The sequence below is a fragment of the Staurois parvus genome, unplaced genomic scaffold, assembly GCF_062004578.1.
Source record: "Staurois parvus isolate SC_StPar_1 unplaced genomic scaffold, SC_StPar_1.0 ptg000432l, whole genome shotgun sequence".
NCBI lineage: Eukaryota > Metazoa > Chordata > Amphibia > Anura > Ranidae > Staurois > Staurois parvus.
In genome coordinates, this window is record NW_028318228.1 from 667,400 (window position 1) to 811,578 (window position 144,179).

The window sequence follows — 144,179 nt, forward strand, 5'->3', positions numbered from 1 at the left end:
GAATTCATTCAGAACAGCTCTGTTGACACTGATTTTGTGATTGCATATCGATCACATGATCAGCAGGCACCGAGTGCCAGGATCCGCGATTTGCTGTGTCCAGTGGATACAGCGGGGGGGGGATGTGCTGTGCACCCCTATACCAGAATAGACCAAATTAGTTTGGCTTCTATATGTACTACAGCTGGTTGGCAAGTGCTTGTAGGAGTCAAAGATAATGATGGACCCTAGAAGAGGAGGCTCGGGGCTGCTCTGTGTGCAACCATTACACAGAACTGGTAAGTAAAAAAAAAAATGGTTTAAAATCACTTTAAAACCATTAAAGTGTTACTAAACCCACAGCAGGACAATCAGTCTGTAGATGCAGTAAAGCATGCTTGTTATACTCACTGTGGAACCTAAGGGGTTAATCCTCAGCATTGTGTAAAAAGGCTGTTTGATCCTGTCTTCTCTGATCCTACATTATCCCTAATCCATCTTCTGACAGCACAGAACCTTGGGGGAAAGGTGCACATGCTCAGTTTGGTGTGTATTGCTTGAGGTTTTTTTTTTTTTGGGGGAGATTGCATGTGGTCAGCACAGGGCCAATCAGCACTGTCCAGACAAGAGGGTCAGGAGTTATGCAGCCTCATAGGACAATCAGGAGAATGAAAACTCCTACAAGCTTTAACCAGTGCTCTGCTGGACACTGATAGAAGTCACAAGACTGCTATATACTGCTGGTGAGAAGAGGTATTTAGCAGTTTATATTTACTAAAATAATTGCATTTCCATGTTGTGTGTACTGTGGGAGACCAGATATAGTGAATGCAGAGTCCGGGGAGAGCGGATATAGTGAATGCGGGGTTCGGGGAGAGCGGATACAGTGAATGCGGGGTTCGGGGAGAGCGGATACAGTGAATGCGGGGTTCGGGGAGAGCGGATACAGTGAATGCGGGGTTCGGGGAGACCGGATATAGTGAATGCAGGGTCCGGGGAGAGCAGATATAGTGAATGCGGGGCCCTGGGAGAGCGGATATAGTGAATGCGGGATCCGGGGAGAGCGGATATAGTGAATGCAGGGTCCGGGGAGAGCGGATATAGTGAATGCAGTGTCCGGGGAGAGCGGATACAGTGAATGCGGGGTCTGGGGAGAGCGGATACAGTGAATGCGGGGTTCGGGGTGAGCGGATACAGTGAATGCGGGGTTTGGGGAGAGCGGATACAGTGAATGCGGGGTCCGGGGAGAGCGGATACAGTGAATGAGGGGTCCGGGGAGAGCGGATATAGTGAATGCGGGGTCCGGGGAGAGCGGATACAGTGAATGCGGGGTTCGGGGAGAGCGGATACAGTGAATGCGGGGTCTGGGGAGAGCGGATACAGTGAATGCGGGGTTCGGGGAGAGCGGATACAGTGAATGCGGGGTTTGGGGAGAGCGGATACAGTGAATGCGGGGTCCGGGGAGAGCGGATACAGTGAATGCGGGGTCCAGGGAGAGCGGATATAGTGAATGCGGGGTCCGGTGAGCAGATACAGTGAATGCGGGGTCCGGGGAGAGCGGATATAGTGAATGCGGGGTCCGGGGAGAGCGGATATAGTGATTGCGGGGTCCGGTGAGAGCGGATATAGTGAATGCAGGGTCCGGGGAGAGCGGATACAGTGAATGCAGTGTCCGGGGAGAGCGGATACAGTGAATGCGGGGTCTGGGGAGAGCGGATACAGTGAATGCGGGGTTCGGGGAGAGCGGATACAGTGAATGCGGGGTTTGGGGAGAGCGGATACAGTGAATGCGGGGTCCGGGGAGAGCGGATACAGTGAATGCGGGGTCCGGGGAGAGCGGATATAGTGAATGCGGGGTCCGGTGAGCGGATACAGTGAATGCGGGGTCCGGGGAGAGCGGATATAGTGAATGCGGGGTCCGGGGAGAGCGGATATAGTGATTGCGGGGTCCGGGGAAAGCGGATATAGTGAATGCGGGGTCCGGGGAGAGCGGATATAGTGAATGCGGGGTCCGGTGAGCGGATACAGTGAATGCGGGATCCGGGGCGAGCGGATATAGTGAATGCGGGGTCCGAGGAGAGCGGATATAGTGATTGCGGGGTCCGGGGAGAGCGGATATAGTGAATGAGGGGTCCGGGGAGAGCGGATATAGTGAATGCGGGGTCCGGTGAGCGGATACAGTGAATGCGGGGTCCGGGGAGAGCGGATATAGTGAATGCGGGGTCCGGGGAGAGCGCATATAGTGAATGCCGGGTCCGGGGTTTAGTAACCCTTTACCACTCCTCAAACGTCTAGGCAAATGATACTACGGACAGCCCACAGTGCCGTTCACGTTAGCTAAACAAAGCGTTAGCATTGCTTCAAACGTGAAGCCTGATGTTGAGTCTGGAGGAGTTCGAAGTCTTTCAATGCCTCCCATTCAAGCCTGTGGTAACGCTCCACAAACACGCTGACAGGCCTCTGCGGTGCATTAACGTTACGTTGTATTATAGGCATTTGTGGTGCGGTTTTAACGTGCCTCAAACGCACCAATAACGCACATAGGGTGTTTAGGGTATCATTTTTAACGAGTGTTACATGTGAGTCAAATACACCTATTACCGCTATATGTGCATTTGTTAAGCGGTAGCATTTTGAGTCAAGTGTGAACAGGCCCTTAGGGCTAATTCTGACTCGTGCATTATAGTAATGAGCCCATTCTATGGTCAACACCATTTATTGGAAGGCTTTGGTCACACAGAAGGCTGGACTCCGCTAGCAATCGGCATATTATTGCGGCCGGGATTCACAGAAGTTTGGGTTCAGCCACCGGCAGCCAGTACAAGTCAATGACAGGCTGACAGATGCTGCGGCTGTAAGTGTGTCACTGCACATCGAGTACAGAGGGGTGGCGGTGGACGCGGTATACTTGGACAGAGGGGTGGCGGTGGACGCGGTATACTTGGACAGGGGGGTGGCGGTAAACGTGGTATACTTGGACAGAGAGGTGGCGGTGGACCTGGTATACTTGGACAGGGGGGTGGCGGTGGACCTGGTATACTTGGACAGGGGGGTGGCGGTGGACCTGGTATACTTGGACAGGGGGGTGGCGGTGGACGTGGTATACTGGGACAGAGGGGTGGCGGTGCACGTGGTATACTGGGACAGAGGGGTGGCGGTGCACGTGGTATACTTGGGCAGAGGGGTGGCGGTGCACGTGGTATACTTGGACAGAGGGGTGGCGGTGGACCTGGTATACTGGGACAGAGGGGTGGCGGTGGACGTGGTATACTGGGACAGAGGGGTGGCGGTGCACGTGGTATACTTGGACAGAGAGGTGGCGGTGGACGCGGTATACTTGGACAGAGGGGTGGCGGTGGACGCGGTATACTTGAACAGAGGGGTGGCAGTGGAGTACTTGGAAAGAGGGGTGGTGGTGGACGTGGTATACTTGGACAGAGGGGCGGCGGTGGACGTGGTATACTTGGACAGAGGGGTGGCATTGGACGTGGTATACTTGGACAGAGGGGTGGCGGTGGACGTGGTATACTTGGACAGAGGGGTGGCATTGGACGTGGTATACTTGGACAGAGGGGTGGTGGTGGACGTGGTATACTTGGACAGAGGGGTGGTGGTCGACGTGGTATACTTGGATTTTGCAAAAGCGTTTGGCACAGTTCCCCACACACAGCTAATGTGTAAGGTAAAGTCTACAGGCTGGAAAAATCTGAATGTAAATGAATAGAAAACTGACTAAAAGTTCGTATTCAGAGAGTAGTGGGTAATGATTCATACTCTGAATGGTCTAGGGGTGTCAGTGGTGTACCCCAAGGTTCAGTGTTGGGACTCTTACTTTTTAATATATTTATAAACAATATCGGGTCTGAGATTATAAATCCCATTTCAGTCTTTGCAGATGACACCAAGCTGTGCCGTGGAATAACGTCCTTACAGGATGTCTCCAATTTACAAGCCGACCTCAATGCTCTGTGTAATTGGGGGACTATGGGGCCAATGAGGTTTAATGTTGATAAATGTAAGGTTCTGCACTGGGGGGCTAAGAATAGGCATGCCTCATACATATTGGGGGGGGTACAACTGGGGGAATCAATGGAGAAGGATCTGGGGGGGGGGGGTCAATGGTGGAGAAGGATCTGGAAGTTCTGGTAGACCACAAGCTTAATAATGGCATGCAATGCCAAGCTGCGGGATCTAAAGCGAGCAAAATACTCTCTTGTATTAGGAGAGGTATAGACTCCAGAGAGAGAGATATCATTCCCCCCCCCCCCCCCCCCCCGGGTACAAATGATTAGTAAGACCTCATCTGGAATATAAAGTTCAGTTTTGAGCACCAATTCAATTCACGAAAAGAACATTGGGGAACTGGAGAAAGTACAGAGAAGGGCAACCAAACTGATAAGAGGCATGGAGGAGCTCAGCTATGAGGAAAGAATATAACTGGATATAACATTTATAGGTCAGGTTGATCCAGGGAATATCCGATTGCCTCTCGGGGAATCAAAAAATTATTTTTTTCCCTGCAGGAGCAAGCTTTGCTGTTTTTTTTTGTCTACCTCTGGATCAGCTATGGGTATAGGATTATAACTTTTTTTTTTCTTTCTCTGGTTGAACTGGATGGACTTTTGTCTTTTTTCAGCCAGACTAACTATGTAGTTACAGGTGATTTTTTATCTATTTTTTTTTTTAATTTACTACAGGCACCTATATAGCGCTGTCAATTAACGCAGTGCTACACACACATCAGCATCCTCTTACATCAGGGTCCTCATCAGAGACTTACCTTACATCAGGGTCCTCATCAGAGACTTACCTTACATCAGGGTCCCCATGAGAGACCCGCCCTTACATCAGGGTTCCCATCAGCATCCCCTTACATCAGAGTCCCCCCTTAGGGTCGCTGGTTCAAATCCTGACCATGGCACCACCTGCCTGGAGTTTGCATGTTCTCCCTGTGCCTGCGTGGGTTTCCTCCGGGTACTCCAGTTTCCTCCCACACGCCAAAGACATGCTGGTAGGTGAATTGGCTCCTGTCTAAATTGGCCCCAGTATGTGTATGTATGAATGTGAGTTAGGGACCTTAGATTGTACACCCCTTGAGGGTTAGGGACTGATGTGAATGTACAATATATATGTAAAGCGCGGCGTTAATTGACGGCGATATATAAGTACCTGAAATAAATAAAATGATTTTCTTTTAGTTAGGGGGAAAGTGACAGCTAATTCTCTGAACTATAGTGACAAAAAAAAAAAAAAAAAGCGGTAAATACATTTATAAATCAGCACCATAATAAATTAAAAAAAAAGGCCTGGGTTCCTCCCTCCCATCTATACCAAGCCCCTCGGGTCTGGTATGGATTTTGGGGGGGACCGCCACACCATTTTTTTTTTAGGCATGAGAGTTCCCCTCAAAATCCACACGAGACCCGAAGGGCTTGGTATAGATGGGAGGAGGGACCTCACGCCGTTTTTTTTAATTATTATAATTGCCAGTAATTCATTTACATTTAGCTGTCAGTGGGGAACCCCGCTGACAGCTGAAACATTAACACGGTTGTCACTAGTAAAATACCGCATTACTTAATAAAATAACTCATGCAGTATTTTAGTAGCTTTTTTTTCTGACCTCTGGAACGGATTAATTGGTTTTCAATGCATTCCTATGGGAAACGGCATTTCGGTTTACGAATTGTTTGCTATAAGAAAAGTCCTGCAGAACAAATTAAATGAGTAAACCGAGGTGTTACTGAACTAGGGCCAATTCACCTCCCAGCTTGTCTTTGGAATGGTGATGAGGGACAGACAAGTGTCCCTTGGAGAAGCAGCTGGCCCCAGCTGAACGCAAACGCGGGTGAATGCCAACCTCTTGAGGCGCTTGTTATTGCCATTTCGGTGATCCACAAAAGGGGTGCCGGCCATCCAAAAGGCGATCTAGAGAACACTCCAACCATGCGCTAAGAAGACGCCACACACGTCCGGCTCATCAAATGGCCGGATGTAAGAACAGCCTCTACCGAGGTCACAGCCTCTGATACGTCTGGCACGTCCCTCCACCCGGGAGTGGACCGGATGGGGAACTCGTCTCTCAGTTCCCCATCAGGCTCCCTAATAACAAGGACCATGTAATTTCCCAAATATGGTGGGGCTTGCCCGTATTTTGGTAATGACGTCCCCTGCATCCGCGGCCCTTTTGTTTACATTTAGCTTGCGGCCGGGAATTTCCCAGATGACATCTAAATGAGGCCGGGGATACATTTCTGTGTGAGGTTACATACATGACGGCCTCCCAGCACAGCCAGTGCCCGCTTTGAGTACTGGCATACCTCTGCATGTTCAGAGTTGATCTTCAAGTGGTTCTAAAGGCTCAACCCCCACCAAATACTTACCTGAGCCCCTTTTCAATCCAGCGATGTGCATGAGAGCCTCGGCTCTCCAGGGACTCTCCCTCCTCGTTGGCGGAGACAGCAGCAGGAGCCATTGACTTTCATTGCTGTCAATCACAGCCAGTGAGCCAAGGAAGGGGGGTGGGTATGGCCGAGACATGGCTGTGTGTGTGTGAATGGACACAGAAAGCAGCGGCCTAGGAGTGAGCCTACTCAGGCTCAAGCAGTTTGCTGTGGGGGGCACTTGGCAGAGGGAGGGGGACCCAAGAAGAGGAGGATGGGGATAGGTATGACAGGTTTGTTTGGGGTTTTTTTTCTTCTTTAAATTGCCTATAATATCACTTTAATCACAGACTACCTCTTCGACGAAGCCCAGAGGGTGGGGCTAAAAGCACTGGCATGGGGTAGCTTAGGATGGTCTAAGACAGGGGTGGGCAGCTGTTGGTGAACTACAAGTCCCATCATGCCTCTGCGAGTCATGCTTGTAACTATCAGTTTTGCAATGCCTCATGGGACTTGTAGTTCTACAACAGCTGGAGGGCCACAGTTGCCCACCCCTGGTCTAAGACAACCAACTGACGCATTTCACCCAAAACTCAGAGTATGCGGCTGAGGCCGAACATGTGCAGCGTTTTCTTACCACCTGAGAATCCCAGCTTGGCAGTGTACCGCTCTCTGTGACCGTGTGAATGAGGCCTAAATGGCAGCTTAACGCACAGAACAGTAGAGGGGGAAAAAGCACAACTAATTTCAGCACACAAAAACGTATGTAAGAAATGTTGTGGCGCACGGATGAAGAGTAATAAATGGACTGTCACAATGCAATGCACATTAACCTATTCACGTCGGCAGCACACAAATGTGCGGCCTCCCGGCGTCTGGGCCTAGACGCCGAGCGGCCGCACATTTGCGTTCAGGTAAGAAAAAACATATGTGCCGAGAGCGCGCACCCTGCGCGTTCCCAGCACACATGTCCGGTACTCATGGAAAGGTCCCAATCTCCTCTTTCGATCGGGACCTTTCACGATCATGTCACACGTCGTCACGGAGGTCACATGATCCCTAAAACCCATCCCACCTCCCGGCCCTTTAAGAGTTTCAGAAGCCGGGACGGGTTTTAGAGATCACGTGACCACCGTGATGACGTGTCACATGATCGGGAAAGGTCCCAATCGAAAGAGGAGAAGGGGTTAAAGTGCATCAGTTAAGACACCGCAAAGGATCACAAAAGTGCAAATCCAGCCTAAGGTCAGGTTCACACCTATGCAGTTTGCTTTTGCTCTGTTTCTGTAGTGCGGTTTTCATTTTTTTATTTTTTTAATTTCAAGTTTCTGGGCAGATTCAAAAACGCAAAAAGCATCAAAAACGCACTAAATGCCCTTCTGCAGCTTTTCCATTAACGTTTATAGGAACAAAAATTCAACTTTTTCCATTAAAAAAAAAGTCCCTGACCCTTTGCAAAAAAACACACTGGGTGAAAACGCAGAGATGTGAACGTGTCCCATAGAAAAATCATGTTCAATGGACTGCTGTGCGTTTCTGCAAAATGCTGCGGAAACCGCTTAGGTGTGAACCTGGGGTAAAGGGGGCAAAAGTGTCTCTGCAGGGCTCACACCATGGTGCAGAGACGTCCGTTTTTCTGCACACGTTCTGATAGGGCATAATGAAATCAATTGTTCTACTAACATTTATAGGTGACGTTGATCCAGGGAATATCCGATTGTCTCTCGGGGGATCAGGAAGGAATTTTCTTCCCAGCAGAAACAAATTGGATCGTGCTTTGCTGGGGTTTTTTTGCCTTCCTCTGGATCAACTGTGGGTGTAGGATTATTACTTTTTTTTTAATGGTTGAACTGGATGGACTTTTGTCTTTTTTTCAGCCAGACTAACTATGTAACACTTTAAAAAACGGTCCTCACTGACCTCTATAGCTGCAGACACTGTGCAGTAATTCATCCTCACTATTTAAAGAAGGTACACTGAGTTTGTCAAAGTCCTTCTGGCAGCAGCTGACCCCTTGTGAGAATAGGCTGCTTATGAGAATACAGGAGGGCATTATTGTGAGATTTTTTTTTTTTTTTAATGGTTGGCTGAAAAAAAGACAAAGGTCCATCCAGTTCAACCATTAAAAAAAAAAAAAAAATCTCACAATAATGCCCTCCTGTATTCTCATAAGCAGCCCATTCTCACACGGTGTCAGCTGCTGCCAGAAGGACTTTGACAAACTCAGTGTACCTGCTTTAAATAGTGAGGATGAATTACTGCACAGTGTCTGCAGCTATAGAGGTCAGTGAGGACTTGTTTTTAAAGTGTTACATAGTTAGTCTGAACTGGATGGACCTTTGTCTTTTTTTCAGCCAGACTAACTATGTAACAGTTGCTGGTAGGTGAATTGGATCCATGTGTATGTATGAATGTGAGTTAGGGACCTTAGATTGTACACCCCTTGAGGCTTAGGGATTGATGTGAATGATATATATATATAATGTATGTAAAGCGCTGCGTAAATTGACAGCGCTATATAAGTACCTGAAATAAATATGGTGTGAACGAGGCCTAACAATGGCGATTCTGATTCCTCCAAATGCCCCCTTCCTCTCCTATTATTTAGTCCTGGCCTCTCGCGTCATTCTTGCCCCCCTGCGCAGAAATCACATGCTAGAAATAATCATTATATATTACACTCCATAGGTTGCAGAGGTAATCTGCATTTTTGGGCAAACCATGGTGCAGGACAACAGACTGTGGAAGGGCACAAATGATTTTTTTTTTTTAATTTGGAGGTCAATAAGACGCTCACAGGTGAGTGACAATTGTTTATTACACTTGACCAATCCCTTTCGACTGTTCAGCTTTCAGTAGGAATGCCCTTTGACCTTTGTGGTCCCAGAAAGTAAGAAGACTGAACAATGTACCAAGGAGTAGAACCAGAAGCAGAAAGATTGGGGAATGAAACAAAAATCTTCTCCCACCCGCTATATAAAACAAACAAAAATATGGAAAACATTATGCGGTCTTCCTTCTCCGACTCCCCAGACGCCTGCGCCTTTGCTTGTATAAGTGACGGAAATTGATGGCGAGTCCTGTCAGGAGAGAAAAAGGAGAAAACGCTTTTAGGAGAACGGAATTTCAGGCATACGATGTACAAACTATTAACCCTTTCACTGCCGCAGAGGTAAGGCTCATGTCGGCAGCAGCGGGTAATGCGTGGAAATGTTACAAGCCGACTGTTGGCTCTCGGATGCAAGTGATCAGGTGGCTATTCAGCTGCTATCTTGCTTCCTTGGATTCCCAGAATGTGCACCACCCCCAATGTCTCCTGTCTCACCTGTCCTACGATCCCGCGGTGTCCTCCCCACAGCCCGTTTCACCAGCCGTCTGGCACCAGTATCTCCAGTGTGGGCACCCGGCTGTGACAAAGTTTTTTCAACAACCTGCCCAGTGGATCCAGCGATGTCCTGCAGAATCCTCTCAGAATTCTGCCCTTTCTCGGTCCCGTGCTACCATCTTCTTATGTGACGTCATTAGGTTCCGCTGCCGAGCCTCACAATGTGCCGCTAGGTCTGCCCCTTCCTCTATCGATGAAAGTGTTTGCCTCCTATGATGTGTGACTGTGTGATGTGCATATCCCCAAGAGCCACAGCAGGCTTAATGCACGTCATTCGCCTAGGAGAGTAAAGTGCAATGGGGGGAGGGGAAAGGGGGTGGGAACGGGTTAGAACTTTAAAAATAAAACAAAGTACATAAGCCTGGCAGTACTAGGGTCCTGGGTTCGAATCCCAACCACAGCACCACCTGCCTGGAGTTTGCATGTTCTCCCTGTGCCTGCGTGGGTTTCCTCTGGGTACTCCGGTTTCCTCCCACACTCCAAAGACATGCTGGTAGGTTAATTGGCTCCGGTCTAAATTGTCCCTAGTATGTGTATGTATGAATGCGAGTTAGGGACCTTAGATTGTACGCCCCTTGAGGGTTAGGGACCTTAGATTGTACGCCCCTTGAGGGTTAGGGACTGATGTGAATGTACAATATATATGTAAAGTGCTGCGTAAATTGACGGCACTTTATAAGTACCTGAAATAAATAAGCAAAAAAAAAAATTTGCTCTTCATGTAGAGGAGGGGAGGAGGAGTGGAGAGGAAGGAACTATACTCCGAGGGTGAAGATCCGCTTTACACATACACATAAATGCGAATGCAAGCAAACGTCCACGTGAGAGCAGTAATTCATTCACAATTATCTCTGAATCAACAACCTGTGAAGGCTTTTAATTGCATGCCGCCCAGCCACTGTACATATACGGCGGCAGGGCGGCACTCACAGGCAAAACCACGTTTTTGTAAACAAATAGGGGGCGCGCGCGAGGTGCGCCTCCGCCCTATTTGTCCTGTGGATCACCGCCGCAGATGTCAGTCGCCGGGTCACAGCCACTCCTTAGCGGCTATGTCCCGGCGATCGGCGGCAAACAGTAACAGAGAGCACAGCTGCAGTAGCTGTCTGTCACTTCCCTGACAGCTCGAGGATGAGCTGATCGAGAAAGAACAGTTTCTGTCTCCCGATCAGCCTTGTCCCGCCCAGTACACAGCCCCGCCCCCTAGTAAAACACTCCCCTCACTCCTATAACCCTTCCCTGCAAAATAAAGTTAACCCCTTCCTCCCCAGTGCCATTAGTACAGTGTCAGTGTTTTTTTTTTGCACTGATCACTGTATTAGTGTTTTTGGGGATATCAGTGACCCCAAGTCAGTAGTCCCCAATGTCAAAATGTCCACCGCAGTCCCGCCATAAGTCGCTGGTCGCTGCCATAAGTCCCTGATCGCCGCCATAATTCGCTGATCGCCGCCATTATTAGTATAACAAAACCCCTAAAAATCCCAGTATCTTTCCCGCCATTTGTAAACGCTATAACTTTCACGTAAACCAATTAATTTACACGTATTGGGTTTTTTTTAGCAAAGACATGTCGCAGAATGCATTTTGGCAGAAATTTATGACTAAATTTGATTTTTGCATTTTTTTTTTACTGGACATGTTTTATAGCAAAAAGTCCAAAATATTTTTTTTTTTTCCTCAAAATTGTCAGCCTTTTTTTTTATAGCGCAAAAAATAAAAACCGCACAGGCGATCAAATACCACCAAAAGAAAGTTCAATTTGTGGGGAAAAAAAGGATGTAAATTTCATTTATGTACCATATTGCATGACCGCGCAATTGTCCGTTAAACTAGCGCAGCGCTGTATAGCAGAAAAATGGCGTAAATTGCAGTATCTATACCATAGTTTGTAGACGCTATAACTTCACACAAAGCAATCAATATACACTTATTGGGATTTTTTTTACCAAAAACATGGAGCAGAATACATTTTGGCCTAAATTTATAACCAACTTTGAGTTTACTATATATTTTTTATAGCTGAAATTAAAAAATATTGTTTTTCTTCAAAATGTTTGGCCTTTTTATGTTTATAGCGTGAAAAATAAAAAGCGCACAGGTGATCAAATACCACCGAAAGAAAGCTCTATTTGTGTGAAAAAAAGGACGTAAATTTCGTTTGGGTGCAGCATTGCATGACCGCGCAATTATCAGTTGAATTAGTGCAGCGCCGAGTAGCAAAAAGAGGCGTGGTCATTAAGGGGGGTAAATCCTCAGGAGCTCAAGTGGTTAACATACTGTCACCCTAGCAGTACAGGGTTACCATGGTGACACTGTACTACTTGTGGAGGGTGATGAGGATTTTTTTATTTTTTTTTACACTAATTGCTATTACACCCATAAAGGCTGTAAAAGCAATCATTTCTCCTTCTCTCTGGCTGCATTCTTGCAGCAATTGAGAAATACTGTGTGAGCTGTGATTGGTCACAGCTTGTCACATGGTACAAGGCTGTTGTGAATAGCCCTGTACCATGTGATCTCTGTGATCATTCACAGATTTCACACGTAGTAAGCAATGATGTCAGAAGTGACATCTTGCTTACTACTCTTCATGTGATCACTGATTGGCACCTCACACAGAGGTCCCGTACAGCGATCGGTGTTCGGAGGACACAGCGGGCAACAAATCGCGGTGCCGCACGCTCCCAGGGAGTGCGCACAGGCCAAAATAGTGGGCGCCGTTTATGAACGACAACCCGCCCCTGCCCTGCCACTGTCCGGCCGTTTATATACAGCAGCCGGACGGGAAGTGGTTAAAGCCTAACTCCACGTGTCTCTTTTTAAATATTTCTTTTGCGCCAAGATGGTCTAAAATACAAATATAAAAAAATATTAAAAAAATTAAAAAATACAGCGCCCCAAGCAAGAAAACCTGTCAGTGCAGTAGCTGTATTACCTGTATCCCATTCCATCCCATTCCCAAAACAACGTAGCCTCTGGCTGAGAGCTGCTAAGCCATTCATGGGAAGAATTGTAGTCCATGAATGAATACAAAACTTCCTCTGATTGTGAGGTCAATTGCCTCAGCCAATCAAAGGAAGCTTTGTATTCATTCATGGAATATAAAGCTTCCCCTGAATGGCTGGGAGTGGAAAGCTAAAAAAGCTCACCCAGCAAGCGCCCCTGTTAGTGCAGTAAATAGTTTGTTTGGGCCAGCTTGGCCGAGGCAAACTATTTAAAGGGACCTTAAGCATGGAGTTAGGCTTTAAACGAAGGCATGTGAGATAATAAAACCGAATCATTACCACTTGTATGTACATATACTGCGGCGGGGTGACCACTAAAGGCACTGTGACGTTACTGGTACATCGCTGCCCGTTTCTGGGAGTTGGGCACATGCCCCCCGTCTACTCCGCTGTGATTTGACGTAGCAGGAGTTCGTCAACAGATCCCGACCAATAATTCATGTCTGGGACCTGCTGATCGGCTGTGTCCAATCACCAGGAAAAGAAACAAATCAATATTTATTGAAAAGCAGCACAGTTCACACATTAACACTTGTTAGGCACAAAATTAACCCCTTGATTGACCTTAGATGTTAGATCCTTCCTAGCCAGTGTCAGTACAGTGTCAGTGTATATTATTAGCACTGATCACTGTATTAGCGTCACTGGTGATGTCAGTGGCAATTAGTTAGTTCCCACAAAGTGCCAGTGTCAGATTGCCCGCCGCACTATCACTGTTCCACTGATTGCCGCCATTACTAGTAGAAAAAAAAAAAATTCCAGTGTATAAATACGATAGTTTGTAGACACTATAACTTGCATGCAAACCAATTAATATAAATTATTGGGATTTTTTTTTTTTACCAAACATTTGTAGTAGAATACATTTTGGCCTACATTTTATGAAGAAATTTTGATTTTTAAAGTGTGTGTATGAGTATATATATATATATATATATATATACACACACATATAGTATTTATTATTATTTTATATAATATATATATTTATTATTTTATTTTTGTGTGTGTGCGTATGTATGTATATATATATATATGTGTGTGTGTATGTATGTATATATATATATATATATATATATATATACATACACACACACATATAAAGTATGTGTATCTATATATATTTATTATTATTTAATTTTTTTTATTATTATTTTTACTATTATTATTTTTTTATTTTTTTTTTAAATGCTTGCCGCCCTGCCAATGTGTATATACGTGTGCAGGGCGGCAGTGGAGCGCAAAACCACGTTTTAAAACGGGTTCCGCGCTCCCGACACTTTTGCTGGCAGGGGGCGCGCGCGCTCCCGCCGACCCGCGGGTGACACGATTTGATTCAGGAGGGATCAATCATTAGATTTCAGCCAGTGATTTCTGGCTGAAATCACATGATCGGTCCCTGTCCTATCCTGTCCTGTGTTGATATTTACACAGGGCAGGATATGATGTCATTCTTCTCTGCCTGGACACATTCCGTTCCAGACAGAGAAGAAGACATCCAAAAAGTGAGTACAAAGCACTACACTACAGTTAGAACACTCTAGGACACATTTAACCCCCTGATCGCACTCCCCCCCCAGTTAACCCTTCACTGCCCAGTGTCACTGATCAGTGAAGCGATTTTTACTGATCAGTGTCGCTGGCGACTTCCGATAGAGTTAGCGCCCCTCCCAGATAGCGCCAGTTTGCCGCCAGTACACCAGTAATCCCGTTTAACCCCTTGATCGCCCCCCCAGTTAACCCCTTCACTGCCCTGTCACCAGTGTCACTGATCAGTGAACCAATTTTTACTGATCACTGTATCAGTGTCGCTGGCGACTTCCGATAGTGTTAGCGCCCCTCCCAGATAGCGCCAGTTTGCCCGGTAGTGCACCAGAAATCCCATTTAACCCCTTGATCGCCCCCCTCCCCCCCCAGTTAACCCCTTCACTGCCCTGTCACCAGTGTCATTGATTACAGTGAACAGATTTTTACTGATCACTGTGTTAGTGTCACTGGTGACTTCCGATAGTGTTAGCACCCCTCCTAGATAGCGCCAGTTTGCCCGCTAATGCACGGGATTTTTTTTACCAAAAACATGTAGCAGAATACATTTTGGCTTAAATTTATGACTAACTTTGAGTTTATGATATATTTTTTATAGCTTAAAGTAGAAAATATTGTTTTTTTTTCAAAATTTTCGTATTTTTTTTGATTATAGTGCAAAAAATAAAAAGCGCACAGGTGATCAAATACCACCAAAAGAAAGCTCTATTTGTGTGAAATAAAGGACGTAAATTTCGTTTAAGTGCAGCATTGCATGACCGCGCAATTATCATTTGAATTAGTGCAGCGCTGTATAGCAAAAAAAGGCATAAATTACAGTATCTATCCCATAGTTTGTAGACGCTATAACGTTCACACAAAGCAATCAATATACACTTATTGGGATTTTTTTACCAAAAACATGGAGCAGAATACATTTTGGCCGAAATTTATGACTAACTTTGAGTTTACATAAATTTCGTTTGGGTACAGCATTGCATGACCGCGCAATTATCATTTGAATTAGTGCAGCGCCAAACAGCAAAAAAAGGCGTGGTCATTAAGGGGGGTAAATCCTCTGGGGCTCAAGTGGTTAATAGCAAAAAGTAAAATATATTGTCTGTCTTCAAAATTTTCAGCCTTTTTTTGTCTATATAACAAATAAAAACCAAATGGTGATAACACAACCAAAAAAATGTGAAATTATATAAATTCCATTTGGGTACAGTGTTGCGTGACAGCGCAATTACCAGTTAAAGTAGCACAGTCCAGAATAGCAAAAAGTGGCCTGGTCATGAAGGGGGTAAAACCCTCTGGAGCTTAAGTGGATAATCTACCGCAATACAAACAGTGGGGTTTTTTTTTCTGTTTTTGTTTTTTTTTGTTTATTTGTTTTGGGGGTTTTTTTATGTTTTTTTTTTGTTTTAGTAGAATAGGGGAAGGCTGGTCCTCCTGCCATCTTTATATTGCCTTTGTGTCCTTGTTGCAGACTTTCCTTCACTTCCTTATGAGAAAAAAAAAGAGAAACTAGACCTCTGGTTAGCAGTTAACCCCGGCAGGTGGTTGTAATCCCCCCGTTCTCTCCTAATATAAAGAGAGAATGTTTTTGGGTGAATTTACGCTTTTTATGAATATATGACGATGTGTTCATTGCATTTCCTTTTCTTTGTCCTCTTGTCCCCCCCCCACCCCCTCAGCTGCAGAGCTCCGATTCCTTGGATACTCTGGAAAGACTTATTGACCTCAATAATGGGGAGGGTCAGATCTTTACCATCGATGGGCCCCTGTGCTTAAAGAATGTCCAGTCCATGTTCGGGTAAGTGAGCTCGCCTGCCCTGCATGGAGTCTGTCTCTAGTTAATTTACTGCCGGATATTGCCGGGCTTGTTAGAGATTAGTTGTCATGTGAGAGGATTATAGTGTATAGCTGGCTCTGAGTTTTTAGCATGACAGATTTCTCTTCCTAACTGACGTTTTTTTATTTAATTCCACGTAAAACAACATTTTTCTCCTACAGGAAACTTATTGATGTGGCGTACACTCCGTTCCATGCTGTGCTGAAGTGTGGGAACCTGTCCTCTGATGTCCAGGTCTTCCCCAGGCCGGAATCTGTTGTCATAGATGAAGAGACCGATCCAATTCCTAAATCTTTAAGTACAGGTAGAGGCATGTCATATGGTGTTTACTGTCTGTATTAACCACTTGCCTACCAGGCACTTATACCCCCTTCCTTACCAGGCCAATTTGCAGCTTTCAGCGCTGCCGCACTTTGATTGACAATTGCGCGGTCATGCAACATTGTACCCATATGAAATTTTGATCATTTTTTTCTCACAAATAGAGCTTTCTTTTGGTGGTATTTAATCGCCACTGGGCGCTTTACTTTTTGTGCTATAAATAAAAAAAGTGCAAAAAATTTGAAAAAAAAAAAATTTTCTTTCTTTCTATTATAAAATTTTTCAAACAGGTATTTTTTCTCCTTCACTGATGTGCGTTGATGAGGCAGCACTGATGGGCACTGATAGGAGGCACTGATGGGCACTGATAGGCAGCACTAAAGGGCACTGATAGGCAGTACTAATGAGGTGGCACGGATAGGCAGCACTGATAGACAGCACTAATGAGGTGTCACGGATAGGCGGCACTAATATGCAGCACTGATAGGCGGCACTGATAGGTGACACTGATGATGGGTACTGATAGACGGCACTGACTGGCATCACTGCTGGGCACTGACTGGCGGCACTGACTGGCACAACCCCTGGGCACTGACTGGCAGCACTGCTGGGCTGCACTGGTGGGTGGCACTGGTGGGCAGCACTGGTGGGTGGGCACAGGTGGGTGGCACTTCTGGGCACAGGTAGGTGGCACTTCTGGGCACAGGTGTGTGACACTGCAGAGTGGCACAGGTGGGTGCACTGCTGGACACAGGTGGGTGATCTGCTGGGCACAGGTGGGCGGAGCTAGTGGGCGCACTGCTGGGCACAGGTGGGCGGAACTTGCGGGTGGCACTGCTGGGCACCGATCATCAGGGCACTGATCATCAGTGTCCTGATGATCGGTGCCGATCCCCGCTGTGACAACTGCCGGTTCTCGGCAGTACTTTCCTCACGATCTGACAGCGTGAGGAAAGTGCAGCCGAGAACCGGCACTTGCATTTCCCTGTGATCAGCGTGTCATTGGACACCGCTGATCACGTGGTAAAAGGCCGCTGAGATCGCCGGGTGCGCGCCCCCTGGGGCGCGCAGGAGAGCGCGTTCTGGGGGGACGTCATATGACGTCCACCCAGAACTGGCCGGCCGCAGTGAAGCCGTCATTCGGCTATCTGCGGTCGGCAACTAGTTAAAGCAACAGTGTGTACTTTAAGTGGTTCTAAAGCCTCCCTCCCCCCCCCCCAAAAAAAAAGTTAGCAGCTACAAATACTGTAATACTGTAAATAATGTCCTTTTATTATAAGGACACTTACCTGTCCAGGGATCCAGCGATATCCTCACCCCGAGACTATTCTTCATTCAGCTTTGGGTCCAGGCACCGGCTTCTTAACCATTTCAATACCGGGCACTTTTCCCCCTTCCTGCCCAGGCCAGTTTTCAGGTTTCAGCGCTCTCACATTTTGAATGACAATTGCGCGGTCATACAACATTGTACCCAAACTAAAATTTTATCATTTTGTTCACACAACTAGAGCTTTCTTTTGGTGGTATTTAATCACCGCCGGGGTTTTATTTTTTGCTAAATTAACAAAAAGACACAAAAATTTTGAAAAAAAAACACGTTTTTCTTTGTTTCTGTTATAAAAGTTTGCAAATAAATAATTGTTCTTCATAAATTTAGGCCGAGATGTATTCTGCTACATGTCTTTGGTGAAAATAACCCAAATTAGGATGTATTTTTTAGTTTTTAGGAAAGTTATAGAGTTCACAAACTATGGTATAGATCTGAATTTTGATCAATCCTGAAGTACTGATGGCCAATCTAATTTCTTGAGGTCCAAGAATGTCAGAACAGTACAGATAATCCCCCCAAATGTCAGAACAGTACAGATATCCCCCAAATGACCCCTTTTTGCAGAGTAGACAGTCCCAACGTATTTCATAAGAGGAATGGTGAGTTTTTTAAAGTTGTATTTTTTTTTGTCATAATTTTTTTCGGAAAATTAAAAAATTAAAAAAATTTTCACTTTTTGTTTTTTACATACTGTCACCAGTGCAGTACAGCGTCATCATATAACTGGCATGGCGGTGATCAGGGACACTGACTGGTGACAGTATGAAAAAAAAATATATTTTTAAAAAAACTTTTTTATTATTTTTTTTTTAAGATTGTTTTTCAGATTTCACTATGACCAAAGTAGTGCAATGTTACCATAGTAACATTGTACTACTTTGGGAAAGTGATCAGTATTTTTTTTTTTTACACAATTTGCTTATAGCAAAGAATTACTTTGCTATAAGCAAGCATTTACCTGAATGACATCGATTCATTCAGGGTTTTTTTTTGTGCTTAGCTGTGATTTGGCCACAGCTAAGCACATGACACAGCTGGGCTGTGATTGGCCCAGCTTGTGCATGTGATCACTGTGACCATTCACAGCTAGACACACTAGTATACAATGGATGGCATGAATGAAGCCATCCATTGTATACAACTGTCATGTGACCTGCTGTGATTGGTCACAGCAGGTCACTTGGTACCGGCAACAGGGCCGGTACTCAGATCTGTCATCGGTCGACACGGCCGGTGACAGATTGCGCGACTCTGCAGGCGTGCAAACTGCGCATGCCCGAAAGGATGCCATATGGCGTCCACCCGGAAAGGTGAGGGTTTTTGCCGGCCGCCATTTGGCCATAGGCCGGGCGGGAAGAGGTTAAAGTGTTACTGAACCCACCACAGTACAATCAGTCTGTATGTGCAGTAAAGCATGCTTGTTATACTCACTGTGGACCCACTGCACTGCATTCCTGTGCAAATCCCATGCGATTTGTGTGCGGTGCGATCGGAGCCGTACGTTTTGTATGGCTCTAATCACATCGCACCAAAAAGGTGCAGGACCCCTTTTTTTTTTTTTTTGGTCCGCACTAGAATCGGCTTGCATGGGTATTCACACCTATGTGATCCGATTCTGCACATCGCACCGCGTTTTGTGGACCGCTTTTGGGGTGTTGTTGACTTAACATACACACCTGCAGCGGTTCGCATGAACGGGGTGCGATTCTGATGCAGTGCGGAATTCGCACAGAAAACGCTGCAAATTCCACATTGTATCAGTGTGAACCCGGGCGAAAGGGCTTTAAGATAAAAGGTTCTAGAGCTGCCTGATCACTTTTATGGGGCTTTGAATGTGTCTTGGCCTGCACTTTGACAGCAAGGCTCGGTTCACAATACTACGGGCTGTTTTCTGTACAACAAAACATGGCCGCAGGGTCAGCTCATGGTCTTTTTGACCATGCGGTGTCCCTGTGGTTCCTACATCCGCACTCGTGCTGCAGGCCTAAAATGCGTGGTGTCTCATGAGTGTCTCGTAAGAGTAGCATGGTTTGGCTGCGGGTGGTTGCGGATGTGGGAAGAGATGCGATTCCTGCGACCAGTCTTAAGGAGTAGTGACTCGCAGATGAGGATTTCTCTGCGCTCTCCTCTACTACGTGCAAACTCCCAGTGATAGACTGAGGGCATTGTGCAATATAGTCTGACTGACTCAGAGTGCTGCTCATATCCCTCCCAGCTTAGCAGAAGTTAAAGAATATAATGAGAAATTCAGGTGCTCCCAAAGTAAGTTAAAGCTGATTCCTTGCCATGTCCCTGTCCACCCCCTTCCCGATCAACATGCAATTATGTTTTTCAGTCAAGTTATTCTGTTTTCACTGGGTCTGACTGCTGTCTTTTGATGGTAGTGGCCAACAGGCTATTGTAAAGGTTGCAGCACTTTGCCTTGAATCTTCTTTTAAAAACATTACATGAAAGAACACATCCCTGGACACCCTTTAGACGTGCATGTTTCTCCTTGAAGACTTGAGGAGTGCAATTTCTTTGAGGAAGACTTTAGCTGTGCCATTTACTGGTTGATATCCTAAGCCAGGATGCCAAGGATGTGCTCTTTTGTTCATATAACACTTGGGAACAAAATGATTGATGGCAGAGAAAGCTAATAGCTGTGAAAGGGGAGGGCGCCGACCATACAAATCAGGAGAGGAATTGAGCAATGATTGAAAGTAGGTTTAAGATAGTTGCTGGGTGAACTCAATTCACAGAAATATTTTTTTTACTCCCAGTATTGCATGAGCCAGAAGGGTGAATTTTCAGCATGTATTTTCAGTTTGTTGGTATTCTTTCTTCAGAACTGGAAATCATTGGCTTTATTGACATTGCGGACATCTCCAGTCCTCCTGTCCTTTCTCATCACCTGGTCCTACCTATTGCTGTTAATAAAGGTGAGCATTTACTGAGATGTGGCTTAGCTGGGTCAGGTTGGAAGTGTATGTGCTAATTATTTGATGTCTTCATAGAGGGTGATGATATTGGGGCCGGAATCACGGATGACTTAGAAGATGAGAATTCTGCCAGCCAGATAGCAGGAAAAATCCCACATTTCTGTGTTCTTCTACATGGTAGCCTGAAGGTGGAGGGTATGGTGGCCTTAGTACAGTTGGGGTAAGTGTGTGTGTATATGTATGTATGTGTATATGGATATGTGTGTGTATATAAATATATATATATATATTAATATATATGTGTGTGTGTGTATATATGTATATATATATATATACACAGGTGAAACACGAAAAATTAGAATATCATGCAAAAGTTCATTTATTTCAGTGCAGCAACTTAAAAGGTGAAACTAATATATGAGACTCATTACATGCAGAGCAAGATAGTTCAAGCCGTGATTTGTCATCATTGTGATGATTATGGCTTACAGCTCATGAAAACCCCAAATCCACAATCTCAGAAAATGAGAATATTCCATGCAATCAATAAAACAAGGATTGTACATAGAACAATATTGGACCTCTGAAAAGTAGAAGCATGCATATGTACTCAGTACTTGGTTTGGGCCCCTTTTGCAGCAATTACTGCCTCAATGCGGCGTGGCATGGAAGCTATCAGCCTGTGGCACTGCTGAGGTGTTATGGAAGACCAGGATGCTTCAATAGCGGCCTTCAGCTCTTCTGCATTGTTCGGTCTCATGTCTCTCATCTTTCTCCTGGCAATGCCCCATAGATTCTCTATGGGGTTCAGGTTAGGCGAGTTTGCTGGCCAATCAAGCACAGTAATCCCACGGTCATTGAACCAGGTTTTGGTGCTTTTGGCAGTGTGGGCAGGTGCCAAGTCCTGCTGGAAAATGAAGTCAGCATCCCCATAAAGCTCGTCTGCGGAAGGAAGCTAGAAGTGCTCCAAAATCTTCTGGTAGACGGCTGCGTTGACCCTGGACTTAATGAAGCACAGTGGACCAACACCAGCAGATGACATGGCTCCCCAAATCAACACAGACTATGGAAACTTCACACTGGACTTCAAGCATCTTGCAGTGTGTGCCTCTCCATTCTTCCTCCATACTCGGGGTCCTTGTGCCTCTCCATTCTTCCTCCATACTTGGGGTCCTTGGGCCTCTCCATTCTTCCTCCATACTCTGGGTCCTTGGGCCTCTCCATTCTTCCTCCATACTCGGGGTCATTGGTTTCCAAATGAGATGCAAAAGTTGCTCTCATCAGAAAAGAGGATTTTGGACCACTGAGCAACAGACCAGGTCTGTTTTTCTTTAGCCCAGGTAAGACGCTTCTGACGTCGTTTGTTGTTCAGGAGCGGCTTGACAAGAGGAATACGACATTTGAAGCCCATGTCCAGGATCCGTCTGTGTGTGATGGCTCTTGATGCACTGACTCCAGCCTCAGTCCACTCCTTGTGAAAGTCCCCAACACTTTTGAATGACCTTTTCATGACAATCCTCTCCAGGCTGCGGTCATCCCTGCTGCTTGTGCACCTTTTTCTTCCACACTTTTCCCTTCCACATAACTTTCTATTAATGTGCTTTGATACAGCACTTTGGGAACATCCAACTTCTTTTGCAATTACCTTTTGAGGCTTTCCCTCCTTATGGAGGGTGTCAATGATGGTTTTCTGCACAACTGTCAGGTCAGCAGTCTTTCCCATGATTGTGATTCCTACTGAACCAGACTGAGAGACCATTTAAAGGCTCAGGAACCCTTTGCAGGTGTTATGGCTTAATTAGCTGATTAGAGTGGGACACTTTGAGCCGAGAATATTGCACCTTTTCACAATATTCTCATTTTCTGAGATTGTGGATTTGGGGTTTTCATGAGCTGTAAGCCATAATCATCACAATGATGACAAATCACGGCTTGAACTATCTTGCTTTGCATGTAATGAGTCTATGTCATATATTAGTTTCACCTTTTAAGTTGCTGCACTGAAATAAATGGACTTTTGCACGATATTCTAATCTTTTGAGTTTCACCTGTATGTATGTATGTATGTATGTGTGTGTGTGTATATATATATACAGTCAGGTCCATAAATATTGGGACATCGACACAATTCTAACATTTTTGGCCCTATATACCACCACAATGGATTTGAAATGAAACGAACAAGATGTGCTTTAACTGCAGACTGTCAGCTTTAATTTGAGGGTATTTACATCCAAATCAGGTGAACGGTGTAGGAATTACAATAGTTTGCATATGTGCCTCCCACTTATTAAGGAACCAAAAGTAATGGGACAGAATAATAATCATAAATCAAACTTTCACTTTTTAATACTTGGTTGCAAATCCTTTGCAGTCAATTACAGCCTGAAGTCTGGAATGCATAGACATCACCAGACGCTGGGTTTCATCCCTGGTGATGCTCTGCCAGGCCTCTACTGTAACTGTCTTCAGTTCCTACTTGTTCTTGGGGCATTTTCCCTTCAGTTTTGTCTTCAGCAAGTGAAATGCATGCTCAATCGGATTCAGGTCAGGTGATTGACTTGGCCATTGCATAACATTCCACTTCTTTCCCTTAAAAAACTCTTTGGTTGCTTTTGCAGTATGCTTTGGGTCATTGTCCATCTGCACTGTGAAGCGGCATCCAATGAGTTCTGAAGCATTTGGCTGAATATGAGCAGATAATATTGCCCGAAACACTTCAGAATTCATCCTGCTGCTTTTGTCAGCAGTCACATCATCAATAAATACAAGAGAACCAGTTCCATTGGCAGCCATACATGCCCACGCCATGACACTACCACCACCATGCTTCACTGATGAGGTGGTATGCTTAGGATCATGAGCAGTTCCTTTCCTTCTCCATACTCTCTCTTCCCATCACTCTGGTACAAGTTGATCTTGGTCTCATCTGTCCATAGGATGTTGTTCCAGAACTTTGAAGGCTTTTTTAGATGTCGTTTGGCAAACTGTAATCTGGCCTTCCTGTTTTTGGGGCTCACCAATGGTTTACATCTTGTGGTGAACCTTCTGTATTCACTCTGGTGAAGTCTTCTCTTGATTATTGACTTTGACACACATACACCTACCTCCTGGAGAGTGTTCTTGATCTGGCCAACTGTTGTGAAGGTTGTTTTCTTCACCAGGGAAAGAATTCTTCGGTCTTCCACCACAGTTGTTTTCTGTGGTCTTTCGGGTCTTTTGGTGTTGCTGAGCTCACCGGTGCGTTCCTTCTTTTTAAGAATGTTCCAAACAGTTGTTTTGGCCACGCCTAATGTTTTTGTTATCTCTCTGATGGGTTTGTTTTGTTTTTTCAGCCTAATGATGGCTTGCTTCACTGATAGTGACAGCTCTTTGGATCTCATCTTGAGAGTTGACAGCAACAGATTCCAAATGCAAATAGCACACTTGAAATGAACTCTGGACCTTTTATCTGCTCATTGTAATTGGGATAATGAGGAAATAACACACACCTGGCCATGGAACGGCTGAGAAGCCAATTGTCCCATTACTTTTGGTCCCTTAATAAGTGGGAGGCACATATGCAAACTGTTGTAATTCCTACACCGTTCACCTGATTTGAATGTAAATACCCTCAAATTAAAGCTGACAGTCTGCAGTTAAAGCACATCTTGTTCATTGCATTTCAAATCCATTGTGGTGGTGTATAGAGCCAAAAATGTTAGAATTGTGTCGATGTCCCAATATTTATGGACCTGACTGTATATATAGTAATGGGGTTCGCTCGGCAGCGGGGGGGTGTGACCCCCTGGATGGGTGCACAACACACAAACACAGGCACAGCACAACAACAGTGGAGGTGAAAAAACAAAAAGGTGCAGTTTATTTACAATATTTACAGGAAAACGCCAAACCAAAAAGAAACATCAAATAAAATCCTGGCCAACTTGACTACTTACTGTACAAACAGCTTCCCTAGCTATCCACTAGGTACAGCCTGATGCTGTACCTAGTCACTGGTAGTTGGAGGCTAGCCACACAGGCTTTTGGCTCCCTGCACACAGATAATATGTTGCTCCCGAGTCAGTTCAGGCACAGATCTGGTTCCAGGTTGGAGCCACTCCCTAAGCAGGCTGGGAAGTTTTATAACAGCCTTAATGAGCCCACTACCTTCAGCTGGGCTCATTACCTCAGTGCCGAAGGACTCAGTACTTCCCCCCCAGTGGAACAAATCCCCATGGAGTCTGAAACCTTGGACAAATGTATCGTCCATCTAGGACGCAACCAGGTGATTTCAGCTGCCTACTGTCAGTACACACGCACGCGCACACACGCCATAGCATAATGGCCAATGACCGGTAAAGTAAATAACATTGGTTATCTCATTATGACACCAGAAAGTGGGTGGGATGGATTAGGCAGCAAGTGAACATGTTGTCCCTGAAGTTAATGTGTTTTTGAAAAATGGGCAAGCATAAGGATTTGAGCAACTTTGATAAGGGCTAAATTGTAATGACTAGACGATTGGATCAGTGCGACTCCAAAATTGCAGCTCTTGTGTGATGTTCCCAGTCTGCAGGGGTCAGGACCAAACAAAAGTGGTCCAAGGAAGGAAAACCGGTGTCATCGGCGGCCAAGGCTCATTGATGCACGTGGTGGGGCAAAGACTGCCCTGTGTAGTTTGGTCCAATAGAAGAGCTACTAGAGCTCACACTACTGAAAAAGTTAATGTTGGTTCTGATTGAAAGGTGTCAGAACACACAGAGCATCGCAGATTGTTGTGTATGGGGGCTGTGTAGCCGCAGACCGGTCAGGATGCCCGTGATGACCCGTGTCCACAGCCAAAAGTGCCTACAATGGGCACATGAACCCCAGAACTGGACCACGGAGCAATGGAAGAAGGTGGCCTGGTCTGATGAGTCGTGTTTTTTGTTTTTTTTGTTATATCATGTGGATGGCAAGGTGTGTGTCACTTTCCTGGGGAAGAGATGGCACCAGGATGCAGTATAGGAAGTAGGCAAGCTGGAGAAAGCAGAGTGATGCTTTGTCTAGTGGAGTCCATGTCTCAACAAGTCAGGGCTGCTTTAGCGGCAAAAGGGGGACCTACCCAATAGTAGGTGGCTGGTCATACTGTTTTATGGCTGGTGTGTGTGTTCTATATCTCGAAATAAGTATTCTATAAACTCTTTGATGGTAATAACCTTGTTTTTTTTTTTGTTTTGGTTTTTTTCTTGCCCCGTTACTTCTGTAGGAATGACTGGTGTGGTATGCTGTACTCCCAAGCTGACAGCAAGAAGAAATCCAATCTAATGATGTCTTTGTTTGAGCATGGACCAGAGCCCTTACCCTGGTTGGGGAAAATCTCGCAGCTTGGGCCTATATCTGGTACAGTGGAACTAATAAGATGTTACATTTCAGTTGCCCACGTTTTAAGAATCAGTCTGTGAGGCTATAGAGCCGTTTTCTTAACCACTTCCAGTCCGGACACTTTCAGCCCCTTCCAGTCCGGACACTTCCCCCCCCTTCCAGTCCGGACACTTTCCCCCCCTTCCAGTCCGGACACTTTCCCCCCCTTCCAGTCCGGACACTTTCAGCCCTTTCCAGTCCGGACACTTTCCCCCCCTTCCACTCCGGACACTTTCAGCCCCTTCCAGTCCGGACACTTTCAGCCTTCCAGTCCGGACACTTTCAGCCCCTTCCAGTCCGGACACTTTCAGCCCCTTCCAGTCCGGACACTTTCACCCCCTTCCAGTCCGGACACTTTCCCCCCCTTCCAGTCCGGACACTTTCCCCCCCCTTCCAGTCCGGACACTTTCCCCCCCCTTCCAGTCCGGACACCTTCCCCCCCTTCCAGTCCGGACACTTTCCCCCCCTTCCAGTCCGGACACTTTCCCCCCCTTCCAGTCCGGACACTTTCACCTCCTTCCTGTCCAGGCCAATTTTCAGCTTTCAGAGCTGTTACACTTTGAACGACAATTGCGCAGTCATGCAACACTGTACCCATATGAATTTTTTAGCATTTTCTTTTAAGACAGATAAAGCTTTATGTTGGTGGTATTTATTCACCGCTGGGATTTTTTTTTTTTTGCTATGTAAATGAAAAAGTCCAAAAATTTAGAAAAAAAGTTTTTCTCTTATAAAATTTTGCAAATAAATAATATTTCATCATAAATCTTGGCCAAAATGTATTCAGTTATCTTTTTATTAAAAAAAAACAAATTAGTTTATAACCAAAAATTATAATTTTTAAACTTTTTTTTTTTTTTACATTTTTATTTTTTTTTTATATTGTTTTTTTTTTTATATTACATACTGTCACCCTAGCAGTACAGTGTCACCATTGTGACACTGTACTACTCGTGGGGGGTGATGAAGATTTTTTTTTTTACATTGATTGCTTTTACACCCATAAAGGCTGTAAAAGCAATCATTTCTCCTTCTCTCTGGCTGCATTCTTGCAGCCATTGAGAACTACTGTGTGAGCTGTGATTGGTCACAGCTTGTCACATGGTACAAGGCTGTTGTGAATAGCCTTGTACCATGTGACCTCTGTGATCATTCACAGATTTCACACGTAGTAAGAAACGATGTCAGAAGTGACATCTTGCTTACTACTCTGCATGTGATCCCTGATTGGCCAATCAGTGATCACTTGATCGGGACCTCACACAGAGGTCGCGTACGACGATCGGTGTTCCACTGTGTTCAGAGGACACAGCTGACACCGGATCGTGGTGCTGCACGCTCCCAGAGAGCTCGCACAAGCAGGGAGGCCTTTTATAAACGGTCACCTGACCCTGCACTGCCACCGTCCAGCCGTTTATATACAACGGCCGGACAGGAGATGGTTAAGACAGACCACTAAGAATGTATGAAGAAGAGGTGCTGGGACTTTGATTGGCGTTCATACAATGTAGTGAGAAGACAAAAACATGCGGAGAGCTCTCTGGCTCATTTTAGGCAGCTCACAACAGGCAAGTTTACCCTCCAGTGGGTACTCCAGCATATTACCACAAAATAAAACATGCACCAATGGAAGGAGCACCAGACCAAAGGATAAGAGTGTCCACATTCTTTAATTTACATATTTAAAAAAATAAAAATAAAAAAAAAACAGCCAACGTGTTTCAGGTGTCAGAAAAACGACCCCTTCATCATGGCTTCAGTTAAAAGATCAAGCTTGCTCACACATATACTGCTGGCCAGTATCTTTCCTGATCCAGCAGTTGGCTTCCTTACACAGATTAACACAGGAAAGCTCCATTTTGAGTCAATTCAAGCTTCTTTTAACTGAAGCCCTGATGAAGGGGGAGTTTTTCTTCTGACCCCTTGAAACGCATTGACTGTTTTTAGTATAATCTATTAAATGACAACTAGAAACTGCCTATGCAGATCACGGGTGCTTGAAGATGGACACACACTGTGAAGCTTTGACCAAAGTATAAGTGATTTGTAAAGCATTTATTTTCCATTAAAATAATAAACATGTTCTACTTACCTGCTCTGTGGCCCTGATCCTCCTCTTCTGGGGTCCTTCCCTAGGGTTTTTGGCTCCTTCCCACCTCCGAGTGCCCCCCTAGGAAGCCGCTTCCTATGGGGACACTCGTACATGCTTTGATCACGAGCCAGGCTGTTTTTGTCTATTCAGACACACTGCCCAGCCTGGCCCCGCCCCCACTTTCTGCTTGCAGGGTTTGATAGCAGCAGGTGCCAGTGGCTTCAACTGCTCTCAGCCAAGCCTTTGAGAGCCAAGAGAGAGCCTTTGAGAGCTCCTCCTGAGGCCTTTCGTGCTACGGCACTTCATCAGAGGGGGAGGCCAGCACGAAAGGCCTCAGGAGGAGCCGGCAGCACGTGTGACGTCATACACCGCCGCGACCACGAGGAGGTCCGGCGGCCATTTTCCTTGCTGGGTCAGTACACTATTCACTTCCATTAATGCTGGCAGTTTTTTATCTGTACATGTACCCATGGATTTTTACTGCATGTGACCAATAAATAGTTTGAACCTACTACACTATTGGCACTCCCTCTTTGTTTTGACCCTCTATTGAGGGTTTCAGATCCACAGCACCTGGTTCCCAATTCATCCTATATCCAGAAGAGGGAGCTCATTCATCTAGGCCAGTGGTTCTCAACCTGTGGGTCGCACGACCCTTTCACAGGGGTCCCCTAAGACCATCAGAAAACACATATTTCCGATGTGTAAAGAGCAGCTACTGTGTAGAAAGCAGCTGCTGTGTTGAAAGCAGCTACTCTGTTAAAAGCAGCTACTGTGTTGAAAGCAGCTACTGTGTTGAAAGCAGCAGTATTGGAGGTAAAACGACACTCATGAATTATAATTACTGGGTAAAAATTTTTATGGCTGGGGGTCACCACAACATGAGGAGCTGTATTAAAGGGTCGCAGCATTAGGAAGGTTGAGAACCACTGATCTAGGCTGTCCATTCACTGGTTAAGGGGATCTCTGAGTTCTACTGTATATTACTACACCCAAGGCTGATGATTTACCTCTGAGGGATGTACCGTGTGTTTGCTGGTTACCTGGATTGATGGTCACATACATGCGCATTTACAAGGCGCGGTCGGTGAGTGCGCATTTTTTCAATACAGTTCCAGTCACCAACACATTGCAAGGAAGAGATTTTCTTCAGGGTTTCTGCATAAGATCTATATGAAGATTATATGAACTATTCTTATATCCTAGATCGTAGCGCTGCACTTTATTTTCTATGACACTTTAAATAACTCCCCTACTATAGTTTTATGTCATTTACGTAGCTCCCAAAGCCTGACCGGAAAAACTCCCAGGGGTGGCATCATTCTGCTTGCCTTGTTGCTAGGACATTGCTAAGACACTCCGAACTGATTCAAACCCCTTACACATGTGCTCTCTCCCCTGTCGCAGTAGCTCTAAGCTCAGTGATGCTGCAGTGGAGAAGATAGTGGACCGCACATGTGCAGGGGTTAGAGAGCATGCTCCTGTGATGATTGGGGGGGTGGGGGGAAGCAGGTACGACTGGCAGTGTCTTAGAAACGTCCTAGCAACAAGGCAGGATGGGTTGATGCTGTCCCTGAGAGTTTTTCAGCCAGGCTTTGCAAGTTATGTAAATAGCCCACACCTATATCCAACTGTTGTTATTATTATACAGGATTTATGGCACCAACCGTTTGCTCAGCGCTTTACAATATAACGGGAGACAATACAGCAACAATACAGTTCAATACAAAGGGATAGGAGGACCCTGATCCTGGGAGCTTACAATCTAAGAGGGAGGGGCTAGTGGTACAAAAGGTAGTAACTGTGGGGGATGGACTAGTAGGAGGAATAGAATATTCCATTATTAGCTGAGGGCAGGATAGGCTTCCCTGAAGAGAGATGTTTTCAGAGATCGCCTAAAAGTGAGCAGAGTAGGTGATAGTCTGATAAATTGGGGTAGAGAATTCCAGTTCCAGAGGATGGGAGAAGCTCTGGAGAAGTCCTGGAGAAGAGCATGGGAGGAGGAGACAAGGGAGCTAGAGAGCAGGAGGTCGTGCGAGGAGTGGAGAGTACGGTTTGGGTGATATTTGGAGACAGTAACCAACTATAGTTAAAGCTGCAGTTCGTTTTCATCTCCAGCACCTTTACTTGCTTAGGCAGTTTTAACATTCTAGCATACTTGGTTGTTACTGGTCTGAGAGATATTAGGGGGGATTTACTAAAACTGGTGCAGCTGTGCATAGTAACCAATCGGCTTCCAGGTTTTGTTGTCAAATCTTAAAGCGGAGTTCCACTCAACCTATCAAGAATTAAAAGTCAGAAGCTACAAAAACTGTAGCTTCTGACTTAAAAAACAGCCACTTACCTGTCCCTCGGTCCTGTGGTGTGTCCCCCCCGCAGCCTGTTTCACCGGCCGTCCTGTATTCCAGAAGGCCGGCATCTTCAGTGTGGGCACCCTTCATGAATGGTCCTGTAGTCTTCTGGGACCTGTCACGTGTCCCAAAAGACTACAGGGAGGGAGGGAGGACACCTTCCGATCACCTAGGCGATCGGACCGGAAGTGGGAGCTGGTACCTGTCAAATTCGGGTACCTGCTCCCCCCGCCGGCACCCGGTGATATCCAATGATCACCGACGGAGGAGGACTGTTTGTTTGCTAACTGTTCTCCTCCCTGTCAGCTCAGGCACACTGCACAGCCATCCAGAGCAGTGCGATTACAGTGAAACACACATACACACACACACAGCCCTCTAGTAAAAAAAAACTCACTGCACACAGTTAACCCTTTGATTGCCCCTCATGTTAACCCCTTCCTGTCCAGTGCCATTAGTACAGTGTCAGTGCTTTTTATTAGCACTGATCACTGTATTGGTGTCACTGGGGATGTCAGTGACACCAAGTCAGTTCCCCCCCCCCCGATGTTAGAATGCCCACTGCAGTCGCGCTATAAATCACTGATCGCCGCCATTACTAGTAGAAGAAAAAATCCCAGTCTATATATACCGCCTTTTGTAAACGCTATAACTTTCATGTAAACCAATTAATTTACACATATTGGGTTTTTGTTTAGCAAAGACACGGAGCAGGATACATTTTGGCCTAAATTTATGACGAAACTTGATATTTAATTTTTTATTTATTTTTTTTACTGGACATGTTTAATAAAAAAAAAATATATTTATTTTTCTCAAAATTGTTGGTTCTTTTTTGTTTATTTTTATAGCGCAAAAAATAAAAAACCGCACAGGCGATCAAATACCACCGAAAGAAAGCTATATTCGTGGGGGAAAAAAAGGACGTAAATTTCATTTGGGTTGCATGACTGTGCAATTGTCAGTTAAAGTAACGCAGCGCCGTATCGCATAAAATGGCCTGGTCAGGAAGGGGGGTAAATCCTCTGTAGGGCAAGTGGTCAAAATGTAAAATATTCATTCGTCATATACTGAGAATCAGGGTGGATTTGATTTAAATCACTAGTCAGTAAGGCTTGATGTAAATCCTAGTTTTCTACATAAAGACTAATTCTTGCTGCTATAACTTTAATATACAAGTAGATGAAGATTTTTAGAATAACAACTTTTCATATTAGTTTTTTTATCCCCAGTTTAATAGGTTAATCATTCATATTTGGACAACTTTTCTGTTGTACTTAGGAAGGAGAAAAATAATCATTCCCTTAATAATAACAATTTAAATAGATTTATTCAACTGAAACAATAACATTCCAGCATATGTGATTTGCTTAAACATCCATGTTTGGTAACTAATTTGGCTAAACAAAATATATATATTTTAAGAAACTTAGACTGTCAGCCCCTTCCTCCTCACACTGTCAGCCCCTCCCTCCTCGCACTGTCAGCCCCTCCCTCCTCGCACTGTCAGCCCCTCCCTCCTCGCACTGTCAGCCCCTCCCTCCTCGCACTGTCAGCCCCTTCCTCCTCACACTTAGTTTCACTTTCTTCTTGTGCAGATCTATTCCACTCCAAACAATCAGAAAAATATTGTTTCTATTCTATTCACTGAACTTCTTGCACCTTGGCAGTGAAGGGGTTGATTCTGTATTCATAGGTTTGTAGAAGTTAGGATGAAGGTCTTTTTCTTAACTCTGTTCATGTTATAACATTTTTGCTGTGAAGAAGAGGCATGTGATCTCCGCTGAGTCCAATTCAGTTTTGAGAACTGCAAAAGTAAACCAATCATCTGTGATAATATCTTGTAGGCAGAGAAACTGCCCAATAATCTTACAAAAACCTCTGGAAGAGCCTGACATTGTGAATGGATTCATGGAATTTATTTACCAAAAAAATTAAACATATACAGCCTTATTCTACATAATTAAAAAGCTAATCTTTATTTCATGATGGAATAACCTTTGGATGGTAATATATTTTCCTCAAAAAGCATTTTATTTAAAAAAATCCAATTTATATAAAAACAAATCCGATTTAAATCAAAAAAATCTGATTTAAATAAAAAAATCAGATTTTTTTAATTTTTTTAAAAAAATCATTGATTTTTATGCACACTGCTGAGAACACATTTCTTTTTTAGATGCCAAGGAGAATCCATATGGCGAAGAAGACAACAAGAGCCCATTTCCCCTGCAACCCAAGTCAAAGAGAAGCTATGCACAGAATGTAACCGTATGGATTAAACCTAGTGGGCTGCAGGTAACTGCCTTGATGGTATGTTCTTAGTTCAGTACTGCGTCCTGTAGTAATGTAGGGTCCAGCAGAAGGAACCACAGTGCATGGTGATGGACCAGGTACTCAAGACACCAGAAAGTATGTCATGTTTCTAGTTCAGTACTGCATACTGTAGTAATGTAGGGTCCAGCGGAAGGAATCGCTGTGCATGGCGGAGAACCAGGTACCCAAGACTCTGGAAAGTATGTTATGTTCTTGGTTCAGTACTGCATATAGTAGTAATGTAGGGTCCAGCAGAAGGAATCCCTGTGCATGGTGGAGAACCAGGTATCCAAGACACTGGAAAGTATGTCATGTTCTTGGTTCAGTACTGCATCCTGCAGTAATGTAGGGTCCAGCAGAAGGAATCGCCGTGCGTGGCGGAGAACCAGGTATCCAAGACTCCGGAAAGTATGTCATGTTCCTAGTTCAGTACTACATCCTGCAGTAATGTAGGGTCCAGCAGAAGGAATCTCTGTGCGTGGCGGAAAACCAGGTATCCAAGACACTGGAAAGCATGTCATGTTCTTGGTTCAGTACTACATCCTGCAGTAATGTTGGGGTCCAGCAGAAGGAATCGCTGTGCGTGTTGTAGAACCAGGTATCCAAGACACCGGAAAGTATGTCATGTTCTTGGTTCAGTACTACATCCTGCAGTAATGTTGGGGTCCAGCAGAAGGAATCGCTGTGCGTGTTGTAGAACCAGGTATCCAAGACACCGGAAAGTATGTCATGTTCTTGGTTCAGTACTGCGTCCTGCAGTAATGTAGGGTCCAGCAGAAGGAATTGCCGTGCATGGTGGAGAAACAGCTACCCAAGACACTGGAAAGTATGTCATGTTCTTGGTTCAGTACTACATCCTGCAGTAATGTAGGGTCCAGCAGAAGGAATCGCCATGCGTGGCGAAGAACCAGGTATCCAAGACACCGGAAAGTATGTCATGTTCTTGGTTCAGTACTGCATACAGTAGTAATGTAAGGTCCAGCAGAAAGAATCACCATGCGTGGTGGAGGACCAGGTATCTAAGACTCCGGAAAGTATGTCATGTTCTTGGTTCAGTACTACATCCTGTAGTAATGTAGGGTCCAGCAGATGGAATCCCTGTGTATGGTGGAGAAGCAGGTATCTAAGACACTGGAAAGTATGTCATGTTCTCAGGTCAGTACTGCATACAGTAGTAATGTAGGGTCCAGAAGAAGGAATCGCTGTGCATGGCGGAGAACCAGGTATCCAAGACACCGGAAAGTATGTCATGTTTCTAGTTCAGTACTGCATACAGTAGTAATGTAGGGTCCAGCAGAAGGAATCACCGTGCATGGAGGAGAACCAGGTATCCAAGACTCCGGAAAGTATGTCATGTTTCTAGTTCAGTATTGCATACAGTAGAAAATGTAGGGTCCAGCAGACGGAATCACCGTTCATGGCCAGGAACCAGGTTTCCAAGACAGCTGTAAGTGTGCTGGTGGTGGTGACTGCTCAACTCCTTCATGATAGTGAAGATTTACAACACCACCCACATAAGTATGTATTCATCTTCTTTCTTTACAGGGTGGATTTATTGTTGGTTTGAAGAGTTGGGAACAAAGTTGCTTTAAAGCCACAGCCGCCATACTTATTGAGGAAAGCACAAAAATAATAGAGGCTGCGACTGCTGACCTCTTTCTGAAAATGCTTGTTGTCTGGCTGTCAGCTAACCGCTTGAGTTTAGTACGTTCTAAGACTCCGAACTTGAAAAGTACACAGAGCAGAGGATCCATACTACACACTACTGCCCCCTACACCGTTCCACCCTCCCTCCTTGGCCACTGCGCCCATCACACTGACACATGCTTGGCTGTACCGTTTTATACTGAAGATGGGCTGAGCCTGATGGGGGAACTGAGAAATTGGTTCCCCTATCAGATCTGCTCCAATTTTGACTGACAACATACGGCAGTGTGCAGATCTATATGTGTTGTTCAGTCCAATAGTGTCTTTAGACTCTGCTCCATGCTGCGCACTCCTCTGATTTTGTCGCTGGAGCCCTTTCTGTGTGAGATCCGAGCAGATTGTAATATCTCTGGTTTTCATAAACCATCTGGGGAACATAAAATGGCCGCGTTTGCAGACGATCTTATCTTTTTTTCTTAACGACCCTCTTATTGCCCAATATTTTGCAGGCGCTTGGGAACTATGGTAGCCTCTGCTACTTCAAAATCAGCCTCATGAAATCCTCGGCACCGAACATTTCCACCAAGTCCACGGTCCTTAGTCACCTTTGCCCTTCCTTCTCTTTCCATTGGGCCACGGACTCGATCAGGTACCTGGGCACTAATATTATGCCAGATTCTGCTCTTAAGGAAGACCTTCTCCGATGGCAATCCCTTACGCTGACATGGTTTGGTCGATGTAGTGCGCTTAAGATGACAGTGCTGCCCCGTATACTGTACTTATTACAAGCCCTCCCCATCAAGCTTCCCACGTCCTTTCGGAAGGTCAATGCCCTATTCCGCACTTATATCTGGTCACATGGGGGGGGGGGGTCACATTTGGCTTTCCATGTTCTGACCCTGCCTAAGACATGTGGACGTGGGGGCTTGCTGGATATTTGCTCCAATTATAGAGCCGCTCACCTCACTCGCCTGGCTGATTGGCACTGCCATGGTGTTGCCAAGCACTGGATTGCCATGGAATTGGAGGACTCTGGGGGCACGGCCCTGAGTTGGCCGTGGATGCGATATCCTTTACCTCCTGACCTAGTAGCATGCCTAACTCTTGGTGCCACTCTTGTAGTTACTCTAGAAGCATTCCGCAACATGTCCAACTCTCCGGCGCCTTATTCTCTGGTTACCATTCTGGGAAAGCCTGACTTCCCTCCAGGACAAGAAGACCCTCAATTTGCTTGTCTCACAACTACTGGCTACTCTCACTTAGTGGACTTTCTCAATCCCACTAGGGTCCTTCTTGCCAATGATTTTACTCGACTGGTGGATCCCCCATTGAGTTTCTGGAGAGGTATTCAGCTCCGCTCCTAACTGCGTTGTTTTGCGTGCTCCTGGTATTTCTTGAAAGTTGACTGCCTTTTGAAGCTCTATGTCACAAGGGAGAACCAATTCACCATAGCCTCTCCATCATCTTCTTTTCTCTTATTCACCCGGAACCCAACTTTGTTCCTCCTTTCCTATCTAAATGGGAGTGTGACCTGGACATCTCCTTTACCACGTCACTATGGGAAAAGATCTTGCACTTTGCCCATAAGTCTTCTTTAGCCACCAAAGTACAGGAGACCAAGTATAAGCTCCTCACGCATTGGTACCGGGTGCCATCTAAACTTCACCGTATTTCGTCGTAGCTTCCTGATGTGTGTTAGCGATTTGGAGCCAATGGTGGCACTCTCCTCCATGTCTTCTGGCAGTGCCCAAGGCTTCAGCCCTTTTGGTGAGGGGTGACTGACATTATCAAACAACTTACCGCTATGGACCTGCATGATGACCCGGCGGGCTGCCAGTTGCATCTTTCGGGGAGACCCATCAAAAAAATATAATGCTTCTATCACTGCTTAACATGGTCAAGGCATGTATTCCTATATGGTGAAAAGGCAACCACCCTTCTACCCTTTCATTGTAGTTTTGCAAGGTGAACGAGCTTAGGGACATGGAGGATCTCACAGCCACCCTGTATAATGAGGAGATATTTTGGGACACCTGGCACCTTTGGCAATATTTTCAATTTGCAGATGAATACCTGACCGAATCTACTCGCCCTCACTGAATGTCTTGCCTCTGAATTTATTCTCTCTTGAGAAGAGGAGATTAAGTGGGGATATGATCTCCATGTATAATACATAAGGGGGATATGATCTCCATGTATAATACATAAGGGGGGATATGATCTCCATGTATAATACATAAGGGGGGATATGATCACCATGTATAATACATAAGGGGGATATGATCTCCATGTGTAATACATAAGGGGGGATATGATCTCCATGTATAATACATAAGGGGGGATATGATCTCCATGTATAATACATAAGGGGGGATATGATCTCCATGTATAATACATAAGGGGGATATGATCACCATGTATAATACATAAGGGGGGATATGATCTCCATGTATAATACATAAGGGGGGATATGATCTCCATGTAAAATACATAAGGGAGGATATGATCTCCATGTATAATACATAAGGGGGGGATATGATCTCCATGTATAATACATAAGGGGGGATATGATCACCATGTATAATACATAAGGGGGGATATGATCTCCATGTATAATACATAAGGGGGGATATGATCTCCATGTATAATACATAAGGGGGGGATATGATCTCCATGTATAATACATAAGGGGGGATATGATCTCCATGTATAATACATAAGGGGGATATGATCTCCATGTATAATACATAAGGGGGATATGATCTCCATGTATAATACATAAGGGGGGGGGGGGGGTATGATCTCCATGTATAATACATAAGGGGGGATATGATCTCCATGTATAATACATAAGGGGGGATATGATCTCCATGTATAATACATAAGGGGGGATATGATCTCCATGTATAATACATAAGGGGGGATATGATCTCCATGTATAATACATAAGGGGGGGTATGATCTCCATGTATAATACATAAGGGGGGATATGATCTCCATGTATAATACATAAGGGGGATATGATCTCCATGTATAATACATAAGGGGGGATATGATTTCCATGTATAATACATAAGGGGGGGATATGATCACCATGTATAATACATAAGGGGGGTATGATCTCCATGTATAATACATAAGGGGGATATGATCACCATGTATAATACATAAGGGGGGATATGATCTCCATGTAGAATACATAAGGGGGAATATGATCTCCATGTGTAATACATAAGGGGGGATATGATCTCCATGTATAATACATAAGGGGGGATATGATCAACATGTATAATACATAAGGGGGGGTATGATCTCCATGTATAATACATAAGGGGGGGATATGATCTCCATGTATAATACATAAGGGGGGATATGATCTCCATGTATAATACATAAGGGGGGATATGATCTCCATGTATAATACATAAGGGGGGATATGATCAACATGTATGATACATAAGGGGGGATATGATCTCCATGTATGATACATAAGGGGGGATATGATCTCCATGTATGATACATAAGGGGGGGATATGATCTCCATGTATGATACATAAGGGGGGGATATGATCTCCATGTACAATACATAGGGGGGGATATGATCTCCATGCACAATACATAAGGGGGGATATGATCTCCATGCGTAATACATAAGGGGGGGATATGATCAACATGTATATTACATAGGGGGGGATATGAACTCCATGCACAATACATAAGGGGGATATGATCTCCATGCGTAATACATAAGGGGGGATATGATCTCCATGTGTAATACATAAGGGGGGGATATGATTTCCATGTGTAATACATAAGGGGGGATATGATCAACATGTATAATACATAAGGGGGGATATGATCTCCATGTATAATACATAAGGGGGATATGATCTCCATGTATAATACATAAGGGGGATATGATCTCCATGTATAATACATAAGGGGGATATGATCTCCACGTATAATACATAAGGGGGGATATGATCTCCACGTGTAATACATAAGGGGGGGATAAGATCACCATGTATAATACATAAGGGGGATATGATCTCCATGTATAATACATAAGGGGGGATATGATCTCCATGTATAATACATAAGGGGGGATATGATCTCCATGTATAATACATAAGGGGGATATGATCTCCATGTATAATACATAAGGGGGGATATGATCTCCATGTATAATACATAAGGGGGATATGATCTCCATGTATAATACATAAGGGGGGATATGATCAACATGTATAATACATAAGGGGGATATGATCTCCATGTATAACACATAAGGGGGATATGATTTCCATGTATAATACATAAGGGGGGATATGATTTCCATGTATAATACATAAGGGGGGATATGATCTCCATGTATAACACATAAGGGGGGATATGATCTCCATGTAGAACACATAAGGGGGGGATATGATCTCCATGTATAATACATAAGGGAGGATATGATCTCCATGTGTAATACATAAGGGGGGATATGATCTCCATGTATAAATACATCAGTGGTTCATATAGTGAACTCGGTGTAGAGTCATTCCCCCTGAGGTCATCACAGAGGACAAGGGGGCGCTCTTTACGTCTGGAGGAAAAGAAATGTAATCTCCAAACACGGAAAGGTTTCTTCACAGTAAGAGCTGTGAGAATGTGGAATAGACTCCCTCAAGAGTTGGTTGTTGCCAGCTCAGTGGATTGCTGTAGGAAAGTCCTGGATTCTTTCCTGGATACACAGAATATAACTGGATCTAACATTTATAGGTAAAGTTGATCCAGGGAATATCCGATTGCCTCTCGGGGGATCAGGATGGAATTTGTTCCCTGCAGGAGCAAATTGGATTGTGCTTTTCTGGGTTTTTTGCCTTCCTCTGGATCAACTGTGGGTATAGGATTATAACTTTTTTTTTTTTTTCTATGGTTGAACTGGATGGACTTTTGTCTTTTTTCAGCCAGACTAACTATGTAACCTGGCTTGACCTCTCACTCCAGGAGGGGATGCAACCCCCAAGGCTCTTGTTCTGTTTCTCCTGTATCCCATCTCTCCTCTCCCTCTATTTTCTCCTTTTCATTTAACTCTCTCTGCGCCTTTCTAACTTTGTTTTTCTTTTTCCTTTCTGTCCCAGCCCCTACAGTATCCTACTGTGGGGTCCCTCCTCACTTATTCCCACCATTCTATTATGTCTTTTCGATACTGGTAGAGTTTTTTCTCTCTCGGTTTGATATTATCTCTACGTTCTTTCACATCTTTGTAACTATACATTCGATCCGCTCTCTTTGTGCTTTGGCATAATCCTCCTTTTCTTAGGATGTCATTTAAACGATCACCCGATGATTTGTTCTGGTCCTGTTTTGTTGTCATACAGTATATGTGCTGTTTCATTCGCTCTTGATACTTTCTTCTCACATGCAAACTTGATGAACCCCTAAAGATTCTATGTGACTATTTCAGGCTTGGTCTAGATGTTTATATTGGTTTTTTTCCTGTATTCTGGTGAATCTTTCTCCTGGTTCTTTTTATTGTATGTTAATTTCACCAATAAATAATTACAAAAAAAAAAAAGTATCACTTTAATTGCTGCCAGTTTCCTAAACAGAAAACTTGTTAATTCTTTAAGAATTTGTCACTGATAGATTCTTGAAGCGGCGTATGGTAGCATAACGCGTACCGTAGTTCTTAACCATTTCCATACCGGGCAATTTTACACCTTCCTGCCCAGGCCATTTTTCAGGTTTCAGCGCTCTCACACTTTGAATGACAATTGCGCGGTCATACAACATTGTACCCAAACTAAAATTTTATCATTTTCTTCACACAACTAGAGCTTTCTTTTGGTGGTATTTAATCACCGCCGGGGTTTTTATTTTTTGCTAAATTAACAAAAAAAGACCAAAAATTTAAAAAAAAACACGTTTTTCTTTGTTTCTGTTATAAAAGTTTGCAAATAAATAATTGTTCTTCATAAATTTAGGCCGAGATGTATTCTGCTACATGTCTTTGGTGAAAATAACCCAAATTAGGATGTATTATTTAGTCTGTAGGAAAGTTATAGAGTTCACAAACTATGGTATAGATCTGAATATTGATCAATCCTGAAGTACCGACGGCCAATCTAATTTCTTGAGGTCCAGGAATTTCAGAACAGTACAGATATCCCCCAAATGACCCCTTTTTGCAGAGTAGACAGTCCAACGTACTTCATAAGAAACGTGGCGAGTTTTTTGAAGTTGTATTTTTTTTAGTCATAATTTTTCGGAAAATGAAAAAATGCAAAAAATTATTTTCACAATTTTTTTTTTTTTACATACTGTCACCAGTGCAGTACAGCGTCTTCTTATAACTGGCATGGCGGTGATCAGAGACACTGACTGGTGACAGTATGAAAAAAAAATAATATATATATTTATTTATTTATTTATTTTTTATTACATTTTGTTTCTTTTTTTTAAGATTTTTTTTTCATATTTCACTATGTCCAAAGTAGTACAATGTTACCATAGTAACATTGTACTACTTTGGGGAAGTGATCAGTATTTTTTTATTTTTTACACAATTTGCTTATAGCAAAGAATTACTTTGCTATAAGCAAGCATTTACCTGAATGACATCGATTCATTCAGGGTTTTCTTTTTTTTTTTTTGTGCTTAGCTGTGATTTGGCCACAGCTAATCACATGACATGTGCATGTGATTAGCTGTGACCATTCACCGCTAGACAGTAGTATACAATGGATAGCATGAATAAAACCATCCATTGTATACAACTGTCATGTGACCTGCTGTGATTGGTCACAGCAGGTCACATGGTACCGGCAACGGGGGCCGATACTCAGATCTGTCATTGGCCGTGTCCGAGGTACACGGCCAGTGACAGATCGCGCCGCTGCGCGGCTCTGCAAGCGCGAAAAGTACGCATGTGCGGGAGGACGGAACGCTGATGACATTTGCCGGCCGCCATTCGGCCATAGGGCGGGCGGCAAATGGTTAAAGGAACTACCACCAGAAAAATGGCATTAAAGCCGTTTTGAATTGACGCCCTCATATTGTACCGTAGTTGTCAGCATTAAAAATTAGCAGTTCTTGCAGTTGGTAAAATCAGTAGTGTATGGAACCCTCTTGCTTGTTTGCCACATTTTACTTTTTTTTTCTTTTTTTTTTTGTTAGACTGATGTGCAGAAGATTCTGCGGAATGCCAGGAAACTTCCGGAGAAGACGCAGACGTTCTACAAAGTAAGATAAAGTTCCCAATATCTTTTAGTTCTTTATTTATTAAAGCGGAGTTCCACCCAAAAGGGGAAGTCCTGCTTTAAAGATTGGTCCCCCGCTCCCCATTAAGGATTGGTACCTTTGAGGAGCTGGTACCCGAATTTGACAGGTACCCGCTCCCACTTCCACTGCGATCGCCTAGGAGATCGGAAACGGAAATTGTCCTCCCTCCCCGAAGTCTTGTGGGACACGTGACAGGTCCCAGAAGACGACGGGGCCATTCAGGAAGCGCAGCTCTACTCGCGCATGCGCAGTGGGCACCCGGCTGTGAAGCCGCAAGCTGTCACAGCCGGGTGCCCACACTGAAGATGCCGGCGCCGGGGAGAGAAGACGGCCGGTGAAACCAGCTGTGGTGAGGCCGTCGCCATCTTGAAGTGGTGTGCCCACACTGAAGATGCCGGCGCCTGGAATACACGACGGATGGTGAAAAAGGCTGCGGCGGGGGGCAACGCGGGATCGTGGGACAGGTAAGTGGCTGTTTTTTTAAATGTCAGCAGCTATAGTTTTTGTAGCTGCTGACTTTTATTTTTTTACAGATTGAGTGGAACTCTGCTTTAAGATGAAACAATTCTTTGATTAGTAGGATGCTGTGCAAACAAACCTAAAAGAGGAAGTGGAAGCAAAAGAATAATAGAGGTATTATCCCCGGCTCTTCCATCCTGACTTGTGCTCCATCTCCGTAGCCTCTCTGAATCTGTTTTGAGGTTGAGAAGCCAAGCCTGGACATTTTACAGCACCTTCGTTTATTTATAAGGGATCTTTATCTTTTGAGTAACAATTTTTCTTAATTTTTAGTATTTTCCAAAGATGTGTTTAATAAATTAAGCAATAACTTTTGATCATGTCTCAGCTGGCCTGCTCTTCTTCTTCTTTCTTTTTTTTTTATGATGTATTGCAGGAAGATGTTCACTGATGCTGTGCCTAGTCAGCTTTCTGTTCATTTTGTACCGGTAGTATACCGAACTATAGCTGATGTTTTGCTGTTGAGCCAGCTTTTTAGGTATGTTACACTATATGCAAAAAGTTCAGTATGTGGACATCACTCCAAATGTGATTCTCGTAGTTTCCCGTGAAGGGTACTAATAATGCTACAGTATTCAGACATTTTAGGCCAGGGTTTCTCAACCAGGGTTGCTCCAGAGGTTGCCAGGGGTTCCTTGAGCAATGAGCAATTTTTGCCTCTCAGGTAAGTTCCCGCTGACACCATTGATATTTTTAGCAATCTGTAAGGGGGTAATTCTTCCCAGTGACCACAAGTGTGAGGAGCATTGTTCCCAATGACCACAAGTGTGAGGAGCATTGTTCCCAATGACCACAAGTGTGAGGAGCATTCTTCCCAATGACCACAAGTGTGTGGAGCATTCTTCCCAATGACCACAAGTGTGAGGAGCATTCTTCCCAATGACCACAAGTGTGAGGAGCATTCTTCCCAATGACCACAAGTGTGAGGAGCATTCTTCCCACTGACCACAAGTGTGAGGAGCATTCTTCCCAATGACCACACGTGTGAGGAGCATTCTTCCCAATGACCACAAGTGTGAGGGGCATTCTTCCCAATGACCACAAGTGTGAGGAGCATTCTTCCCACTGACCACAAGTGTGAGGAGCATTCTTCCCACTGTCCACAAGTGTGAGGAGCATTCTTCCCACTGTCCACAAGTGTGAGGAGCATTCTTCCCACTGTCCACAAGTGTGAGGAGCATTCTTCCCACTGTCCACAAGTGTGAGGAGCATTCTTCCCAATGACCACAAGTGTGAAGAGCATTCTTCCCAATGACCACAAGTGTGAGGAGCATTCTTCCCAATGACCACAAGTGTGAGGAGCATTATTCCCAATGACCACAAGTGTGAGGAGCATTCTTCCCACTGACCACAAGTGTGAGGAGCATTCTTCCCAATGACCACAAGTGTGAGGAGCATTCTTCCCAATGACCACAAGTGTGAGGAGCATTCTTCCCAATGACCACAAGTGTGAGGAGCATTCTTCCCACTGACCACAAGTGTGAGGAGCATTCTTCCCACTGACCACAAGTGTGAGGAGCATTCTTCCCACTGTCCACAAGTGTGAGGAGCATTCTTCCCACTGTCCACAAGTGTGAGGAGCATTCTTCCCACTGTCCACAAGTGTGAGGAGCATTCTTCCCAATGACCACAAGTGTCAGGAGCATTCTTCCCAATGACCACAAGTAAGAGGAGCATTCTTCCCAATGACCACAAGTAAGAGGAGCATTCTTCCCAATGACCACAAGTGTAAGGAGCATTCTTCCCAATGACCACAAGTGTGAGGAGCATTCTTCCCACTGACCACAAGTGTGAGGAGCATTCTTCCCAATGACCACAAGTGTGAGGAGAATTCTTACCTCTGACTATCACACTAATGCATCATGAATAGTAAATAAAGCCATTTTTAGCAGGGGTTCCCTGAGACCGGAAAGTTAAATCAAGGCTTCCTCTGTGTTAAAAAGGTTCACAGAGGCTGTTTTAGACAATTGTGTGCTACTAACCTTGTGGCAACAGTTTTAGGATGGTCTTTTTTTCTGTTCAGCAAAACTGTGCACAAAGCCAGGTTTATAGACACAATGGAGGTGGGGGGATTTACTAACAATAGAGCATGCAAAATCTGGTATGGCTCTGCATAGAAACTAATGGGCTTCCAGGTTTTAGTCCTCATGCACACCTGATGTTTTTACAGCTGCTGTTTTTGGCTTTTGATGTTTTTTGTTTTTCTTTCTAAAGCCAGTAAACCCCCAGCATGTTATCCCATGTGTCCATACACACATAGACTGGAATCAGCATTTTTTGGCAGGGGTGTTTTTTGGCTGGAAAAAAACCCCAGAACTAGTGGGTTTCTAGAGGAGTATTTTAGCTGTAAAAACGCTCTAATGCTAAAAACGCTGAAAAACTCAGGTTTTTCCTGAGCAGCGTTTTCAAAACGCCCTCCCCCCAGTGTGTATGGAGCCTTATTGTCAAAGCTTAGTTGAACAAGCTGAAGTTGGAAGCTGATTGGTTACCATGTACGTCTGCACCAGATTCTGAGTGCTCCAGTTTAGTAAATCTTCCCCATGGCTTGATGTGGAGGAACTGCACAGGCACCTTTCTGGTAGAATGCAAATGCAAGCCAAGTCTTCTAATCCAGTATCAATATCTGATGTCACAGGTGCTCTTTCAGGCTAAATGACTAAAACAAATCTGGCGCAATGTCCTCCCAGGATGGTGGCGGCTGTTATAGCAGTGTAGCAGATGAGGGGGGTGGAGCTCTTGGATTTAGCGCCATATAATTGCCAGTGATTTTTAAATGGGACATCCAACAAGCTTATTTAGTTGTGATTGTCTGGACACGACAAACGTTTGGCCATGTATTGCATACTGTATTAGCAGGTTACCCTTGGAACATGTATGTTTTAAAATTCACACATTTTTAAACCCTTCTGCCCAGCCCTGCTATTGCTTTAGTTGGGCTATATCATCCGGGGGGTTGTGATGGTCTGCCCAGTCACACAGGGTCGTGGATAAAGGGGTACCACCTGTCCTCCTGTATGGGCCCCAGGCTAGCAGGGGGGCCCAGGCAGCTGGGTGAATCTGATGTGGGCAGGGAGGGTGATTGGCACAGTGGGGGCAATTACTGGAACAGATTCCATGTATGGCTCTCTGCAGTAGCTGAAATCTGTCTTTTTCTCCTCTCCCTCCCGATGGCATTCAGCTGCTGCAGAGAGAGCTATAGAGGGGATTGGTTCCAGTAATTGACCCGCCACACCCATAAACCTCAGTGTGCACTATATGTTTCTCCCTGCTACCCAGGCCCCATTGTATTCCTCTCCTTCCCACCAGTTGCTGCCAGCACACAACAGGATCCTTTTCGTAATGAAAAAATGCAGTAATGTAACGAGTCATCTGCTGGGGCACCTGCTGAAAAAAAAAAATTGCTAGCAATTAAAAAATAAGAAAAAAACGGTATGGAGTAGCGTTCTCCAAACCCCCCCCCCCCAAAAAAAAAATCCATAGCAAGCCCTTTGGGTCTGGTATGGATTTTGAGGGGAACCTCCACGGCAAGCAAAATAAAAAAAATAGTGTGGGGATTTCTGAGCGTGCAGGTCAGGAAGGGGGGGGGGGTGGGTGTTGGGGCTGGGGGCAAGCAAGAAGTCACCCCCCCTTCCCAACATGGGGGGGCAGCTCTGCTCCCCCATTGATGCCACAAGGGGGCGTGGTCACCGGTTGACTTTGCCCCTTAGTTATTTAAGAACTGTCAGGCAGTGGAGCTGTGGGGGAGTCTTTGTCGGGAGCGGAGCCCTTTTTTTTTTTTTCTTTGGTTTGTTTGTTAGGAAGTTCCAGTAATTGACCCCCCCACCCCCGCCACACGCATAAGCCTCAGCCTGCACTATATGTTTCCCCCTGCTACCCAGGCCCCGTTGTTAAAATGCAGTAATGTAACGAGTCATCCGCTGGGCACCTGCTGAAGAAAAAAAATTGCTAGCAATTAAAAAATAAGAAAAAAACGGTATGGAGTAGCGTTCTCCAAACCCACCCCCCCCCCAAAAAAAAAATCCATAGCAAGCCTTTGGGTCTGGTATGGATTTTGAGGGGAACCTCCACGGCAAGCAAAAAAAAATGGTGTGGGGATTTCTGAGCATGCAGGTCAGGAAGGGGTGGGTGGGTGTTGGGGCTGAGGGCGAACAAGCAGTCACCCCCCCCTTCTCAACATGGGGGGGCAGCTCTGCTCCAGTCATTGATACCACTAGGGGGGCGTGGTCACCGGTTGACCTTGCCCCTTAGTTATTTAAGAACTGTCAGGCAGCAGAGCTGTCAGACGGGGAGTCTTTGTCGGGAGCGGAGCTCTTTTTTTTTTTTTTTTTTGTTTGTTGGGAAGGCGGTGGCAGCGGGCATTGTGATTGACGAGGGCTCTAAACCAGGGGATGTTTTTTATATTTTTGTTTTTTTTAATAAAGGACTTGTCAAAAGGGCATGTGGGCTGGTATGGTTTTGGCAGGGAGGGCGTGACAACCTGCTGGCAGCTGATGACTCGTTACATTACCGCATGTTTTCACTAACTCATGCTGTATTTTGGTACACTTTTTTTAGTGAATGCCAACAATTTTTTTTGAAACATACTTGGATGAGGTAAGATACCGCTTTGCGAATTGTCCCCACAGACCTAAAACGTATTCTGCAAGAAGAGAGTTTTCAGCACCGCATCACTTGCATCGCGTTCTTGCTGGAAGAATCTGCAAACATGCTGGCATGAATACATAGAAGAAGCTGGTTTTGTTCCCATAAGAATACATTCAATGTAGAAGATGGGCATACAGGGTGGTGATAGCCTCTTCTGCTGCCTGCTCCTGTACTTCCAATATAGGATGCTACTTTTAATGGCGTTTTGTGTCTTTCTTATCTCACGCGACATTCTTGCTTGTGATTTTTCTCTCAGGAGTTGAATCGTCTTCGAAAGGCAGCACTTGCCTTCGGGTTCCTGGACCTCTTGAAGGGAGTGTCTGATATGCTGGAGAGGGAATGTACTCTGCTTCCTGACAACGCTCATCCTGATGCCGCCTTCCAGCTCTCACATGCAGCAGCTCAACTCAAACTGGCCAGCACTGGAACCTCTGACCACGCTTCCTATGACAATAACATTGCGCCTCTGCAGACGGATTTCTCTGGCCGTGGCTCTGAAAGAATGTGAAGACCGGATCTATATCCTTGTGGGGCCTCAGCGGAGGACTTCTCCTCCACCTTGGAAAGCCGGTTGGCTTTCTAGCAAGTAAACCACTGCAGACTTCCAGAACCTGCCACAAAATAATTCACTGGTAATGGGCCAGGACTGAGAACCCGTTGGCTCAGGTATAGCTGCCCGAAATGTGGAAGCACAGTAATCTCTATTGATATGTGTACTGTATATAGTAACATCAGGAACCACACAGGTCTGCGGATCCTAGGATTACAAGGCTTGCCTGTTTCCACTTTCCTGTGGCAATATGTGGCCCTAATTTCCATGTTTTGTGACTGATGGGAAAATTTTTTGCAAGAATTGCACTATACCAGTAGCAAGGATGTACAGGTATCTAAACGACTTGTATACAAAGGGTTTCCTAAATGTGTTAAAATCTCTCTTGGACCAGTAAGTGATCATTACTTTTTGCTATAGAAGGCTCATCGCTGAATGTCTGCTAGTGTCAAACATCCTCTTAAGTCCGGAATAAATGTTCTGGCAGGTCTTGATGGGACACCATTATGGCAAAGGCTGAATTTTTACCATCCATCATTCTGAAAACAGATTAAACCTTCTAAGGGCAACCTTAAGCTGGTGCTATGTGTGGGTGGGGATATTGGCACATTCTGAAGTTCTTGGATTTTTCCAAGAATCTCCAAGAATCTGATCACTCATCTCTGACCTATGACCTTACCCCCTTGTGGAGGGCTGAGCTGTAATTTGCAAAGTAATAAGCCTTTTGCTCACAGGGGGGATTATTTTTCAAAACGCTCTTCAGTTTTAGTGAGGTTTGTGGACCAGTGGACTTTGTAGGCACATATACATCAATCCTAAATGAAATAAATATGAAGGAGGAGCCTGCACGCTGTGACGTGACGCCGCCGGATCACGGAGGTCCGGCGGCCATCTTTATACACAAGCTGGTTAGTCATCAAGCAGCTTTAACCCCTTTGCGCCGGTGCCTCCCGACCCTTTAAGGGTTTCAGCAGTCGGGGGGCAGGGTTTAGGGTCATGTGACTGCCGTGACACCCCGTCACATGATCAAGAAAGGTCCCGATCGAAAGAGGAGATCGGGACCTTTCCGTGAGTACCGGACATGTGTGCTGGGAGCGTGCAGGGCGCGCGCTCTCAGCACATATGTCTTTTTTTAATAGAACGCAAATGTGCGGCCGCTCGGTGTCTAGGCCCAGACGCTGGGAGGCTGCACATTTACGTTCGGCCGGCGTGAAGAGGTTAAGCTGCATGTATCTCCTGCTAATTTTGGAATGCTTTCTGGAATTTTAACCCTTTAATAAAATCTGGTATTTAATTACTACACTATGGGCAATATCCCTTTTTACTCTGTACCGAGCATTTAATTCCCCAGAAACCCTGTTGACCACCCCAGCATCCAGAGGAGGGCAATCCACCACGCTCCAGCTTATCCTATAGGGGACCTATAGGAAAATTTCACCACAAAAACCACGATATTTCGTGAAACATTCGGCAAAACGTTCCACAAAGTAATAGCACACCAATCGGGAACAATCCGCACGTTTTGATATATTACTTGTCTTTGTAGTGTAAAAACTGTGGGAGGAGTTAGCGTGGCAAATTTAGCTATAATAAGAATAAAAATAAGAACTAGAAAATCTACAATTTCTGGGGAAATTGTGTGAAGTGTTCTTGCCGCAACCCTTACCAAATGATTGATGAAATGTAAGCAGTGCACATTGCAAGCCTGACAGAGGGAGAAATGCATTTCAGCTTGTATTTTGCATCTCACAGTCCAGCCTGTGTGAGTCATCTGCCTCTTGAGTGACCTTTGGTTGCTATAGCAACTCAGTCAGTCAGGAATGTCAGCAGCTCTGCTCTAAACAGGCTGTTTAAACTTGCCAAGTTCACTGGCGATTGCCATCTTCAAACGCTTGTAGTTTTAAAAGTATAAATGCTACCGTGAAAAGGTTTATATTGTGACAATCACAAGAAACAGACCTAAATGTTGATGTATAGTATGTCTCTGAAAGATAAAAAATGAAGGCACAGTCGCAGTTTAAAAACGTCCCTTAAAATTTCTTGTGTCTAGAGTGGAGTTTCAATGAAAGTCAATGGGAGGGGTGAGGTCCAAACAAATGGTCATATTGTGAAAACTATAAGGACTATGGCTTAGCCGTGAACATTTTTAGTGACAGCAGGGTTAGCTGAACGTTTTGATATAAGATATGTGTAGGTGGGCTTGAAAATGACAGAGTGATGGCAGTTTACAAATCATGTTCTGATTTTTCCTTTGCACACTCTAGCTGTGCTCTGCTGCCACTCTACATGCACCATTCATTCCTATGGGAAAATTTCGCCACAAAAACCGCGATATTTCTTGAACGATTTGGCGAAACGTTCCACAAAGTAATAGCAATCCGATCGGGAACAATCTGCACGTTTTGATATATTACTTGTCTTTGTAGTGTAAAAACTGTGGGAGGAGTTAGCGTGGCAAATTTGGCTATAATAAGAATAAGAATATATATGTGAGATAACAATAAGTGTTCCTTGCTATGCAAGAACACTTAATAAAAATGTACAAGTTTTATTGATGACACCATGTTAAAAACCTCAAAAAAGATCTATACGTCAACCAAATGAATATTACTCTATATTGCCAAAAGTACTGGGCCCCCTGCCTTTACAGACACATGACCTTTAATGGCCCCCCAATCTTAGTCCATAGGGTTCAATATTGAGTTGGCCCCGCCCTTTACAGCTATAACAGCTTCAACTCTTCTGGGAAGGCCGTCCACAAGGTTTAGGAGTGTGTCTATGGGAAGGTTTGACCATTCCTCCAGAAGCACATTTGTGAGGTCAGGCACTGATGTCGGATGAGAAGGCCTGGATCGCAGTCTCCGCTCTAATTCATCCCAAAGGTGTTCTATCAGGTTGAGGTCAGGACTCTGTACAGGCCAGTCAAGTTCCTCCACCCCAAACTCGTTCATCCATGTCTTTATGGACCTTGCTTTGTGCAGTGGTGAGCAGTCATGTTGGAACAGGAAGGGGCCACCCCAAACTGTTCCCACAAAGTTGGGAGCATGAAATTGTCCAAAATGTCTTGGTATGCTGACGCCTTAAGAGTTCCCTTCACTGAAACTAAGGGGGCAAGCCCAACCCCTGAAAAACAACCCCACACCATAATCCCTTCACCACCAAACTCTACACTTGGCACAATGCAGTCAGGCAAGTACCGTTCTTCTGGCAACCACCAAACCCAGACATGTCCATCAGATTGCCAGACAGAGAAGCGTGATTGGTCACTCCAGAGAACACGTCTCCACTGCTCTAGAGTCCAGTGGCGGCGTGCTTTACACCACTGCATCTGCCGCTTTGCATTGCACTTGGTGATGTAAGGCTTGGATGCAGATGTTCGGCCATGGAAACCCATTCCATGAAGCGCTCTACGCACAGTTGTGTTAATCTGAAGGCCACATGAAGTTTGGAAGTCTTTAGCTATTGACTCTGCAGACAGTTGGTGACTTCTGCGCACTGTGCGCTTCAGCATGCCCTGACCCCGCTCTGTCATGTGACGTGGCCTACCACTTCATGGCTGAGTTGCTGTTGTTCCCAGTTGCTTCCACTTTGTTATAATACCACTAACAGTTGACTGTGGAATATTTAGTAGCAAGGAAATTTCACGGATGGACTTATTGCACAGGTGGCCACCTATCACGGTACCACGCTTGGAGTCACTGAGCTCCTGACAGGGACTGATTCTTTCATAAATGTTGGTAGAAGCAGTCTGCATGGAAAGGTGGTTGATTTTATACACCTGTGGAAATAGAGGTGATTGGAACACCTGAATCCACTGATTTGGGCAGCACAGTTAGCACTTCCGCCTGGCAGTATCAGGGTCGCTGGTTCAAATCCTAACCACGGCACCACCTGCCTGGAGTTTGCATGTTCTCCCTGTGCCTGCATGGGTTTTTTCCTGGTACTCCGGTTTCCTCCCACACTCCAAAGACATGCTGGTAGGTTAATTGGCTCTTGTCTAAATTGGCCCTAGTATGTATGAATGTGAGTTAGGGACTTTAGATTGCATGCCCCTTGAGGGTTAGGGACTGATGTGACTGTACAATATATGTATGTAAATTGCTTCGTAAATTGATGGCGCTATAGAACTACCTGAAATAAATAAAAAAATAAAATAATACATTTGGAGGTGTGCCCCAATACTTTTGGCATATAGTGTATGTACTGTATATATATCTATATATTCTTACTCCATGGTGGTATAACTCATGGACAGTTTTGGATTCCTGTTAGACTTTCCATCAGTTCTCTGCTCCCGGAACAACCACCAAGCTAGTGTCACAGAACCTGCTTTTGTTTGGGTCATTACCAATGACCTTCTCAGAATGGTTGGCCCTACTCCTAGCTATGATATCTCCACTATAGCTCTCAGAGTCTATTGACCACACAAGCCCCACCACTACATCAAAGTCAGAAAAATATGTTGATCAAAAACTTCTGTTTTCTTTAGCTGGATAAATCATACATACCGCAAAGCTAATAAACAGCAACCACACGTTGTACAGATTGAAGCATTTATGGTCCTCTGAGCTATTAGTGGTGAAAAGTGTGCTAAAGAAGTTTAATATTGAGAAGAATCAGACTGTGTCAAATACTAACCTATGTAGAAGAGCCTCACCAGAGTAAATCCAAATAAACCTCACAAATAAATTGCTCCTTGAAAATCTGTCATTGTGGTAAACAAAACTGTGGTGATGGTGGTGGAATCTGTAACCTTACAGTAAAGCTTACCATACACCAGTAGAATTATGCTTGAATATTCACATGGAAATTCAGAAAAATCATTCATCAGGACATTTGATCTTGCCATCATTGAGTCAACTAATTTCATTCTAAAGCCCTTAAAATGTCTTCAGGATCTGCTACTTGAATGGAATCCCAAGCGTATTAAACAGGTTTCTTTGTGTCTAGAACATTCACATTACAATATGTACGACTTTCCCAAGCGAAAACCACACTCACAGGTAAAAATAATTTCGTAGAAATTTCAGCAGATCAATGGAAAAAGGCTTGCATTCTTGCACATAAATGTTCCATTAGTGCTAGAATGCAAGAAATTTCTTAAAAAATTTTAACACTTTGGTATACTACGCCAGATAAGCAGTATAGATGGTATCCTCAAACAACTGATATATGCTGGATATGCGGGCTAGAGAAAGGTACTATGCTTCATATATGGCCCACAGATTTCCAGTTTCTGGAATCAAGTGTGTGATCTTATTCACGTTATCACAGAATCCAGATTAGTACTGACTCCTGAATATTGCTTACTACACATCTCTGCATATTCCCTTAAAAACAATATAGGCAGACCCTTCTGAGACATCTTTTAAATGCAGCCAAGACAGTAATACCTAAATTGTGGAAAACTTCACAAGTCCCATCAATTCAAGATTGGATTCAAGAAGTTACAACATTAAACAAGATGGAAAGAACCTTAACCATGACCGATGATAAGGTTATCAGATATCATAAAATCTGGTTGGATTGGTATCATTTCTGACACTTACAAGACACTGATGAAGATCTAATCGAATTTTACCTATACTGTTCATGATTAAAAGGATAAACATAATTTAAAGTTGAAGTTCATCAGCCCTGACAACCTCAGAGGTGGCCTTCTACGACACTATATTTGTCTACTGAAATTTTAATTTCCTCTTCAATATCCCCACTTTAATTTCATAGGTTTACTACTGTCCAAATTAATATTTGTTTGTACAAATATCAGAGTTCTATTTCTATAAAATGTGAGAATGTTAACTTAAATACGCAACTATTTTGTATTGAACACAAACTTTATTTTCTTGTATTATTATGGTGTAACAATTTATTTTCACCAAAATAAACTTTAACTGTTTAAAAAAAAGAAAAAATTATTTCCTTCAAGAACATTTTTTCATCCTGTTTCTTCGATCTTTCTCATCACTACAGTCATAAAATGAATGGTGATTTATTGGAAGTTTGTGCTGAATAGCTTGCTTTGGGTAATATGGGTTCATGTGGTTACATTAATAAAAAGACTGTCTTGGAAGAAGTTCTCCTATATTATATATCTATCTGTTAATAGTGATCTGAATGTTCAGATCATCAATGTAACCCTTCCAGGATCCTAGGAGAATGTTGTTAACCTGTGATGTAAACTGATTAAGAAAATGGGACATATTTCCCTTTGCCAAGAGGTCCTGAGGATGCCGTTGAAAGGAGTTGTTTTATCTACAAATAGATTTCTCTATTAGATATAAAGGGCTATTAGTTTTGCTATTAGATATAAAGATACAAAGTTTATGAGCAACAAGTTGCTAAAATATTCAGTATGGAGACTGCTATATTTTTCCCTAACGAGATCCTGAACATATCTTGGGATATCCACCAGTGAAAGTGGACCCAGAGTATAGGAAGGATTATGGAATAAGGGTGCCAGGATCATATTTTGTGTGTTTCCACTATAACATGTCCCAGTCTAGAACACAGCTAATTATGGCATTGCCTTGGATCTGCAGTACTTCTTTGGATTTGGGTTTTCTACATTTCACATTCTCTCCGTGTCATTGTTTATAACTAGTACAGGCTGAGATTTATGCCCTGTATACACGATAAGAAAATCGTCTGAAAAATTTCACGGAACCACTGATCGAACGATTTTCTCTTCGTTGATGAGCAGGATGTTTTAACCGATAACGATATTGTGAATGAAAAAATCCAGTGGAACAGTGAAAAATTTTGTCGTTTCGCATACGAACGACCGATTTTCTATATGGTGGTATGACGGTCATACGAAAAAAATCTATCAAGTGCTATCATGCATGAGCGGAAACAGAAGATGACCCGGATGTTTATGTCCAAGGAATGTTCGTAAACACGAACGAAAAATCCAAATGTTAAAAGAAGATTGGCCTAATGAGATAAGGAAACCAGAATTCTGCATATTATATTTTATGTATCACTATTTATGTATATAGATAATGTAATAAACTTTATTATACTCATTGCTGGTAATTGTTGTGTATATCTCTCGTTCTGGCCGGAAGGGCGTGGCTACAAGGTCACACGCACACTGCATCACTTCCGCTTGTACGGAAGACGTCAACACTACGTATTGCCCGACTAACAATTTTTTTAGATTGGTTAATGTGGGCAATGATTTCGACCAACGAACGCCTCTCGGTCGTCACATGACCGATCATTCGATATTCTAATCATGTATTCCCACCTTTATACAGGTAATGTATCTGTCATGTAACCGATAGAGGTCGAGTTGATGGGTGGGCTTCCCCTACACCACCTGTCCTGTTTCCCCTGGATTTGATGACAGGGTATAACAGGGCACAGAGTGGCATGGGTGCCTGTAGAGGATACTGGCCAGACAATACAGCTGTTGCCAAACTACAAGTCCCATGAGGCATTGCAAGATAACCCAGGAAAATAATAAAAAAAATCCATCCCTGTAGTGGGACCCTCCCACATTTAGTCTAGGTGTAGAGGATTAAGGGGTAAATACCTACCTTACACCTTGCCCCAGCAGGCTCCCTCCAGTTCTGCAAATAGTCCTTCGAATCCTGCTCTGTACAGTGTAACTGGCTCCAGTCGCACTCCAGCCTCCTCTGGGTACCATACGTAATTATTGTCTCTGTATTGTACTTGGTGTGACTGAGGCTCAACCCACAGCACTTTGGGCAGAGGAGGAAAGTACTGGAGTGAGGAATCAGCTAAGTGATAGAGCCTTTCATGAACCCCCCTAGACACAATGGAGGAGATTAACCACTAAAACTGGTGCACTGTGCATGGTAGCCAATCAGCTTCTAACTTGCTTGTTCAGATAATATTTGGCAATAAAACCTGGAAAGCAGATTGGTTTCTAGGCAGGCAGAGTTGCACCAGATTTTGCACTCTCTAGTTTTAGTACATAACCCCCAATGATTGCAGTGTGAGGGGTCCCCAGTGCAAGGGTGGATTTTTTCATTATCCTGGAGTTGGCCATATAATGAGTGAACTTGAACCAAATCCTAATAAAATGGCCAAAATTCAATCAGTGGGTGGCCCTGCCAGCACCAACATTTCTTCAACTGAAAAATTGAAGGAGCAGGTTGAAAATCATCAAACAGTGCCTGGTATCCAAAAGTATTCTGACAGCTGGAGGTGCTGGATGTGAGAAAAGGATATAAAAATATGTCCAATGCCTTGAATATGCCAGTCAGTACTGTTACATCACTTAATTAGAAGTGGAAAATTCAGGGATCTCCTGATATGAAGCCAATTACAGGTAGATTGCAGTCACAACTGTCAGAAGAATTGTTTAGGATACAAAGCAAAACCCACAGGTAACCTCAGGAGAAATACAGGCTGCTCTGGAAAAAGACGGTGTGGTTGTTTAATGGAACACAATACGACAATACTTTAACAAAAACAAGCTACATAGTCGAGTTGCCAGTAAGAAGCCTTTACTGAGCCAATGCCACAAGAAAGCCTGGTGAGACATGTCAAGGTGTTGTTGGGCATATTGTAACTGGACATTTTAGAATAGTACCGTCTGGCATATTCAAGGCTTTAGATATCTTGTTATATCTTTGTTCATCTCTATAAAGTTCCATTACCTTGTCCCGCAGGTCTTCTGACGGTTACTTTCTGATCCTCATGGCTCAGTAACTATCCTGCTCAGCGCATCCATGTGAGAGCTAACAAACTCATTGACTATTTATACACTGGCACTAATTGCAATTTAAAAACCCAAAGATGTTGGAAATTAATCTTTTATTGCCATTTTAACTCATGTGTGTCACCTTGTGGGTCTGTACCAACTCCAAATATTCCAGGGTATGTACACTTTTGGGTGATTTCTGTTATCATTCTGAATTAAAGAGGAGCCAAACAACTGTGTGATAATACATGGCTTCATATGATCACTATCCCTAAATAAAAGACAGTTTTGTGGCATAATCAGTTAAATTTTGAACATCAATGGCAAAATTTCATGATATCTGCCAGGGTATGCAAACTTTTGAGCACAACTGTAACTTAGAAAATCAACTTGTGTTGAAGGATGGAGTTGTGCAAACTTGTCTGGAGTGACTGGGGATCTATCCCCAGAGCGACTGCTAGAGATCACTTTTATAACAGGGCTGTAGGGAAACACAGGTTAGTGTCTGCAGGGGCCTGGGGTCCATGCAAAATGTGCCAAAGGGCTGCAGGTTGGGCACCATGGGTTTGGATATTTGGTCAGGGAAGCTGTCGTTTTTAATAGAACATTTATATGTCCTTGTTTTTACAGTGGGTACATACGCCAGGCATGCATCCAATGCCTTGGATTGCACTGTCCTTAGACCCTCCTAGTCCCTTGGTTCTGTTTGTGTTTCTTACCATGCGTCAGCACCGCTGTGCTTTATCAATATGCTGGGATTTTTCTTTTTTTTTTCATTTACCACTGCTTTATTAATGGTTCCTTAAATGATGGTCTCTAACAACTACGTTTTGGCAATGGTTACAAGACACAACTTTTCTCAAACTTGTTCCTGGTGCGATTAATCTCTACTCAGAGCCCAGGGGGGCAAAGCCTCCATATATATCTTCTTCCTTTCCCCAGGTTACTTTTTAGTTACACCCCGTTCTTTCATTTTATCACAGCTCCAGGCTGCTTAGCAGCGTGAATGGGACACAGAGAAGGCAGTTGTTTTCTGTGTGATCTTATGGTGACTGGCACTTTATGGGGCAGTAAAACACCTATCACCACACCATGCATGAATTCAGCCTAATTGTCAGATTGCACAATGAGCAAATTATAATTACCTGGGATATGACAAGTTTAATCCTCATACAAATTTATTGGTTAGGCCATCCCAGAAACATCTGGATTCAATGTAAAATGGTTTACACGGAGGACACCAACATCCTATTTCTTATTAATAAGACACACTGGGGAATGGCCAGTAGTAATTGCAGTACTTGATCCTAATAATATTACAAGCAGCAGTGTTTTAATGAGTGACAGCCATGTTTATGGTGTGCAGATGGGAAATCTAAAAACAATGCCCACTTATGGACCCAAATTCTATATACTGTATATAGAGGGTTTAATTTCGGATAAGATAGAATATAGAGATGTGGAGAATTGGGGCAGATCTCACATCAGGTTCAATAAAGAAAAGAACAAGGGTTGGACAAAATAAAAGGAATCACCAGGTAAAAGAACAAAATTGTTACTCAGTATGGCGTTGGACCACCTTTGGCATCCAAGACGGCCTGAATTCTCCTGGGAATTGCCAAATATAAGTCTTGGATGGTGGATAATGGAGTCTGATACCACTCTTTATGAAAAAATCGTTCCAGTTCTTGCAGATGCTGGAGATGGAAAACAAACCTTGTTCTCAAAAATTGACGATAGTGGCTCTGTGATATTGAGCTCCAGCAACTGCGGCGCCTAGGGAAGGTGCAAGACTTTGTCTGCATGCTCATCAAGCCATGATTTGACAGCACCAGCTGTCAAATCATGAATCAGAGCATTACCGTCTTGGTAAATGTCGCTGCTTTCGGCAAACAATGTCTACACCATGGGGTGCACATGGTCAGACAAAATTTGTACATAATCACTGGCAGTGACTCTACCTTTCAAGGTGATTATGGGGCCTGCAGAATACCCAGATATGGCTGCCACCATGCTTTACCACTTGCACAAGACAGTCCTGGTTGTATTCTTGGGACGGTGTTCATCGCATGTAAACATGTCCAGGGGATGGGAATAGTGTGAAGCTTGATTCGTTAGACCATATTAGTCTTCCGTTGACCAATAGTCCACAATTTATGGGTCTTGCACCACTCTCTCTTCTTCTGAGCATCTATTTTAGTCACTATTGATTTGGCAATTGCAGCTCACCCGTAAATGTTTTGCTTATGGAGTTCCCTCGGTGCAGTTTTTGTGGACACGGGTTTTGGAAGACTGAGATTGAGCTCTGCAGTCACTTTTGCAGCAGTTGCTTTCTTATTCCGGGTCACAATCCTGAGCAATTCCCTTTTGTCTGTCTTTCTCGGTTATAGGACCATGTCGACTGCACTTATGTTTACCAAATGATGTTTTCTTGGAAACTGTATATGCCGTCAAAACCTTTGATACTGTACCTTGCAATACGGCAAATAAATTGGTAACTTTTGTCAAAGAGGCACCAGCTAAGCTGCACTAACAATTTGCCATCTTTGAAGCTCAGTAAGCTCTGACATGACTCCATATTACTAGCAGTGCAGTGAATGACAAAAGTGAGGCTTTCCACCTGTTAGCTAGGTGTCTCATTACACAGCGGAAGCAAAAGAATGTTACGTCATTTCCGCTTTCAACATGAAACATGTCGTAACTTTGACACCTGCAAACCATGTAGTATTCCCATTTTTTTGTCTAACCCCTGTACATATATAATAATTAGGTATCCTAACAAGTAGCTGAATGACATCTTATATACACTATGGCAGCCATTCTCAGGTTCCCTGGATCCCTAGGGTTCCTCTAGAGGTTTCTTTCAGCTGTGGTTAATTAATCTCCCATGTGAGGGTGTCTGCATAGTTCCGGGGCAAACCCCACTTGGCAAAATCCATAGCATGACATAAGTAATCTTTTTACCTACCTGTAAGGGCAGCATTCTGACCACCACTTTAAGGGTATAGTCTTCCCATTGACCACTAATGTAAGATGCAATTTCCCACTGACCCCCCAATGAGTTGGTTTTAATAGTGGTTCCCCGAGCCCTGAAAATAATTTCAAGAGCTCCTCTAAGGTAAAAAGGTTGAGAAAGGCTGCATGATTGGGTTGATTTATGAAGACAAATAGGTTGTTTTCTTTTCCAAGGAGTTTGCATTTTGCAGGGGAATATTGTCTTAGCTTACTGAATGTGATTACAATTCTTTTTGCAAAGAATACCCAATCACATGCAAGGAAATGGGGAAAAAAAAAGTGTTTTGATTGCACGAGATTGGATGATGGACATTAGTGGAGGTTCACCTCATTCAATAAGCGAAGGAAAAATACACCGACAAAGTCAACAGCCAACCCCTATAAATCATTTAAGAACACATGATGCTGCCAAGACAGAGGAGGCTTCATAGCTGCCTATCTGTTTAGGAAGTATCTGCATAAGTCATTCATTTTAGCTTCCTGTATTCTGCAGAAAGACCACTCATCGAGAGAGGATTCAACGCTCATTCTTCTTTTTGGTAGAAGCATGACCTGTTCAGTATGTTGCAGCTCCTACACTGTGCAATAACAGGCTGGTGATGGGTTCTAGACCAAGCTTCACTGCTTAACCACTTCCTGTCTGGACACTTTTACCCCCTTCCTGACCAGGGCAATTTTCAGCTTTCAGCACTATCACACTTTGAATGACAATTGCGCAGTCATGCAACACTGTACTCATATGAATTTTTTAAAAAATTTTTGAGACAGATAAAGCTTTACTTTGGTGGTATTTATTCACCGCTGGGATTTTAATTTTTTTTGCTATGTAAATGAAAGAGTCCAAAAATTTTGAAAAAAGTGTTTTTCTAATAAAATTTTGCAAATAAATAATATTTCATCATAAATCTTGGCCAAAATTTATTCCGTTATCTTGTTAGTAAAAAAATATAAGCCAAATTCGTTTATAACCAAAAATGATAATTTTTAAACTTTTTTTTACATTTTTATATTATGTTTTTTTTTTTTACATTGTCACCCTAGCAGTACAGTGTCACCATGGTAACACTGTACTACTTCTCTCTGGCTGCATTCTTGCAGCCATTGAGAACTACTAAATCAAAAATATATATCCCAGCGCCAAAAAGAAAATACTAAGACTTGAGAACGCCCTGTGGGTGGGGCGAAACGCGTTGACGCACTTCCGGTCCGCCGTCATTCTGGCTTATGTCACTTCCGGTGTTTGGAACGCACGCCGAGTGATGCGGTTCAAGCGGCCATCTTAGTGGTGGAAGGCTGTTCATCCTCTGCAGATACTACAGAAGCGTGAGATCCCTATATTTGCAATTGTGGAAATTGGTTATCTTAAAGCCATCTAGGCTATTAAACAAGGCTTTTAACTATATTTAAACATGCGAGTGGCCTTATTCTATCTTTATATTCTATATTAAGTGGCAGTATTACACTATGTAGTTTCTTTCTCTATACACCATTGAGGACTCCATGGAGGAATAAAGTGGAGGCGATTAATATTCCCAGTCAGGGTGAAAAAGAAGATTTGATCTCTTTTGGAGGGGTTATAGGATCCCTTATTTCCTATAAGGCTCATTACTCACCTCTATCTGGTGAGTGCGGTCAATATTATTTTTCACGTGGTGGACAGGTGGAAGCACATTTTGAATAATTTACTATTGGTCTTGATGGGAATAAGGACTTATTTTCACATGGACACTTATTGTTATTTTTATTTACTTGTATAATTTTGTTTGTTTTGTTATGCATTGAGAACTACTGTGTGAGCTGTGATTGGTCACAGCTTGTCACATGGTACAAGGCTGTTGTGAATAGCCTTGTACCATGTGACCTCTGTGATCATTCACAGATTTCACACGTAGTAAGCATTGATGTCACAAGAGACATCTTGCTTACTACTTTGCATGTGATCACGACCTCGTACAGAGGTCCCGTCCGATGATCGGTGTTTCACTGTGTCCGGAGGATACAGCGGGCACCGGATCGCGGTGCTGTGTGCTCCCAGGGAGCGCACACAAGCAGGGTGCGGGGAGGCCGTTTATAAACGGCCACCGACCCTGCAGTGCCACCGTCCGGCCGTTTATATACATTTTATTTAATTTCCAAGCGGCCAAGCAGGTCCAAATGAACAATTTCCTTTACAGATGTGCCCACTGGGAGTGCACAATAAACTGTATGTAATATCAGCTACTTACAGTAAACAGGACTGTGTTCCAGCAGCAGGGAAGGAACTTCTCATCCCATTTTCCGAGACAAACTGGAGTCGGGATGAGTACTGCTCAGCTATTCACAGGAAGCATTGTATTTTAAGAATGAAACTTTGCACCTCAGCCAATCGGAGGAAGCCTTATATTCAGAGGTAAAATACAAACGGTTCCATTCACAAAATTAAGATCTGCAGTAAAATACTTCTTAGCATTTCGCAAATCTATTTTTGTAATTCACTAAAAAAAAACGCTTCCAAAATACCACATATGGTATTCCATCAAAATTTGCAGTATTTATCTCAATTAATCGGTATTTTACTGCATGACATCATATCCACTGGGATGGATACAGAGGGGAGGGATTAGAACATCTGTTAGTTTTTACTGCTGTCTGTGCCCTTGTTATAAAGTCACCCTCTCTAATTTCTTCTATTTCTCCTCATCATTGCAAGTGAAATGGAAAGAAAATCCCCCTTTTGGTTGACATCGGAACACTAACAGAGGGGAAATCTCCCCAATGGGAAACATTACAAAAGAAAAACTGAGGGTTTTATCCCTCCCTTAGGCTAGGTTCACAGCTCTGCTTGTTGCCATTGATGCATTTTGCTGGCATGTTTTGCTTTTCTGAATGCACGTTTTTTACGCATTTCGCTTTTTTTTGCCAATAGGAAAGTATTGACTTTGATGTGACTTTGGATGGGTAAGACTTTGATGCAGCTTTTTTTTTTTTTTGCAAAAGGAAAGAGTTCTATTCATATAGTGCAACCTTGATACTACTTTCAAGCTACTTGAGTGCAAAGTCACATCAAAGTCAAACCCATCCAAAAAATCACATCAAAGTCAATACTTTTCTATTGGCAAAATAAACAAAACAAAAACACAAAACACAACACTTGCATTTTTTGGTACAGTTCCTTGAAGTCTATTGCACAAGAAATGCAATTTGCTAAGGTAAAAAAAGTCCCTGACCCTTTCAAAAATCTGCACAGGCTCATAATGCACAGACGTGAACCAGAGCCACAGGCAATCATGTTAAATGGACTGCATTTCTGCAAACTGGAAAATGCACTGAAATCCACATAAAGTGTGAACCTAGGGTAGCTCTGTCCAAAATGAAAAAATAAAGTTTTGCCTTTATTTACACTTTAAAGTAATTTTTGCTGTGACATATTTGGCAAAGTCATTGCTAGATCTTTGGACAGGCCTGTTTTGTCTTGCTAGAGAATGGCCATTGGGGGATATTTACTAAAACTGGAGCCCAGAGAATGTAGTGCGGCTGTTCATAGTAACCAATCAGTTTCTAAATTCAGATATGCACTCGCCTACAGGATTTCTCTAGAGCCTCTCCCATCCTCTGGAACTCCCTACCCCAGTATGTCCGGTCAGCCCCTACCCGGTCTTCCTTTAGGCGATCTTTGAAAACTCACTTATTCAGGGAAGCCTACCCCACCTCCACCTAAGAACTGCACTTGAGGCACCTCCATCAGATCATCCCCTGTAGCGATCATCTTTTTTACCACCTCCCTCTTCCTTTAGATTGTAAGCTCCACGTGCAGCGCCCTCCTATGCCTTCTATACTGAAATGTATTGTAATATCTCCCTTTATACTGTAAAGCGCTGTGCAAACTGTCAGCGCTATATAAATCCTGTATAATATTAATAATTGTTTAACCGCTTCCCGACCGCCCTATAGCAGAAGTACTGCTACAGGGCGGCAGGGATGCGCAAAATCACGTATATATATACACGTGATTTGTATTTCTGGGTAGGAGGCGCGCGCTTCCCTACCTGTGCCGCTTTTGGCTCCTTAGCATGTCAATCACCGGGTCGGGGCCACCGATTCTCGGCCGGGACTCGGTGATCATCGGCGGAGCAGACAGGGGAGAGGTCTGTATGTAAACAATATAGATCTCTCCCCTGCCAGCACGAACAGGCTACTTTGTATTGCTCTGCACAGCAGAGCAATACAAAAGCAGCTTGTTTCCCTAGTAAAACACACACAGCACACATTTAACCCTTTGATCACCCCAGATGTTAACCCCTTCCTGCCCAGTGTCATTAGTACAGTGTCAGTGCTTTTTATTAGCACTGATCACTGTATTGGTGTCACTGGCAGTCATTTCCCCCCCAGTGTCAGATTGTCCGCCGCAGTCCCGCTATAAGTCGCTGATTGCCGCCATTACTAGTGAAAAAAAAAAAATACAAATAATTCCAGTATATATACTGCCATTTGTAGATACTATAAAGTTCACTTAAACCAATTAATTTACATGTATTGGGATTTTTTTTTTTTTTAGCAAAGACATGTAGCAGAATACATTTTGGCCTAAATTTTTAAATTTATGACGAAATTAGATTTTTAAAATATTTTTATTGGCCAATTTTTATTAGCAAAAAGTAAAAAATATTGTTTTTTTTTTCAAAATTGTTGGTCTTTTTTTTGTTTATAGCGCAAAAAATAAAAAAAAATGCACAGGCGATCAAATACCACCAATAGAAAGCTTTATTTGTGGGAAAACAAAAGAACATAAATTTCATTTATGTACAGCATTGTATGACCGCGCAATTGTCAGTTAAAGAAACACGGTGCCGTATCTCAAAACAATTGCCTGGAAGGAGTATAAATCCTCTGGAGGGCAAGTGATTAATGACTGACAATAGCACCTAGTAGCCGATTGGTTACAGTACTATGCAGAGCTGCACCAGATTCTCTTTGCTCTGGTTTTAGTAAATCTCCCCCATTGTCATTCTCTGAGGTTCTTCAAAATGTCATTCTGTTATCCATCTGGCAAATCTTTAAACTAATGACACCTTTCTCCTAACAGCTCAAGTTTCACACCTTTGTAAGTATATTTGTCTGTTCCTAATCCCTGTCTATCTTGAGAAATTTTTCGCCAAAGATATGTGAAGAATGAAAGCATCCTCACTACATATGACATACTGTGTGTTCTAACAAGGGATTAGACCATTATTATTTATTACAGGTACTTATATAGCGCCATCAATTTACACAGCGCTTTACATATATATTGTACATTCACATCAGTCCCTAACCCTCAAGGGGTGTACAATCTAAGGTCCCTAACTCACATTCATACATACACATACTAGGGCCAATTTAGACAGGATCCAATTAACCTACCAGCATGTCTTTGGAGTGTGCGAGGAAACCGGAGTACCCAGAGGAAACCCACGCAGGCACAAGGAGAACATGCAAACTCCAGGCAGGTGGTGCCGTGGCTGGGATTCGAATCAACGATCCTAGTACTGCCAGGCGGAAGTGCTAACCATTTAGCCACAATGCATGTACATTGTATCATGCTTTTAGTTACTGGGAGATTTATGCAACAACATGCCTGTATATACACAAAAAAGTCTCTCAAAATTTGGTAAAATGACAGGAGGAAATATACAAATTTCACAAAAATTAACATTATTGTGTTTTTATCCATATGTTGGCTTCTATGCATTATTGTTGAAAGACAAATGATCCAAAAATAGTAGATGATTCATATCATATACTTCCTGGAATCTATCTGCCCTTAGCTCAGGCATAGGCTGCTGAGAACCCTCCCCTCCTGAAGACTGCTGGAATGTATGACATCATTTGCCTAAGCAAGGAAACCAGGAAGTAGCTGAAGAAATGTAAAAAAAAAAAGTTTAACACAAGTAAATACCGCGACGAACTCGATGCCTGACCCTGCCCTTCTCACCAACTTGTGACAAAGGCCTGGCCAATATCACGCCACGCTGTCACTTACGTAACAATGCCACACTCCACTGCACCCTGCACAACGATTTTCCAGCGTGCAGGGCCACAATCTTGGTGCCAGCAGTCTGAGAGCGATTTTTACTGGGTTAAGTCAATTAGGCAATTAACCCTTTAAACCACCACCACCACCTTTTTACCATGAAGGAGGAAACCAGCAGTAACAACTAAGATTTTAGAATAAATGTCTGTTTCACTCACTGTCACCACCGATAGGTATGTTCAGAGATTTATACTACAGTAGCACTCTTCAAGAGATGGGGATTCTGTTAGTTTGCATTAAAAGCCTTAGAGACAATTTCAACACTTTTCAAAATAGGGTTTAATAATGGAAAAGGACAAAATGGTACAAATAAAATATTTACAGAAAAAGGGTGTTACACAGAACAAAGAGAACAAGCAACAGCAACACAAACAGGCGAAACAGGTAAATACTTGCAAAGTCCTTGGTTTTAGCAGAGCTCAATCGATCAATCAAAAATGGAAAAGTGGCTCTCTCAAGTCTGGTTAGGTGTTTCTTGGTTGGATGTTAAAACCAGAGCTGTCTAAATGTCCTGGCATTTCCCTTTTCTGTGGTATCAAAGGGGTGTTGGCAAGCACCATTTGACCAATTAAGCAGTTGAGAAGTGGCCATGGGGAGGTCACTGTGTTTATGACTGTATCGTGGCCCTCCCCTACACGTGGTTTTATATGCATATTTATGCCTTTCATATGTACTGAAGGCGTTCTGGAAACTGTGTTTGTTATCCTTGGACAGGAAATATAATGCTGAACAATAATCTACCATAGTACTTCAGATGGGCCTGTCACCCAGGAGGTAGGAGACTGCCATCTCACCCTCTACCTCTGTATGTGCTAGCTTAGTCAGGTATGACCTCAATTTGTTCGGTATGATATTCCCCTTTGAAATATATACATAATATTATATTGTAAAGCACTGAGCAAACTTTTGGCGCTATATAAATCCTGTATAACAATAATAATATTAATGTGTCTTGGTCCTGTTTGATTTTGTGAATTGTGTGTGAAGTTGTGAATTGGGCAGAGGTCTTGAAAAGGTTGCCTCATGCCCGAATGCTTTCTGGGTACACAATTTATGGCACACCATGTGTTCCTAATGCTTTAATTGCCTTACAAACCATGGGCGACAGAACTGGAGGATTTTGCCATAGTTTTACGATAGGTCAGAAGGAAGTGTTAATCTGTAGATTTTTTTATGGTCAGCAGAAATTAACAGACATCTTGCCAGAAATCCTTTAGCTATTTACAGCTCTGGCAAAAGCCTGTGTGTTGGGGTCTGCTGTCCCTAAATTGAGATAACAGGCCCTTTGAAGTGTGTTAAAAGTTAAGGCTATGTATTCCATGAATTGAGGGAGGAGGGAGGGGGTAAGATCTCTGGGCTATGACTTTCCTCATGACAAAAAATGGCTGAGAAGAAAATGGATGTTGCATACAGCTTTCATGTGCCTAATGTACATAACCATTACAAATAGGATATACTTCCCTATCTATTTACTAATGGTAGCAGCAGAAGAATTAAAAATAGTCAATGTTGAGTGAGAGAGTGAAGTTCCACTTTGAAGAAGAACAAACAATAAAAATTGTGTTTAATGACACCTTTGCAAGACCGGTTTCATTTTGCATTCAAACTGCAAAGTATCTTTATTGGTTTTTATAAAAATATACAATTACATACAAAAGTACATAATTAAATGAGTAAAGTTTGGTACACAAATAAATGATTTTTTTTTTTTTTACTGTACTTCTACTAAAAGTTCTAATATAAGATGCACAAAACAAATTATCCTGCCTTTCTTAGTACATAACACTGCAGCTCAGGCTTGGCTCCAAGAAAATAAACTGCGTTCTGATTGGAATAAGATTTACTGACATACAGTAGAGATATTAGTAATCGCTATTAACCCCCTACCCATTTAAAAAAGAAAAAACAAAAAAACCTAAGGCTTTCCCCATTGACCTGTCATTGGAATGAAATTGCAGCGAGTGCTTCAGTATCGCTTTAAGGCATCAAATACCTAAACGTACACCCGTGCAAAGGGCTGTCTGCACCCACACAGGATGCACAGGTGTTCCATGCATCTGTGTACAGCCAGTCCCATTCATGTCTACTGAGATGCAGCTGCTACAGGGACACAGCCGCTACTCCCAATTTGACAGCTGTTCAGTTGTGTCTGAATGAACACGGTCTGTGAATAGGTGAATGAGACCTAAAGGGTGTTTCCTACTGTGTACACTACACTGGACCTATGCATGTGCAGATATTAGGGTGCTCCATAGCTGCGGTTATATCTGAAGGGACGGATTCACCCCACCAAGAAAATCTGGTAAACCGCACCCGTCATTGGCAAAAGAGGAGTGTAGAAGAGGAGTGTAGAAATTGGGGTCTACTTAAAAAAAAAACCCTTTTAGCGTGCCTTAACCAGCAAATAAATATATGTAACAAAACAGTTCCCATGTTATTTATGCTGATATACTATGTTTAGGGCATACCTATGTTCAGTGAAAAATACAGGAATACAAATAAGGGTCAATGCACACTAGATGCCTGAAAAAAATGTCAGAAAAAAAAAAAAAGTGGCAGAAAAAAAAGCTCATAATGGCTCGTACTGCTCATGCATTTAACTGCATTTGCAATCATTTTTTTTCAAAAACATTCCCCTTTGTTCATTTTCCACTATAATCAATTTACACTTGAAAATACTGAACGTGCTTAGATACTGTGATTATGCAAAGTCAAGCAGTTTGTTCTGCCCGGAAAACTCTCCAAAACGAAATTGTGATTTTTTTTTTTTTTTTTAGCCTTTAAACGCTCCTTTTCAAAGATGCCTGCAAATGCCAAAATGTGCACGGACACATAGGCTAACAGGGTTGCTTCTACAGGCTGAAGAACAAAATGCTAAACGCCTGTATCAGCAGCCCAGTGTGTAGGAGACCTGAAGCTTTACTACATATACATTTAGGCTTCACGCACACAAGATGTTTTTGCAGCTGCTCCTAGGGGCATCTAGCATTTTTTTTCCAAGCCTCTAAACTCCCCTGCATGTTAGCCTATGTGTCCATGCATATTATTATTATTATACAGTATTTATAAAGCGCCGATAGTTCGCTCAGCGCTGTACATTACAAAGGGGGACAGAACGTGTGACAGAACAATAACAATACAATGCAAAACATGAGGGGATCGAGGGCCCTGCTCTTTCGAGCTTACAATCTAGGAGGGAGGGGATAGTGGTACAGGAGGAGATAGCTGTGGGAGATGGAGTGGTAGGAAGAGTGGAGGAGGTTGGCAGGTTAGCAGGGGGTGGGGTAGGCTTCCCTGAAGAGGTGGGTTTTCAGGGTGCGCCTAAAGGAGAGGAGAGTAGGTGATAATCTGATGGGTTGGGGCAGGGAGTTCCAGAGGATGGGTGACACCCTGGAAAAGTCCTGGAGGCGGGCATGGGAGGAGGAGACCAGGGAACTAGAGAGAAGGAGGTCTTGTGAGGAGCGGAGTGTGCGTGCTGGGCGGTACTTGGATATTAGGTCAGTGATGTAATTTGGGGCAGTATGGTGGACAGCTTTGTACGTCAGTGTTAGGATTTTGAATTTGATCCGTTGTGCAATCAGAAGCCAGTGGAGGGATTGGCAGAGGGGGGTGGCGGAGATGGAGCGGTTGGAAAGGTGAATGAGTCTGGCAGCCGTATTCAGGATCGACTGAAGCTGGGATAGCCAGCGGCGAGGCAGGCCAGTGAGGAGGGAGTTGCAGTAGTCGAGTCGTGATATGATGAGGGAGTGGATGAGCTGTTTAGTGGTTTCTGGGGTTAGGAACGTGCGGATTTTGGCGATGTTGCGGAGGTGGAGTCTACACGACTTTGTTAAAGATTGGACTTGGGGCTGGAAGGATAGGTTGGAGTCCAGAATGACACCAAGTACTCTGGCCTGCGGGGCGGGTTTGATGGTGGCGTTGTTGGATGAGATGGAGAAGTCAATGGGGGGTGGTGTCCGGGCTGGGGGGAAGACAAGAAACTCGGTTTTGGAGAGGTTCAGTTTAAGGAAGTGGAGCGACATCCAGTCTGATATGTCGCTCAGTAGGTCTGCATACAGACTTTTAGAAGAGTTTAATGACAGGAGAGTTCAGAGGCAGGAAAAGAACCCTCTGCCAGTGCATCCAGTCGCAGCAAAGTTTGGGCAGAAAAACCGCTTGACATTGTAAAAACATCTAAACGTGTGTTAACTTTAGCAGAGTTTAGCGCGTGAGCATTGTTTAATTTTAATATACAAAATAAATGATTTATTCTGGCCAATAAAATGAATTAATGCCCAAGAGCTTGACACTTGTAAAAGTGTTCTGACACTTTTACATGCATCAGGTGTTTTCTCTGCAAAAGCGCTGCGGGCTTCTAGGAGAGCTGCATGTGCATGAGGCCTAAAGAAATCACAAGTTTGCCAGTGGCCAGATTCTATAGTCTTTAGTGTAAACAGAAGTGAAAGTGCATGTACCATGACTGTACTGAGCTCTGCACTCCAAGCTGTCAGAAGTTTTAGTTGTAGGATCCCTACAAACCATTATAAATTGTACATATGAATCAGACAGGTGGCTTCAGACTTGGAACTACCAATGAGGTTTATACTTTCTCCATATGAGACTGCTTTGTGTCTCTTGTCATGGTAACTTGGTCACAGAAATGTCAGCAGGAATAAAATCCATGTCCTCAGTCATCCTTCCAAAAAAAAAGCAAAAAAAAACAAACACACCACGTTTTACTAAAAACATAAACCATGGGTTAAAAACATTGGCCAATTTAAGTAGGTAGATTTAAAACGTGAAGTCCACCTTTGTGACTATGTTTTATAATTGAGGTTTAACCAAAAACATTTTCATCATCTGCAGCCCCCCACCCACCCATCCACCTCCCTTACTAAATATGGGAGCTCTTCTCTCCTCGGGTCCCTGTTTTGTTTTTTTGTTTTTTTTAATTAATGTGACTGTGTGGAGCTCCACCGTGTCATCCATTCAGACAAATCCACAGCAGAGGAACTCCTAAGCCGGTCATAGATGGTTCAAATCTTGGCCAGTTCAGAAGGGACTGGCCAAGATTCAATCCACCTATGGGCAGGCTGATTGTACCTAAGTTGATCCATCGATTGACTTGGGTACAACCAGCATGTGAGATTTCTAGCATGCGATTACTGCCAGTGGCTATAGCCGCTAGCAATAATCAATTTGTTCTCCCAGCAGGGACGGCTCCCCCCATCGGGAGAACACAATAGCTCTGCGGGAGGGATCATTTAGTGTTGATGGGGGAATTGAGCAATTTTTCTTTTCTGCAACCACAGAATGAAAAAAAAGAAAATTGCATCATCTATAGCCTGCCTTAGTTCTCAATTAAATACAAGTCACCATACATGTTTTCCATTGATACTTCCTCCAGTTCCAGGACCAAAAGTCGGTACCTCTTTACAAACCTACAGCTGGAGGAATAGTCTGAATTGAGGGTTTAATTTGTTTTGCTGTCTCGAGTGCAAAGAATTGACAAATTAACTTTTTTTATTTTTATTGTGGGTGCATCAAATGCAGTGCAAAGTAAGTCATAAACTAATCAATTTTCTTTCCTTCCACCACGGGTGGAAAGAAAGAAAATCACACAATTGCCCCATCAATACAGTCAGTGTTGATGAGGGAATGCCTCCTGCATTTTGTATTCTGCAGGCAGAGGATCATGGGGAGCCTTCCCCGCTGGCAGAATACAATGATTACTGCTACAGGCTATATCCATTGGCATTAATCACATGCAGGAAAACCCGGCAGGCTGGTTATACCCTCTCGATCGATGGATCGACTTGAGTACAATGATTTTACCCATAGATGGATTGAAACTTGTCTGATCAAGGCTGAACCAGCCAAAACTTCAATCCATGTATGGCTGGCTTAAGCCTTCAACCAAACATGATGGTTAGATTTACATCTAGTATTGAGCTAAAGTTTCAAAACAAAGTAGCACTGCTAATTACTTATCAGTACTGGAGTACCTCAGATGCTCTAATGCTTAGAGTACTCTATTATGCAGATCTTGGTTTTACCTAGAAAGAGGCCCCCTCCTGGCTCCAAATATATCTTACAGATCTATCAGTGTCGTCAACCTACCTGAAATTGGGGAAGTAGGAGGGGCAGGACCAAGAACCAACTTTTTGGAAGAAGTATCACTAATAAATGCTACTTGTTTGGGGGTCTTGAGGCAATAAAGCTAGTGCAAGAATTTCCGAATAACCTACAGTAACCCCACAGTTGCAGTACAATTTCATAAAGGTCAGTACAGGTGACCATAGGCTGCTTATTGTAATCAATACTGGTGATAGTCATACCCATTCATCATCTTCTGCGCCATCACCTTGGCCCCGGGGTTCAGGAACAGGAGCGCTGCTGCAAGATTTGTTGGCCATAATGTTGTCTGTCCAAGATGCCCCAGTTTGAGAATCCCCAGCAAAATTGCACTTGGTCACTGTACCACTGTCAACTTTTGCTAAAGAGACTAAAAGAGAAAAACACCACAAATATGAAACAAAGTAGTTGTTATAATATTGTCACACAACATTTCTCTGGTTCCTTTAGAACACGGGTCTCCAAACAACGGCCAACAGATCACATCCGGCCTGCTAAGAGATTTTATCTGGCCCGCAGCTAGAATCAGTGGCATATCCTCAGACTTGGTGCACAGACTGATGATTCAGATCTGTTGGTCTCCACTTCTGATGGGGCCCCTACAGTAAAAGGTGGGGGGGACTCTGATAGAAACTGATATGTAAGAGGGGCCATGAAGTGATGGGTGGCTTTTGATGTGATGGGGTGGATTTGGAAGTGAAGAGAGATTCCCATGGGGACCCTAATGTATGAGGGAACTCTGATAGGGATCCAGATATAAGGAGGAGCCTCTGACATGTAACAGAGACTATGAGGTGGTGGGGGGCTGTGAAAGGGGAACTCTGATACAAAAGGGGGCAGGTTCTGATGTGATGAGGCAACTTCTGAAGTGAAAGGGGGACTCCAATTGGGATCTGATGAAAATGGGACCTCTGATAGAAACCCTGATGTAAGAGCGGACTTTGATATGTAAGAGGGGCCATGAATCGATGGGTGGTTTTTAATGTGATGGGGTGGATTTGGAAGTAAAGGGAGATTCCCATGGGGACCCTAATGTAAGGAGGAACCTCTGAAATGTAACAGAGATTATGAGGTGGTGGGGGGCTGTGAAAGGGAAACTCTGATACAAAGGGGGCAGGTTCGGATGTGATGAGGCAACTTCTGAAGTGAAAGGGAGACTCCAATTGATGGAGAGGATTATGAAATGAACGGGAGACTCCCATGGGGACTTCAAAATATGGGGACACTGTGATTGGGAGCCAGACGTAACGGGGGATTCTGATGTGATGGGGATAGGTTCTGATGTGATGGTGAGACTTCTGAATTTAAGGGGGGCCTATAATAGGGAGCCTGTTGTATTGGGGGACCTCTGATAGGAAGCCTGATGTATGGGGGACCTCTCATAGGAGACTGCTGATATGTAAGGCAGTCTATGAAGTGATGGGGGGCTTCGGATTTGCAATGGAGACTGATGTGATGGAGACTTCTGATGTCATGGGGGCCTTTGACATGATGTTATTTCTCGTAGTCTGCTTTTTCATTCAATTTAGTTATATTCACTCATTTATAAAACTGACTTTTTTGGCCTGCAAATTATTGTGACCCTCATACTGAAAAATTCAGAGAACACCGATTTAGAATATACTACTCATTGCTTCTAAATACAGTACACATAGGATTACAGAGTGCTGTCAAAAGTGTCCACCAAGGACAAAAACTTTTTTTCTGCAGTACAGTATAATAGATTTTACAGCTGGCCATATACTGAAAGATTTTTCATTCAGCTTGCAGGTTGAATGATATAAAGCTGACAGATTCCTCCATCCACACTACACAGTGTGCAGATGAACAAATATCCCACTGTGCCCCCTGTATTCTGGCAGCCAGTCCCTAATCAGTTGCCAACAATTTGTCAAATGGGAGGAAACCAACAGAGGACCCACTAAATTCATACAGTGTATGGCCAATTTAAGCAAAGTTTGTGTGTGTTCTGTTACAGTTGTATTTCATTATATGCACAGCCATACAACACCAAACACACAGAAAATGAAAAGGCAAAACAGCAGCAGCTACAACAGGTCACATGGGACTGATTCGTTAACAAGGGAAATGAAAAAGAGCAAACTTGTTGGCAGCAGCATCCTGCCAAGTGTTACCTTCAATTTATAGAGAAAAAGAATTCTATTCTGGGCTAGTTTCCTTTTCTCAAAATTTAGCAAATCAACCCCAGAACAATGACATCAATTTTCTGAATTTGTTGGTACTGTGAAATGTGCCATTATATCTGGACTCCAATAGCAGAAGAAACAATGGAACCGCACTTATGGGAATTCTAATCTTACAAATGATTTCAGCCGCTGTTGTATTTCTGACACCCCTAAAAAGCAGAAAAGCCAGATCAGTGGCCGCAGTTTTCTCCATTGCAACAAAGCAGCCAGTGATTGGATAGTGAGGAGCAGCGGCTGAATGATGAGATTCTCATATACTGTAAGCATGTTTGGAAAAAAAGACTTTTTCCAAACATGCTTACAGTATATGAGAACCTCTGTAAGAGGGTAAACCTCTTCTCAGTGCCTCCTGACGGGTCTATAAGTGGGCTTTCACACCAGGAGGAAAAGCAGCTTCCTTTGTCCACTGGCCCCCGATCACAACCTATGACAAATAGGATACTTTGAGCACAGAACCTCACACCACTATGGATGCATGTGTGTGTTGGCTGGGCATTAAGGCCATTTTTTTTCTGCCCCTGGAGAGATGTATACCACACACACACACACACACACACACACACACACACACACACACACGAAAAGACAAATAAAAAAAAATATACCCTTATTGCGACATCACTGCCCCACCTCTTCCAATCAGAAAACACTTTGCATTCTTAGAGAAAATGCAGCATGTTCCCTGAATGGTGTCCGTGCCGAGTGACCTCCTGTGTTCAATAAACTGGCATGGGTCCTGGAAACTAGTGGAGATCACTGTAGTAGTGGTACTTGATACTATCATTTCCAGCTTCCATGGGAATCCCACAAGTATGGTATCTGCATAGTTACATTGGCCCAAGTTGGATCAACATAGTAGCCATACAACTAGAGATTTTTTCAAGAATAGTTCAGCAAAAGCAGCCCTTGTATTTTCTCAGTACGTTTATTTAAAAGAGAAGTGTGGGTTTAAAACACACACATCGATCCGATACTGCATCTGCCCCCCACTGTTTCTGTTCCGAGAACTGAGCGATCAAACACTGCTGACAGCTCAGTTGAACAGAGAGACCGTGACTGTCAGTCACCCCTCTCTGCTCTTCCCCTCTAGCGCTCACTGAAACGCCAGACTGTGGAGGGGGTGGGAGCAGCTGCCGGTCAGACATGGGCAGATCCCAACATTATTGTCGGGATCCCTAAAGAGCCTGGACTGGCTCTATGACATCAGCCGACAGCAGACTTTAGCCCACTGTCGAACAAATACAGGTCACAGTAGTGCAGAACTAAGTGCACTCTTGGTGACTCACATGAAAAGTATGGCCAAAAGAATGGATGTCATATTGCTCGTTTACACTCAACTGTGCTTAACGTCATGGCATAGAACAGAAAAAAAATTAAAAAAAACCTACATAAAAATGGTCCGTCACCAATTGTCTTCACCCGTAACTGCTCCCCGATCTCCAGTTCAGTTTTCTCCATCTCAGCTTCAGGGAGCCAGAAGGCCACCGTGTCCTTGGGAAGATATTTATCACTAATTCTTGTTAGCTCCTCTTTGTTGATGAGACTCTTCAGCTCCTCTATTGAGAGTTTGTCAGTTTCACCTTTTGCTTCCACCTCTGAAGACAAAAAATCTGTCATCAATAACCAACACAGACATTTTTTATCCTCATGCATGCAGGATTATGAAAAGCAGCGTAAAAAAAACTCGTCTGATGTTACAATATGTACGGAAGTTTATGGCATTTAAGCGTAAATGCATTCTACTGGCCCATCCATACACGATTCTTTAAAGCGAGTTTCCAGCCATCACAATACACTCATCAACACCACCAGCTATAGTCAGTGGCCATGATCGAGGGAAAACTTTCCAACAAGCAGCTTTACAGAAGTTCCTGTCCCTGCCTGTAGCCATGCCCCTGCTGACGCACTTCACCTGGATGGAGCTTAGCCAGAGAGATACGACTCAGCCTATTCCAGGTGAAACGTGGCTACAGGTATGAACGGTCAGTGTGCAAGGAGTGAATAAACCTTTGGAGGATTGATGTCAGTGTGTGGCCGCTTTTGTTTGGACTTGCAAAGTGCTGGTGCGAGGATGGGCTCCCATGGCCAGCACCTTTTACACCTCGAGCCACAGGGGCTGAGTGGCGTCCTATACAGACTGCCTCAAAATGGTCATGGACCATAAACTGCAATCTGCAAAATTGCAAGTAAAGAATGCTTGAGGCACAGGCCAAATGCAGAAAAAAATTAAACCAAGTGTAGAAGATCTTCTACAGACAGAGGGAGGTGAAGAACACTCACCCCCGGTTCACATCTATGCGGCCGTGCGGGCCCCGTTTTGCGCGGACACTAGAGCACATTGATTTGAATGGACTCCCGTGCCCAGTGACACGCACGGAAGAAGTCCCTGCAGTTCTTCTGAAAACGCAGCCCGCACCTCGCTTCCCAGTACGGTTTTGTTTCCTAGTGCGGGCAGCGTGCCATTAGAACTACTGGCACCCACCTGCGGGTCTGCATTCTTCTGTACGGGTGGTGCGGCTGCATGGATCCGCAGCTGCACCACCCGCACATATGTGAACCTAGCCTGAAACTGACTGTGCACAAGGGGGGCCTAAAGTACAGCTGCATTTTACTAAATAGAGTAGTTCGTACTTGTCACTGCAACCTGTGAAAAAATGTCAATAATGGAGGTTACCTTTATGGCTCATTCACACAATCTGTGGTGACCTAAAATTTCCCACACTGAATAAATGGCATTCACCTCTAGGGCACACAGAAACCAATTGTTTTCTATGCGCCCGTTCACACCTGGAATGGCATTGCATGTCACCGCACAGCAGCGCAATGCATCAGACTGCTGTGCAGTGACATTTAAAAAAAAAAAAAAGGAAGCAGTGCACTGAAATGGAGTTCACCGTTCTCTGCCAAAGCTGACATGACACTAGCCTGCATGGAAAAATACCAAGCCTAATCAATAGACAATGAGTGCGAAGATGTGCTGCACTAAGTACAGCCCTTTCACACTCCTAATAAAGTTTTAAAAAAAAAACACAAAACTAGCCCACACTGTAAAACACTGAATTTTACCATGCAGGCCAGTGTGAACCTAGCCTGAGGCATGCCATAGACCATGCAAATTTCTTTCCTGCAACTACCGAGCCATTGTGAAGACCGTGATTGTCGCTAGTGGCTATAACAGCTGCTAGAGATATCACATGTAAAAAATCTGGCATGCTAGTTGTACAAAAGCTGATAAATCAACTTGGATACATTCAGCCTGCCCATACATGGTTCAAGCTCAGCAGATCCCTGCTGAACCGGCCAATATTCAAACCGTCTATGGTCAGCTATAAGCTGGCCATAGATGGACTGATAACTGGCTGGTTCAGCACAGACAGGCCGAATTTTGTTCCATCTATGAGCAGTCAATAGAGAGAAGTTGATCTCTCTATTGACTTCTGTATAACCAGCCTGTTGGAAATTTTTCACTCGACCAGTGCACAGGGTATAGTGTATTCTCATGGTAGGGAACTCTCCGCACCATCATAATACAATAGCTCAGCAGGAGGGATTCCCCCCATCCACCTCGAATGTGGGGATGGGGGGTGGGGGGTGGGGGGGGTGGATTCATTTTTTTTCGTTCAACCTGCTGATTGAACAGAAGAACATGAATCATGTATGGCTCGCCTTAATGAAGATAAATCTTATTTCCAGCAGCTTGGTTCTGTGCTCACATGCATCTTTGCTGTTCCTGATCATCTCCACGGGGTGGCTGGATATGGGAGACCTGCCCTGCACTGGAATGAATAGCAATCCATCTCCCTGGAGCAGATTTTACACAGCACAGAGAAATGTATTCAGAGTCAGGAGGCTGCAGGTAACATTGCTAGAAGCAGGACTGTCATGTAGGCGACCAATCATACTGACACTTTTATATAGGCTGCAGGGAAAAGTGTTTTATGTTTAGTGAAGTGGAAATACAAATTACATTTCAGGCATCTCTAAGAAAAGGTCGTTTCATTTTGGTGAAATACTTTAAAAAGGCTCCCCTGAAAAGAATGCAGATGCTGCAGGTTCTCTCATTATACAATGAGATTGATACTGGAGGCAGATCCCTCATTCTGTTATGAATTTCAGGACTTGGGAAAGCAAGCATGATTTAAAGTGGAATTAAACTCCAAACCAAAAACAATGTAACAATTCTTAGATGTGATGGCTTCATTCGTTTTCTTTTAGTTTTTTTTTTCCCGTTTATTTTCACCTGGTGATTTTGCCAGTAACTTATCCTTTAACCCCTTGACGTCGACATCACACAAATATGCAGCCTCACAGAACTGGGCTTTTTTCCATGGGGCCATATATTTGCGTACCTGTCTTTGTGCTGTGAGCGCGCCGCACTGTGCTCTCCCAGCACAAAGACTGCGGTGTCACTGAGAGCCCCGGGTCCCGTTCTAACGATCAGGACCTGGGACTCCCGATTCCGGGTCACATGATCGCCTCCGATTGGCTATCACAGTGATCAGTCACTGCAGCCCGGCCCCCCTTGTTTTTTTCTCTCTCTCTATGAATGGAGAAGAGAGATACATTGTATCTCTCGAACTCCTGGCATAGAGAGAAAAAAAAGTTTGTAAAAAAAAAATAAAAGAAAAAAAAAGAAATAATTATTAAAAAATAAAAATAAAGAAAAAAAAAAAAAAATCAAGGTTTGATCTAGTTCAGTGCCAGAGTTATTGTTTGGGTCAGGGTCAAAGGTCAGGATTTAAAACAAAATTGGTATCACTTAGTGTCAATATCAGTGTGTTTTAGGTTAAAAAAAAAACAAAAAAACAAAAACAAAATGTGCACTATTGTTTCTGGGCAGTACTACGGGTACAAATAACATACACATATATGGTGTCGCTGCGATCGTCAAGAGCTGGAGAATTTTGGGTTGTTCTTTGATGGTAGGTTATGGTAGTAACAAGAAACACACAGCTAAATAAAAAAAACCTTTTTTTTTTACTATTTTGGGCCAGTTTTCTTTTGATAATAATAAAAAAAAAAATCAGGAGATATCCATTACCATTTACCACCAAATGAAAGCCCAATTTGTCTGAAAAAAAAAACCGCGGTATAATTCATCTGCATATACAAAGTAGTTGTGATGATATGTACAGTTTTACTAACACATGTCAACGTTGCAAAATTGTACTTAGGTGTTTAGATTTGTTTTACCTTTAGGCGTGAAGGGGTTAAACTTCAACGGCTGGAGAGACAAAATCTCTGCCAGTTAGGACACTGTATTTAAAGAGTTAGACCTTGCTTTTACAGATAGGAAACAGAAAATCACAATCATTGTTCAGAATTACTAAGCAGGAAGTGGAGCCTGCATATGTCATAAATCATGGTAGGGGGGCTGGAGCGCTTCTGACTCCTTCAGTTGTGTGTTTAAAGCAGAATTCCAGCATAAAATATTAAGATAAATAATAGCCAATTCGTGAATAGCCCATTAGAAGATAAAATAATAAAACCAGCTTTTGCTGCAATGGCTTAAATTCAAAGTTTTCCCCTCAGTATTTATTTCTGCCACTAGATGTTCTAGGTGGCTAGCAACATTCTTCCTCTGAGCCCAGGTTATCTTGGACCAGTTTCAGCTTGTGACTGGACAGCGAAGGGAAAAGCAGCACAGTGATGAGCTCATTTTATGTCACACTGCTCTCTCCTCCTATCAGCATACTTCCTGTCAACACATGAATTGGTTGCTTCCTTGTATTGCCAATTCTTCTCACACCTCAGCCCTGCTGTACAGGTACTGCAAGATATTGAAAGCAACTCATATTCAAGTACTTGCATTGCTTCTATTTAAAAATAATAAATGTAATGATATAGTAATGATTACACAGCTGCAATAATTTGCCTCTGCCTAGAGTTCAGCTGCCTACATAGCATGGCAGCAAAGAGGGTGAGCTGTAATGTCCATATGCTGCAAATATGAAGTGAAGTGTGAAGTTGCACGGGGTGATTTCTTTTAATTAATTGTATTACACTAGATTATTTATATTTTTTTTTTTTGAGGTACGTTTTTGGATGGAATAGAGATCAACTTTCATATTTTGAAGAAAAAGATTGGAATTTTGGACACGTTTTTTGGACTTATTGTGGGATTTATTCATTTTTTGGATTTACTATTGGACACTTTGGATTTGGGGAATTTTTGTATTTTATTTTCATTTTATATGTTATATTTTTGGTATATATTTGTGATTTATTTATTTTGGGAATTTATTATATCACAAAAAGGTTTTATATTTTATTACACTTTCTAGGGTGGAAGGTATTAACTTTTTGAGGGTAGAAAAAAGGAGGGTACATATTTAATTAGTTATGCGCCCATGGGCAGCAGGGCTTTGGTGCTGAGAGCACCCAATATAGTGACCAAGCTTTCAGACAGCTCTCAGTCTCTACTAATAATTGGAAGCCTGCAGGACTGTCTCCCTATCAAGTGACAGCCACTAAGAGTGGCCATATAACCCTGCTCCTCCTGGCAGAAAGACCATGTTGCCCTCCGCTGCGTTACTTTAACCGACAATTGCGCGGTCATACAACACTGTACATAAATAAAATGTATGTTTTTTTTCCCCCAAAATATATCTTTCTTTCGGTGGTATTTGATTCCCTCTGCGGTTTTTATTTTTGTGCTATAAATGAAAAAACACTGACATTTAAAAAAAAACCTATTACATTTTACTTTCTGCTATAAAACATAGCCAAACAAACCAACAAGTTTCTTCATAAATTTAGGCCAAAGTGTGTTCTGCTATATATTTTTGGTAAACAAAAATCCCAATAAGTGTATATTGATTGGTTTGTGCAAAAGTTATAGAGTCTACAAACTATTGCATGTAAACTGGAGTTTTTTTTTTTTATACTAGTAATGGCGACGATTAGCGACTTATAGTGGGACTACGATATTGCAGCCGCCAGTCGGACACTAACTGACACTGTGAGAACCAGTGACACTAATACAGTGATCAGTGCTAATAATATACAGTACACAGTCACTGTATTAAATGACAATGGCTGTGAAAGGAATAACAGCTAGGGCAATCAAAGGGTTAAATATGCGACTAACCAGTGTTTTACTATGTACTGTGAGGCATTTTTACTAAAAGAGGTGCTGGATTGCATTCGCTGCTTTGCAAGGAATGACAATGCAGCACATTGCTGGTGACAGGACACAGCTCTGCCTCGTTTACATAGGCAGAGCTGAGTCCAATCATTCCTCAATGATCAAGGGGTGGCGGTGTTCACCTATTGGACGACACCTGTTGATCGGCTTCTGTTGTGTGAAATCACAGCAGAAGCGGCGCTCTGGCGGCGCGCGTGCCCCCTATAGCGGAAGTGCAAAATCATGTTTATATACGTGATTTTGCACAGAGGCAAGAAGATTGATGGCAATGGATGGTATGTATTTTATGGGGTTTTAGTAACAGTGTAGTGTGGTATATATGAATATACGTGTCATATACACGTATATTTCATACATAACACTGGAAGAACTGCAACTTTATTTCATTTTATGATTTTTATTTCAGAATGAGAAATTTCTTGATTCTACAATATTGGCTTTGCTGACCACAAACATCACACTTTCCTAAACGGAATCTCTGTAACCTCAAGACTACACCAAGTATTCTGTGCTTAGCCTTGTTTTTTGGGTTGGCGTGTTTATTTGCAATGTGATTGAGAGAAGGTAGGGCAGCCCATCAGACCAGCCAATCCGGCAAAACAAAAATCCAGGACTTCCAGTTCTACAAACTCAGGGATCTCTCACACATAGGGGGTTATTTAACAAAGCGTGAGAGTGCAAAATCTGGTGCAGCTGTGCATGGTAGCCAATCGGCTTCTAACTTCAGCTTGTTCAATTAAGCTTTGACAATAACCCTAGGTTCACATCTGTGTGGGTGGTGCCGCTGCGGATCGGCACGAAAATCTGTGCAGCCACACCACCCGCACAGAGAAATGCGGACCCGCGGGCGGGTGCCATTAGTTCTAATGGCAATCCGCCCGCATTGGAAAACGCAACCGTACTTGGAACCAAAGTTTTCCAAAGAAGTGCAGGGACTTCTTCCCTGCGTGTCAGGGGCATGGGAGTCTATTCAAATGAATGAGCTCTTGTGCCCGTGCAAAACGCGGCCCGCGCTGCCGCATATATATATGAACCAGGGGTAAATCCTGGAAACCGATTGGTTTTTATGCAGAGCTGCATCAGATTTGCACTCTCAAGTTTTAGTAAATAACCACCAAACTGCGGTGACAGGCGTTCTATCACACTGGACAAAACCAATCACTGCTAAGCAAATCGAAAACTATTGTTTTCCATGTGCCCCGCTCACACTGCAACACAGATGGGAGGTGAGGTGGCGTGCGGTGAACGGCGGTAAAATGCAATCACGTAGCATTTTACCGCCTTGCACACAAAGCCACCATGTCACTGCGCTGCTGTGCAAAGACATAAAAGAAATGCCATCTTGTGAAACTTCAATTAAAGCTTAAAAAAAAAAAAAAAAAAAAAAAAAAAAAATTAAGTAAAGAGCGAACAGTGCACTGTGCAGAAATAGACATCACACCATCCCCTCACCACAGCTCACTGCTAGTAAATGACAGCTCACTGCTAGTAAATGACAGCTGCCCGCATGCTCAGGTGGGGCATTTAGCGTATAAGCAGTATGAATGAGCCCTCAATAACAGCAGGAAATGTGTTCAAACCTAATCAAAACATAACACCTACTGTAAGAAGACAAGAGGAAGCCGGTGTTCACTTTCTTCGTGTCGCTGAAGTTGGGCTCAATTTCATTTCCTTTACTGTCAAACTTCCTCCGATGTATTCTGCCAGGCGTCAGATAGACAATATACCACCGTTCCTAGAAAAAAAAAAATTTTGAATTTTCATTTACAAATATACCTGTAAAATATTGCAACTTAAAAGGCGGCATAATCACTGGGGCATCAAAAGGTGTCTTACAGTTCTGTTTTCTTTAGAACGCAGCCACAGACTTAGTACAAAAGCCTGTACCTTTAAGCCCTTGCCTACCGGGACTTGTACTCCCTTCCTGCCGAGGCCAATTTTCAGCTTTCAGTGCTGTCGCACTTTCAATGACAATTGCGCGGTCATGCAACACTGTACCCATATGAAATTTGTATCATTTGTTTCACACAAATAGAGCTTTCTTTTGGTGGTAAAACGCCATTGCGCTATAAACAAAAAAAAGAGCAAAAAATTTGGGGGAAAAAAAATTTTTTTTTTTTGTTTCTATTATAATTCTAATTTTGCAACCAGATAATTTTTCTCCTTCACTGATGTGCGTTGAGGCTGCACTGATAGGTGGTACGGATAGGCAGCACTACTAAGCACTGATAGGCGGCACAGATAGGCAGCACTACTAAGCACTGATAGGCGGCACAGATAGGCAGCACTACTAAGCACTGATAGGCGGCACAGATAGGCAGCACTACTAGGCACTGATGGGCACAGGTGGGTAGCACTGCTGGGCACTGATCATTAGGATTATAAAATTTTGCAAACAGGTAATTTTTCTCCTTCACTTATGTGCATTGATGAGGCTGCACTGATAGCAACACTGATGGGCACTGATCAACAGTGCCGATCTGTTTTCTGACAATTGCTGGTTGTTGGCAGTACGTTCCTCATGCTGTGACAGCGTGAGGAAAGTGCAGCTGACAACCAGCAACTGCATTTACCCGGTGATCTGCGGTGTCATTGGACAGAGCTGATCACGTGGTAAAAGGCCGCTGTAATTGGCCTTTTACCACATCACGTGATCAGCTGTGCCCTTAGGACACAGAGATCACAGAGATCGCCTGCCGGGTGCACGCCGCTGGGGGTGCGTTCTGGGAGGACGTCATGACGCCTTCCCAGAACTGGATAACCACGTTGTAGCCATCATTCGGCTATAGCCCGGTTGTCAAGTTGTTAAGGAGGGATGGGCTCCTCCAGGCACACCTGCCCTTAACCTATCCATTTATACATGTGCTCCCACTATGGAGGCTTTGGAAGTTTTCGTTAGGTCCAGAGTATACAGAGGACACTCGATGCGGGACTGTGGCTTACGCATGTATTTGCAAACGTGTGCAAACAAAACCCTCTGTTTTTAACGCATACTGTTAGACAAGGCCAAATTGGTTGTTTCGCAAGCTGGCTGGTAAGTGTTGCTGGGAAATCTTTTTGTTTGTCTTGCGATGAGTACAAAAGCTTGTCCACTGCATGCATGCTGTACAGAGCAGCAGTCTCTCTGCAAAGGTCCAACATGCCCCCTGCTGAGTCAGACCTATAACTCTGAAATCGTCAAAACTCCTGTTCCCTACTGATTAGAGAACACTAGGTCTGCATTAGCAGGGGAGTGTGTCAGACCTCTGAAGAGAGACCACTGCTTCCACCCAGGGTACAAGGGCTTTCTTTTAATGCTCAGGCTGTTGCTACTTTCAAACAAATTGCTCACTGCTATCTCCCAGTAAAAAGACTGCGCTGTCTAAGACAGGTCTCTAGTAATGATCAGGAGCCAGTGGGATCAACTCCTGATCATGTGACCACTGACCGCCAATCACAGTGGCCACATGATTATGCAGACCTTCCCTAATAGCCCAGTTAAAGAGATGCCAGGGCAGCAATGGGTTAAAGTGACCCTGTCACTATTTTGAAAACCTGAAATGCTCTTCCCCTGAAAAACGAATATCTTACGGTCTTACACCTATGAGCTCGTTAGGGTTGTAGAATTAAGCTTGCTCTAAGGCTAGATTCGCACCTGAGCCAAGCAATTTATAGGAGATTCCAAGCATCTAAATGAGTATATCTGATGCGTATTTCAGCCATTTACATTTAATCCTGCTTTAGGCATATTTGCTTTAGTTGAGGAAAAAGCAGTAGGGAGAGTAGACCAGTTCTTACATGCTCAAAATACGCCTGAAAAAAACATGCAAAAGAACTTTCATTTTGTGTGTTTACAGGTGCTCCCATAAAAAACATTATGGGGCCAAAAAAACAATTCTGTTTCAAAAGTAACAGGCAACTGAGTGTTCATATGTTAAACAGCCACAATTTAAAAACATAGGACTTTGTTTGTAGAGCATCCTGGAACTTTTACCTTCATGTTATGAATGGAGCCCAAGATCTTTATCTAGCACATTTTCTGGTGCGTCAGATGTCTGGTCCCCTGCTGTGCGTTGTGGTTCCTCCCACCAGCCCTGCGTTCTCTAGTGATGTGGCAGCCAGTGGAGGAAACCACAGAACACAGTGGGGGACTCCAGCATCTGACATTCCCAGAGGTGTTGAATGCAGAAGATCTATAAAAGGGAGTTTCCTTCTTCAATACAGAAAAGTTCAGCACTGGGGGCTGATCAGGGAGGACGGCGTTTCAATTTTTCAACTGGAATTATTATTATTATTGCTACAGGTATTTACATAGCACCGACAATTTACACAGCGCTTTACACTTTGTACATTCACATCATGCCCTTTGCACAAGAAGCCTACAATCTAAGGTCTCTATCACACAAACTAGGACAGGAGCGAATTAACCCACCAGCATGTCTTTGGAGTGTAGAAGATAAAAAGAGTACCTGACAGGCAAACCACGCAAGCACAGGGAGAACATGCAAACTTCATACAGATAGGGGTCTATTTTTAAAACATTCGTTGGACGATTGTCTCACACATACGTGCATGTTGCATGAATTCTGGCAGTACTTTCTTTAATACTCTTTACTGTCCAATGCCCTCTAATGCAGACCATAGATGGGTCAAAAACTGTCAGTTTTAAAAAAAAAAAAAAAAAAGGAAAAATTGGTCGTTCAATAGGCCGAAAAAAAATCAGCTGATTTTCGTCCCATCTACGGCCGGCATTTAATTACTTCTGTCCCTGCAGAGAGCTCCGCTATTATATTTAACATTAAAAAGTATAGCGGTTGCAACATTGTATCTATTTCAGATACAGATGTTTTTATTTGGATACAAATAGATACATTGTTGCAACCGCAATACTTTTTCATGTCAAATATAATAGCGGACTGGAATAATTCTTATTTTTCTTCACGGCTCATGCGCAGATTTTTTATCAGTAAAAAGATCGGCCGATTTGCCCATCATTGCCGCGAAAATCGGATGATCGGCAAAATCGGCCAATTTTTTTCCAACTTTACCGATAAAAAAAAAAGTGCCAAAATCCAGAAAAACGGCCGACCAATTAACCCATTAACGGTGCGAAAATCGGCCGATTTCTTTTCCGGCCAAAAAATCGGCCGATTTTCGACCCATCTAAGGCCTGCCTGACTGCTGGGTTGAACGAACCTTGTTCAAAAGACCTTCTGCATCTGGCACACTTCATCTGGTGTGTGTCAAATGTCTGGTCCCCTGCTGTGCAGCCCCATGTCCTGTAGTAACTTGGGGGTCAGTGGAGGAAACCACAGAGAACAGCAGTCCCAAAGTGTTAAATACAGAAGATCTATAAAAGAAATTCCTACAACTCAGAGGAGTTCGGCACTGTAGCCTTTTCAGAAAAAGACTGCTTCAACTTTTCAATAGGAGAGATTATTACAAAGTTATTCAGCGCTTTACATTATTATTATTATACAGTATTTATAACGCGCCGATAGTTCGCTCAGCGCTGTACATTACAAAGGGGGACAGAACATGTGACAGAACAATACCAATACAATGCAAAACATGAGGGGATTGAGGGCCCTGCTCTTTCGAGCTTACAATCTAGGAATACTGTACATTCACACCAGGACCTACAGTCAAGGATCTTACGATCTAAGGTCCCTATCTCATTACATACAGATACTAAGGCCAATTAGGAAAGCAGCAGATTAACACATTAACATGCTTTTGGGGTGTGGGCGTTAACGAGTATCTGGAGAAAACTCCATGTAATAACAGAGAAACAAAAAATACAAACTCCATACAGATACGGGTCTATTTATAAAATATTTTGTTGAACAAATATTGCACACGTTCGTGCAAACTGCATTAATTTTGATCACAATTCCTCTAATAGTTTCCTATGATCATCGGCTCCATCTAGTGGCCAAAATGTGGTATAGTTTTCAGAAATGAACTACATTTTGGCCACTAGATGGCGCAGACGACCATAGAGGATTACTCTATTAGAGAAAGTAAAGTCAAAATCCATGTAGCATGCAAGGTTTTATAAACAGACCCCGTTTAGTGACTGATATTTGAACTGGTGAAAAAAAAAAAACCTTTTTAGTTTAGCTTGAAATCTATCACAGAAAATGTTTTTATGTCTTTTTGACTGTGCAATTCTTTTCCCCAAGTATACTGGAAATAGCGATTAAAAAAAAAAATATTCGTTATCACAGAGGGTGTGCTATTTGTGAAAGACAGCAAATGTGTTGCTTATGTTTTTGTTCAACTCCGACAGCCTCTGTCAAATACTTTGTAAAAACGTCTCTGAATACAACTAGGGAAGGATTGTGGCAGACGTTCCTTCAAAAAAAGAAAATCAGCCGACATACGCACTGTGAAAAAGACATGTTATCAGAAACGTGAACATCCATCTGCTTCCATTCTCACTCGGTTGTATCAGCCTTGGAAATCACAGTTGTCTCTGTGCGCACTGAAACCTTCGCCAGACTAAAAGACGGCAGTCTACCTGCAGAGTCCTAAACCACAGCAGGATGTCTGATCCCGCTTCCCGAAAAGCGGTTTTGTTTTTGCGAAGCTTCAAGAATGTATTTTTATCTCTGAACACGAACTAGATTGCAGCCATCTCGGGTTTAATATCTCTGTCAAATCCTACTTCTGTTGGGTTTCAGATGTTCTCAAAGTCACAGAATTAAAGTTATTTATTCCACATAAAAAGGACGGACGAGGATAAACAGGAGCAGAGAGACCGTGCAAGTAAACATTAGCAGTAAATAACTGACACCGAGCGCAAATAATTTACTTCCCAACTGCAGCTCTACATTGAACTTACTGATTTGTAGACTGTGTAGATGTAATTGAGGTTCCTATCACCGAGCAGGCTGCAAGAACACTACAGGACACCCATTTTGAAAATGGAATTGTAGACATAATTTTTCTACTGATCGGGTTTATTAACCTCCCTAGCGGTCTGATCATGTCCATATTTCTGTGCTCAAAGCGGTACATTTTTTTCAATGGAAATATGTATTTTTTTTATTGTATGCTGTAATTTTTAGGAATAACTCACTGAAATCTGTCCAAATAAGAGTCTAGTAAACATCCAGAGTATGATAAAATTTGAAACACGAAATCATAAATAATAATAAATTTAATTCAATAATATAATCAAACCAAAAACACTGAAATTTGAAATATAGCGCCAAGTTCGCACATCACTGAGCAAAGTCGCAAAATCGTTTTCAGTGTCTGATGACGAATTTCCCCCACGAATCATTATCACTCAATTCTGCAAAGTGGTTCTGATTTACTATCGCTGTTCTCTAGCTGGTCTAAAACCACTTTTGATATAAAGGAACGATTTTTGGACGCCATGGACATTTCTCAGTTTCTAGGCAGAAACAGTAAAAATGCAGGCAGGGCGCAGGACAAAGCACTCAGGACAAAATGGATGTGAAATGGTTTGATACAGGAATGTTTTACTATGTGATTTTAGTGTAATGTTACTTTTTAAAATTTTTAAATTTTCCGCCGGTTCCAGCCCCATACGTCCCGATGCTCGCAGGGACCGGAACCCGGATGCCGGAGGAGATGGCCGGGGACACTGCAAGGGACACATCGTGGGAGCGCAGGACAAGGTAAGTGATTGAGGGAATCCCAGAGCAACGCTGCAAGGTAATCCAGAGTGTAGCTCAGGGTTACCGCTTTTGGCACTGATAATTAACCCCGAGCTACACTCGGGATTACCGTCAGGGAGGTTAAACTCTTGCAGTCTACTGAGAAGAAATAGGTTACAAGAACGCTGTGGAGCCTATCATTACACCTAAAGTGGTTGTAAACCTCAGACATGAAATATGAGCAAAGCATATGTAGGACAACCCCCTTGAAAGCCGCTGAGTATGCACATATGAGCCTAACCCCTGTGGACACCACCTTGGACCTCTGGCTGAACCAAAATATCAGTGTGTCTATTTTATGGTTGCAGTTGAGCTAAAAAATGCAAGCACAGTGAAATGACAAGAAAGTATGGGCATAGAATAACAGGTTAGAAGACTCAAGTCAGGGCCACAACACAGCACAACAATCAATTCTTAGATGTCCTGCAATTCAGAATATAACCACTTGCCGACTGCAGATAGCCGAATGATGGCTTCACCATGGCCAGCCAGTTCTGGGAGGGCGTCATATGACGTCAGAATGCGCCCCCCCCGGGTGTGCGCACCCGGCGATGTCCATAATCGCTGTGTCCTATGGACAAAGCTGATCACATGATGTGATAAAATGCCACTCACAGCGGCCTTTTACTACGTGATCAGCCGTGTCCAATGACACAGAAGATCACCGGTAAATGCAGTTGACGGTTATCGCCTGCATTTTCCTCACGCTGAAAGTACTGCCGATAACCAGCAATTGTCAGAGGACGGATGCCCTAATGATCAGTGCCCAGCAGTGCCGCCCACAAGTGCCCAACAGTGTCACCCACAAGTGCCCAACAGTGTCACCCACAAGTGCCCAACAGTGTCACCCACAAGTGCCCAACAGTGTCACCCACAAGTGCCCAACAGTGTCACCCACAAGTGCCCAACAGTGTCACCCACCTGTGCCGCCCATCAATGCAGCCTCATCAACGCACATCAGTGAAGGAGAAAAATTACCTGGTTGCAAACTTTTATATTAGAAACAAAGAAAAACTTTTTTTCAAAGTTTTTGCTTTTTTTTTGTTTTTTGTTTATAGTGCAAAAAATAAAACACCCAACGGCAAGTACATAACACCAAAAGAAAGCTCTATTTGTGTGGAAAAAAAAAATAAAAATTTCATATGGGTACAGTATTGCATAACCGTGCAATTGTGATTCAAAGTGCGACAGCGCTGAAAGCTGAAAATTGGCCTGGGCATGAAGGGGGTATAAGTGCCTGGTAGGTAAGTGGTGAAACGGTAGCCCCAGTTCTCAGATATTTCCTCCCAAGTGAGCTGAAGGAAAACTAACAAATTGTCAGAATAACTCATGTTTGGGCTCTCAGTTTCTGGTGGCTGGGTTTAACTCTGAGAAAGGAAAATAGCTCTTTAATTACCGTAGATATGTCCATGTCCCTTTAAACTTCTGCGTACCCCATAGGGCCCTAGTTGGTGCACAGTAGGATTTAAATATTTCTTGATGTAAAAGGAAAAATGTCCTTAAGAAGAGGGTGAACACAAAGGAAAGGAAACGTCTCCTTCAAGAGATGTTGAATTTGGATGGTATTTCTTTAGCACGCACAGGAGTAAAATCTGAAATTAGGCTGAGATTGAGGAAAGGGCAGAAGCAAAACTTCTGCAGGGGTTAATTCCCTATAAAGAGGTTGCAAACTATAGTGATAAAGACGTTCCTTGGCAAATAACACAGAATGGAACTGAAGCACTAATGTCACTTGACCTGCATGGTGCAGATATTGCAGCAGAATCCCGTGATTCAATGTGTTGAGGGTGTACCAATTAGTAGTCCACAAGGCAGAATTGGCCGGTCAATCTAGTCCTTAAAACAATAATTTTTGAAACAAAAATGCAAAACTGAGAAGAAAGTAACTGAACTTAGCAATGTCACTTGCAACTTAGATGATTTGGGTATGGAGCTCTCTCACCCATTCTGTGGCCTCGGTCAGGTAGCGGATGGTCTCTCTGCAGATGGGGCCCCCCCCCCCATGTTCTCTTGATTCCTCTGTCACAGATCACTCCAGATGACAGTACTCCGCTCTGTCTACTCGCAGGATTATCAGTCCGGCTCGTCAGCGGTGGTGGTGGTCAGCAATGCCTCCTCACTCCTTCACTCTCTGCAGTCTGGCCTAGCTTGGCCCACCAGCGTCCCACACAGCTTTCCCCTTATACCTGCTCTCCAGTTCTCAACGCCCACTATCTGTCCTCGGATTCCTGGGCATCTGTATTCATTTGCCTCCACCCATCAGCTAGCTCCTCTGGGAAATGTAGTTTGTCAGCTCATTATTAAACAGTGAAGTCCTGCTATCCGCCTACAAGTCCAACAAAGCTTTTCTTTTCTTCAGCAGATTTAGTATAACTCAGCTGCAGAATACTTCTATCTTGTGTCCATTTACCATCCTGCAGCCAGTATCTCTGCAGTTTGTTACACATATCCCTCTATAGTGTGTACTTGTCTCAATTAAGAGCACTAAGTGTTATTTCCGTCTGCTACTTCATTCCTCTGCTATCAGCATGAGTCACTTCTAACAAGTTTGCCTGACAACAAAAGAAAAATGGTGACAGGGTAGGGAACTCCAGTACACAGCCTGTGATTGACAGGCTCAGCTCTGTTCCTGTGTGCTGTGTGAAGGAGGCCTTTTCTCCTCTCTCCAATCAGCTCTCAGAGCTCTCCAGTGTGCAATTTCAGCTCTCCGTCCCATTTTCTGAAAGATCAGACAAGCTTTATAAATTCTGAAATTTTAACAGCTGTAGAGAAGTGAATACTGCAGATAAACAGGTACAACTTAGGAGGATTTGTTTCATCTATGTGTACCACCAGAGGGCAGTCGCTTTATTGAGTATATGTAGGGGTTTACAACCACTTTATAATCTGTGTCCATTATCCAATGATTTGGGTTGTCAAACAATCTAGAATTCATCCTTATGGCTTCAAACTCAAGCTAAAGCTGGCCATAGGTGAATCGAAATTAGCCGGTTCAGCAGGAACCAGCCAAATTTCAAATTTATTTATGGCCATTCCTGCTCAACAACATTCAGTCTGTCCACAAACTTCTGTTGAACAGGAATGTTGAAATTTTTCAGCTGCAGCGCTGATAAGTGTTTTCTGACATCAGAGGATTTCCTGCTGTGGGAATATAACAGCAAAATGGGGAGGAGGATTCCTCCATCCACCTCACTTGTTACATAGTCTGGCTGAAAAAATACATAAATCCATCCAGTTCAACCAAAAAAAAAAAAAAGTTATAATCCTATACCCACAGTTGATCCAGAGGAAGGCAAAAAACCCAGCAAAGCATGATCCAATTTGCTCCTACAGGGGAAAAAATTCCTTCCTGATCCCCCGAGAGGCAATTGGATATTCCCTGGATCAACTTTACCTAGAAATGTTAGTATCCAGTTATATTCTGTGTATCTAAGAAAGAATCCAGGACTTTATCAAAGCAATCCACTGAGCTGGCCAGAACCAACTCTTGAGGGAGTCTATTCCACATTTTCACAGCTCTTACTGTGAAGAAACCTTTCCGTATTTGGAGATTACATTTCTTTTCCACCAGACATAAAGAGTGCCCCCTTGTCTTCTGTGATGACCTCAGGGTGAATAGCTCTACACCGAGTTCATTATGTGAACCATTGATGTATTTATACATGGAGATCATATCCCCCCTTAATCTCCTCTTCTCAAGAGAGAATAAATTCAGTTCCTCTAATCTTTCCTCATAGCTGATCACCTCCATGCCTCTTATCAGTTTGGTTGCCCTTCTCTGTACTTTCTCCAGTTCCCCAATGTTCTTTTTGCCCAAAATTGAACTGCATATTCCAGATGAGGCATTACAAATGATATTTACCGGGGTAATAGGATATCTCTCTCTCTGGAGTCTATACCTCTTGCATGCCATTATTAAGCTTGTGATCTACCTGAACTCCCAGATCCTTCTCCACCATTGATTCCCCCAGTTGTACCCCCCCCAGTATGTATGATGCATGCATATTCTTAGCCCCCAAGTGCAGAACCTTACATTTATCAACAATAAACCTCATTTTCCACATAGTTGCCCAATTACACAGAGCATTGAAGTCGCCCTGTAAGTTGGAGACATCCTGTAAGGACGCTATTCCACGGCACAGCTTGGTGTCATCTGAAAAGACTGAAATGGGATTTTTAATCTCAGACCCGATATTGTTTATAAATAACACTGAACCTTGGGGTACACCCCTGACAACCCTAGACCATTCAGAATATGAATCATTAACCACTACTCTCTGAATACCATCTTTTAGCCAGTTTTCTATCCATTTACATACAGATTTTTCCAAGCCTGTAGACTTTACCTTACAAATCAGCCGTGTGTGGGGAACTGTGTCAAACCCTTTAGCAAAATCCAACTATACCACATCCACCGCCACCCCTCTGTACAAGGTTTTGCTCACCTCCTCATAAAAAGAAATCAGATTTGTTTGACAACTTCTGTCTTTCATGAATCCATGCTGTCTGTTGATTAAAATATTTTTTTCCAGCAAGAACTCATCTATGTGGTCTTTTATAAAACTCTTCGGTATCTTCCCAACTATAGAAGTTAAACTAACAAGTCTATAATTACTTGGCAAAGATTTTGACCCCTTTTTAAATATTGGCACCACATTGGCCTTATGCCAATCCAGTGGTACTATGCCAGTCATTGAAGAGTGCATAAAAATTAGAAACAATGGCTTTGAAATGACAGAGCTCAATTCTTAAGGACCCGTGGGTGTATGCCATCCAGTCCAGGTGCTTTATTCACCTTTATTCTGTCTAAATATTTTTGGATCATATCAATTGTGAGCCAATGTGGATCATCTGGAGCTGTGCCAATACCATGCCCATTATGGATAAGAGCTCCCCCATGACCATGTCCTGTCTTTTTTCACACTACACTTTGTTTTTTGTGAATGAGTAGCGGTACCATGTACCCCATACTGATTCATATGGGGAACGGGATCTGGAGGCCCCCTTGTTAGAAGGGGGCTTCCAAATTCCGATAAGCCCCCTGCCCACAGACCCCCACAAACACTGGCCAGGGTTGTGGGGAAGAGGCCCTTATCCCCATCAACATGGGGACAAGGTGCTTTGGGGTGGGGGGGCATTTGGCCTGGTATGGTCCAGGGAAGGGGGGGTGCTCGCTTGTCCCCCCCCCCCCATTCCTGACCTGCCGGAATGCATGCTAGGATGAGGGTCTGGTATGGATTTTGGGGGGAACGCCCACGCCATTTTTTTTTTTAATTTTGCCATGGGAATTCCCCTCAGAATCCATACCAGACCCGAAGGGGTGCGTGAGTGTTCTGAGTCTCACCCTAAAATAAGAATAGTTAGTGGGAATAAACCATGACAGATTCCAGGGCTACATTTAGGCCACGGGTTTTTTTAAGAGTAATATAGGAAAGAGGAAGTGAGGGTGGGAAGAGTGGGAGAGGGTGGGAGGTTTGAAGGGTGGGAGAATGTCTATGTTCTATATCGTCTATATTTCTATCCCTCTGAATGGTAATCTAGAGTGAAATAGTATTAGAAATATAACGTGAAAGGATTAAACTCTCCGACCAAAAGACACAAGATACTTAGGAAAATTCAGCAATACGCTATAGATGTAGTGTTTTTACAAGAGACACATATATCCCACAGTACAAATATTAAATTTATACTCAAAGCATTATCCAACCTGGCATTATGCTGACTCCCCAATAAAAAGGGCCAAAGGAGTAGCCATTGGGCTCTCAAAAAACTTAAGTTTCACCTTGGAAGAGAGACTGGTGGTCAGTTTCTATTTCTGAGAGGAAAATTTCAAGGCCTTGAATGTACATTAGTTGACATTTACTGCCTGAATAAAAAACGAGTAGTATTCCTTGAGGGCTTGTTAAGAAAGCTCACTGATTTCAAAAGGGGTAGTCTGATTGTGGCAGTATATTTTAATTTTTTCTTGGATCCATGGATGGATACGTCAACAAGTACGCAGAAAGAGGATGGCAGAAAACTAAAAATCGGTGAAAAAGATGCTATATCAAATGTCAATTGATTGACACGTGGAGAGTGAAACATCCAAGAGAAAGAGATTATACCTTCTTTCCAACGCACAGATCGTATTCACGACTGGATTGTATAATGATTAAGCACAGACAACTGGAATCGGTTAAATCTAACATAGAAGTTATGTCTATATCTGATCATGCACCTGTCACAATGAGACTAAGGGTAGGAGGGGAGCGGAATAATATAACTATGTGGAGATTAAATGAGATGCTTATAAAAGACCCTGAAATAGAGAAAAGGTTAAGGAAGGAAATAGAGCCATTTTTTGTATCTAACAAGACTGAGGGGGTATCTGTTGCTACAATATGGGAGGCACATAAGGCATATATCAGGGGAATTATTATTATTATTATTATACAGTATTTATAAAGCGCCAATAGTTCACTCAGCGCTGTACATTACAAAGGGGGACAGAACATGTGACAGAACAATACCAATACAATGCAAAACATGAGGGGATCGAGGGCCCTGCTCTTTCGAGCTTACAATCTAGAAGGGATGGGATAGTGGTACAGGAGGAGATAGCTGTGGGGGATGGAGTGGTAGGAAGAGTGGAGGAGGTCAGCAAGTTAGCAGGGGGTGAGGTAGGCTTCCCTGAAGAGATGGGTTTTCAGGGTGCGCCTAAAGGAGAGGAGAGTAGGTGATAATCTGATGGGTTGGGGCAGGGAGTTCCAGAGGATGGGTGACACCCTGGAGAAGTCCTGGAGGCGGGCATGGGAGGAGGAGACCAGGGAACTAGAGAGAAGGAGGTCTTGTGAGGAGCGGAGTGTGCGTGCTGGGCGGTACTTGGATATTAGGTCAGTGATGTAGTTCGGGGCAGTATGGTGGACAGCTTTGTACGTCAGTGTTAGGATTTTAAATTTGATCCGTTGCGCAATCGGAAGCCAGTGGAGGGATTGGCAGAGGGGGGTGGCGGAAATGGAGCGGTTGGAAAGGTGAATGAGTCTGGCAGCCGTATTCAGGATCAACTGAAGCGGGGATAGCCAGCGGCGAGGCAGGCCAGTGAGGAGGGAGTTGCAGTAGTCGAGTCGTGATATGATGAGGGAGTGGATGAGCTGTTTAGTGGTTTCTGGGGTTAGGAACGAGCGGATTTTGGCGATGTTGCGGAGGTGGAGTCTGCACGAGTTTGTTAAAGATTGGACTTGGGGCTGGAAGGATAGGTTGGAGTCCAGAATGACACCAAGTACTCTGGCCTGCAGAGCGGGTTTGATATTGACGTTGTTGGATGTGATGTAGAAGTCAATGGGGGGTGGGGTTCGGGCTGGGGGGAAGACAAGGAGCTCGGTTTTGGAGAGATTCAGTTTAAGGAAGTGGAGCGACATCCAATCTGATATGTCGCTCAGTAGGTGTGTGATTTGGGCAGAGACCGAAGGGGTGAGGTGGGGGGTTGAGAGATAGATTTGTGTGTCGTCGGCATAGAGGTGGTAGTTGAAGCCGTGAGAGTGTATGAGTTGGCCAAGGGAGGAGGTGGAGATGGAGAAGAGAAGGGGCCCAAGGACAGAGCCTTGAGGGACCCCAACAGAGAGGGGGAGTGAGGGGGAGGTGGTAGCATTATAGGTAACGCTGAAAGAGCGTTGTGACAGGTAGGATGAGAGCCAGGAGAGAGCAGAATCTCGGAGGCCGAGGGAGTGTAGTATTTTGAGGAGGAGGGGGTGGTCAACTGTGTCGAAGGCCGCAGAGAGGTCAAGGAGTAGGAGCACTGAATAGTGGCCATTAGCTTTGGCGGTTAGAAGGTCGTTGGAGAGTTTGAGTAAGGCGGTTTCGGTGGAGTGTAGGGGGCGGAAGCCAGACTGTAGGGGATCGAGGAGGTTGTTGTCGTTGAGGTGAGAGCATAGGCGGGTGTAGACGAGACGCTCGAGGAGTTTAGATGTAAGTGGGAGCAGGGAGATGGGTCTGAGGTTGTTCGGGTCATTGGGGTCCAGGGAGGGCTTTTTAAGTATGGGGGTGATGTGTGCATGCTTCAGTGGGGAGGGGAAAGTGCCGGAGGAGAGGGAGAGATTAAAGATGTGGGTGAGGGAGCGTAGGATGGAGGGGGAGGGAGGTCGTAGGAATTGTGAGGGGATAGGGTCGAGGGGGCAGGTGGTGAGGCGGGCATCAGAGAGGATCTTGGAGACTTCCTCAATGGTAGTAAGGTCAAAGGTGTGGAGTGTTGGGGGAGCTTCAGTATGAGGAATGTAGGGTGGGGTGGGAGTGGAGGTCAGAGCAGTGGTGGGGCCGTGGGAGAGGGGTGATGAGGGGGTAGCCGAGTGAGGGGGAACGGGGTCGGAGGGAGTTTGAGCAGTGACGAAGTCCCTGCGGGTAATGTCGAGGGGGGGGGGGGATGAGGGGGTAGCTGTGTGAGAGGGGACGGGTTGAGAGGGCGTGTGAGTTGCGGCAATGTCCTTGCGAATTGTGTCAATCTTGTTTTTGAAGTGATTGGCAATCTCAAGGGCGGTGAGTGAGGTGCTGGGTGGAGGTGGGGGTGGAGAGAGTAGAGAGTTGAAGGTGGAGAAGAGTCGGCGAGGATTGGAGGAGAGGGCCTTGATGAGGGTCAGGAAGTAGGCTTGTTTGGCTGCGTGGAGGGAGGAGGTGTAGGTGCGGAAGGCAGATTTGTAGCAGGTGAAAGCTTGTTGGGATTTTGTTTTGCGCCATAGTCGCTCCAGGGCACGACTGCGTCGTTTGAGGGTTTTGGTGTGATCAGTCTGCCAGGGCTGGAGCGGTCGGAGTCTGATGTTGCGTGTGGTTAAAGGCGCTAGTGAGTCAAGGGCTGCTGACAGCGCGTTGTTGTAGGCAGTCATAGCCAAGTCGGGGCAGGACAGGGGGAGGATGCGGTCGTGGAGTTGATCAGCTGCAGAGTGGAGGGGGGCAGGGTTAAGGTTGCGGAGGTTACGGCTGGTAGTAGTGTGACATTTGGAGGGGTTTTTGTTGGAGGACGAGGAGATAGAGAAGGTGATCAGGTTGTGGTCAGAGAGAGGGAAGGGGGTGTTAGTGAGGTTGTGGGGAGCGCAGCGGTTGGAGAAGACAAGATCAAGGATATTACCGTCGGAGTGGGTGGTGGATTGTATGCACTGTGCAAGTGCAAAGGAGGAGGTTAAGTGGAGGAGACGGGCTGTGTCCGGGTTGTCAAGGTTGACAGGGATGTTGAAATCCCCAAGAATGATGGTGGGTAGCTCAGAGGAGAGGAAGAAGGGTAGCCAGGAGGAGAAGTCTTCCAGGAATCCTAATTTTGAAAGGGGCGGAAAAAAAAAAAAGACCGGCAGAAAAAAATAAGGCTTGTGATGGAGGAGTTACATAAATTAGAACAGTTACATAAAAAGAAACTGTATTTAGACACACATCAGATGATAACTCTCAAAAGAGAAGAGCTAAAAGATCTAATGGAACAGGAAACAAGGAGGATCTTTAATAGGGTCTCAAAGGAAAGATATCAGTGGGGGAATAGACCAGGAAAATATTTAATAAAAAAGATTAAGTGAAAAGAAATCAAAGAATTTTATAGAAAAAAATTAAAGATGAAAGAGGAGAAATGGTGTACTCCACCACTGACATCGATAATTTGCTTCAAAAATATTATAGCAGGTTGTATGATGTAAATTCTAGGAACCAGAAAGAATCAGAGGATGAAAAGAAGGGAAAAAGGCAGTAATAATTAAATGAGGTTGGTTTGCCAAGAATATAGAGAGAGCTATATCCCAGGAGAAAATTATTTTGGCATTGAAGAGTATGGCAGCAGGAAAGAGTCCAGGCCCTGACGGATATACTGTGGGTTATTATAAGAAATTTAAAGAAATTATTGGTTCCTAAAATATGCACATATATGAACACATTAGGAGAGGGAATGGGAATGAGAGAAGAATCATTGCAAGCATATATAACAATTATACTTAAAGAAGGGAAAGATAGTTCACCATGCACTAGTTACAGACCTATATCACTGATAAATATAGACACCATACTATACGCTAAAAGTACTAGCAACTAGGATGAAAGAGCTGATGCAGGAGTGGATACACTTGGATCAAGTGAGATTCATTCCTGGAAGAGAAGGGAGGGACAATGATCAGAGATCATTACTCCTTCTACAAAATGCAAGGACAGAGAAGTTGCCGACAATCATGTTGATTGATGCTGAAAAAGCTTTTGACAGGGTAGACTGGGGATTTATGATAGATACGTTATAGGCTTCAGGATTAGGGCACAAAATGTTAAAGAGGATAAAAGGGCTTTACAATGGTCCGTCAACTGCTGTAAAGTTTAACGGGTCCCTTTCACGGTTTTTTAAAATGCATAATGGTACAAGGCAGGGATTTTCACTCTCCCCTTTGTTATTTGTAATATCCCTGGAACCATTACTAGTGATAGGAAGAAAGAGTGTAGCTATAATAGGAATTAAGATAGGTGAAGTGGAATATAAAGTAACAGCATAAGCAGATGATATATTGTTTTATATTGTGAACCCCAGATTAACATTGCCTAATTTAATGAGATTATTGAAATATTATGGAGAGTTATCAAATCTGAAAACAAACCTCTCAAAATCAGAGATCTTGAATATTAATGTCTCAAAGATAGAAAAGCAGACCTTACAAAAAGACTTCCCATTCACATGGAGGGAAAGGGAATTAAGTTATTTAGGAATAAAGTTAACTTCCACAATAAAGAACTATACCAGGCAAACTATACCCCACTAATAAATGAAATAAAGGATGAGTTGCAGAGACTCTCAATGGGATGGATAGGTCGTATAAATTTGGTAAAGATGGTCATAGTACCAAAAATCTTGTATGTTTCACATGCTCCCAGTACAAATTCCAGGGTCTTTCTTTGGGATAATAAAAAAATGATACTCAGGTTTATATGGGCAAATAAGAAACCAAGAATTAAATACAAAGTTTTGTGTAATAGTAAAGGGGGGGGGGGGGGAAATACTATTTTTAGGTGATATCACGTATTGTAGACTGGACACATAATTCACAAGGGAAATGTTTGGTAAAAGTGGAAAGCATATAAAGAAAGGCACAATTAGAGAAGATTATTTGGATACCACATAAGTTTCATATAATGGATAAAAATACTAGCACTTTGACACGCAAGGTATTAAGAGTTTGGGAAGCAATGCACAAGCAAATGGGATGGAAATATAATTCAATATTAATTCCTCTCGTAGGAACGGAGTATTTTCAACCAGGGAAAGATAATATTTCAGGCAAATGGATTAGGGACAGAAATGCACGTCTAAAGGATATAGTAGATGAGGGGAAATTGCACACTTTTCAAGTTTTAAAGAGTTAAAAATATTTACTTTCTACATTAGATGAATGGCGGTACTATCAATTAGGACATTTTGTTGCAGCACTCCCACAACCACTGAGGATGCTGGAGGACATGTATCCATTTGAAAAAATGTTGAGTTTAAATACAGTTCAAAAACATGCCACCTCCCGGATTTATTAGATCCTTATTGAATTGGAGGGATCTGATGCTCCAAGTAGAGAAATGGGAAAAGGAAGTAGGAACAATATAAAAATAGTGTATTATATCATCTAATTAGTGCGGCCAAAGGTCTTATTCACAAATTCTGGCAGGCCCAAGAGCCCCCAAAAATAAAGGATTGGATAAATAGAGTTGAATATATAAATAAGACGGAGGAGTTATATCATATGGTGGAATGATGGTGGGAGGGGAAGGGAATAGGTTAATTTACGTGGAAATTTGTGTTTTTCGAATTGTTTGATACAATGTTGATTTTTGTAATTTAAAAAAAAATTTAATAAAAGATATATATAGATATATATAATTGTGCACGCCCGTCCAATGGCAACAAACTACGTAACATTTACTATTCATAGCAGACGCTTTAAAAGCCTTTACAGGTTACCACTTTAGATTTACAGATGAGTTCTAGTGCTAGAATTATGATCTGATGTTTATGGCGATACCCCACATGTGCGACGATTGCTGCTTGCATACGTGTGGGATCAAAGCGTACATTTGCCTTTGCGCACGAACACAGGGGCGCTTTAATTTTTTTTTACTTTTTACACACTGTCGCAGTTTTTTTTTGATCAGTTTTATTGCTGTCACAAGGAATATAAAAATCCCTTGTGTCAGCAATAGGCATGAGACAGGTATTCTTTATGGAGGGATCTGGGGTCTATAAGACCCCAAAACCCTCCTCTGCACTTGAAAGCATTGAAAACACCAAGATTGGTGTTTCGTAATGCTTTCAGTTTTCTTTAAAAATGGCGCCAAGCTTCCGAGTAAACCAAAAGTGATGTCAGGTCATTGCTTCCAGTTTACTATAAAGGGAGAGCCGATTAAAGCCGATCCCGGCTTGGTTAGGCTGTCTGGCAGATGTGCTGGTTGCTCGGGTCTCCCGGTTGAACGGGAGATCATGAGAGAACCGCAGAAGGTGGCCGGGTGGGGGGGGGGGGTCTAGGAAGACGTCCAGTCCTGCTGCTTGTACAAGCAATCCAGAGGCTACTTAGCCGCTCCAATTGCTTGTACAAGAGAGCCGACCGCTGGTTTTAGCTGCAGGCATCACCTTGAAGTCCATCGACATACGGGTACGTCGCTGGTCCACAAGTGGTTATTGTAACCGCTGCAGTAAAATCACATATTAAAATACAAAGTAGAGGGGATCAGTAGAAAACTGACGCGTTCTAAGCCTATTCATAGCACAAAACACACCAGCTATGTTCTAGTAATGCCCGTTACTTTGTTTATAGATATGGACATTTTTACTGCAGCTTCTACAACAAATGTGTTTTAGACATGCAGCCAACCTGAATTTTTTGTTTCTGCTCAGCGCTTTACAATATAAAAGGGAAACAGTACAGTTATAATACAATAAAATACAAGAGGGTTAGGAGGGCCCTTCTCATAAGAGCTTACAAATTAGGGATGCACCGAAATTTCGGTGGCTGAAACATTTCGGCCAAAAAAACACCCCTTTCGGCCGTTGGCCGATATGAAAAAAGCACCGATACAGGTGCCGAAAAAACCCCTCGCCACCTCGCTCCCACCCCAGGCCACCGCTCGGTAGTTCTCAGTCTTACCTGAGAAACCACTGAACGATCCCGGTGCTGGGCATAGAGATTAGGGAAGGAAAGATGGCCTTCACTAATCTCTATGCCCTTGGAGGACCGGAGCGACGTCACTTCCGGTTCTGGCCACTAGATCAATGCTTTACATTGCAGAGGAGAGCTGTGGGGTTTTATTGACCCCCATGCTCTCCATAACGAGGACCTGTCACTAATTATGTCTATCACAAGGGATGCATGCATCCTTATGATAAGAATAAAAGTGATTAATTTTTTTTTTTTAAAGGGACAGTGCAAAAAACAAAACAATAAAACATTAAATAAATTAAAAATAAAAAAAAAAGTTTAAAGTGCCCCCATCCCCCCATGCTCGTACGTAATGGTGAATGCATATGTAGGCCAAGCCCACATATGTAAATGGTGTTCAAACCCCACATGTGAGAAATCGCCACGAACATCGGAGCAAGAGCAATAATTCTCGCACTAGACCTCCTCTGTAACTTTACACTGCTAACCTGTAGACATTTCTAAAGCATCACCCATGGAGATTTTTAAGTACGGCAGCTTCACACCATTCCACGAGCGTGCGTAATTTTAAAGTGTGACAAGTTGGGTATCTATTTACTCGCCATAACATCCTCTTTCATATTTTACAAAAAAATTAGGGTATGTTTTTTTTACCAAAATATTTTTTTCTCCAAAAAACATATATTCATTTTTAAAAACGATGCATTTCGGTTTTCGGCCAAGTGCATTTTGAATTTTCGTTATAGGTTTCAGCACCAGAATTTTCATTTCGGTTCTCCACTACTTACAATCTAATAGGATGTTAGTTTTCATTCTTATTGAAAAGGTGAACTAACCCTTTAAGCAGATTTAATGGCATTACTCCTCACCTTCTTTCCCTTAGCATCTGTAACAGCATGGCGAGAGAAATCCACCAACGTTCCTTCCAGAAGAACACCTTGTCCACTAAGGAGAAAATCCAGACAATCAGTGTTAGCGTAAGATACCCGTACAGTGTTCATGTAATTTATACCTGTAAAAAATGTAAATATATCATTAAAGAGGTTTGCAAAATACAATAACCATCAGGGACTTGGACATGTGACGTCATCCTGCACGGACGTGTCTGCTCGCGGCTAGTAGGACAGCTTAGTGGAGCTGGCGCTGCACATCCAGATACGCTGTCATACCTTTGTGCTGGGTATGGCATCTACTAAGGTGAGTGCAATGTTGGAGGATTTTAATGTGCAATTTAAAATGACTTCATGCATATGGGATTCTTGGAAAAGACAGATTGCTGGGATATTCACAATAAAGCAAGAAAGGCCCATATTAACATACAGTCAGTCTCTAGTGAGTTGACTGTGTTGCTGGGGGAGGAGACACTGAGTGGAGTGGAGGGTTTTTCTACACAGATACATCACTGAGAGGATAAAAAAATATGGCTGGAAGATCACAAGATTATTGTGAAAAAAAGGATTTATGCAATGGACACTTTTTGTGAATATTGGCACCACAGCGGATGATGGATTATTGCAGTAACAATTATTATTGGTTTTTGGATTATTGCAGTAATAATTATTATTGGTTTGCGGATTATTGCAGTAATTATTATTAATGGTTTGTGGATTATTGCAGTAATTATTATTATTGGTTTGCGGATTATTGCAGTAATAAATATTAATGGTTTGTGGATTATTGCAGTAATAAATATTAATGGTTTGTGGATTATTGCAGTAATAAATATTAATGGTTTGCGGATTATTGCAGTAATTATTATTATTGGTTTGTGGATTATTGCAGTAATTATTATTGGTTTGCGGATTATTGCAGTAATAATTATTAATGGTTTGCGGATTATTGCAGTAATTATTATTATTGGTTTGTGGATTATTGCAGTTATTATTATTATTATTGGTTTGTGGATTATTGCAGTAATTATTATTATTGGTTTTTGGATTATTGCAGTAATAATTATTAATGGTTTGTGGATTATTGCAGTAATTATTATTATTGGTTAGCGGATTATTGCAGTTATTATTATTATTGGTTTGTGGATTATTGCAGTAATAATTATTAATGGTTTGCGGATTATTACAGTAATTATTATTATTGGTTTGTGGATTATTGCAGTAATTATTATTATTGGTTTGTGGATTATTGCAGTAATTATTATTATTGGTTTCTGGATTATTGCAGTAATTATTATTATTGGTTTGCGGATTATTGCAGTAATTATTATTATTGGTTTGCGGATTATTACAGTAATAATTATTATTGGTTTGTGGATTATTGCAGTTATTATTATTATTGGTTTGTGGATTATTGCAGTAATAATTATTATTGGTTTGCGGATTATTGCAGTAATAATTATTATTGGTTTGCGGATTATTGCAGTAATAATTATTATTGGTTTGTGGATTATTGCAGTAATAATTATTATTGGTTTGCGGATTATTGCAGTAATTATTATTATTGGTTTGCGGATTATTGCAGTAATTATTATTATTGGTTAGCGGATTATTGCAGTAATTGTTATTGGTTTTTGGATTATTGCAGTAATAATTATTATTGGTTTGCACATTATTTACACAAGACATTTGGATATGAATGGAATTAGGGTTGCATCGATACTAGTGCAAATGCTCCCAATACCTGAAACTGACACCTTTTGAGGTGCGATTTTGAGCCCATACAAAATGAATGGGCTCAAATTGCACTGCAAAGAATAGCATGTGATTTGAACTTGTCTTTGGCGTGTAGGAGGAAACCGGAGTACCCGGCGGAAACCCACACAGACACAGGGAGAACATGTAAACTCCAGGCAGGTGGTTCCCATGGCTGGGATTCGAACCAACGACCCTAGTACTGCCAGGCAGAAGTGCCAACCATTTAGCCACTGTGCTGCCCCATATAATTTTTGTTCCTTTTTTACATACTGTGAGCAATAGTGTTACCATAGTAACAGTGTACTACTCTCTGAGGAAATGATCAGGATTTTTTTTTACACACCATTATTGCTTATAGCAGTGAATTTCACTGCCATAAGCAAGCATTTGTACTGAATGAAATTGATTCATTCAGTGTGTATTGTCGCGGTTAGGTGTGATTGGCCACAGCTAACCACATGGTACAGATGGGCTGTGATTGACCCTGTCTGTACCACGTGATCACTGTGACCAATTACAGCTAGCAACACAATTGTACACAATAATTGGCATGAATTGAAGCCATTCCTTCTTTACAATTGTCATGTGATCTGTTATTGGTCACATGGTATCAGCAGCGGCCGGTACAGTGATCTGCCATTGGCTGTGTCCACAGATTGCGCAGGAACGTGGCCCGTCCTGGGTAAGACGTCATAGGATGTCCACCCAGAACAATAGAACTCCTGATTGCCCGGGGGGAAGCAGTTGAAGTATTAGGTCACCAAGACAGAGAACAGAATGGCGACACCTCTGTACAGGCCTGGAGGAATAGCCTGCAGTCAGATCATTGCACCCCTCCCCCGGGCGCAATGCTCTGCAGGCTCCAATGCCCCATACTAATAATACATCCACATTTGTAGGGATCAGTGTGGGAACACTCCTATATACAGAGACTGAGATCTTTCCGAACCTAGACTCCGCCTTCCAGCGTCAGGTGTCATGCTGTGCGATGTGAGGGGTCCTGTCTAGATCCATCCCCCACCCCAGAGGTCACACCCCAGCCCCGGCCTCCCCTCCCCATCGTACCGCTGGAACACGGCCGGATCCCAGCAGCCCGACACCCGCTCATCGTGCACGGGCTTGTTCTGCAGAGCTCTATCGTCATAGATCCGGCTCATCCTGACACACTGCACGGACCTCGGCCCGGGAAGATCCAACCAGTGAGGAAGAAGGGGGGGACCGGAGAGGGGACTCGTGAGCTGAGATAAGGACGAAGAATTCCTTCTCTGCTACTATCCCCTGCTATGTGGTATAGTCCAGCCCTTCCCCCAAACTAGGAAGAAAATGGTATCATCCACAAAACCCTCAACCGCCGGAAATGCAGGGAGATGGTATCTTTCGCAGAACCTCTGACCCCGGGGATGGAGGCGGAGACTCTTGGACGCACAGCCTTCTCCTCCCAAAAACAGTATAAATCCGCACAACCCTTACCCCCCCGAGAATTCATAACGATGGTATAGTCCGCAGAGCTCACACACCGCAAATACAGGAGGCTGGTATACTACACAAAGATCTTTTCTCCCCCGTGGATAGAGGAAGATGGTATATTCCACACAACCTTCTAACCTCGCAAATAGAAGAAAATTATATAATCCACAGACCACCCCAATGAATAGAGGAAGATAGTACCCCCCCGCTAATAGTGAAAGATGGTATAGTCCACAGAGCCCTTATCCCCTCAAATAGAGGAAGATGGTATGGTCCACATTGCTCTCCCACAAATAGAGAACAATGGTATAGTCCACAGAACGCCCTACTCCGCAATTAGAGAAAGATGGTATAGTCCACATGGATCTCTCCCCTCACCAGCAGAAAAACATGGTATATTCCGAAGAGCCCTCTTCCCTGGTAAATAGATGATATAAACTGCAGAGCTCTCTCCCCCCACAAAAAGATGAAGATGGTATGCTCTGCAGAGCCCTCTCACCCTGCAAATAGAAGAAGATGGTATAGACCTCTCTCCACCTGAAAATAAAGGAAAATGGTATAGTCTGCAGAGATCTCTACCCTTGCGAACAGAGAAAGATGGAATATTCCTGCTGAATAGATGCTATAATCTGCAGATCTCTTTCCCCCAGAAATAGATGAAGATGGTATAGCCCACATAGCCCTACCCCTGCAGAGTGGATGATGGTATAGTCCGCAGAGCCCTATCCCCTGCAAAAAGATGATAAAATTCCCCAGAGCCCTCTCCGTCTGTGAATAAAGGTAGATGATATAGACTGCAGAAATCTCTCCCCCTGTGAAAAGAGGAAAATGTCCACAAATCCCTTCCCCTAACAAATAAATGAAAATGGTATAGTCCGCAGAGATCTCTCCCCTTGTAAACGAAAAAACATAGTATATTCCAAAGAACCCGCTCACCTGCTGAATAGATGGTATAAATAGCACAGCTCTCTCCCCCCGCAAAAAGATGAAGGTGGTAAAGTCTGCAGAGCCCTCTCTCACTGCAAATACAAGAATGGTATAGTCTGCAGTTCCCTCTCCCCTTACTAATACATAAAGATGAAAAAGTCCTCAGAGTCCTCTCTCTCCTTGCTAATAGAGGAAGATGGTATAGTCCACAGTGCAAAGCCCTCTCCCCCTTAAAAGAAAATGGAATAGTCTGCAGAGATCTCTCCCCTTGCGAACAGAGAAGGATAGTATATTCTGAGAGCACTGTCTCCTTGCAAATAGATGAAGATGGTATAGTCTATAGAAATCTCTCCACCCGCAAATAGATGAAGATGATATAGTCTGAAGAGCCTTCTCACCCTGCAAATAGAAGAATGAGCACTCTCTCCTTGCGAATAGATGAAGATGGAATAGTCTGCAGTACCCTCTCCCCTCGAGAACAGAGGTAGATGGTATAGTCTGCAGAGCCCTCTCACCCCTCTAATAGATGAAGATGGTATAGTCTACAGAGCCCTCTCACCCTGCAAATAGATGTGGCCGGTATATTCCGCAGAGCTCTCTCCCCCCCGCAAACAGATGAAGATGGTATAGTCCACAGAACTCTTCCCCCCCGCAAACAGATGAAGATGGTATAGTCTGCAGTTACCTCTTCCCGCTCCAAAATAGATGAAGATGGTATAATCTGTAGAGCTTTTCCCACCTCAAATAGGTAGAGGCAGTATAGTCTGCAGTGCCCTCTCCTCCCAAAATGGAGGAATATTGTATATTCCACAGAGTCCTCCCCCCCGAAAATAGATGAAGATGGTATAGTCCGAAGAGCCCTCTCCCCCTGCAAATAATGGGAAAATAGTATAGTCCGCTTCACTTTCAAACATAGAAAGATGGTATATTCTGAAAAGAGTCCTCTCATCTGGTGAATAGATGGTATAATCTGCAGAGTGCTCTACCCCCACAAATAGATGAAGATGTTATTGTCTGCAGTACACTCTCCCCCCGAAATAAATAACGAAGGTATAATCCACAAAACCCTCTCCCCCTGTAAATAGAAGAAGATGGTATAGTCCGCAGAGCCCTCTCCAACCAAAATGGAGGAAGTTGGTATAATCCAAACAGCCCTCTCACCATGTAAATAGAAGATAGTATAGTCCAAAGGACCCTCTCCCCCTGCAAACATGAAGATGGTATAGTCTGCAGTTAGTTCTCCCCCCCCGAAATAGATGATGATGGTATTGTCCAGAGACCCTCTCCCCCCGCAAATAGATGAAGATGGTATAGTGTACAGAGCCCTCTCACCCTGCAAATAGATGTGGCCGATATATTCTGCAGAGCTCTCTCCCCCCGCAAACATGAAGATGGTATAGTCCACAGAACTCTCTTCCCCCCACAAACAGATGAAGATGGTATAGTCTGCAGTTACCTCTTCCCGCTCCAAAATAGATGAAGATGGTATTGTCCAGGGACCCTCTCCCCCTGCAAATAGATGAATATGGTATAGTCTGCAAAGCCTTGTCCCTGCATCAATGAAGGAAAATGGTGTAGTCTGCAGAGATCTCTCCCTCCCCCCTGCAAATAAATTAAAACTGTATAATCTGCAGAGATGTCTCCCCTCGTGAACAGAAAAAATGGTATATTCCAAAGACCCCTCACCTAACCTGGTGAACAGATGGTATAAACTGCAGAGCTCTCTCCCCCCCACCCCGCAAGTAGATGAAGATGGTATGGGCTACAGAGCCCTCTCACCCTGCAAATAGAAGAAGATGGTATAGTCCGCAGAATCCTCTCCCCCCGCAAATAAAGGAAAATGGTATAGTCCGCAGAGATCTCTCTCCTTGAGAACAGAGAAAGATGGTATATTCTGAAGAGCCCTCTCACCTGGTGAATAGATAGTATAATCTGTAGAGCTTTTCCCACCTCAAATAGGTGGAGGTAGTATAGTCTGCAGTGCCCTCTCCTCCCAAAATGGAGAAATATTGTATATTCCACAGAGTCCTCCCCCCCGCAAATAGATGAAGATGGTATACTCCGAAGAGCCCTCTCCCCACACTAATAGAAGAAGAAGGTATAGCCCACAGAGCCCTCTCCCCTGCCCCCCTGCAAAGAGAGGAGGATGATACAGTCCGCAGTGTCCTATCCCCTTGCAAAAAGATGATGATAGAATTACCCAGAGCCCTCTCTGTTCATGAATATCGATAGATGATATAGATAGCAGACATCTCTTCCCCTGTGAATAGAGGAAAATGGTATAGTCAACAGATCCCTTCCCCCCAGAAAAAAAAGAAAATGGTATTACCCTGCAAATAGAAAAAGAATGGCATAGTCCGAAGAATCCTCTGCCCCCGCAAATAAAGCAAAAGGGTATAGTCTGCAGAGATCTCTCCCCTTGCGAACAGCGAAAGATGGTATATTCCGAAGAGCCCTCTCATCTGGTCAATAGATAGTATAATCTGTAGTGCTTTTTCCCACCTCAAATAGGTGGAGGTAGTATAGTCTGCAGTTGATTCTTATTCTAAGTCCTCCTGCGCTTCTATGGACCTCCCCCTCCTAATTTGTTAGCTGCAAACACTTAAACTGGTACCCAAAACAGTGCTTAAATATATATTTAAATTAGTGTAGCGCTAAACATTCATTAAACCAAAAACAATATACTATTTATGTGATAAAAATCATATATAATGCATACACTCTGTGATTAGTGCTATAATCCTCTCAGTGCTCTTGCATGCCACTTACTACATACACATATATTCCTATATCCCATCAATCAATATTAACTCATATTTCATTAATTATACATACATTTTGTGATAGTGCCACTTCAAAAAATAAATAAATCAATATCATGTGATGGTGCCACATCAACTTAATTCAAAGTCCAATGTTCAAATCCAAATCAATATGCTCCAAGTGATGTTTATATACATGCAGTGTGTCTTTATATATATAGCGCCACTCGTGTAAAAACACTCCTTTCCACTTCGGCTGCAATGCCTGCTCACCACCTTCCAGCGACCCCTAGGGGCCTGCAAGCCTTTAGGATCACCCTGGATCCTCAAGAATCCTGGTTTGGTACCTCTCTGATACTCCTCCTATTTGGCCTCCTCCACACCTTCTTCGGGGAAGTCACGAGACCACGTGACGTAACGCGTAGGCACGCTAAGATGCAACTTCCGGTATCCGAAGTGACGCACTTCCGGTGCGGGACGCCATTTTCCTGGTTATCAGGAAGCAAAACACATGTGTGCAGTTTGCCCATATAGGGGACAGAAAATTTGCTGTACAAACAAATGTGAGTTACTTTTTGCTATTTCTTAATTAAACTCTGGCATATTGGAAATACTACACTATGGAGGATCTATCTTTTTTGACTCACTAATATGTGAGAGAGAGTTTGCAGAGAGTCGCTGGTGAGGATCCTATGAGGCACAGAGGTGAAGGTGTGGAGGAGCCCAAATAGGAGGAGTATCAGAGAGGTACCAAACCAGGATTCTTGAGGATCCAGGGTGATCCTAAAGGCTTGCAGGCCCCTAGGGATCGCTGGAAGGAGGTGAGCAGGCATTGCAGCCGAAGTGGAAAGGAGTGTTTTTACACGAGTGGCGCTATATATATAAAGACACACTGCATGTATATAAACATCACTTGGAGCATATTGATTTGGATTTGAACATTGGACTTTGAATTAAGTTGATGTGGCACCATCACATGATATTGATTTATTTATTTTTTGAAGTGCCACTATCACAAAATTTATGTATAATTAATGAAATATGAGTTAATATTGATTGATGGGATATAGGAATATATGTGTATGTAGTAAGTGGCATGCAAGAGCACTGAGAGGATTATAGCACTAATCACAGAGTGTATGCATTATATATGATTTTTATCACATAAATAGTATATTGTTTTTGGTTTAATGAATGTTTAGCGCTACACTAATTTAAATATATAAGTATAGTCTGCAGTGCTTTCTTCCCCCAAAATGGAGAAATATTATATATTCCACAGAGTCCTCCCCCTCGCAAATAGATGAAGATGGTATAGTCCGAAGAGCCCTCTTCCCCTACAAATAAAGGGAAAATGATATAGTCCACAGAGATCTCTTTACTTTTGAACATAGAAAGATGGTATATAACCGAAAAGAGTCCTCTCACCTGGTGAATAGATGGTATAATCTGCAGAACGCTCTACCCCCACAAATAGATGAAGATGTTATTGTCTGCAGTACCCTCTCCCCTTTGAAATAGATGACGATGGTATAATCCACAAAGTCCTCTCCCCCTGTAAATAGATGAAGATGGTATAGTCCGTAGAGCCCTCTCCAACCAAAATGGAGGAAGTTGGTATAATCCACACAGCACTCTCCCCCCGCAAATGGAAGAAGATAGTATAGTCCACAGGACCCTCTCCCCCCGCAAACGGATGAAGATGGTATAGTCTGCAGTTACCTCTCCCCCCTGAAATAGATGAAGATGGCATTGTCCAGAAACACTCTCCACCCGCAAATAGATGAAGATGGTATAGTCTGCAAAGCCTTGTCCCAGCGCAATAGTGGAAAAAAGGTGTAGCCCGCAGAGATCTCTCCCACCCCCGCAAATAAAGGAAAATGGTATAGTCCACAGAGATCTCTCCTCTTCTGAATAGAGAAAGATGGAATATTCTGAAAAACCCTCTCACCTTGTGAATAGATGCTATAATCTGCAGATCTCTCTCCACCCAAAAGAGATGAAGATGGTAAACTCCACAGAGCAGTCTCCCCACACTAAAAGAAGAAGGTATAGCCCACAGAGCCCTCTCCCCTCCTCCACCCAAAGAGAGGAGGATGGTATAGTCTGCAGAGCCCTATCCCCCTGCAAAAAGATGATGATGATAGATTACCGCAGAGCTCTCTCCGTCCGTGAATAAAGGTAGATGATATAGCGGCACAGTGGCTTAGTGGTTAGCACGTCTGCCTTGCAGTAGATGGGTCATGGGTTCGATTCCTGACCATGGCGCCTCCTGCATGGAGTTTGCATGTTCTCCCTGTGCTTGCGTGGGTTTACTCAGGGTACTCCGGTTTCCTCCCACACTCCAAAGACATGCTGGTAGGTTAATTGGATCCTGTCTAAATTGGCCCTAGTATGTGTATGTATGAATGTGAGTTAGGGACCTTAGATTGTACACCCCTTGAGGGTTAGGGACTGATGTGAATGTTCAATATATATATGTGTAAAGCGCTGCATAAATTGACATCGCTATATAAGTACCTGAAATAAATAAAAATAAATAAATTTAAGAAATCTCTCCCCCTGTAAATAGAGGAAAATGGTATAGTCCACAGATCCCTTCCCCCCACAAAAAAGGAAAATGGTATAATCCACAGAGATTACTCCCCTCACAAACAGAGAAAGATGGAATATTATGAAGAGCCCTCTCACATGGTGAATAGATGGTATCATCTGCAAAGTTCTCTCCCCCCGGAAATAGATGAAGATTGTATAATCCACGAAACCCTCTCTCTCCGCGAATAGAGGAAAATGGTATAGTCTGCAGAGATCTCTCCCCCGCAAAAAGATGAAGATGGTATAGTCTGCAGTTTCCTCTAGCGCCGCAAATAAATGAAAATGATATAGTTCGCAGAGATCTCTCCCCTTGTAATTGGAAAAACATAGTATATTCCAATGAGCTCGCTCACCTGCTGTATAGATGGGATAAACTGCACAGCTCTCTCCCCCCGCAAAAAGATGAAGATGGTAAAGTCTGCAGAACCCTCTCACCCTGAAAATAGAAGAAGATGGTATAATGTGCAATTCCCTCTCCCCCCCCCTCAAAAAGATGAAGATGGTATGGTCTGCAGAGCCTTCTCACCCTAAAAATAGAAGATGAATGGTATAGTCCTCAGAATTCTTTCCCACCGCAAATAAAGGAAAATGGTATAGTCCGCAGAGATCTCTCCCTTTGACAGCACAGAAAGATGGTATATTCCAAAGAGCCCTCTCTTCTGGTGAATAGATAGTATAATCTAGAGAGCTTTTCCCACCTCAAATAGGTGGAGGTAGTATAGTCTGCAGTGCCCTCTCCCCGCAAAATGGAGGAATATTGTAAATTCCACAGAGTCCTCCCCCCTGCAAATAAATTAAAATGGTATAGTCCGCAGAGCCCTCTCCCCCTGCAAATAAAAGGAAAACAGTATAGTCCGCAGACATCTCTTAACTTTCGAACATAGAAAGATGGTATATTCCGAAAAGAGTCCTCTCACCTGGTGAATAGATGGAATAATCTGCAGAGCGCTCTACCCCCACAAATAGATGAGGATGTTATTGTCTGCAGTACCCTCTCCCCCCTAAAATAGATGACGATAGTAGAATCCACAAAACCCTCTCCCCCCGTAAATAGATGAAGATGGTATAGTCCGCAGAGCCCTCTCCAACCAAAATGGAGGAAGTTGGTATAATCCACACAGCCCTCTGCCCCCCACAAATGGAAGAAGATAATATAGTGCACAAGACCCTCTCCCCCCACAAACAGATGAAAATGGTATAGTCTGCAGTTACCTCTTACCCCACCGAAATAGATGAAGATGGTAATGTCCAGAGACCCTCTCCCCCCCGCAAATAGATGAAGATGGTATAGTCTGCAAAGTTTTGTCCCCGCGCCAATAGTGGAAAAGGGTGTAGCCCGCAGAGATTTCCCCCCCCGCAAATAAAGGAAAATGGTATAGTCCACAGAGATCTCTCCCCTTGCGAAAAGAGAAAGATGGAATACTCCAACAAACCCTCTCACCTTGTGAATGAATGCTATAATCTGCAGATATCTCTCCAGCCAAAAGAGATGAAGATGGTATAGTCCGCAGAGCACTCTCCCCATACTAATAGAAGAAGAAGGTATAGCCCACAGAGCCCTCTCCGCTCTCCCCCTGCACAGAGAGGAGGATAGTATAGTCCACAGAGCCCTATCCCCCTGCAAAAAGATAATGATGATAGAATTCCACAGAGCCCTCTCCGTCCAAGAATAAAGGTAAATGATATAGATTGCAGAAATGTCTCCCTCTGTGCATAGAGGAAAATGGTATAGTCCGCAGATCCCTTAACCCCACCAAAAAAAGGAAAGATCTCTCCCCTCACAAACAGAGAAAGATGGAATATTATGAAGAGCCCTCTCACCTGGTGAATAGATGGTATCATCTGCAGAGCTCTCTCCCTCCGCAAATTGATGAAGATTGTATAACCCACGAAGCCCTCTTCCCCTGCGAAAAAAGGAAAATAGTATAGTCTGCAGAGATCTCTCCCCCGGCAAATAGAGGAAGATGGTATGGTCTGCAGAGCCTTCTCACCCTAAAAATAGAAGATGAATGCTTTAGTCCTCAGAGATCTCTCCCCCTGCAAATAAAGCAAAATGGTATAGTCCGCAGAGATCTCTCCCCTTGCGAACAGACAAAGATGGTATATACTGAAGAGCATCTGGTCCGCAGAGATCTCTCCCCTTGTAAACGGAAAAACATAGTATATTCCAATGAGCTTGCTCACCTGCTGCATAGATGGGATAAACTGCACAGCTCTCTCCCCCCACAAAAAGATGAATATGGTAAAGTCTGCAGTGCCCTCTCACCCTGCAAATAGAAGAAGATGGTATAATGTGCAGTGCCCTATCCTGCCCTCAAAAAGATGAAGATGGTACGGTCTGCAGAGCCTTCTCCCCCTTAAAAAAAGAAGATGAATGGTATAGTCCTCAGAATCCTCTCCCTTCCGCAAATAAAGCAAAATGGTATAGTCTGCAGAGATCTCTCCCCTTGCGAGCACAGAAAGATGGTATATTCCGAAGAGCCCTCTCATCTGGTGAATAGATAGTATAATCTGTAGAGCTTTTTCCCACCTCAAATACGTGGAGGTAGTATAGTCTGCAGTGCAATCTCCTCCAAAAATGGAGGAATATTGTATATTCCACAGATTCCTTCCCCCCCGAAAATAGATGAAGATGGTATAGTCCGCAGAGCTGTCTCCTCCTGCAAATAAAGGGAAAATGGTATAGTCCGCAGAAATCTCTTCATTTTCGAACATAGAAAGATGGTATATTCCGAAAAGAGTCCTCTCACTTGGATAATAGATGGTATAATCTGAAGAACGCTCTAACCCCACAAATAGATGAAGATGTTATTGTCTGCAGTACCCTCTCCCCCAGAAACAGATTACGATGGTATAATCCATAAAGCCCTCTCCTCCTGTAAATAGATGAAGATGGTATAGTCCGTAGAGCCCTCTTCACCAAAATGGAGGAAGTTGGTATAATCCACACAGCCCTCTCCCCCCACAAATGGAAGTAGATTGTATAGTCCACAGGACACTCTCCCCCCACAAACAGATGAAGATGGTATAGTCTGCAGTTAGCTCTCCCCCCCACAGATATAGATGAAGATGTTGTTGTCAAGAGACCCTCTCCCCATACAAATAGATGAAGATGGTATAATCTGCAAAGCCTTGTCCCGGCGCAAATAGTGCAAAAAGGTGTAGCCCGCAGAGATTTCTCCCCTTGTGAAAGAGAAAGATGGAATATTCTGAAAAACCCTCTCACCTTGTTTATAGATGCTATAATCTGCAGATCTCTCTCCACCTAAAAGAGATGAAGATGGTATAGTCCGCAGAGCACTCTCCCCACACTAAAAGAAAAAGGTATAGCCCACAGAGCTCTCTCCCCCCCACCCCTGCAAAGAGAGTAGGATGGTATAGTCCGCAGAGCCCTATCCCCCTGCAGAACGATGATGATGATAAATTACCACAGAGCCCTCTCCGTCTGTGAATAAAGGTAGATGATATAGATTAAAGAAATCTCTCCCCCTGTAAATAGAGGAAAATGGTATAATCCGCAGAGATTTCTCCCCCCACAAATAGTTGAAGATTGTAGAATCCAGAAAGCCCACTTTCCGCCGCTAATGGAGTAAAATGGCAAAGTCCGCAGAGATCTCTCCCCCCGCAAATAGACGAAGATAGTATAGTCTGCAGAACCCTTTCATCCTGCAAATAGAAGAAGATGGCATAGTCTGCAGTTTCCTCTAGCGCTGCAAATAAATGAAAATTATATATTCCGCAGAGATCTCTCACCTTGTAAACGAAAAAACATAGTATATTCCAATGAGCTCGCTCATCTGCTGTATAGATCGGATAAACTGCACAATATGGTAAAGTCTGCAGAGCCCTCTCACACTGCAAATAGAAGAAAATGGTATAATGTGCAGTTCCCTCTCCCGCCCTCAAAAAGATGAAGATGGTGTGGTCTGCAGAGTCTTCTCATCCTAAAAATAGAAGATGAATGGTATAGTCCTCAGAATCCTCTCCCCACCCCTGAAAATAAAGCAAAATGGTATAGTCTGCAGAGATCTCTCCCCTTGCGAGCACAGAAAGATGGTATATTCCGAAGAGCCCTCTCATCTGCTGAACAGATAGTATAATCTGTAGAGCTTTTTCCCACCTCAAATAGGTAAAGGTAGTATAGTCTGCAGTGCCATCTCCTCCCAAAATGGAGGAATATTGTATATTCCACAGATTCCTTCCCCCCCGAAAATAGATGGTATAGTCCGCAGAGCCCTCTCCTTCTGCAAATAAAGGGAAAATGGTATAGTCCACAGAAATCTCTTCACTTTCGAACATAGAAAGATGATATATTCCGAAAAGAGTCTTCTCACCTGGAGAATAGATGGCATAGTCTGCAGAGAGCTCTAACCCCACAAATAGATGAAGATGTTATTGTCTGCAGTACCTTCTTCACCCGAAATAGATGACGATGGTATAATCCACAAAGCCCTCTCCCCCTGTAAATAGATGAAGATGGTATAGTCCGTAGAGTCCTCTCCAATCAAAATGGAGGATGTTGGTATAATCCAAACAGCCCTCTCCCCCCCACAAATGGAAGAAGATAGTATATTCCACAGGACCCTCTCCCCCTACAAACAGATGAATATGGTACAGTCCGCAGTTACTTCTCCCACCCCCGAAATAGATGAAGATGTTATTGTCCAGAGACCCTCTCCCCCAGCAAATAAATAAAGAAGGTATAGTCTGCTGCAAAGCCTTGTCCCCACGCCAATAGTGGAAAAAGGTGTAGCCCGCAGAGATCTCTCCCCCCTACCCCCCAAATAAAGGGATATGGTATAGTCCACAGAAATCTCTCCACTTGTGAACAGAGAAAGATGGAATATTCCAAAAAACCCTCTCTCCTTGTGAATAGATACTATAATCTGCAGATCTATCTCCACCCAAAAGAGATGAAGATGGTATAGTCCGCAGAGCACTCTCCCCACACTAACAGAAGAAGAAGGTATAGCCCACAGAGCCCTCTGACCTCCCCCCCTACAAAGAGAGGAGGATGGTATAGTCTGCAGAGCCCTATTCCCCTACAAAAAGATAATGATGATAGATTACCCCAGAGCCCTCTCTGTCCGTGAATAAAGGTAGATGATATAGATTGCAGAAATCTCTCCCCCTGTGAATAGAGGAAAATAGTATAGTCCGCTGCTCTCTTCTACCCCCACAAAAAAAGGAAAATGGTATAATCCGCAGAGATCTCTCCAATCACAAACAGTGAAAGATGGAATATTATGAAGAGCCCTCTCACCTGGTGAATAGATGGTATCATCTGCAGAGCTCTCTCCCCCAACAAATAGATGAAGATGGTATAGTCCATAGAGCCATCTCCTACCGCTAATAGAGTAAAATGGTATAGTACGCAGAGATTTCTCCTCCCACAAATAGATGAAGATGGTATAGTCTGCAGGACCCTCTCACTCTGCAAATAGAAGAAGATGACATTATCTGCAGTTTCCTCTAGTGCCGCAAATAAATGAAAATTATATAGTACGCAGAGATCTCTTCCAGTGTAAACGGAGAAACATAGTATATTCCAATGAGCCCGCTCACCTGCTGTATAGATGGGATAAACTGCACAGCTCTCTCCCCCCTCAAAAAGATGAAGATGGTTAAGCCTGCTGAGCCCTCTCACCCTGTATAGAGAAGAAAACGATATAATGTGCAGTTTCCTCTCCCCCCCCCTCAAAAAGATGAAGATGGTATGGTCTGCAGAGCCTTCTCACCATAAAAATAGAAGAAGAATGATATAGTCCTCAGAATGCTCTCCCCCTGCAAGTAAAGCAAAATGGTATAGTCCGCAGAGATCTCTCCCTTTAAGAACACAGACAGATGGTATATTCCGAAGAGCCCTCTCCTCTGGTGAATAGATAGTATAATCTGTAGAGCTTTTCCCACCTCAAATAGGTGGAAGTAGTATAGTCTGCAGTGCCCTCTCCCCGCAAAATGGAGGAATATTGTAAATTCCACAGAGTCCTCCCCCCGCAAATAAATGAAGATGGTATAGTTCGCAGAGCCCTCTCCCCCTGCAAATAAAAGGAAAATGGTAGAGTCTGCAGAAATCTATTCACTTTCGAACATAGAAAGATGGTATATTCCGAAAAGAGTCCTCTCACCAGGTGAATAGATGGTATAATCCGCTGAGCGCTATAAAACCCACAAAGAGAAGAATATGTTATTGTCTGAAGAACCCTCTCCCCCCAAAATAGATGATGATGGTATAATCCACATAACACTCTTCCCCCGTAATTAGATGAAGATGGTATAGTCCGCAGAGCCCTCTGCAACCAAAATGGAAAAGGTTGCTATAATCCACAGAACCCTCTCACCATGTAAGTCGAAGAAGATAGTATAGTCCAAAGGACACTCTCCTTCCGCAAACAGATGAAGATGGTATAGTCTGCAGTTAGCTCTCCCCCCACAGATATAGATGAAGATGTTGTTGTCAAGAGACCCTCTCCCCATACAAATAGATGAAGATGGTATAGTCTGCAAAGCCTTGTCCCCGCGCCAATAGTGGAAAAAGGTGTAGCCTTAAGAGATTTCTCCCTCCCCCCCCACAAATAAAGGAAAATGGTATAGTCCACAGAGATTTCTCCCCTTGTGAACAGAGAAAGATGGAATATTCCGAAAAACCCTCTCACCTTATTAATAGATGCTATAATCTGCAGATCTCTCTCCACCCAAAAGAGATGAAGATGGTATAGTCCGCAGAGCACTCTCCCCACACTAAAAGAAAAAGGTATAGCCCACAGAGCTCTCTCCCCTCCACCCCTGCAAAGAGATCAGGATGGTATAGTCTGCAGAGCCCTATCCCCCTACTAAAAGATGATGATGATAGATTACCACAGAGCCCTCTCCGTCCGTGAATAAAGGTAGATGATATAGATTAAAGAAATCTCTCCCCCTGTAAATAGAGGAAAATGGTATAGTCCGCAGATCCCTTCCCCCCACAAAAAAAGGAAAATGGTATAATCCGCAGAGATCTCTCCCCTCACAAACAGAGAAAGATGGAATATTATGAAGAGCCCTCTCACCTGGTGAATAGATGGTATCATCTGCAGAGCTCCCTCCCCCCGCAAATAGATAAAGATTGTATAATCCACGAAGCCCTCTCCCCCGCGAATAGAGGAAAATGGTATAGTCCGCATAAATCTCTCCACCGCAAATAGACAAAGATGGTATAGTCTGCAGAACCCTCTCGCCCTGCAAATAGGAGATGGCATAGTGTACAGTTTCCTATAGCGCCGCAATTAAATGAAAATGTAGTCCGCAGAGATTTCTCCCCTTGTAAATGGAAAAACATAGCATATTCCAATGAGCCCGCTCACCTGCTCTATAGATGGGATAAACTGCAGAGCCCTCTCACCCTGCAAATAGAAGAAGATGGTATAATGTGCAGTTCCCTCTCCCGCCTTCAAAAAGATGAAGATGGTATGGTCTGCAGAGCCTTCTCACCTTAAAAATTGAAGATGAATGGTATACTCCTTAGAATCCTCTCCCCCCACAAATAAAGCAAAATGGTATAGTCTGCAGAGATCTCTCCCCTTGCGAGCACAGAAAGATGGTATATTCCGAAGAGCCATCTCATCTGGTGAATAGATAGTATAATCTGTAGAGCTTTTTCCCACCTCAAATAGGTGGAGGTAGTATAGTCTGCAGTGCCATCTCCTCCCAAAATGTAGGAATATTGTATATTCCACAGATTCCTTACCCTTGAAAATAGATGAAGATGGTATAGTTCGCAGAGCCCTCTCCTCCTGCAAATAAAGGGAAAATGGTATAGTCCGCAGAAATCTCTTCACTTTCGAACATAGAAAGATGGTATATTCCAAAAAGAGTCCTCTCATCTGGAGAATAGATGGTATAATCTGCAGAGCGCTCTAACCCCACAAATAGATGAAGATGTTATTGTCTGCAGTACCCTCTCCCCCTGAAATAGATGATGATGGTATAGTCCGTAGAGGCCTCTCCAACCAAAATGGAGGAAGTTGGTATCCACACAGCCCTCTCCCCCCAAATGGAAGAAGATAGTATAGTCCACAGGACCCTCTCCCCCTACAAACAGATGAAGATGGTACAGTCTGCAGTTACTTCTCCCACCCCCGAAATAGATGAAGATGTTATTGTCCAGAAACCCTCTCCCCCAGCAAATAAATAAATAAATAAAGAATATATAGTCTGCTGCAAAGCCTTGTCCCTGCGCCAATAGTGGAAAAAGGTGTAACCCGCAGAGATCTTTCCCCCCTCCCCCCCCCAAATAAAGGGATATGGTATAGTCCACAGAGATCTCTCCCCTTGTGAACAGAGAAAGATGGAATATCTCTCCCCACACTAATAGAGGAAGAAGGTATAGCCCACAGAGCTCTCTCCCCTCCACCCCTGCAAAGAGGGGAGGATGATATAGTCCGCAGAGCCCTATCCCCCTGCAAAAAGATAATGATGATAGAATTCCCCAGAGCCCTCTCTGTCCGAGAATAAAGGTAAATGAGATATATTGCAGAAATCTCTCCCCCTGTGAATAGAGGAAAATGGTATAATCCGCAGATCCCTTAACCCCACCAAATAAAGGAAAATGGTATAATCCGCAGAGATCTCTCCCCTCACAAACAAAGAAAAATGGAATATTATGAAGAGCCCTCTCACCTGGTGAATAGATGGTATCATCTGCAGAGCTCTCTCCCCCAGCAAATTGATGAAGATTGTATAATCCACGAAGCCCTCTCCCCCCGCGAATAGAGAAGAATGGTATAGTCTGCAGAGATGTCTCCCCCCCGCAAATAGACAAAGATGGTAAAACAGATTACGATGGTATAATCCACAAAACCACCTCCCCCCGTAAATTAATGAAGATGGTATAGTCCGCAGAGCCTTCTCCAACCAAAAAGGAAGTTGATATAATCCACACAGCCCTCTCCCCCTGAAAATAGAAGAAGATAGTATAGTCCACAGAACCCTCTCCCCCCCCTGCAAACAGAAGAAGATGGTAAAGTCTGCAGTTACCTCTCCCACCCCCTAAATAGATGAAGATGTTTTTGTCCAGAGACCCTCTCCACCTGCAAATAGATAAAGATGGTATAGCCTGCAAAGCATTGTCCCCGCGCCAATAGTGGAAAAAGGTGTAGCCCGCAGAGATCTCTCCCCCCCCCCCCGCAAATAAAGGGAAAAGGTATAATCCACAGAGTTCTCTCCCCTTGTGAACAGAGAAAGACGTAATATTCCGAAAAACCCTCTCACCTTGTGAATAGATGCTATAATCTGCAGATCTCTCTCTCCACCCTAAAGAGAAGAAGATGGTATAGCACACAGAGCCCTCTCCCCTCTCCCCCTGCAAAGAGAGGAAGATGGTATAGTCCGCAGAGACTTATCCCCCTGCAAAAAGATGATGATGATAGAATTCCCAAGAGCCCTCTCCGTCCGTGAATAAATGTAGATGATATAGATTAAAGAAATCTCTCCCCCTGTAAATAGAGGAAAATAGTATATTCCGCTGATCCCTTCCCCCCACATAAAAAGGAAAATGGTATAATCTGCAGAGATCTCTCCTCTCACAAACAGAGAAAGTTGGAATATTATGTAGAGCCCTTTCACCTGTTGAATAGATATTTTCATCTGCAGAGCTCTTTCCCCACGTAAATAGATGAAGATTGTATAATCTAGAAAGCCCTCTTTCCTCTGGTAATAGAGTAAAATGGTATAGTCCGCAGACATCTCTCCCCCCCCCCAAATAGACGAAGATGGTATAGTCCGCAGGACCCTCTCACCCTTCAAACAGAAGAAGTTGGCATAGTCTGCAGTTTCCTCTAGCGCCACAAATCAATGAAAATGATATAGTCCGCAGAGATCTCTACCCTTGTAAACGGAAAAACATAGTATATTCCAATGAGCTCGCTCACCTGCTGTATAGATGGGATAAACTGCACAGCTCTCTCCCCCCGCAAAAAGATGAAGATGGTAAAGTCTGCTGAGCCTGCTCACCCTGCAAATAGAAGAAGAATGGTATAGTCCGCAAAATCCTCTCCCCCCCGCAAATAAAGCAAAATGGTATAGTTCGCAGAGATCTCTCCCCTTGCGAACAGAGAAAGATGGTATATTCCGAAGAGCAGTCTCATCTGGTGAGTAGATAGTATAATCTGTAGAGCTTTTTCCCACCTCAAATAGGTGGAAGTAGTATAGTCAGCAGTGCCCTCTCCCCCCAAAATGGGGGAATATTGTATGTTCCACAGAGTCCTCCCCCCCGCAAATAGATGAAGATGGTATAGTCCGCAGAGCCCTCTCCCTCTTCAAATAAAGAGAAAATGGTATAGTCCACAGAGAACTCTTCACTTTTGAACATAGAAAGATGGTATATTCCGAAAAGAGTCCTCTCACCTGGTGAATAGATGGTATAATCTGCAGAGTGCTCTACCCCCACAAATAGATGAAGATGTTATTGTTTGCAGTACCCTCTCCCCCCGAAACTGATGATGATGGTATAATCCACAAATCCCTTTCCGCCCGTAAATAGATGCAGATGGTATAGTCCGCATAGCCCTCTCCAACCAAAATGGAGGAAGTTGATATAATCCATACAGCCCTCTCCCCCCGCAAATGGAAGAAGATAGTATAGTCCACAGAACCCTCTCCCCCCTCCCCCCCGCAAACAGATGAAGATGGTAAAGTCTGCAGTTACCTCTCCCACCCCCGAAATAGATGACGATGTTATCGTCCAGAGAACCTCTCCACCTGCAAATAGGTAAAGGTGGTTTAGTCTGCAAAGCCTTGCCCTGTGCCAATACTGGAAAAAGGTGGAGCCCGCAGAGATCTCTTCATCCCCGCAAATAAACGGAAATGGTATAGTCCACAGAGATGTCTCCCCTTGTGAACAGAGAAAGATGGAATATTCTGAAAAACCCTCTCACCTTGTGAATAGATGCTATAATCTGCAGATCTCTCTGCACCCAAAAGAGATGAAGTTGGTATAGTCCGCAGAACATTCTTCCCAGAAGAAGAATGTATAGCCCACAGAGCCCTCTCCCCTTTCCCTCCCCCCTGCAAAGAGAGGAGGATGGTATAGTCCGCAGAGCCCTATCCCCCTGCAAAAAGATGATGATGATAGAATTCCTCAGAGTCCCGTGAATAAAGGTACATGATATGGATTGCAGAAATCTCTCCCCCTGTGAATAGATTAAAACGGTATAGTCCGCAGATCCCTTCCCCGCACAAAAAAAGGAAAATGATATAATCCACAGAGATCTCTCCCCTCACAAACAGAGAAAGATTGAATATTATGAAGAGCCCTCTCACCTGTAGAATAGATGATATCATCTGCAGAGCTCTCTCCCCCCACAAATATATGAAGATTGTATAATCCACGAAGTCCTCTCCCCCCCGCTAATAGAGTAAAATGGTATAGTCCGCAGATATCTCTCCCCCCACAAATAGACGAAGATGGTATAGTCTGCAGGACCCTCTCACCCTGCAAATAGAAGATAACATAATCTGCAGTTTCCTCCAGTGCCGCAAATAAATGAAAATGATATAGTCCGCAGAGATCTCTCCCCTTGAAAACAGAAAAACATAGTATATTCCAATGAGCCCACTCACCTGCTCTATAGATGGGATAAACTGCACAGCTCTCTCCCCCCGCAAAAAGATGAAGATGGTAAAGTCTGAAGAGCCCTCTTACCCTGCAAATAGAAGATGGTATAATGTGCAGTTCCCTCTCCCCCCCTCAAAAAGATGAAGATGGTATGGTCTGCTGAGCCTTCTCACCATAAAAACAGAAGAAGAATGATATAGTCCTCAGAATCCTCTCACCCTGCAAATAAAGCAAAATGGTATAGTCCGCAGAGATCTCTCCCCTTGCGAAAACATGGTATATTCAGAAGAGCCCTCTCATCTGGTGAATAGATAGTATAATCTGTAGAGCTTTTCCCACCTCAAATATGTGGAGGTAGTATAGTCTGCAGTGCCCTCTCCCCCCAAAATAGGGGAATATTGTATATTCCACAGAGTCCTCCCCCCCACCGCAAATAAATGAAGATGTTACAGTCCGCAGAGCCCTCTCTCCCTGCAAATAAAAGGAAAATGGTATAGTCTGCAGAAATCTCTTCACTTTCGAACATAGAAAGATGGTATATTCCAAAAAGAGTCCTCTCACCAGGTGAATAGATGGTATAATCTGCTGAGCGCTCTAAACCCACAAATAGAAGAATATGTTATTGTCTGAAGAACCCTCTCTCCCCAAAATAGATGATGATGGTATAATCCAAAAAAACACTCTCCCCCCCATAAATAGATGAAGATGGTTTAGTCCGCAGAGCCCTCTCCAACCAAAATTGAGGAAGTTGCTATAATCGACCTAGCCCTCTCACCACATAAATGAAAGAAGATAGTATAGTCCAATGGACCCTCTCCCCCCGCAAACAGATGAAGATGGTATAGTCTGCAGTTAGCTCTCCCCCTTACAGTCATAGATGAAGATGTTGTTGTCAAGAGACCCTCTCCCCATACAAATAGATGAAGATGGTATACTCTGCAAATCCTTGTCCCCGTGCCAATAGTTGAAAAAGGTGTAGCCCGCAGAGATCTCTCCCTCCCCACAAATAAAGGAAAATGGTATAGTCCACAGAGATCTCTCCCCTTGTGAACAGTGAAAGATGGAATATTCCGAAAAAACCCTCTCACCTTGTGAATAGATGCTATAATCTGCAGATCTCTCTCCACCCAAAAGAGATGAAGATGGTATAATCCACAGAGCACTCTCCCCACACTAAAAGAAGAAGGTATAGCCCACAGAGCTCTCTCCCCTCCACCCCTGCAAAGAGAGGAGGCTGGTATAGTCTGCAGAGCCCTATCCCCCTGCAAAAAGATGATGATGATAGATTACCGCAGAGCCCTCTCCGTCTGTGAATAAAGGTAGATGATATAGATTAAAGAAATCTCTCCCCCTGTAAATAGAGGAAAATGGTATAGTCTGCAGATCCCTTCCCCCCACAAAAAAAGGAAAATGGTATAATCCTGAGCTCCCATCTCACCGACAACCACCTTCTCGACCCTTTACAGTCCGGCTTCCGCCCCCTACATTCCACTGAAACTGCCCTACTCAAACTCACCAATGACCTACTAACCGCCAAAACCAATGACCAGTATACTATACTCCTACTACTTGACCTCTCTGCGGCTTTTGACACGGTTGACCACCCCCTCCTCCTCAAAAAACTGCACTCTCTTGGCCTCAGTGACTCCGCTCTTTCTTTGTTCTCCTATCTATCGCAGCGTTCCTTCAGTGTTACCTATAACGCTGCCACCTCCCCTCCATTCCTTCTCTCTGTCGGGATCCCTCAAGGTTCTGTCCTCGGACCCCTCCTCTTCTCCATCTACACCTCCTGCCTTGGCCAATTGATAAACTCCCATGGCTTCAACTACCATCTCTATGCTGACAACACACAAATCTATCTCTATACCCCTCACCTCACCCCCTCGGTCTCTAATTGCATCACCAGCCTACTAAGTGACATATCGGACTGGATGTCACTCCACTTCCTCAAACTCAACCTTTCCAAAACTGAGCTCCTAGTATTCCCCCCGGCCTGTGTCCCCCCCCCCCCAACTTCTCCAGCAAGATCAACAACACTATCATCAGTCCCACCCCTCACATCAGGGTACTAGGTGTAATCCTAGACTCCAATCTGTCCTTTCAGCCCCAGGTCCAATCTCTGACAAACTCATGTAGACTTCACCTCCACAACATTTCCAAGATACGATCGTTCCTAACCTCGGAAACCACTAAGCAACTCATTTACTCGCTTATTATATCATGCCTCAACTACTGTAACTCCCTCCTCACTGGCCTACCTCACCGCAGGCTATCCCCACTTCAGTCTATCATGAATGCTGCTGCCAGACTCATCCACCTTACTAACCGTTCTGTATCTGCCATCCCTCTCTGCCAATCCCTCCACTGGCTTCCAATTGCCCAACGGATAAAATTCAAAACACTAACACTGACGTACAGTTGCAAGAAAAAGTATGTGAACCCCTTGGGATTACGTGGAGTTTTGCATGAATTGGGCATAAAATGTGCTCTGAACGTCATGTAAGTCACAAAAATAGAAGAACACAGTCTGCTGAACATAATACTACACAAACATTAGATGTTGCCATGGTTTAATTGCACATAACATGTAAACATTCACAGTGCAGGGAGGAAAAAGTATGTGAGGCCCTAGCTTAATGACTTCTCCCAGAGCTAATTGGAGCCAGGAGTGAGCTAACCTTGACTCCAATCAGTGTGATGATATTGGATGTGTTGCTGACAGCTGTCCTGCCCTTAAAAAACACACACTTGTTTTATGTTTACTGGTTTCAAGAAGCACTGTCTGATGTGAACCATGCCTCGCAGAAAAGAGCTCTCAGAAGACCTACGATCAAGAATTGTTGACTTGCATGAAGCTGGAAAGGGTTACAAAAGTATCTCCAAAAGCCTTGATGTTCATGTGTCCACGGTAAGACAGATTGTCTACAAATGGAGAAAGTTTAGCACTGTTGCTACTCTCCCTAGGCGTGGTCATCCTGTAAAAATGACTGCAAGAGCACAGCGCAGAATGCTGCATGAGGTAAAGAAGAATCCCAGAGTGTCAGCTAAAGACCTACAGAAATCTCTGGCACATGCTAACATTTTTGTTGACACATCTACAATAAGGAAAACATTAAACAAGAATGGAGTACATGGGAGGACACCACGGAGGAAGCGATTGCTGTCCAAAAAGAATATTGCAGCACATTTGAAGTTTGCAAAAGAGCACCTGGATGTTCCACAGCACTACTGGCAAAATATACTGTGGACAGATGAAACCAAGATTGAGTTGTTTGGGAAGAACACACAACACTATGTGTGGAGAAAAAAAGGCACAGCTCACCAACATCAAAACCTCATCCCCACTGTAAAACATGGCGGAGGGAGCATGATGGTTTGGGGCTGCTTTGCTGTCTCAGGGCCTGGATGGATTGTTGTCATTGATGGGAAAATGAATTCCAGAGTTTATCAAGACATTTTGCAGGAAAACGTACGACCATCTGTCCACCAACTGAAGCTCTGCAGAGGATGGGTGATGCAACAGGGCAATGACCCAAAGCATACAAGTAATTCAACAAAACAATGGCTGCAACAGCACAGAATACGCCTTCTGAAGTGGCCCAGTCAGAGTCCTGACCTCAACCCGATTGAAATGCTGTGGCATGACCTTAAGAGAGCAATTCACACCAGACATCCAAAGAATATTGCTACACTGAAACAGTTTTGTGAAGAGGAGTGGTCCAAAATTACTCCAGATCGTTGTGCAGGTCTGATCTGCAACTACAGGAAACGTTTGGTTGAGGTTATTTCTGCCAAAGGAGGGTCAACCAGTTATCAAGTCCAAAGGTTCACTTTTTCCTCCCTGCACTGTGAATGTTTACATGTTATGTGCAATTAAACCACGGCAACATCTAATGTTTGTGTAGTATTATGTTCAGCAGAATGTGTTCTTCTATTGTTGTGACTTGTGAATGATATTCAGAGCACATTTTATGCCCAATTCATGCAAAACTCCACGTAATCCCAAGGGGTTCACATACTTTTTTTTGCAACTGTATAAAGCCGTTCATAACACTGCCCCAAATTACATCGCCGACCTTGTCTCTAAATACCACCCAAACCGTACTCTCCGTTTCTCGCAACACCTCCTACTCTCTAGCTCCCTTGTCTCCTCCTCCCATGCTCATCTCCAGGATTTCTCAAGGGCTTCACCCATCCTCTGGAACTCCCTACCCCAATCTATCAGGCTATCGCCTACTCTGCTCACTTTTAGGCGCACTCTGAAAACCCATCTCTTCAGGGAAGCCTACCCCGACCCCAGCTAATACTGGAATCCTCTACTCTTCCTACCACTCCATCCCCCACAGCGAATTACCTTTTGTACCACTATCCCCTCCCTCATAGATTGTAAGCGCCAAGGAGCAGGGCCCTCTAATCCCTTGTGTATTGAACTGTATTGTTACTGTAATGTCTCCCTCCGTAATGTAAAGCACTGAGCAAACTGTCGGCATTATATAAGTCCTGTATAATAATAATAATAATCCGCAGAGATCTCTCCCCTCACAAACAGAGAAAGATGGAATATTATGAAGAGCCCTCTCACCTGGTGAATAGATGGTATCATCTGCAGAGCTCTCTCCCCCCGCAAATAGATAAAGATTGTATAATCCACGAAGCCCTCTCCCCCTGCGAATAGAGGAAAATGGTATAGTCCGCAGAGATCTCTGCCCCGCAAATAGACGAAGATGGTATAGTCTACAGAACCCTCTCACCCTGCAAATAGAAGAAGATGGCATAGTGTGCAGTTTCCTCTAGCGCCACAAATAAATGAAAATGATACAGTCCACCGAGATCTCTCCCCTTGTAAACGGAAAAACATAGTGTAAGTATAAAATATGCAGCGCTCATAAATATATATATATATGGAAAGAAATTGCATACATCAAGATAAATATATCCAAAAAAGTGCTAAATCACAATAAGATAAGATGTAAAATGTGACAAGTGTCGTAAAGTCAATCAACTTGTAGTACAGAGTAACCGTGACTTCTGTGATAAAGTCAATACACTTGTTATGCAGAATATCCGTGACTCCTGTGATAGTAAAAATGGATATAGATTGCACTAACCAGATAGCAAAAATGCTTGTGCATGGAGTATATAAGGGCTCGTTCACACTAGGCTGTTTTGCCAACGCTTGCCAAACGCCCCTATAGCGTTTGGCAAGCGTTGGTCCGGCGTTTGCGGAGCGTTATTAACGCTCGGCAAACGCTCCGCAAACGCCGCATGCGCGGTTTAGCGGCGGTTGCTAGGCGTTTGCCGAGCGTTAATAACGCCCCACAAACGCCTATAATGCAGTTTGAGTGGTGTTACCGCTCCGCAAACGCCCCGCAACCGTGTCGCAACTGCACCGCAAACGCCGGCTGGGCGTTTGCGGAGCGGCACCATAGATGAGAATAGGAGGCTTCAAAGCCTCCTGACTCGTCCAGAGGCGTCCGTTTTGCCGCGACGCAACGCGATGCGACGCAAATGCTCCCGTTAGAACAGCACCATGTGCTGTAATGTGCAGAATTGGCAGAGGCGTTTGGGAAGCGGTAAAAACGCTTAACAAACGCCTCTCTGCCGCCTGCACACAACGCTAGTGTGAACGTAGCCTTAGACCTACTCCTGGTTCTCTTGATATGGAACACTGCAGACAGTTGAAGTCATCAGCGCAGCAACCACCAGGAGTCATACATCCGGATATGGTAACCAGCCCCCAGAGATGCCAATAACAGCCACCAGGGGGATAATGTACAGTATCATGCGTCAGGTCGGTAGGAATCAGGAATCACCTTCAAAGATGGGGCTCACAAACAAGAAAGAGCCTCAGAGAAAGCCGGGTCATGGCCCCGCCGCTGGACAACAGTCCACTACTACCAAAGGGAAGCACACTCCTTTGGTGATGGACAGCGGTTTGCACTTTCCCTTGAGGCAGCGCGGCGCTGTTTGAATGGCGCATCTTGTTGTTGGTGAGAGTCATGAGAAGTGAGCGGTATGTGTCGGTAGGAGTGTGCTTCCCTTTGGTAGTAGCGGACTGTTATCCAGCGGCGGGGCCATGACCCGCCTTTCTCTGGGGCTCTTTCTTGTTTGTGAGCCCCATCTTTGAAGGTGATTCCTGATTCCTGCCGACCTGATCGGCATCTCTGGAGGCTGGTTACCATATCCGGATGTATGACACCTGGTGGTTGCTGCGCTGATGACTTCAACTTTTTGCTATCTGGTTAGTGCAATCTATATCCATTCTTACTATCACAGAAGTCACAATTACTCTGTACTACAAGTTTAGTGACTTTACGACACTTGTCACGTTTTACATCTTATCTTATTGTGATTTAGCACTTTTTTGAATATATTTATCTTGATGTATGCGATTGCTTTCCATATATATATATATTTATGAGTGCTGCATATTTTATACTTATACCAATTTTGATTTGTGGGCTCCTGAGGTTTGCCTTCTTATGCCAGCAGCTGCTTACATTTTACTACTCAACCAGCGCTCAATTACTTCTGTTTTACAAGGAAAAACATAGTATATTCCAATGAGCTTGCTCACCTGCTGTATAGATGGGATAAACTGCACAGCTCTCTCCCCCCGCAAAAAGATGAAGATGGTAAAGTCTGCAGAGCCCTTTGACCCTGCAAATAGAAGAAGATGATATAATGTGCAGTTCCCTCTCCCCCCCTCAAAAAGATGAAGATGGTATGGTCTGCAGAGCCTTCTCACCCTAAAAATAGAAGATGAATGGTATAGTCCTCAGAATCCTCTCCCCTTGCAAATAAACCAAAATGGTATAGTCTGCAGAGATCTCTCCCCTTGCGAGCACAGAAAGATGGTATATTCCGAAGAGACCTGTCATCTGGTGAATAGATAGTATAATCTGTAGAGCTTTTTAACACCTAAAATAGGTGGAGGTAGTATAGTCTGCAGTGCCATCTCCTCCCAAAATGGAGGAATATTGTATATTCCACAGATTCCTTCCCCCCGAAAATAGATGAAGATGGTATAGTCCGCAGAGTCTGCAAATAAAGGGAAAATGGTATAGTCCGCATAAATCTCTTCACTTTAGAACATAGAAAAATGGTATATTTCCGAAAAGAATCCTCTCACCTGGAGAATAGATGGTATAATCTGCAGAGCGCTCTAACCCCACAAATAGATGAAGATGTTATTGTCTGCAGTACCCTCTCCCCCCGAAAATAGATGACGATGGTATAATCCACAAAACCCTCTCCCCCTGTAAATAGATGAAGATGGTATAGTCCGCAAAGCCCTCTACAACCAAAAGGGAGGAAGTTGGTATAATCCACCCAACCCTCTCCCCTCGCAAATAGAAGAAGATAATATAGAAGAAGATAATATAGTCCACAGGACCCTCTACCCCAGACAGATGGAAGATGGTATAGTCCGCAGTTACCTCTCCCCCCCCGAAATAGATGAAGATGTTATTGTCCAGAGACCCTCTCCCCCTGCAAATAGATGAAGATGGTATGGTCTGCAAAGCATTGTCCCCAATAGTGGAAAAGAGTGTAGCCCACAGAGATCCCCCCCCCCCGCAAATAAAGGAAAATGGTATGGTCCACAGAGATCTCTCCCCTTGCGAACAGAGAAAGATGGAATATTCCGAAAGACCCTCTCACCTTGAGAATAAATTCTATAACCTGCAGATCTCTCCCCACAATAAAAGAAGAAGAAGGTATAGCCCACAGAGCCCTCTCCGCTCTCCCCCTGCAAAGAGAGGAGGATGGTATAGTCCGCAGAGCCCTATCGCCCTGCAAAAAGATAATGATGATAGAATTCCCCAGAGCCCTCTCCGTCCAAGAATAAAAGTAAATGATATAGATTGCAGAAATCTCTCCCCCTGTGAATAGAGGAAAATAGTATAGTCCGCAGATCTCTTAACCCCACCAAAAAAAGGAAAATGATATAATCCGCAGAGATCTCTCCCCTCACAAACAGAGAAAGATGGAATATTATGAAGAGCCCTCTCACCTGGTGAATAGATGGTATCATCTGCAGAGCTCTCTCCCGCCCACAAATTGATGAAGATTGTATAATCCACGAAGCCTTCTCCCCCTGTGAATAGAGGAAAATGGTATAGTCTGCAGAGATCTCTCCTCCCGCAAATAGACGAAGATGGTATAGACTGCAGGACCCTCTCACCCTGCAAATAGAAGAAGTTGGCATAGTCTGCAGTTTCCTCTAGCGCCGCAAATAAATGAAAATTATATTGTCCGTAGAGATCTCTCCCCTTGTAAACGGAAAAACATAGTATATTCCAATGAGCTCGCTCACCTGCTGTATAGATGGGATAAACTGCACAGCTCTCTCCCCCTGCAAAAAGATGAAGATGGTAAAGTCTGCTGAGCCCTCTCACCCTGCAAAGAGAAGAAAATGGTATAATGTGCAGTTCCCTCTCCCCCCTCAAAAAGATGAAGATGGTATGGTCTGTAGAGCATTCTCACCCTGCAAATAGGAGAAGAATGGTTTAGTCCACAGAATCCTCTCCCCCCGCAAATAAAGCAAAATGGTATTGTACGCAGAGATCTCTCCCCTTGTGAACAGGGAAAGATGGTATAATCCGAAGAGCCCTGTCATCTGGTGAATATAGTATAATCTGTAGAGCTTTTTCCCACCGCAAATAGGTGGAGGTAGTAAAGTCTGCATTGCCCTCTCCCCCCAAAATGGAGGAATATTGAATATTCCACAGAGTACTCCCCCCCCCGCAAATAGATGAAGATGGTATAGTCCGCAGAGCCTTCGCAAATAAAGGTAAAATGATGTAGTCCGCAGAGATCTCTTAACTTTCGAACATAGAAAGATGGTATATTCCAAAAAGAGTCCTCTCACCTTGTGAATAGATGGTATAATCTGCAGAGTGCTCTACCCCCACAAATAGATGAAGATGTTATTGTCTGCAATACCCTCTCCCCCCAAAATAGATGACAATGGTATAAACCACAAAACCCTCTCCCCCTGTAAATAGATGAAGATGGTATAGTCGGCAGAGCCCTCTCCAACCAAAATGGAGGAAGTTGCTATAATCCACACAGCCCTCTCCCACCGCAATTGGAAGAAGACAGTATAGTCCACAGGACCCTCTCCCCCCACAAACAGATGAAGATGGTAGAGTCTGCAGTAACCTCTCCCACCCCCAAAATAGATGAAGATATTATTGCCCAGAAATTCTCTCCCCCCGCAAATAGATAAAGATAGTATAGTCTGCAAAGCCTTGTCCCCGCGTCATTAGTGGAAAAAGGGGTAGTCCGCAGAGATCTCTCCCCCCCGCAAATAAAGGGAAATGGTATAGTCCACAGAGATCTTTCCCCTTGTGAATAGAGAAAGATGAAATATTCCGAAAAACACTCTCACATTGTGAATAGATGCTATAATCTGCAGATCTCTCTCCACCCAAAAAAGATGAAGATGGCATAATCCAAAAAGCACTCTCCCCACACTAATAGAAGAAGAAGTTATAGCCTACAGAGCCCTCTCCCCCCCTCCCGCAAAGAGAGGAGGATGGTATAGTCCGCAGGCCCTATTCCCCTGCAAAAAGATGATGATGATGATAGAATTCCCCAGAGCCCTCTCTTTCAGTGAATAAAGGTAGATGAATGATATAGATTACAGAAATCTCTCCCCTTTGAATAGAGGAAAATGGTATAGTTCGCAGATCCCTTCCCCCCCAAAAAAAGGAAAATGGTATAATCCGCAGAGATCTCTCCCCTCACAAACAGAGAAAGATGGAATATTATGAAGAGCCCTCTCACCTGGTGAATAGATGGTATCATCTGCAGAGCTCTCTCCCCCCACAAATTGATGAAGATTGTATAATCCACGAAGCCTTCTCCCCCTGCAAATAGAGGAAAATGGTATAGTCTGCAGAGATCTCTCCCCTCGCAAAAAGATGAAGATGGTATAGTCTGGAGGACCCTCTCACCCTGCAAATAGAAGAAGATGGCAGAGTCTGCAGTTTCCTCTAGCGCTGCAAATAAATGAAATTGATACAGTCCACCGAGATCACTCCCCTTGTAAACGGAAAAACATAGTATATTCCAATGAGCTTGCTCACCTGCAGTATAGATGGGATAAACTGCACAGCTCTCTCCCCCCGCAAAAAGATGAAGATGGTAAAGTCTGCAGAGCCCTCTCACCTTGCAAATAGAAGAAGTTGGCATAGTCTGCAGTTTCCTCTAGCGCCGCAAATAAATGAAAATTATATTGTCCGCAGAGATCTCTCCCCTTGTAAACAGAAAAACATAATATATTCCAATGAGCTCGCTCACCTGCTGTATAGATGGGATAAACTGTACAACTCTCTCCCCCCACAAAAAGATGAAGATGGTAAAGTCTGCTGAGCCCTCTCACCCTGCAAAGAGAAGAAAATGGTATAATGTGCAGTTCCCGCTCTCCCTCTCAAAAAGATGAAGATGGTATGGTCTGTAGAGCATTCTCACCCTGCAAATAGGAGAAGAATGGTATAGTCCACAGAATCCTCTCCCCCCGCAAATAAAGCAAAATGGTATAGTACGCAGAGATCTCTCCCCTTGCGAACAGAGAAAGATGGTATAATCCGAAGAGCCCTCTCATCTGGTGAATAGATAGTATAATCTGTAGAGCTTTTTCCCACCTCAAATAGGTGGAGGTAGTAAAGTCTGCATTGCCCTCTCCCCCCAAAATGGAGGAATATTGAATATTCCACAGAGTACTCCCCCCCCGCAAATAGATGAAGATGGTATAGTCCGCAGAGCCTTCGCAAATAAAGGTAAAATGATGTAGTCCGCAGAGATCTCTTAACTTTCGAACATAGAAAGATGGTATATTCCAAAAAGAGTCCTCTCACCTTGTGAATAGATGGTATAATCTGCAGAGTGCTCTACCCCCACAAATAGATGAAGATGTTATTGTCTGCAATACCCTCTCCCCCCGAAAGAGATGACAATGGTATAAACCACAAAACCCTCTCCCCCTGTAAATAGATGAAGATGGTATAGTCGGCAGAGCCCTCTCCAACCAAAATGGAGGAAGTTGCTATAATCCACACAGCCCTCTCCCACCGCAATTGGAAGAAGACAGTATAGTCCACAGGACCCTCTCCCCCCACAAACAGATGAAGATGGTAGAGTCTGCAGTAACCTCTCCCACCCCCAAAATAGATGAAGATATTATTGCCCAGAGATTCTCTCCCCCCGCAAATAGATAAAGATAGTATAGTCTGCAAAGCCTTGTCCCCGCGTCAGTAGTGGAAAAAGGGGTAGTCCGAAGAGATCTCTCCCCTCCCGCAAATAAAGGGAAATGGTATAGTCAACAGAGATCTCTCCCCTTGTGAATAGAGAAAGATGAAATATTCCGAAAAACCCTCTCACCTTGTGAATAGATGCTATAATCTGCAGATCTCTCTCCACCCAAGAAAGATGAAGATGGCATAGTCCAAAAAGCACTCTCCCCACACTATTAGAAGAAGAAGTTATAGCCTACAGAGCCCTCTCCCCTCCCCCCCCTGCAAAGAGAGGAGGATGGTATAGTCCACAGGCCCTATTCCCCTGCAAAAAGATGATGATAGAATTCCCCAGAGCCCTCTCTTTCAGTGAATAAAGGTAGATGAATGATATAGATTGCAGAAATCTCTCCCCTTTGAATAGAGGAAAATGGTATAGTTCGCAGATCCCTTCCCCCCCACAAAAAAGGAAAATGGTATAATCCGCAGAGATCTCTCCCCTCACGAACAGAGAAAGATGGAATATTATGAAGAGCCCTCTCACCTGGTGAATAAATGGTATCATCTGCAGAGCTCTCTTCCCCCGCGAATAGATGAAGATTGTATAATCCACGAAGCCCTCTACCCCCGCAAATAGAGGAAAATGGTATAGTTTGCAGAGATCTCTCCCCTCGCAAAAAGATGAAGATGGTATAGTCTGGAGGACCCTCTCACCCTGCAAATAGAAGAAGATGGCATAGTCTGCAGTTTCCTCTAGCGCTGCAAATAAATGAAATTGATACAGTCCACCGAGATCTCTCCCCTTGTAAACGGAAAAACATAGTATATTCCAATGAGCTCGCTCACCTGCAGTATAGATGGGATAAACTGCACAGCTCTCTCCCCCCGCAAAAAGATGAAGATGGTAAAGTCTGCAGAGCCCTCTCACCTTGCAAATAGAAGAAGTTGGCATAGTCTGCACTCTCCCCACACTAATATAAGAAGAAGTTATAGCCTACAGAGCCCTCTCCCCTCCCCCCCTGCAAAGAGAGGAGGATGTTATAGTCCGCAGGCCCTATTCCTCTGCAAAAAGATGATGATGATGATAGAATTCCCCAGAGCCCTCTCTTTCAGTGAATAAAGGTAGATGAATGGAGGGGGCGCTCGTGAGCAGCAGCCAGGATGGCTGCATTTTGATCTTCTCCCTCGGCCGCCGGACACATCGGCCAATTTCTAACCCTCAGGGGGGGTCCCCCTGCTTGCTAGCTGTCTTCTATGTGCCCCTATGGGCAAGAAAACGCCGGCTGCACGCGCCTCCAGCGCCCGGCGGGCTGCGCCGGAATTTGCGGCCTACTTGCCGGAGGTCGCGGCTGGGCCGGCCGCCGGAGACTTCCAGGACCCCGGCCGCGGGTCCGCGGCTCCCGCCGGAGGAGGAGGCAACTGAAGCCCAGACCTTGATTGTGGGTCCCACGCTGCTGCTACCCATGGATCCCAGCGGTATGGAAGAATTGGCAGCAGGAACATCCCATCAGTCTCCCATTCCATCCTTGCGGGATGCTGAGCTCCTGCGCCGCTTTCAATCTATGCTGCAGGCGGAATTGTCCTCTGCTACCTCCAAGCTGGGCGACCGTCTTTCGCGAGAAGTTCGGGAGTTGGGCTCCCGGACGAACAATCTCGAGGATAGAATGGACGCTGCGGCCACGGTCATTGAAAATCACGAACAGGATTTGTGCGACCTCAAGAAAGAATTGGCAGACGCGATGTTGCGGCTTGAGGATTTCGAAAACCGTTCCCGACGTGGCAATTTGCGGCTAAGGGGTATCCCGGAAACGGTCGCAGATCTCACTTCCACCGCTACTGCTCTGTTTCAGGAGCTGACGCCCGCTATCCCCATTGACCGGCTCAAATTTGACCGCATACATCGTGCATTGGGCCCTAGACAGCCGGATGGGCCCCCGAGGGACATTATCATCAAGTTTACTTATTACCGCACTAAGGAAACTGTCCTCTTGGCGGCCAGAAACAACCCTGATCTCAGCTTCCAGGGGCATCGCTACCAGCTCTTTGCGGACCTCTCCCAGACCACTCTTCAGAAGCGCCGCCAGTTGAAACCCTTCACTTCGATCCTGGTGAAACGCAGTATTAAATGCGCATGGGGCTTTCCATTCCGCCTCACCTTCAACTACCAGTCACTCGGTAGCTACGCCGGAGGAGGCCCATTCTCTCTTGCAATCTTTACACCTTCTTTCGCCGGAAGCTGCTGATCGGAGCCCAGCTCATTCGTCTGGATCCCCGGCGAGGCCGCCTCCTCTGGGCCACACCTGGGAGCGGTCGTCCAACAGGAAGAGGGCCCTTCCTCACACCCCCTCGCGATCAAGTCCTTCCTGTTCTTCTCCGGGCTGAAGATGCATCTTGTACCTCCCACGTGTCGTTTCACCGATGGACTTCTCTGATGGGACCGTGAGTTTGGCCCCTGGGCTTTCCCGGTTTGTTGGCATTTTAGGTTGGGACTAATCCGGCTTGTTCCCTTGGGTCCCATCCCTGATTGGGGGGGAGGGGGTCTCCTCCTGGACTTGAGGATTATGACTGTCTGTTGTTCCAGCCTATTTGGGGTCTGGGTGACGGTGTTCGGGTCTCCTTTGGTGGCATAGGGTGCTGGTTCCTTCGGGCTCCGGGGTGGGAGGTTGACCTGGTAGGCCCGGTTGGGTGGGAGGCGGTTGGCCCCCATGGTTCTCCGGGATTCTATGGGGAGGTCATCACGGAGGTTCTCGCTCCTGGGACTCATAGTGTCCTTATTTGGTACCCCGTGCTATTATGTTCATTGCCCTTCTGTCTTTTTGTCCCCTGAGGGTTTATGTTCTTGATGTTTCCATTTGCAGCCATGTGTCCGGTGGTAGAGCCACCCCTAATTGGTATCCTAGAGTGTAGGATGCACGTCACCATTGGTGTGACACGATTGCACTGTTGTATATACTTTTTGTGTCTTTTTCTCCTTTTCTTTCTTTGTTTTTTTTTCTTCTCTGGTTTTTTTGTTTTTGTTTTATGCAGGGTTCCGGGATGCCATGGTCTGATTGCCAGTGGGAGTAGGAATTGTTGGCTGCTTAATGCTTTTTTTGTTGAGCGTGCTATGCTGCTGCCGCCATGGCCTCGCCCCTTTTGAAAATACATTCGCAAAATGTTCAAGGCTTCAATTCGCCTCAGAAGCGGGCTAAAGTTTTTCATCACCTCAAATCGCAACAAATTGACGTGGTATGTTTACAAGAGACCAGGTTTTCCCAGTTCTCCGCTCCGCGTTATCTTTCACCTCACTATCCCACTTTTTACACGGCCTCGGCCCCTGAGAGTCGTCGGGGTGTACTGATAGCTTTCAAACGCAATCTCCCTTTTGTCTGTGCTAGGAATATAGCGGACCCCACGGGCAGGTATTTACTTCTGCAGGGCACCCTCTGGGACCAGGAGGTTACCTTTTTCTCTTACTACGCGCCTAATCGTTTTCAGCATAAATTCTTTTCGCATCTTTGCACCATTATTTCCCAACACTCCAAGGGTCTTCTTCTTGTTTTGGGAGATTCAAATGTTACCTTGGATTCTATATTGGATAGGCACTATGCACGGGGGGCGGCCCCTTCTCACGGCTTAGTGCTGGAGGAACGTATGCGCTCTCTCTTGTGGATGGCGGGGCTGGCGGACGTCTGGAGGGAACTTCACCCAACCGAGCGCGACTTTACATTCTATTCCAATCCTCATGACAGTTTTTGTAGAATTGACCATATATTCATGTATGTTCAGCAGCTTCCCTTGGTTCGGCGGATAACTATTCCCTCCTCACCCTGGTCGGATCATGATCCCTTTCTGGGTCAGAACGGCGCATTTTTCATTGGCGCATCAATGACTCTTTATTGACCACTCAGACTACCTGCCAACAAATAGAATTTTTCTTATGAACATACTTCACGGAAAACTCGGGATCGGTCTCTTCGGCTGTGCCCCTATGGGAGGCGCATAAGGCCACAGTGTGGGGTCATGTTATACAGCTGGCGGCGGTCCGGAAGCGGGAGCGAGAGTGCCGACTTTTGGAGCTTAATTCTCTCCTGGCCTCTGCAGATGCGCGTTGGAAGTCATCTCCATCTGTGGCCCATAAACGCACTCGGGAGGCTCTGGCAGCAGAGTTGGACCTACTTGCCTCTTTGGAGGCGGAACGGGCCCTGCGTTGGACCAAACACAAATTTTATTCCTGTGCTAATAAGCCGGGCCCGATGCTGGTCAGGAAACTCAATTCTGTGGGGAAACCCCATAAACCGATTAGACTGCGACTTCCTACAGGTGGCTGTACTTCTAATCCCCAGCAGATTGCTTCCCGTTTCTCAGATTTCCTTTCGCGTCTCTATGCTACACCAGATCCCTTCCCCGTGGCTCAAGCAGAGGCATTCTTTCAAGATCTCCGACTTCCTGGGTTATCCGAGGCAGCACAGGTGGCACTCAACGCTGGTGTCACTGTACCAGAAGTGCTCCAAGCTATCAAATCTTTACGGTCCACCGCAGCCCCGGGTCCCGACGGCTTTTCCGGTCTTTATTATAAGAAATTCTCAGCCTTGTTGGCGCCCTTTTTGACTATTTTAATGCGTTACGACAGGGCTCCTTGCCCTCTCCTATGCGCTTAGAGCACATATCGCCATGATTCCTAAGACCACCGATGATGTACAGGAACCGCAAGCCTTCCGGCCTATTTCTCTTCTTAATGAAGACCTGAAGATATTGGGCAAGATCCTTAGTTTTCGCATCAATAAATATTTGCGTAGCCTGGTCCACAGGGACCAAGTGGGGTTCGTCCCCGGGAGGCAGGCGGGTGATAACGTTCCTAAGGTGGTCCATCTTATACATTTTCTGCAACAGCGGAAAATCCCGGGATTCTTACTGTCTTTAGACATATATAAAGCCTTTGATTCTCTATCCTGGGAATATCTGCGGTTTGTGCTGTCTCGTTGGAGTTTTGGGGATTCTATTCTTTCTTGGATTCAGGCCTTGTATTCTTCTCCTTCGGCCTCCGTTAAATACGCTGGGTATTTTTCAGATCCCTTTCCTATTGGGCGAGGGACGAGACAGGGTTGCCCCCTGTCCCCAGCGCTCTTTGTCCTGGCGCTTGAGCCACTGGCTTTAGCGCTTCGGACCGATTGCAATGTATCGGGGGTTCCTTACGCGGGACAGGAGTTCAAACTGAACCTTTTTGCGGATGATGCCCTCTTGACTCTTACTAACCCCCTGACGACGCTTCCTAATTTGCAACAGGTTCTTGAGCGCTTCTCCTTGATTTCGGGTCTCCGTATCAACTTGGATAAGACTGTCGCCCTCAATATTACTTTGGCTTCAGATTTGGTTTCGCGCCTACAATCCCACTTCCCTTACAAATGGGCTTCCTCTTCTCTTGAATACTTAGGCATTCGCTTGACCCCCACTTATGACTCCTTGTTTGCTGCGAATTATTATCCATTGCTTAGCTCTCTATCCTCTCTTATGCATTCTTGGCAATTTCCGCACCTGTCTTGGATAGGACGGGTTAATTCGGTGAAAATGACCATCTTGCCGAAATTGTTGTATTATTTTCGCACACTCCCGGTGCGGGTTCCCCCTCATTTCCTTCGGTTGCTTCAGGCAAAGTTAATGCATTTTATCTGGGCCGATAAGCACCCCAGAGTATCCAAAAACACGCTCTTTGCCCATAGACTTTAGGGTGGTCTTGGGGTGCCTAATGTAACTAAGTATTATCAAGCGAGCCAGATTGCCCCGCTGTCTATGTTGCACGCCTCTTCCAAAGTCCCCCTCTGGGTCCTGTTGGAACTACCTAATTGTGCCCCTATCACACTGTCGTCGCTTCTATGGCTTCCCCCTGCCCTGCGCCCTATGACGCTGAGTCCGATGTTACTTCATGGCCTACAAATCTGGGACTCGGTACGTTACTCTGGTGGCCTGATGTCACCTTTTCTGCCTTTGCTCCCAATTATTAACAACCCTCTTTTCCCACCGGGTTTAGATCACCCAGGGGCGTTTTCTTGGTGGGTGACTAATGGTTTTTCGCAGGTGCGACACTTTTTGATTTTTCGGTCCTTTCCCACCTGGAACGCTCTTCGGGAATCCTGGAATATCCCCCCAGGGGAATTCTTTCGATATCTTCAATTGCGAAACTGGCTGCTCTCGCTGCGGGGCACTTCTGCTTTCCCGTAGCAGAAATCTGCCTTTGAACAGCTTTGCCAACAGCGTCCGGGCACTCCGGGCCTTATATCCCTTCTTTATGCAGCTCTGAACAGACGCTCGTCGCATAATTCTCTTTCATATGTTGTTCAGTGGGAGCGCAACCTGGGAGTGGCTGTGGATCCGGAGGACTGGAATAAGGCCTGGTCACTCATAGCTAAATGCTCATTTAATACGACCACACTGGAGGCAGCCTATAAGGTATTGTTTCGTTGGTACTGGGTTCCGGCTCGGTTGGTCCGGGCTAACCCTGCCTGTAGCGATCAATGTTTTCGGGGTTGTGGCCATCGTGGTGATGTATTGCATATCTGGTGGTCATGCCCGAGACTGTTTCATTTTTGGTCTCGTGTGTTTGGCCTCCTTTTCACCTTGTTCCATCTCTCCATACGCCGGGATGCTCGGTATGCTTTGCTTCATTGCCCCATACCGGGCCTCTTGGCTCACCAGCAGAAGTTGGCTTCCTATCTGTTTTTATCCACCACTAGAATGATTGCTAAGGCCTGGAAGAGTCCGTTCGTCCCTCTTCAGGGGTGTGGGATCGTATGACCACTATGATGCTCAATGAACAGATGTCGAGTATCCGCAATGACTCCCAACGTACATTTTTGAAAATATGGGAGCCGTGGTTGCAATATGCCTTTCCCTCACTCCCCCCGGCTAGTCTGGGGATGTAATGGCACTCGGTATTGGCGCTCTTGGGCCCCTGCTCTTTGCCCCCTCCCCCCCCCCCTTTTTTTTTTATTCTCCTCTCTTTTCCTTTTTCTCTCTCTCTCTGTTTTTGGTGTGACTGGACAGCTGCATTTAGTTGTTATAGTCAGTTACATTAATGTTTTGTAACTTATGTGTCATTGATATCCCCTGCGTGGGCGTACCTTTTGCCCTGTTGGTGTTAGAGCACTGTTTTTCCTTTTTTTTATTTTGCATTTTGTTTATCTGTGCAATTGATAGCCCCTGCGTGGGCGTGTTTTATTGCCTCTGTTTTATACTGTTTAAAAAATTAATAAAAACCATTGAAATAGAAAGGTAGATGAATGATATAGATTGCAGAAATCTCTCCCCTTTGAATAGAGGAAAATGGTATAGTTCGCAGATCCCTTCCCCCGCACAAAAAAGGAAAATGGTATAATCCGCAGAGATCTCCCCCCTCACGAACAGAGAAAGATGGAATATTATGAAGAGCCCTCTCACCTGGTGAATAAATGGTATCATCTGCAGAGCTCTCTCCCCCCGCGAATAGATGAAGATTGTATAATCCATGAAGCCCTCTACCCCCGCAAATAGAGGAAAATGGTATAGTCTGCAGAGATCTCTCCCCTTGCAAAAAGATGAAGATGGTATAGTCTGGAGGACCCTCTCACCCTGCAAATAGAAGAAGATGGCATAGTCTGCAGTTTCCTCTAGCGCTGCAAATAAATGAAATTGATACAGTCCACTGAGATCTCTCCCCTTGTAAATGGAAAAACATAGTATATTCCAATGAGTTCGCGCACCTGCAGTATAGATGGGATAAACTGCACAGCTCTCTCCCCCCGCAAAAAGATGAAGATGGTAAAGTCTGCAGAGCCCTCTCACCTTGCAAATAGAAGAAGCTGGCATAGTCTGCAGTTTGCTCTAGCGCTGCAAATAAATGAAATTGATACAGTCCACTGAGATCTCTCCCCTTGTAAATGGAAAAACATAGTATATTCCAATGAGCTCGCTCACCTGCAGTATAGATGGGATAAACTACACAACTCTCTCCCCCCGCAAAAAGATGAAGATGGTAAAGTCTGCTGAGCCCTCTCACCCTGCAAAGAGAAGAAAATGGTATAATGTGCAGTTCCCTCTCCCCCCCCTCAAAAAGATGAAGATGGTATGGTCTGTAGAGCATTCTCACCCTGCAAATAGGAGAAGAATGGTATAGTCCACAGAATCCTCTCCCCCCGCAAATAAAGCAAAATGGTATAGTACGCAGAGATCTCTCCCCTTGCAAACAGAGAAAGATGGTATAATCCGAAGAGCCCTCTCATCTAGTGAATAGATACTATGATCTGTAGAGCTTTTTCCCACCTCAAATAGGTGGAGGTAGTAAAGTCTGCATTGCCCTCTCCCCCCAAAATGGAGGAATATTGAATATTCCACAGAGTACTCCCCCCCCCCGCAAATAGATGAAGATGGTATAGTCCGCAGAGCCTTCGCAAATAAAGGTAAAATGATGTAGTCCGCAGAGATCTCTTAACTTTCGAACATAGAAAGATGGTATATTCCAAAAAGAGTCCTCTCACCTTGTGAATAGATGGTATAATCTGCAGAGTGCTCTACCCCCACAAATAGATGAAGATGTTATTGTCTGCAATACCCTCTCCCCCCGAAAGAGATGACAATGGTATAAACCACAAAACCCTCTCCCCCTGTAAATAGATGAAGATGGTATAGTCGGCAGAGCCCTCTCCAACCAAAATGGAGGAAGTTGCTATAATCCACACAGCCCTCTCCCACCGCAATTGGAAGAAGACAGTATAGTCCACAGGACCCTCTCCCCCCACAAACAGATGAAGATGGTAGAGTCTGCAGTAACCTCTCCCACCCCCAAAATAGATGAAGATATTATTGCCCAGAGATTCTCTCCCCCCGCAAATAGATAAAGATAGTATAGTCTGCAAAGCCTTGTCCCCGCGTCAGTAGTGGAAAAAGGGGTAGTCCGAAGAGATCTCTCCCCCCCCGCAAATAAAGGGAAATGGTATAGTCCACAGAGATCTCTCCCCTTGTGAATAGAGAAAGATGAAATATTCCGAAAAACCCTCTCACTTTGTGAATAGATGCTATAATCTGCAAATCTCTCTCCACCCAAAAAAGATGAAGATGGCATAGTCCAAAAAGCACTCTCCCCACACTATTAGAAGAAGAAGTTATAGCCTACAGAGCCCTCTCCCCTCCCCCCCTGCAAAGAGAGGAGGATGGTATAGTCCGCAGGCCCTATTCCCCTGCAAAAAGATGATGATGATGATAGAATTCCCCAGAGCCCTCTCTTTCAGTGAATAAAGGTAGATGAATGATATAGATTGCAGAAATCTCTCCCCTTTGAATAGAGGAAAATGGTATAGTTCGCAGATCCCTTCCCCCCCACAAAAAAGGAAAATGGTATAATCCGCAGAGATCTCTCCCCTCACGAACAGAGAAAGATGGAATATTATGAATAGCCCTCTCACCTGGTGAATAAATGGTATCATCTGCAGAGCTCTCTCCCCCGCGAATAGATGA

General features: G+C 44.0%; 2 protein-coding genes across 3 annotated transcripts; one reads left to right on the forward strand and one right to left on the reverse strand.

Annotated features, from left to right (window-relative positions):
* Positions 1 to 9,162: 9,162 nt before the first annotated feature.
* On the reverse strand, positions 9,163 to 105,528 carry ARPIN (actin related protein 2/3 complex inhibitor). Of its 2 annotated transcripts, none has more exons than XM_089687623.1 (6): positions 105,196 to 105,528; positions 102,352 to 102,427; positions 82,291 to 82,423; positions 74,930 to 75,136; positions 71,538 to 71,704; positions 9,163 to 9,442 (listed from the first exon to the last, which is right to left on the reverse strand). In XM_089687623.1, the coding sequence occupies exons 1-6, from the start codon at positions 105,285 to 105,287 to the stop codon at positions 9,335 to 9,337; spliced, it is 783 nt and encodes a 260-aa protein (XP_089543749.1). In that variant the 5' UTR covers positions 105,288 to 105,528; the 3' UTR covers positions 9,163 to 9,334. The 2 variants fall into 2 exon arrangements, with proteins under 2 accessions (XP_089543749.1, XP_089543750.1); XM_089687624.1 differs by lacking the exon at positions 9,163 to 9,442 and adding an exon at positions 65,482 to 69,895 and having other exon boundaries at positions 105,196 to 105,521.
* On the forward strand, positions 9,544 to 48,779 carry LOC149454220 (integrator complex subunit 14-like). The gene is made up of 9 exons (XM_089687676.1): positions 9,544 to 9,606; positions 15,974 to 16,092; positions 16,293 to 16,435; positions 20,611 to 20,703; positions 20,779 to 20,923; positions 25,934 to 26,067; positions 32,711 to 32,844; positions 41,662 to 41,727; positions 47,186 to 48,779. Exons 1-9 carry the CDS (start codon positions 9,544 to 9,546, stop codon positions 47,435 to 47,437), a joined length of 1,149 nt encoding a protein of 382 aa, XP_089543802.1. The 3' UTR covers positions 47,438 to 48,779.
* Positions 105,529 to 144,179: the final 38,651 nt, after the last annotated feature.

Coding starts and splice junctions, on each gene's coding strand:
- LOC149454220 (XM_089687676.1), top strand. CDS start 9,544: ATGTCGGCAGCAGCGGGTAATGCGTGGAAATGTTACAAGCCGACTGTT. Junction 9,607..15,973: donor CTGTTGGCTCTCGGATGCAA/GTGATCAGGTGG, acceptor CCACCCCCTCAG/CTGCAGAGCTCCGATTCCTT. Junction 16,436..20,610: donor TCCTAAATCTTTAAGTACAG/GTAGAGGCATGT, acceptor TTCTTTCTTCAG/AACTGGAAATCATTGGCTTT.
- ARPIN (XM_089687623.1), bottom strand. CDS start 105,287: ATGAGCCGGATCTATGACGATAGAGCTCTGCAGAACAAGCCCGTGCAC. Junction 102,428..105,195: donor GATCCGGCCGTGTTCCAGCG/GTACGATGGGGA, acceptor TTTTCTCCTTAG/TGGACAAGGTGTTCTTCTGG. Junction 75,137..82,290: donor CTTCCTCTTGTCTTCTTACA/GTAGGTGTTATG, acceptor TTTTGTCTTCAG/AGGTGGAAGCAAAAGGTGAA.